The sequence below is a fragment of the Ricinus communis genome, chromosome 9, assembly GCF_019578655.1.
Source record: "Ricinus communis isolate WT05 ecotype wild-type chromosome 9, ASM1957865v1, whole genome shotgun sequence".
Classification (NCBI taxonomy): Eukaryota; Viridiplantae; Streptophyta; class Magnoliopsida; order Malpighiales; family Euphorbiaceae; genus Ricinus; species Ricinus communis.
This window is the reverse complement of record NC_063264.1, coordinates 5,107,465-5,245,772: the sequence shown is the minus strand read 5'-3', so window position 1 is coordinate 5,245,772 and position 138,308 is coordinate 5,107,465. Positions and strand designations below refer to the sequence as shown.

The following is a 138,308-nucleotide window of genomic DNA, read 5'->3' as shown; positions in this document are numbered from 1 at the left end:
ACGTTACTGATGTTCTTGATAAGTGTCAGTGATGCAGGGATTCTCCGAGGAAAAAAGACCGTAAACATCACAAACAATTTAGGTCCGTTTAAGGACTTAACACTGCAAATCAAAGAATAATGATCTCGGGGAACAACATCTCCTTTATCAAGACTACTACTCTTTCAGGTTTCGTCCTTTCTACTGGGGAACGAGTCAGTTCTTTTGCTTCTTCAAATGGCAAGACACGCATGCTCGATCTGAATGGTTCGACATTTACATCGATCGAAGGGACAAGGATCGCTGCACTGTTTTTCAATGGATTATACAGGCTCCTGGCCCTTGTACGCTTAATCAAGAAACTAACAAGTTTGATATTTGTTTTCCTTGGAATCCTTAACAGTCTTTTTCTTTTTCTCTTTTTGTCCTTGTGTTTCCACAAATTAATAGTGAATAAAAAAAGTTCCTGTTCTTTGAGCATTCCTGTTCTTCTGGTACAGTGTGTCTTTTCTTAAATTTGGATTATTTATAAAAATTAAAAAGGTATTTCTTTCCCTATGCATTAACAAATGCAATGTCATATTGTAAAGACATTAAACAATTAACTCAATTAGTTGTCGGTGTATATGATAAATATCTGTTGGATAAATCGTCAAATACCCCTCTAAAATTTATAGCTCAAAGACAAATAAGTCTAATATTAACTACTTTAATAAATAGACTCGTAATTTCTATTTAAGAGCTAAATAGATCCAAATCTTGAAAAAATTATGAGCATATCTATCATATTCATTACTTGAATTAATTAAATAAAATAAAATTTTAAAAATATTATTTTTTTAATATTCATAATAAAATCTAAATTTAGTTTTTTAAAATTTTATATATTAATTCTTTTTGTGTTTTATTGAGAATATCAAAATTAACAATTATTATCTCTATTTTATTATCACCGTCGACTTTGTTAAACCATCATTAACACCATTGCCATTAATTTTATTAGATTTAGTTAAAATTTAGTTCTATTTAGCCTTTAAAAAAAAGTTATCGATCTATTTATTAAAATAGTTGAGATTAGACTTATTTGGCCCCGAACTACAAATTCACGGAATATTTGATACTTTTGTCCAATATCGTTCTCCAAAAGACACTTAAATTGTTCATGTTACTTAGATGAAGGAAGCCATGTAGGGACGTAGTAATTATTATCTCTCTCTCTATATATATATATAGCCCATGCAAACCATTCACAAGATATTGCATGCCACAGAAAAAAAACTATTCTTTTGTAAGCAAATGCAGTATTTTACCACTATTTAAAACAACTACAATTTGCAATGTAAAGATACGTTTTCCTTGTAATTTTAACTATGGAAGCTGGTGTAGGGCTAAAATACAATCTATAATTTGATCATCAATAGAGCGAGAGGCAACCAATGGATATAGAAACCAAATCAAGGTCTAAAATTAAGGGGAAAAATGAATTAAATTTACAATTGGATTAAAAGTCGATAAAAACAAAAACGAAACATTACGTGAAAACAAACATGTACGAATACTTATTTCCTTTAAAGAGTACTAATAAATAGCTAAGTAATTTATCAATACTATTATGGGATCATTGATAACGTTTTAGAATTTGAAATTTATATGTAAGCTTCTTTTATCAGAAATTTGACTTAGTATAGAGATTATAGCGAGACTAATTAAATAGATTACAGCGGTTAAAAAGGGAAATTAAAAATTCAAGGAACCTTTGATTACAAGTTTACATCTTATCCTGTTTCTTAATTAATTAGGCCGTGAATGGTGTTTATTTATTTTCCTGAAACGGTTTATAGAATGTATTCCCATCACTAAGCACACCCCATACCTTAACCCCTATATATGCACACTTGGTCTAAGTAATTCTTTGGTTCGTATCAGTTTCTGTAGGCACTTAATTTTATTTTATTTTTTCTTAGTTAACCTGAAGGAGGAGTCCTCTTGCTCTACAACATGAGTCCCCTGAGCAGAAGTTTCCTGTTGCTAGTAATGTTAGTCTTGCTGGTAGGTGGCAGTGATGCATGGTGGTTCCCTGGCAAAAGATTGTTAGTATGATAAATGATGTGGGTCCAAACATGGATCTTACCGTCCACTGTAAATCGAAAGATGATGATTTGGGTATCCATGTAGTCCCCTACAAAGGGTTCTACTCCTTTAGTTTTAAACCTAACATGTGGGATTCTACACAGTATTATTGCTCAATGGAATGGAAGGGCAACAAAAAGTGGTTTGATATTTATATACAAGAAAGGGATAAAAATAAATGCAGTGTTCATTGCTCCTGGAATGTTAGAGCTAAAGGTCCTTGCATGTGGAATGGCGATAAACACTTGTACAATGATTGTTTTCCCTGGAATAAGCCCTTGAAATTGGAATGAATGTTCTTCATTTACGTATGTTGCTTTTGATTTTGATGCTGATGCTGATGTTTTCTTTTTCCTCACAATGTAATAAGAATTTTAACTTGCTATTGGGTTCTTTGTAAGTGAATCTCTTTTTTCACCTTTAGGCATTGATCGCACCCGAAGCTTTTCACTACCACGGTTTTTGTTTGGGCTTTGGTAACTTAATATAATTAGAGATTTATTTTCTTCAATTAGTTGGACTGATAGTGCAAGATTATTACAGAAAGCATCATTTGTGGTCTAAACTGGTTGATGGAATTGCATGCTAACTAAATGGAAGAAATGAGAGCACCCAGTTAGTTATACTTAGCCACTGATGCAAAAGTATTTAAAGATCAATTTAAAGCCTGTTGTTATTTCTAAATAATCTGATTATTAGTTTTTATTTAATTGGTTTTTATCTTCCTCTTCATTCCCTTCTCTAGTCGATAGACATGCATGGACACCATTCTTGAGAACTTTCCAAATGCACCAAGTTGGGCATCTTATATGCAAATCCCTGACGGCCGTGTAAACTTCATCAACTCCTGATCCATGGAACCATCTAAATCCGCAGAAGAAAAGAGTACTTTCCGTGAAATCAAGTCAAAATGCCCAATGGAAAGATCGATCAACTTGCAACACATGCCTCACTAAATCACCATCTCGTCACCCAAGTTATATATTTTTGTCAGTGTGGTGCTTAGCTAAACATGAACCTTTCTTTACCAAGAGATGACAATGGTGTTTCTGAAAGAATTTTTGACACAGCAGCATCTGTATTGACTTTCACACCATTGATGTCCGGAGGTCTCCAAGATCGAGTAATTCTGTTTTGCAGGACAGGCTTAGGACTAGCATTACGAAAATCCATAATATAGTCCTCAGCCTAGGCTATGACTTCGTTCGCCGGCAACAGCTTCTTTGAATGAACAACAGTATTCCTTCAAAACCAGATTCTCCACAGTATAACAACAAGCTTGTTCATTTCTTCCTCATTCAGACGATGCAAACACGTCATAAGGAAGTCCCGAAAATCACATAATGATCTAATATCACAATCTTTTATGAAGTCAACAGATTTGCGTACCTGAGATAGACAATTGCAGCCCCACAGAGCACGGAGAGTTGTCTCTTTATCAGCGCCACAAAGAGGACATAGATCATCAACAAGAACCTTATGTTATTGTAATTTTCCATAAGTCGGAATCCAGTTGTGACAAGTTTTCCATAGAAACATCTTGATCTTGGGTGGCAAGAACATCTTCCGTATTTTCGTCCAATCAGACCAAACTAGATGAAGTTGACGGCTTGGAGCTTGAAACCATTAATATTGTTTTCTGGTGATCTTAAAATCACATTTTTTAACATTAGTTTAGTGCATATGTTACCTGAAGGCTTTGGCATTATAGAGTACTTTTCATTTTATTAGGAACCAAAACAAAAACAACTATATATGTTTGTTTAGGAATTAGAAACATATTAATCATCAGTTTTATTTCCACTTGTAATAGGAGATTTTCCTGTCCATCCCTTTCTTTATATCCATGAACACTTTCCACAAGCAATGAGTTGGCCACCCATGCAAATCCCTTTGGCTGTATAAATGTAATAAACTCCTGATCCATGCCGCCATGTAAACCCACAGAAGAAAAGGGTAGTTTCTATAACATTCACTCTAAACTTCCATGAATAGGACTGGTCTACTGAAACCACACGATCATCATCTTTTGATTTACAAATGCACTGTAAAATTTCGTCCATCACCAGAGTTGTTAATGATGCGTACGACTGTCTGCATTGGCATAATATATTTACTTCCAACAGATTGTTGTGTTAATATCGCTAAAACTGTTGGTGGCTCTAATGAAACGGTGATGAACATGATAAGAAACAACAACAAGGCAGCAGATATCATGTTTGTTTATTATGGCCTCTCTCTCTCTCTCTATATATATATATATATATCAATTGTTGTTGCAGGTCTTCGCTAAGATGAAGTAGTGCCTTTATTTATAATGCTTTTCGTTTTTGCGTATGGAAAGGAGAGGTATGGGAATCAAGATTATTATTGCAATGGATTTCAGTTCTGTCTTCTTATGAAAGTTTCCCTCGTTTTGATTTGTTGGTTCGGGTTTTCTGGGCCATGAGTATCACAGGTTTATTTTCACAGTCGTGAATTCAGAAAATTCTTTTTAATGAACGGAATTTGGTTGTGACCTTAATTTATGAAAAGCTTTTTCTTTCTCCCTAACTTAACATACTGACTAAATTTACTGTAAAAAAGAATTCAAGAAATCTTAACCTCATTAAGATGTCATATATTGAAAAGGTTTTTCCCGTATCTTTATTTGTTTGATTAAGAAATCTTGAGAGGTAATGGGATAGTTGTCCCAGCTCGTTGATACTCTAATTATGGAAACAAAAATCTTAATTTTCAGTAATAAATCTCCAATTTATATCCTAGTATATCTATAATAAAATCTCTTTATATACTTATATTTGGGATTAAATAAGATTTATAACTATGATAAGGTTATAATTTAATAGAGATTTGAGTACTAAAATTTTTCTTTGGATTTTTTACTTAATTTTGTTAGTGAAGTTATAGAAATGAGGGATAAAATATATAAATATTTTCTTATATAATATATATTTTTAAAGTTATATATTTAAATATTAGTATGTAAAAGAATATTTTTTAAGACCGGATTTAAAAAATTTATAACTTATTACAGTAAACAGTTTATTTCTATTTATAATTGACTTAAATTGGATTCGTAATTTTTTTTTTATCACTGTATAAAGATTATATATTGCATCTTTATATTGATCAAATAAGCATAATTTAATTAGTTTATTAAATATTATCTTAAGTCGGAATGGTTAAGAATAATAAAACTTATGGTTTTTTTCAATTCAGTGACTAATAGCATATTTAATTTTTCTGATCGGGTAGTAATTTGACATTGTTACTAAACTACCAATTATTTAAAACTCTCAAGTTCAAGAGATCGCCAATATCTAATTCTAAAATTTCAGCACGTAGAGTAAGTTAGTCTGATTTACATGAAATCAAGTTGGAATATTCCACATAGATTAATCATATATCCTACCAAAAATGGCAATTGCCCACACCATTCGGGCACCCTCTTTCACTATATATAGTTTGAAGACGTACAAAAGAATACTTCGAAAGCTTCTAAATGTTATGTACAATTCCACCACAAACAGGAAAACTGGCTAGATATACAAGCATGAGTCGTCTCAGTATTAGGTGTTGGCTGCAGCTAGCCGTGCTGTTTATGCTGCTAATGACAACAGTTAGTGATGCAAGCTTTATTGTTCCCAAGAAAAAGACGGTCAAAATCACAAACGATTTGGGTCCAAAGTTAGGCCTAAAACTCCATTGTAAATCAAAGAATGACGATTTGGGCGAGCAACAAGTCCCTTACAAGGGCTCTTTCTCCTTCAGATTTCGTCCCAATCCGTGGGGAACTACTCGGTTTTACTGCCAAATGAAATGGCAGAACATAATCCGTTGGTTCGATATATACGTAGACGACAGGGACTTCGAACGATGTGTTGTTTGTGAATGGCGGATACAAGCTTCGGGCCCTTGTCTGCTTAATTCCGATACTGGCAAGTTTGATATTTGTTTTCCTTGGAATCCATAATATTAAATGTATTGAATATGTACTCCATAGCTTCCAATGAATAATATATACAAGTTTCGCCAAGAGCTTTTGTGTGTGTTGTTATTGCACAGTAAAAATGATAATATTTTCATTTGATTAAAATAAATAAAAGAAATAATATATAAAATTAAAAAACAATTTACCCGACTTGATGTATATATTATATTCGAGTACAACTAAAAATTTTAAAAAGGATAATATTCAGAAAAATAATAAATAAATCTTCAAAATTAATAAAAATAAGAGTATATATATATTTTTTCAAATGATAACTAATACAAAAAATAAAAAGAATACAACTCATGCCACTTCTCCTATGATTCGAAAATCAATTATTAATTTTAACGAATTACAAAAATGAACTTGAAATATTTTAAAGATATTTTTTGTAGCATTCATTTCCAAAATATTTCCAAAATGTAAAATGATGGATAAAATATTTAGGATGTTTCTTTTTCTCTTTTCATTTTTTCAAACATATGAAACTCTTTATATAAGTTACATCTTCATATCATACTCGAAATTACTGTTGAGTGTTAAAAATTATATTTAAATTTAATTATTTATTTTTTCTTATTAAAAGTTACTAATTAATCTATTTTTTAATAATTTTCGAAACTTAAAAAAAATAATAAAATTGATTAGGAAAGCACAATTCCAAGCCCAGCCATATATCTATTCTCATTTATTTCTATATTACATGTCAGTTTACCTAATAAAATTCGAATCCAAAATCTTCTGCACAGATCTTCAGTAGTTATTATCGGCAAATATACCAAATAATTACGACTAAATCAACAAAAACAAAAGCAACCAAAATATTTTTCTTAATTTCTTTTATAATTTTATTCTTATAGAAGTGTTAATTTGGATTCTCTTACCAAAAATATTAGATCATACTGCCAAACCCAGCATCAGAAAGTAGTGGTTTTTCTGCAAATGGTTTTTGAAAACTAAGAGTGCCTATTTAGGCATAGATTATCCACTCAACCTAAATACACTTATGTAATGTGATTATAAAATCAAACTTCTATAAATATATTTACCACCCTCTCCTCTACCCCCAACAAAACAAGAAGCCATAAAAATGTATCCCTCAATCAGAAATGTATACTTGCTAGCACTGTTTTTGTTACTAATCCCCACCTGTTGCAATGCCTGGTTCTTCCCCAAAAAGAGAACAGTCAAAGTGACAAATGGTATAGGTCCAGGTTTGGACCTGACTGTCCATTGTAAATCAAAGGATGATGATCTGGGCACCAAAGTATTGCCTTACAATGGCTATTTCTCGTTTAGGTTTCATCCAAACTTCATGGACACCACTCTGTACTTCTGTTCCATGTCATGGCATGGACAGTCTCATAAGTTCGATATTTACACAGAAGATAGAGATAAAAATAAGTGCCCTCATGATTATTGTGGATGGCTTGTTAGACCGTCAGGCCCTTGTATGTGGAATAAAGAAAAGCAAATATACAATGACTGTTTTCCTTGGCAAAAGCAATGAATAATGCTCTTGTTCTATATTATAATACAATTGTGTTTTCTCTTCTTCAAATAAAATTAATAATAGCTTTGATTTCTCAATGATTTCTGTTGTTTCTCTTCTATCGATTCTCCATTTCTCGACTGAAAATTATTTTGTTTCCTAATAGTTTGAAGAAGTTATTCCTAACTTTTTCTATTACTATTATAGTTTTCAAGAATTAACGTGTTATATATAACATGATTTTATATTATTTATACGTTATAAATTTAATTAAAAACAAAAACATAGATATTACTTAGTATGTTATAAATTTTATAATTAATATTTATTCTTTTAATGCACAACAAAAATTCAACTTATAATTTATTGTCATTATAATTTATTTAGGCTCAATTAAGTTTATTTGAGCTTGTGAGATATATAAAAAGTTTAGTAAACTCAATTAATTCAAGCTCCGCTCGATAATAATGGAAGCAAAACCAAGCTAGTTACAATTTATCTTAGCTCGATGCAATTGTACTTCTAAGAATATTGATCAAATTTAATTATCAGTAAATTATAAAAATAATTCTCCTATGTTATGCCTATTTAAATAGAATTGAACTTGACTTGTTTAGAATTATCACGTGCTCTTTGGACATCCCATAATTAAAAGAAAAAAAAAAAAGAAAGAAAGAAAACAGTACAATTGCTTCCTCAGGATAGATTAAGCTGTTAGTACACTACCTTACTGAATCAATTTTAGAATGCAAATCTGTTGCCTTGTCAAATAAGGCTACAGGATTTCCACATAATTAACGCTCAGGATTCTCTTACTTCAACAAAATCCATCCACTATGCACTTTATACCCGCATATGGACAATCGCCATTAATGTGTCAACATCTATAAAAGAAAACCATGGTCCAAATAATTTAGCATACAATTCTAGCTAATAATAACTTCCAAATTTTCTTTCCCAAAGAAGAAGAAACCATGAATCATCATCATCGTCATCTCCCCGCTAGAAATCTCCTGCTGCAACTACTACTTCTCCTATCAATCACAGCCATGAATGAAGCAAGATTTAAGCTAAAACGTGCTACAGTAATTATCACCAATGATCTAAACCAGGGCTTGGATCTCAGCGTTCATTGCAAATCCAAAGAAGATGACTTGGGTGTGCATATTCTACCGCCCCACAACAACTACCAGTTTGAATTTCAACCAAATTTTTGGGGCGTGACCCAATTTTTCTGTGGTTTCACCTGGAAGAAAACAGGGATACATTGGTTTGATATTTATATTCAGAATAGAGATTACCCTAAATGCTCAACCTGTAAGTGGGTTCTGAGACAGAAAGGTCCATGCATGTTTGAGGAGAAAACTAATAATTATACCCTTTGCTACGACTGGAACAAGTAGATGGTTTTTTCTTCCAGCTTTTGGTTATCTTTCTTTTCTATATGAGCAATAAAAAGAGTACTGTCTAAATGAAATAAATAAAGAGAGATAATCTGCAGGAATATGATTTGACTAATTCCAATTAATTTCTTATTTTTTACATGCAGGAATTGGAATCTCCATTCCAACCAAGATTTTACCAAATTGTTGATCATGCATGTCCTTTTCCAAACTGCATCTTTTATTTATTTATTTACTTCTCCACCTCTATATATTTATTTGTTAGGAGCCAGCCACCCGAACAAATAAGAATTCTGGCTCATGCAGAAAATAGCAAATATTTTGAACACCGTTACAAATGAGTATGGCTGAAAAGTCTTGAAAAGAAAATTCAGAACTGTGGAGTTATGACTGTCATATGCTAATTGTAGTTTAATTAAATAAAAGTTCTTAAAAAGATTGGCATTAAAAGGGTCATTTAAAAAAAATAAAAATTCGTAAGAGATCCATGAATTGCTAGTTATAAAATAGAGGAATAACGAGCTCCTGTGGAAGTCAGTAAATACGAATATTCTCACACCCTTCAACAGGGTGAGGAGACCAATAAAAAGTGAGAAAGCACCAAATATTTTATATGGAAAGCAGAACCTGCTAGGGCATGCAGGTATGATTACAAAACTAAGGCATATACTGCAAGCTTTAGGTGGAAGAAGAAAATGCATTTTTAGTTTTTGGTCATCTCCTCTTCTCTTTAAATGAGAATTAAAGAGGTTGCTTGAATACAATCATTTTCTATTTTTGCTACTTGATTGAACATATGAAGTATACCGCATCAAAATTAGACAAGAAAATACGGAATGTTTGTACAATCACCTGTTTCATCAATAAGGGGCACCTGGAATCCAGATTTATGAGGCTAAACCTAACTTTAGAAAAGAAAAAAAAAAAAAAAAACAAATACATCAACTAGCAAAGCGTCATCTATTGAATAATTATGCCATCTGGATCTTTGAGATACATGTATAATGCCAATGGTACTTCCATCTGTACAGAAGTATAACTATACTGTACTGCTTGCAAGATGAAATAATCTTAACCCTCCTCGAGCAACAGAAACATACAGTATTGCTATTTGCTTATGAAAGAATGTACAGCATACCATCATTTGCTGTTGCAAATAATACGCAGAAGAATTTGTGCTGACTGGGCAATGATCACCAATTTTCATTTAGCGTCTTCTTTCAGAGGCAGATCGTACGTTGGTGACGAAATAAAGCTCTCTTCTCGCTCATTAGACTCTATAAGCATCAATACAACTTCACGCATTGATGGCCGATCAAAAGGGGACATGGTTGTACACATTAAAGCAATTTTCAATACAGTGAGCATGTGATCAACAATACTTTGATCTTTGAGATCCAATCTGCTATCCAGTATCCCAGATGTCAACGAATGGTTGCGGACATAATTTTTCACCCATGTGACAAGGTCACCTCCTTGATCTAGTGGCTGTACAGGAGTTAACCCCGTCAGCAACTCCAACAGCACAACTCCATAGCTATAGATATCACACTTTTCCGTTACTTTCATCGTGTATGCATATTCTGCAATGAAAAACAGGTAAATATTTGTAGGTTATAGGCAAAGAATTTTATCTCAAAAGCATGATAACTCTCAAATCTTTTGTTCTATGATGATTTGGTGCCAAAGAGAAGAAAAGCCTCAATCTACTTACAACAGTAATCACTATCTATGACATCACTTAAAAGGTTTGTGCTTGTGTTTATGTTTCTGGTGGCACAAGGATTTAGGATTCAGCATCCAGTTATTTTTCCTTTAGCCCATTGCCTCAAATGAACAAATAGAACTTAAAGAATGAAAAAGAAAAAGTTCAAGAGAAACTAATATAAAAACTTATAAGGCCTAACTTTTTCTACCCCAATATTAAATTAATAATTACACGCAGATAGTTTTATCAGGAAAAAAAAAAAAGCAAGTACTCACCAGGTGCAATATAGCCATATGACCCTGCAATTGCCGACATGGATTTGGACTGAGGCATGTCAATTATTTTTGCCAAACCAAAATCACCAACATGGGCTTCAAAATTATCATCTAGTAGAATATTATTGGACTTTATATCCCGATGAATGATTCTTGGTTTGCAGTCATGATGTAAATAAGCAAGACCTTCAGCAGCACCAAGAGCAATCATGAACCGAGTTGGCCACTCCAAGCTACATGAGGGCCCATGAAGTTGCTCACCTAAGCTTCCCCTAGCCATGTATTCATAAAGGAGCAGATTGGAACCCTGGTGATAGCAAAATCCAAAAAGCTTCACAATGTTCCGGTGCCTAATATTTCCAAGAGTCAGAATCTCAGCCTGAAAACTGTTCTCAATGTTGCTCCCCTCTCGATTAGATGCTAGCTTTTTCACAGCAATAGTCTGTCCAGTATGCATTACTGCCTTGTACACTGTCCCACAAGCTCCTCTTCCAACAACATAGCTATCGTGAAAATTGTTTGTGGCCTCAACCAGATCTTGTAAACTGAATCCCTCCTTAGGACGAAAGTAGATATCTGAATCCGGAGACGAACTCTCAGTATCACGTACAGAAGGAACTGTTTCAGCTGGGCGTCTCATGAAATACAGTAACACAGCAATTAGAATCAGAGAGACTCCACCAACAGCAGCTGCCACAGTTGTGATTATTCGACCACGAGGAGCATCCATACTTTTAAAAGAAGCATTAGAACCAGAAAATGAGTCTCCATTGCAATAGCCAAGATGCCCACCACAAAGTCCATCATTTCCCAGGAAACTGCTGACTGCCATGTTCTGGAATAGTGGTACAGGAGGTAAAGGTCCAGTAAGGTTATTAAATGAGAAGTTGCACCCCAGTAAACTTGACAGGTTTTCAAATGTATCTGGAATTTCACCAGTCAAATGATTATTATTGAGCAGAAGAAATTCCAGTAAATTAAGATTACCCAACTCCGGTGGTATGGCCCCAGTAAGATTATTATTACTGAGATTCATTGCAATCTGTAAGCTTGAAAGAGAACCCAACTGTCGAGGAATTTCACCGGAAAAGAAGTTGCCACCCATCTGCAATTCAGTCAAGTGGGAGAGATTTCCTAATGCTGGAGGTATATTTCCTGAGAACTTATTTTCTGAAAGCTTGAGAAGCTCTAACTGCAGAAGGGTTCCCAGCTCATCTGGTAAAGCATCTACAAAGCTGTTGTGGCTGAGATCAAGTCGCTGAAGCATCTTGCAATTAACGATTTCAGGTGGAATCCGTCCTTTAAGCAAATTTGATGAGACATTGAAAGTCACAAGTTGAGACAGATTACCTATTTCCTTAGGCAACTCATTGGTAAAGTAATTGTTTGCAATATGAAGCCTCTGCAACTTTTGACAGCTCCCAATGGCCTGAGGAATTGGACCACTAAACTTGTTCTGATCTAATTCAATAGCAGAAAGGTTCACCAATCTGCACAACTCTGATGGAAAGCCACCTGTAAGCCTGTTTCCAACAAGACGAAGTTGCACCAATGATTTGCAGTTCAAGATCCCAGTCGGGATATTCCCATAAAACTTATTAGATTCCATATTCAGCAACATCAGATTAGAATGTCGACAAAGATGAGGAGGTATTCTTCCAGTCAGAGCATTGTCCGAAAAGTCCACTACCCAGAGTTTACTGTATAGCCCAAGCCCCTGAGGAACACCACCGGTGAGAAAGTTGTCGAAAAGCTGTAGTTGAACCATTTCCGTTAAATATTGAAAACCAAAAGGAATAGGACCGCTAAGGTTATTACTTGAGAGGTCAAGCTTTGTCAAGTTCCTCAAGCTACTAAGCTCATTTGGTATAACACCAGTAAGCTGATTCTCAAAGAGGTACAGTAGATGCAGACCCTTTATTTTACTAATTTCAATAGGGATTTCCCCTGTCAAATAGTTTTCTGAGAAATCAATTTCCATTACCATAGACAAATTCCCAATTTCTCTAGGAATGGTTCCATTCAATGCATTTCTGTATAGATAAAGTTTTGTCAGAAACTTTAGGTTCCCAATGTCTGCTGGTATTGGTCCTACAAGATTGTTTGCATACAAAGCAAGTGTCTCAAGCTTTGTACAGTTTCCTATCTCCTTCGGTATAAATCCTGTGAGCTGATTTTCCCACAAAATCAAGTCAGTCAAGCTCCCAAGCATCCCAATTTCTTTCGGCAGCTCCCCTCCTATAGCATTTTGGGCAAGACCAAGTAATTCTAAGCTCTGACATCCACTTATTTCTGCTGGAATGCTACCAGAAATTTTGTTCTCCCCTGCTCGAAAAGTTTTCAAGTTCTTGAGGTTCCCGATAGAATGAGGCAGTGGGCCAGTTAGATTGTTGGTGTAAGCCACAACCTCAATCAATGAAGTCATATTCCCAAACTCCTCCGGAAAAGAACCAGATATTCTGTTGTTGCATATGTTCAAACTTTGAAGAAGAGACAAATTACCCAGTTCAGCAGGGAGTTCCCCGCTAAACTCATTATTATTCAGATAAAGGGATAGCAGCATTGAACAATTTCCAATCGTATTAGGTATATTTTCAGCAAGCATGTTGTAAGAAAGATCAAGATATCTTAGGTTGACCAAGCCACCAATGCTGGGACTCAGAATCCCAGACAGATTCATCAAACTTAAATTGAGAGACTGAACCACAGGCTCATAATCTGTCGTGCAATTTACACCAATCCACCCACATGGAGTCTGGTCAATGGACTTCCAGTTCTCCAGACGATTGAACTCATCATGAAACCCATTCTTCAGATCTAGAAGGTACTGCCCTTCAGAATTCAACCCCTCTGAAGTACTCACCAAAACCGTGATCACAAGCCAAAATCCTGCAAATACTTCGAAAGCTCTCCTTGAATTGATACATGCTGACATTTCATCACCCCTGAGCTCAATCATAACTATGGCACGATATTGTTCAATACCTGCAGAAATATAGCCAATTCAGATTGGAGTTGCAAAGAACTGAATTCATGGCAAGAAATTTCCTGACACAGTACTTTATTTTACAAATACAAGATTGATTAGAGTGCTGAACTGAAGATAAGAATATCTTTTGCAATGAGATACTGTTTAACAAGTCATTCTCCCTATGCAATGGACTCAAGCTGAATTGACAAAGTAATCATCATAGAAAGTTTCAGCAAACAAGTAATCCAAAAGCAAATAAAATTCAGTAAGGAGCTAATTCTAGCAAAACCAAATTTGGCATTCAGAAATTCAACAAACCAAATTGATATTTTAAGTAACAAAACCCGTAATCAAAAATCACCTAAAAGATGTCAGAATCAAGGATACATGCAAGTATCAAAATAAAAAATTTAAAAGAACCCAGTAAAGAAATATCTCTAAATTCAGAATCTAACAAATCATAATAACCACTTCTGCACGAACACGCATATGAAATCATCAAAGAAACAAACTTTAAGTAACCGAACAAATAAAATAATAAAACCAGCAATACTAGAAAAGAGAAGCATACCCGTTTAAGCCAAAACATGAATTACTCATCAAAGAATAGATAGTAAAAGCAACAACTGCACCATTTGGCTGTTACTGTAACTCCTTGACACCATAGAGAGAAAGAAATCATAGAATTCATGAATCAACCACAGCAAAGCAAACCCAGTTCACTTTTTGACGCAAATGGAGGAGATCTTTGGATCTAAAAGGCCAAAGATTTTGGACTCAAAAATTTAAATATAAAGATCTTTCTTTTTTTGCTCTTTCCACTTTAGTTTGCTTTTTGAGAACAAAAACAAACTTCTAAAAGTGCAACAAGTAACCGGAAAAAAAAAAAAAAGAGTTTATCTGTATTGAGATATATATGAAATGAAGAAGGTAAGAGCTTTAAGTTAAACTCTTAGTTCTTTTCTTTCCTCAAAAAAAAAAATTCTTAGCTCTTTCCTTGAAGCTTTAATGGCCGACAAGGCATGCGCTCATTCCACCTCTCCCTCTCTCTCTCTCTCTCTCTCTCTCTCTCTCTCTACATATATACATATACATGCACTTTTCTTTCTTTCTTGGTTTCTTGATTTCTTTGTTTCACTACATACCCAACACAGAAAGGTACAAATAGGGTGGTTAATGCTATTGCTCTCTGTTATTGCTGTTGTGGTTGTTTGATCTCTATCAGGAAGTGGGGATTGAATTTGATGGTGGGTTTGGCTGGCTGGCTAGTTGGCTAGCTAGTTCAGTTTCTTTCTTTCTCTTTTTTAGTGCCTTATAGCAAAAAGGTTGTGTTGTGTATGAAAGAAACTGTTTATGCAACTTTCATCAAGGCAAGAAAAGTTTAAATTTTTTTTTTTTTTTTTTGGTTCTAAAAGATAACTTTTTGGATTTTGCTTTGATTGTGACAGCTTGCTTTGGTTTTGGTTTTGGTTTTGAGATTGGTAGGTTACTTCTGGAATCTCTTCTCTTCTAAATTCTAAATCCAAACAAAATATTTTGATTATTTTATCATTAATTGATTGTTTTCTTCCTGAATAATTAGCCATACTGACAAAATCACTATAAACTTAAAAATTCAGAACTGTCCAACCGACCATTTACTTTCTGTTTTTGTTGATCAGATAAGAGTATTTTTAATTTTATATTAGTTTTTCTTTTACTCCTTTGAGTCTTTGCATAGAAAATGTTCTTATTGTATATAAGGAAATACCCATCCGATAAGATTTTTTTTTTCAAATTACAAAAAACCAGAAGAGTTAAATTTAAATTTAACTTAATTTGAGTTATAAATTTATCATTAGATTAAATTTATAAAACTATTATTTATTTATATATTTATGTTTAATTATAAATACACTTATATAAAAAAATTTATTTTCTCACTTTACTAGTTAAATTTATTATAGATTCAAATTTTATTAAATTAAAATGTATGTTAAAAATAATGATAGATTAAAATAAATTAATGAAAATAATTTAATTTAATAAATCCTTAAGCATATATTTTAGAATTTATTGTGTCAAAACTTTTAGTTGAGTACTTATATATACATATTTATATGATGTAAGTTTCTTTCTTTTTAGCTTAATTTAGGAGAAGAAAGTAAATAACTTGAAAAGTAATAATAATGTGAAAAGCAAGAGATTATATTACCATTTTAAGAAAAGAGAGTATCTGTTTATTGGGATGATGGGACTTAAAAAGTGGGCCCTGTAAACAAGCCCTATAGGAAAGAGAATCATATAGAGAGAGGCCCACCAATCCGTAGATACGGACCCACAAAACCAATGAAATACAGCTCCATCAGCCGTCCAACAATTTGCCTCCATGTCCATATCGAACGGTCCATATTTCTGGGTTTATTTTTTCTGGTCTCACAACTAATCATACACCTTTGAAAGGTAACAATTAGTGGACCCAAACAAACTTTTATAAATGTGAAAAGAATTTAAAAGAAGAAAAAAATGAATTGCAGCACATGTAAGGCAATCACTACTTCACTTTTATGAAATTTAATTAAAATTGTTGTATTATTTGATTTTCTGGATTTTATTACTTTTTGGGTTTGGCTCATTTCCACTAAAACCTCATCTGTTTCTGTGGCTTTTTGACCTCTTTTGTGGCTGTGAGAGAAAAGAAAAAGAAAATATGATTCTTATTTTATTTTTGTGTGCAATTATTCAATTTGAGTTGGGTAGAAGCAGACTTTCTTTAATTTTCTTGTCACTTTTTAATTATAACACATTTGATTTCCACAAAAATTTTCAAGGATTAACTAAAATCTTTTGAAAACTTTAGGCTATTTTCATGATTTGTTATGTTCTTTTTAGGTGAAAAGATATGATCAGGGCTACTGTATTATCTGGGAAATATAAATGTATGCTTTCTGATTATCATTACTTACTCAAAGAGCATGTAACAATACAATTTATGACCTTATTATAAAGAATAAAATATTAGAAGACAGTTTCCACTTCCACCAAACTGACAATTACCAATTTATATAAATTGACAAAAGAAATTTATCACTCTTGAAAAAATAAATAAGAATAATGGCATTGTAAAACCTAATTAATTATCAATATTAATAAATTTGCTCTCTCAAAAGAAATATTAACAAATTTGTAAATACAAGTCTATCTCACTAGAATTTGGACTGCTAGCTGAGTCTGTTCCTATTTCTATGCGCAACTTCCAAGCATGATGTAATCTCATTTTATATATACATATTTAATTACACCAGTATTTATAAAAGATACGGCTACATTCAATAATTAACTGAGAGTTACATATTTTATTGTTTTATACTTAGGTAATTAAGAAATTATGTCTATATTTTAAATTTCATAATTATATTATGTGTTCATATATATAATTTTTTTTTAAAGGACTGAGAGTATTATTACTGAAAAAGGTTAAAGAAAATACAAATTTAACTAAAGTAGGTGCAACATTTTACATTACGTCCAAAACTGATGTATGTTCAGAGTTAGAGAGCATAGAGAATGGGGCGTTTGCTAAAAAGAAAAAGCTCATTGCCTTTGAGTTGGAAACAAGCTATCATTCTCGATCTCTGCCCTAAGCAAGAAGTAAAAAGAAAAAGTTAATTACAAGATTAGACCTTCTGCAAAATGCAATGAATATCATTTTTATATTGGCTTATAATTAGGGTTTCTGTTTGGAGTTGAAGGGGGTTTTCGTGTTCATATTTATGGATGGATGTGCAATGAAAGAGTTAGTGGAATCAATGAATATTAATATAGTTGGCTCACGTTTTATATGGTGTGTGAGGTTTCTGGTTTGCCAACCCTTTCTGACTAATCCATCAGCACGTTTTTACATTTATAAAAACTCCTTTATATCCATCTATCTCTTCTTCTTCATCTGGAAATGCTAACCTCCCTGACAGACGGTGTGGACTGGTACTTAAACCCTTCCGAGTTTATTGTTGAATTGTACTTCTGACTGCAGACATTTCTTAATGAAGTCTGTTTCCCTTCAAAACAACAATGCTAACTGACCAGACAGATAGAATAAATACTAGAGCTACTACCCTCGGGAGCTTCTCCTATCCATCACATTAATTCACCTGATAAACCTCCCAGAGTGGGTTTAATTTCTGAAATAGTTACAAAGCTATACATGTACGTGAATGTCGCTTATGTTAATTACAAGACGCTTTAGTTCTTTGTTTTCTTCTTTATTATTATTGTCGTTTCTCTTAGGTCAGTGCATTTTTGGTAGTCAAAAACTGACGTCTCACCAAATGTCCAACATCAGAGTACTTCGTTAAATTAATCTGAAGTAATGCAATATTATATGTTCGCATATACAACTTAGGAGGCGCATATACTTGCGCATTATTAAAAGTCATAGGAATCTTATCCGGTGTTTGGATCCAGATTAAATAGTATTTTCTTTCCATTCTAAAAAGATAATTCTTTTTTCTATAATCTATTTTTTTATTGTTAATTTAATAAATAACTATCAAACATATTCTTTATTGATTAACAAATATAGTATAATATGTAGTTACCTTTCACATTTTATACTTGAAATAGTAACTTTTATAAAAAGTTTAGTAAGAGTATTTTAAGGAAATAAATGATATTAACTAATGAATTTTTTAATTCATCTGTAAATTGAAATGAACTATATTTTTGAGACGAAGAGTATAATAATAATAATAAATTACTAGTTAATTAGCTAAGGATTATTAAATTGTTAATATTGCTGATATCTATAAAAGAAAGAACAGTAATTAATATATTAGTGGTTAAATTTAATTAAAATAATTATTTTAAAATAAAATTAAAAATTATTAAATTAATTGATGACAAAATAAAAATATACTTTTGATCCTCTTTAACCTAATTAGGGGAGGAAGTTAACAAAAATGTATTATAATTTGTTAACCTCTTTAGCATTTAACTCCATAGCAAAAATGCATACCAAACAATAATAAAACAAGTTAGTTAGGTGTCAAGCCCTTATAAATTGTTAACCTTCTTAAACCTAAAGACACATGCCATTATGAACCCTATTTTCTTTTTCTGATTCAGAGGAATATAAATTAATAAATGCTAAATGCATGTTTATATTTTTAAATTTTGGGTATTTAGTAAGTTTAATATTTTAATTTCTGATTTAATTAAATAGGCATATAAATTTATAATTTTTATAATATTTTAACAATTTTCAATACCTCTACATGTATTGCATGAAGGTGTTTATATATTACTAAGGAATAAAGTTCAAATGTATGTTATGTTAAATTAAAAGTTAAAGATATTCAGATACCAAAAAAAAAGTAAAATTTATGGATTTTTTTAAGTTAAATTGAAAATTAAAGTATTACACTAACTAATTCAGAGACATAAATTTATATTTGCCATTAATAAAACTCATAATAATTAAATCTCTATTTAGTAAATATGGATAATATGCCTACGGATTTGTAATTATCTAATAAAAACATGGTTATGGATTATGGATTATGGATACAGTCAAAGTCACAACCAGAAGCTTGAAGTTTAGTATAATTAAGAAACACTTTCGTCCTTATACTTTCAGAAATACTATCTTTACTCCTAACTTTTAAACTGCATTATATATATATATATATATATATGCCTTTTTTCATTGCCTGAGTCCACTATCACGTTATGTGTATTCTTTAAGCACTTTATGTTCATGTTAAAAGTTCTATATGTGATGTCATTTGGAGTTGTCTAATTCATGCATAATTAACAGAAAGACAAAACAGAAAGGAAAAGATGGAGATGACTGAACTTAATTGTCCATTTACATACAGAAATTTACTAAAATATTGCTTCTAATTATAACGGCAGACGTGAGATCTTCGTCCCCAGAAAAAAAGAAAAAGCCCCTATTTCACATTCTTTGCTTAAATTCAAATGAGCTAAATAATACAAATCGTAATTAATGCATGCATTTGGTTTAATTTTGATTTTTTAGGGATGGTTTATTTTTGTCAAGACAGGATTATGCTATATCATTATAAATCTATTATTTTCTTAATTATAAAATCTTTTAATGGGTTTTAGACAATAATGCAAAATATAAGTCCATATATTAACAGTCCTTAATAATATTCCAAAACATCTTCTTGCTTCCTGGTTTGTTTTATCGACTGACCCCTTTGTATGTTTTTTATTGTTCCAGGGAGTGGTCGAACCTTTTATTGAAAAATTTAAATAAAAATATACAAATTCCTTAACCACCACCGTCCACCGCCACCGCCGCGGGCACCACTATCAAAACGTATGGTCATCATCAATTTCCAAATCCTGCAAGATGTTATGGGTGGCATACGTGAATAGTAAAAGGGGCCATATGAATGAGGCCTAACACACATATTTATATACATACCCAAAGCCCATGCCTGTTAAATAATTAAAATGGTTATCTTTTTATCTCGGCTTTCCCTCTTGTTTCCCTTATCATGACCGAGGCCGATTGACACAAAAATCTTTAGATATGGACCATGCAACACATTAAGTTAGGTATTAAACATCTTATTCATTGCTTGCTTTGTTAGGTTTTTTTTGGTACTGCTTTTATTAATTCCTCCCCTCCTATCAATTTGCCTCTATTCGTCCTTCTAGTTTGTCCAATTTTCAAACTTGACCAACCAAAGCACCATATACTGGTATTGTTTTTAATTGATTCTTAATTAGGATTTGATTTCTTAACTTTATAATTCTAAAAAGTAACTTCAAACTTTTATATTGATGGGTTATGTATTAATATATTTCTTATAAAAATAACCCAAAGAAAAATAAGAAAAATGAAATCAAAACCTCTATGTATGTATATATGGACTTGAAGTGCATAGTCACGAGTCAGAGTCAAGATTTGCCAACCCAAGTTCGTCAAAGTTCTAATGCTGCCAAACTGATTAGTAATAGCATTAATAATATGCTCAAATGGTGACGCATTTTTAACGGTTGGAAGTTATTTTATTTTTCTGTCCAAATCTGGAACTAACTAAAATGCGTTTGTCTTAATTAGGCAATATATTATTATCTGGAGATTAGACAGACAAACCTAAACCATTCGATTCGCTAAATGCCTATGCTAATTTCCTTTCTTTCCCAGTGTCAATTATTGATACACAGAGGTTGAGTTTTCTTTCTACCCGCAACGAAGGAAAAAGTATATCTAAATTTCACATTTTACAGACGACTGTCTCGATTTTTTCAATCTTTTGAAATATTTATCCATTATAGTTTCGCTATACATTGACAAATATTGCAAAAGAAATTTTGGTGATTTAAATTTCCATAGAACTACTTGTCATTGGGAACCAACATAGGCTCAATCAGCTCATCAAATGTTCATGGCCCACGGCCCACTTATTTACGAATGGACAAAACTGAGTCGAAATTCAAACAATTAAACTGAACTGACTAGTTTAGTTTGACTCGAATTTTGTTGGTTATTAAAAATTTAAAATAATTTTATTTACATTGAGTTTTGAAAAAAATAAAATTTATTAAAATTGAACTAGAATTTTTTATTTAAAAGTAAAAATTGTGTTTAGTCCTACATATATTGCAACCGTGGATAAAGTAGAGTAAAAGTAAAAGGAAGATAAAAAGGTAAAAGTATTAGATAGTCAAAAACAAAATAAATTGGGGTAGTAAGAAGATGAAAACAAATTAATAGCCGATCAAAGTAGTATTAAATATAATTATATATCCCAACATTTATTTAGTGGAGAGGAAGACTTGCCCTCAATCAGATGAACCCATTTGTAAAAGGACCTTAATGCTCACTCACTTTTGTGTGTTTGTTTTCCTTAGTTGGAAGAAAGATATCACGAGTCACCTCACAAGTCACAAGTTCATGAATATGCTGCGTTACTTGCATTTAAGGTAATATGCTTTTTGGATCCAAAAACAGACCTCCTTTACTCCCTTGGCATGGATACCATGTACCCTCTACAAGGCCATTATCACGTCTGTTCTTTCCTACTTTTTCTTCTTCTTTTTCTTTTGGGTGCAAAACCCATACCTGAAAGTCCATGAGCTTTGAGGTTCTTCTGACTTTACGCCCTTCAAATTCATTTTCAAGTATTTTAGCGATCCAATTTTCTGTTTTTATATATCCAAAGATCACTATTCATTTGGCGTTTTATTGTCGTTTGAAATAATTTAATATTTTATTGTTATATTGTTTTATAGTAATTGTAAAAGAAAAGCATAATTAATCAAGGTTTCAAATTCAAATTTTGAGGATGCAGTTGCGTTTAAATTTTTGAGGGAGTGTTTTTCCACTTGTAAGATTTTTTCCGCATGCTCTAGATTAAATTTAGATATATGTATACAAATAGAAGCATAGTTACAAGAAAAAAAATGCAAAGTCGGAAAATCTAGATATATAAACATGAACTTGAGGATCTAAACTCATAAAGGACATAAAATTAAGGGTTAAGGTGTGGGTTTTGCCTCCTCTTTTCACAAACCCATCTGAACTAGGACACTTTTTACAATAAAGACTATATCATCAAATTGAGGGAAAAAATCTGTGAAATCCCACTCATCATTTTTTGTTCTTTTCCCTCTTTTTCTGTATTCGCAAGGCCTATAAGAATATAAAGCTAAAACTAGCTCTAGCTGCATCAATTATTCCTCTACTGATAGAAAGAAAGAAACCCATATCCAATCAGAGTTACTATGGCTAAAATGGGTTCAATTTTCTTTTTCCACTTAACCCAGCTTTTGCAAGGCCAATCTATCCAACTCCAAAGCATAGTGACACTCATTTTATTCTTTAGCAAGAATTTTCCTTTTCTTCTTCTTCTTCTTCTTCTTATATATTTTTCTTGGATGAGTGAATGAGGAAGTTGGCCAAATCTCCTTACATATTGAGGTAAATGTGCAGGAGATGGGAAGTGTCTCCAATCATTGAGTTAATCCCATTAATACCAACTGGTCCAGTCCATTCATTCTCATGGCCAACAAAAACAGCTCATTCACACAGTTAGTTCCCATGTGGTGTGGTCAATCAAACTGCTTTCAAAGAAAAGAAAAAAAAAAAAAGTAGATTGTCCCTTGTGAAGTTGTGATCAATTATAGATGGAGTTGCTCACCTGTCATACAGCAAAAAAAAAAAATCATGACAAACATCACAGAGAAGATTATCCCTTAACCCGTGTTCGTCCACTTCTTCAAGTAATTTGTGTTTTACAAATGCAGAGTATTTGAAAATAGATCTGCAATAATTGACCAATTCAACGCCATGACTACCAGAACTACCTCAAATCAATCAAACCCACGTGCAGAACCTAATCTTGAACACTAATTGCTTAATTTCTAATAAATTGTTAGGACTTTGCACAAGTTGTTAGATCAGAAGATAATGGCTCGTTATAGAATACCCTTTCGTCCATTACAGAAAAAGAGCAAAATTAACCTGAAAATAGTGCTGCAAACTGCAAATTACCCTCAAATGATCAGGTGCTCTAATTGGGGTCACCTGACAGTTCCACCTAACATGTACGAACCCTACAATGCAGAATAAGAACATTAAGGCATAATATAGGGCAATTTGAGCCCATAAACCAACAAGTATCATTACTAGCTGGTGCATCAACTTTGAACATAGCCGAAGGGGTACTTGACAGTAAGAACCTTCAGATTTCAGACAGGCTTTGAAACTTCTAAAGCAAGAGATTTCATTCACCATCAGAACCATTGTTTTTGTTTTCTAGACTGTACTTCACAAGTTATGTAGCTCTCAATATTTTCAAATTCCTAATCCTCCCAGACCCTTAAGAGAAGGAAACAAGACTACTGCAGTAGTACCAGATGCTTCTTCCTCATCATATTCCATCAGAACCCTGCATCTCCGGTCTTACAAACACCAGATACCGGCACAGGCCGCGCTCTTCCTTGGAGCAGAAAAGAAATAATATGCCCTGTACTAGTCAATGTCATGTGGTCATACTCCACATGTTTGTTTAAGAATAACTAAAGGACAATAAGAGTCACCTTGAAGACAAAAACTGGCTAACTGGACTAACCATTAACACAAAAAACAGAACTTGGAACTTGCAAACCAAAGTCTCTGTAGTAGGAAATTGATAGAGGAATTTCTCCACAACGAAAAAAGCTTAAATTGTGTTACAGCTCAGCAATTGCCACTGTGCCACTATCCATAAGAAATGAGTTAGTTCAGAGTATAATGAAAATGAAACACGAAAACCACTGCTCTCAGAGTTTGAAACCAAAAAAAAAAAAAGGAATTATCAACAAAACCCTCACACCAAACTTTGTGTTTCCTCTGCAATCTCATCATCTCCAAGTCCAATCACATGGCAAATGCAGCAAAAGAATTTAAGAAGAGATAAAACTCAATAAGACTACCTTGCTCTTTTTTTTTCTATTCTAATAACATAGAACAATCAACAAACAATACACACTAACAAGTCAAAATTCCCCTAATCAAATTTCCATCAAAACCAAAGAAACATCATCACTAACCAGTAACCAGCTATCCCATTACAGCAAGCCCCCTACTTCCTAACTATGCTAGAAAAAGGAAAAGTAAAATAAAGAAAGGAAAAATTTAGGGAAAAGAAAAAAGAAAAAAGAAAGGCACTAATCACCATTGTCTACCCTTTCTCCATAGGTTTCACAACCATAATTCCCATCATCTGCTTCTGTCTTCTCATCTCCAAAACTTTCCTATGCGAATTTGAATGCAATACACTGCTAAACGTGGGACTACTAGCAGGCCGGTACTCAGGGACCAACCGGCCAGACTTATACCTCACACCACATGCATTACAAAGGGTTTTAGGGCCAAGAGGCCCAGCACGCCATTGAGGTGTTTTTTCAGCACCGCAATGCTGACATTTTCTTCCAATTGTAGAAGATGAAGATTTTACGACTTTCACTTTCTTCAAATTCTCTTGGCTCCACCAACACTGCTGACCTCCAAGGTCACGACGGCGCCTTCGGTGGGGCTTGCTCCTCGCCTTCACCGGTACGTGGAGGCTACGGCAATAATTCATGATAACACTGTCATTAGTGCCACTATGACCACTGTTGCTGGTGCTACTTGTTGTGCTGTTTTCAAGCACTGAGACCGGACTCCGGTGCTTCTGTAAGCTACCTGGATTTTCTGTGAGAATGTCGACAAATGTTTCAACTGAAGGAAATGCATCTTTGTTTGATAACCATTCAAGCTCTTCCTCCGCAAATTCCTGTAAAGACAATTCATTAAACCCTCAATCGTAAGAACGAGTTAATTAGACTCGGTAACTCGAACGAGTTTTCATTTTAATAATTTGGGCGCTATTTTTGCATCATGTGAGCCACCCATGTGATATTGCCCTTAAATTTTCTTCAATAGTACAGACACAACCGGACAAAATAAGAAAATTCTTAGAATCTTTTAGGATAATATTGTCCTTTTGCAAGTGGAGTGGACGTATCATTTTTTTCTATTCTAGAAAGAAAATATTTGCTGGACATTTATTGGCTCTCGTGGGTAGACAGCTCATATATATGTCAATTTAGCTTAAAATGTCCACAGTACCCTCAAATTCAACTTTCAGTTAGCACTCGAAAGGTTTGTAAATTTAACAAGTTGGAATGGTCACAAATGTCCAACTGAAAAAGATATCTATATGGTTGGCTTTTTCCAACGAAACAAACAAAAGCCAACAACTTGTTTGAAAACTAAAAAAAAAAAAGATACAAAAAGGAATTTAAAAATATCAGTGCGTAAATAATATTATACCATTCAATGCCGTCTACTTTGACTCGGTCGAGTCACAATAAAAAAAGAACTCGGACAGAACAGCCCGAGTTAACTCGGCGACAACCTATAAGCGGCCGAGTCAGTACGAGTCATGACTCGAAACGCCCGGAAAACGAAAAATAAACACCCATCAAAACCCGTCATCTGGGTTGTTCGAAAGGAACTTACAGGTAAAGGATGAAGGGTGGAATCGTCAACTGGGTGGTGGTTGTTGAAAACGTCGAAAGGAGAAGAAACATTAGGGTTAAGGGAACAGGGAAAAGCCTTTCTGGGTTTATTGTTGTGTTCCTCGTCGTCATCTTCTTCGCCTATGTCAGAAGCGAAGTCCAGTAAGTCATCCATAAAGCAAGCAGCTTGGTCAAGAGACTCCATTTCTGTATCTAAGGTACAAAAGGTGTTTGTGTTTTTGTTTAGAGAGAGAAAAAATATGGGAGCAGTTGTTGTTGGGTTGATGTTGTTTTTTCTAGAGAGAGAGAGAGAGGGAGCGAGATTAGAGGGGTTTTTTTAGAGAGAGAGTCTTCATTTTGTTTTTTTTAGCTATATCATCATCATACGATGGATTCGAGGGTTCTCTTTCCTTTTTTTTCTTTCTTTTCCTGGTGGGAACGAGGGGATGGCAATTTTTTGGGACCTTTTATTTTATATAATATTTATATATATACATTTCCTTTTTAAAATTTCAATGTGATATATGTAATGGTATATATTATAACGTCTAGTGAAGTGGGTAAGTATCCCATGCATTCGTAACCTTTTATCAGAAAATCATAACCTCCAACCCAACGTCCTTTTCTTTGCAATTTCTTCAATTAAGTTCCAAATTGTAAAACCTAACCGCACCTCATTTAAAACGACATGCATTAAGTTACTGTCTTATTATTATTTCTTTTCAATGCACTCTTTCCTGCGGCCTATTTTTTATTTATTTTTTAATCATTTATTAAACTATTTTTATTAAATGACATCCATATCGTCATTCTTTATTAACTTTTTACTATTTTAATTTGAAATTATAAGAGTTTAAGTAATATAAATATAAATATTTTAAAAGGAAAACTAACAGTATTAACTATAAAAATATATAATTCTTATGCAAATTAAAAGTGATATATCATAATATTATAGAAAAAATATATGTCAATCATTTAATAATAAAATATTAAACGCTCATATGTATGTATCATTCTATTATTGGTGCATATCAAATTTAGATAAAAATCTCTCAAAATAATAAAAAAATATAAAAATTAAATCATATGTCATTTTATTTCTCACTTTTATTTGGATAGACATAAATTAAGAATATAATCTATCATTTTTTTTTCTTAATGAACGAAAAACATTAGATAAAATTCTTTTATTTCTTTTTTGTCCAATATAAAAATAAAACTTTCATTTCCTATTTTGTCTCTTCAATTTTTCTTTCTTTATTTTCTCCCTCCAAACAAAAAGTAAAAATTTTATTAGGTTTAATATATTATTTTTCCTAAACTATTATGCTCGTGAACAATAATAATTTTGTTTACTTTTATTTATTATATGCCAATGTGTAAAAGAGTTTGTATTTACAGATAAAATAAAGTGTGTGAAGCCATTAAACCTAGTTCATGTGCACTATCTCTCTTTCAGTAATGACCGAAATATCTTTTTTAAATTCAAGATTGCTGGTGGTGATTTTGAGATGGACCGCTATGCATGATAGTATATGGTTTCAATGTGCCACTGTGGAGATTTTATTAGCTTGAAGACTTCACGGATATTTTTAGATTTTAAGGATTATAAATATTAATCATTATTTTAATTATAAAATTAAATTAATAGATATGATTTAATAATTTTTTTGAAATATTTAATATTAATTTATAAAATTTTAAAATATAATAACAAACTAACTATTTTAAATATCATTAATTTCTTTAAAAATTTAAAATTTTTATTAATATAATAATTATTATTATTTATTAATTAATTTAAATTAACACATCAATATAATTAATATTGCTATTTTAGAATTACAAAATAATTTATTATTAAATATAATATTAAAAATATTAATTTAATTATATTATTTTTAAAATTAAAATTATTATTTAATTATATAATTAATTTATTAGTTAATATAATATTAAAATATCATTAATATACTATTTCTTAGAATTAGAACCAGTGTTTAATTAGAAATGTAACTTATTAATCAATAAATTAATTAGAAAAATTATTAAATTATACAAACTTGGATCCCATGTGTTAAAGATAGTACATATATGAAAACAAAAATTCTATGTGTCAAAAATTAAGTACGCATTAGATTTTAAAAAATTAATATATATACAAATTTCTAATTTAAAGATTTTAAATAAAATATTTACTATTTTTATTTAATTTTTAATATACCAGTTCATTTCTCCAGCTCAATATCTCCGTCTAATTAAATTACATTTGCGTCATATATCAAATATAATCTATGCATTTCCGTATATACGTTACAAGACATGAAATATATTACAAATTAAAATTTAAAAGTGCTGTTAGTTAAAATAAAATTACAGGAATTTCAGAAGTTAAAAGTTAAAAATATAAAAGTAAAATAATATATTAGGCCTAAGTTATAACATAAGTGCATGCTACAAAATTGATAATTGAGGTAACAAATTTTATTATAAAGTTGTTTCCTACATAACATTTTTAATTAAATTAAAACAAAAAAAAAGAGAATAATTTAAGATGTGTAAAAAAAAAAAAGATATCAAGATATTGAGATATACAAGATGAATTATTTGGAAATCTTTGAGACCACAATAATTAATATATAGGGGAGATATATAAGATTTCATATACTGAAAGCGGACAGAGTGATTTTTGAGGCAACATATTGTATATCATTAATATTATTTTAATAAAAAAATACGTGACGAATCCAATGGTCTTGACATAATATACTTTGCGTATAATATAAAGATTCAATTATTTATCCCCACCCTACTATTTTGTTAATTTGGTTGCAAGTGGTGATTCATATATTCGATTTACGTAAATACAGCATGGAAATAAGGGTATTATGGGAATAAACTGAAGTCTTGAGGGAAAAAAAAAAAAGGGAAAGGAGAAAGGAAAGTTTTGATTGAAGAGATAAAAGGGGAAGGGGCGGACCGCTTACGCAACAGCCAGGCCTGCCTTCACGATGCGTTCGTTCCTCCCAATAAGCTCCAACGCCCACGTCATTTTACCAATAATAAACGGCCACGTGGAAATGCAATTTAATGTTAAGAAAATATATTTTTACTTTCAATTTATACACATATATTAAACATGTTGAAATATTATAGTAATATTTATTAGTATTTTTACCATTTTTATTATGAAATTTGTAATTAATTGCAAACTATTCGCATAATCTTATTAGACTATATGAGTAATATTTGTATTAATGACGAAACTACTAATTAACAGCAGTGTTTTTTAAAATAGAGAAAAATATCTGAAAATCTTTGACCTCCCCGACAAAGCACGTGGCGGCGATGATCATGTGATAGCTTAGCAGCACCTGTTTCGCAGTTGCACTGCATAATCTTTCCAATCAAGCTAACTTCTTAATTAATATAAATTTTTTGTTAAATGAGTAATTAAAGATTTTATATATTTAATTATGTTTTTTTTAGATACGTGGCTCGTTCGCTGATAATGTAAAAATATGCGTAGAATAAACAAACTTTAATTAATGAACTAATGTTAGAGAAAAATAATAATCTCTCAGTTTGTCGTAATTGGGCTGTGCAATTACGTGCGTGTGGGGCTCATTTGCATGTGCATTCCTCTAATTGGGGTCCACAGGCTGCACGTTAGTGAGTGGTGGTGGTGGTGTAGTATTTAGTAGGTGAGGATACAATAAGGAGAAAGGAGGGGTGTCCATATTCTCTTACGGACGTGAGAGTCACGTGCTATGGCTGAGAAATTATTATTGATTTATTTTAAGCAAAATCTATTATTAGCCACTGAATTTTTCAATTTTGTTTTATTTAGCCCCTGAATTTTTATTCTATTCTATTACATCCTTATATTTTAGAACATTTTTAGATTAAAGACTTTTTAGACATATTTTATGAGATTTTTATTTATTCTATTGACATTATGCTTCTTCTTTTTTTTTTTTCACTTTGATTAATGACTTATAAGTTCTTAATAGAAAACATATATAAAAACTGAATAAAATAAAATAAAAGTTAAGGGACTCAAAAAGGTGAAATTAAAGATTAAAGGGCTTAAAAATATATATTGCCTTTATTTTTATCCTAATGCTTACTACTACTACTTGCTGCTGTGCTATGGTTGACCATATGACAAAAGATTCAATGAATTTTGATTATCATGGGATGTCCACTTTTCTTTTCTTTTTTGACATAAAGAAAAATGAAAAGCACAACTACTATATGGATGTATACGTGTGAATTTATTTAATTTTGATATTGATGATTTATTTTTTATTTGATGGCAATGGTAGTGCTCAATGTATAAAATTTGAATCCTATTTCATAAATATTTCAGAAAAAATTTACATTAAATAAAATAATATTTTTTATTAATTTTAGAATACTGTAAATAGTTTTTGATATCTATTATCATCTCTATCACATATATAAAATTCCTATTATTAATATAATTATACACAATAAATCACACATGATTATTATCATCATTGTCATTATTTTATTATTATCTTTAGATTAATTGGATAGCATATTAATCACTTTAATTATTAAAATACATTTAAAAATAAAATTTCAAGAAAAATATTAAGCTATTTAATATAAATATTATTTGAGATTATTTTTTTTTCAATTACCCATCAATTTTCTATTTGATCGATTTTTTTCCTTTTGAATTACCTTTGGTCATGATGTATTCTAAAAAAATGACAGGGAAGCAAGCTTTCAAGCATAAGGGCCTTGCGCAAGGGCTCTTCAAAGAAGTTCCATTTGAGAGATCTTATTAATGGGCCGATATCTGTGTATGGCATGGATTTTATTGGATTCATAATGGGTCACTCTATCGGCTCATCAAACTCTCAGATTCACATATGTGATTTATTATTATTATTATTATTTTAATATGAATCAAATTGAGAATAATAATTTTTCAGGACTCTGTCAAGCTCATATTCGCTTAATTTAAAAATCAAACATGCATGTGTTCAATACTCGAATTTGGCCAAAATTTTGGATGGAGATCACTCTTACTAATGATAATAAATAAATAATATTATATATTAGTATTTAATTTTAGTTTATTTATAGATGATGTGGTAAGTAACACACAAAAAAAATTATGTTTATTTTAACTTGAAAATCTAAAAGGAAAGCTGATTCAGGAACAATTATGAATTAATTCAACTAGTCATCTATTCATAGATTATACGGTTGTTATTATTATTTTGATTATAAAACTAAATTTATAAATACAGTTTAATTAATTATTCAATACTTAATAGTGATTTATAATAATTTTGAAATATTAGTAAACTAATTATTTTTAAATTTTATTTGTTTTGTTGTATTAATAAAATATTTATTTATTAATATTATTTTTAAATTAATACTATCAGTAAGTTATTTTTAAAATATTTATTTATTAACTCTAATATTATATAAATTAACATTATCAATAATAATTGATATTACTATTTTTAAAATTAGAAATTATTGTATATAATTAGAATTAATTTATTAATGAATATAATATTTAAAATATATATTTAATAATTAAAATTATTATTTAATTAAAAAACTCTTTTATTAGTTAATATAATGTTAGAATATAATTAATAATGCTATCTTTTAGAATAATCATTATCTAATTAAAAAATAATCATTATCTAATTAAAAAATTAATTTATTAGTAATATATCAATTTTCAGGATTATAATGAGTGTTTAATTAGAAATGTAACTTATTAATTAATAAATTAATAAAAAATTATAAAATTACATATAAACTTAAATTTTATATGTCAAAAATAATATATATATCAAAATAAAAATTATACGTGTCAAAATAATTTTATATTTCATAAATTAATATATATATATATAAACTACTTTAACAAACCTCTCATACAACCCAAAGTTTCAAACCTACATTACATATAAGTCTTAATAAAGAAAAGTTTAATCTTTTTTCCTTTTTGATAATATGATTTAAAGTTTTTAATGGCACCTATTTCTTTTCATAGCCGTACCTCTATCACTCACCGATTATTACATATTCTCACTTTTGACATTAAAAAAAAAAGGATCATGTCGATTTTTAATTATATAAATTTTATTTGCTTTATTGAATTTTTGTATTTTATTTTTTAACTAAAAATTCTGAATACTCTTTTAAAATAAAAATTAAAATATAAGAATTTAATAAAGAAAAATTAAAAAACTGAATAAATTAAAAAGCCCAAAGATTTAAAGAATGTTAACTTTGCTTTCTTTTTTTTTTTTCTTTTTTCCGAGTTGCATTTGTGGAATCACCTTCACCATCTTACGAGCTTGAGCAAAACGACGTCATTTTGAAAATGGTCCACTCCATTTTATCTCAATTACGCACACGTGGCTGCAGGCAACCACTCCCTCCCGAGTCCCAAACAAATTTTTACTACCGAAAACAAACCTCTCATCAGCTTTTCAATCTCTACTGATAAACACCGTAGTTGAATATCAGCAGCGTTCGATTTCTCAAAATGAATAATCGGTGAACAAGTCCAATTCTTTTAAGAGTAAAAAGGGGTTCAAGGATAAGAGGAATAAAGTATGCAGGGGCTGAGTCTTCAAAGAACACCATTCATTTCCAGAGGGAAGCCTCCTTTATTAGCTTTAGTGGACTCATTGCCATGTCTTGCTCCTATTTCTACAAGACCCATTTCAACTTCATGTATGTACTACTACTACTTCTACTTCTTCTTATTTTTCTTATTTTCTAAAGATTTAACAAAGAGTGAATCTGAATCTTGGTGTATGTAAGTTTATTGTTTATTAGAGCTAAAAGAATTTGAGCTAGCTGGGTTGAGAAAGTTTTTGTGTTTGGTAAAGTATATGATATTACTTCATTATTGATGTGTCTTTAGAAAGGTGGATTACTATTGTTCTTTGTTTTCTGGAATTGAAGGGGTGGGTAATTGAAGGTTGAAACTAAAAGAAATCAGTAGCACTTAGTAGAATATTTGATGGTTATTTCCACGAGTCAATAGTAAGGGGATTAATCTGGAAGATCTTCTCTTTTATTCAATAAAATAGTGCATTGATCAAGATTTAAGAATTTTAAGAGTGTCAGACAAATTGAATCTAATATTGCACATGACTGTGCTGTGTTCGGCTGGTTGATATTCTATGCATTTCTTTTATTATGTAAAACATCTAAATTCTTAAATACATTTGGAAACATGTTGGCATTTTGAATTTAGTTGAGTTGATGACCCATTCAAGTGTTAATGCTGCCTCCCAAAAACTGTTATTTGCTTATGTTGTGTATAATGCTTGAAGAACACCAAGGCATTTCATTATTTGCGATTTTTCCTTTTTCCACAATGCCTATCCTCAGTTATAGCTGTAATGGATAACCAAATGACATTTTTTGTACCGTGTTTGCAGTAAGATACAGAGAGAGGTTGATTTCTGATTTTAGTATACTTAGACCACAAGCATCTAATGTTAGTATTGGATCTGGGGGCTATGAAGGTGGAGAAGAAAAAGACAACCAGAAGAATCTTGTCAATGGTCCACCCAGTGATAATTCATCAGAAATGTGAGTGATGCCCGGTGATATTGTATTAGTACTAGAAGGTGATTAACGTTTGTATGGTTAAATCCTTTTGGTGCAATGCCACTATTATGAGAGTAATCCTTTGATGCACAATGAATCTTGCGTGTATGAAAGAAGAAATCAACAAGGTGTATTCATTCTTCTTTAAACTTGAATAACTAGTTCTTTCCTTTCAAAAAGTGAAGCTGGTAATCCTTTTGCATAATGAATTGTTTTTGTGATTTAACATATAGTATTAGTTTGTTCATATCCAATAAAGTACGCCTGTGATTTCAGGCCCTAAACTTGTTTTATGGTCAAATTACACTAAAACATGAACAACCTGTATCTAATTTACTTTCACATCGAGTCATCTTATATATTATCTGGTTATTGTGTATGAACTTTAAATTTTGATGGCTTAGGATGGGCCATCTTTATTTGGCCTCACTCATTTATATCTCTTTCATGATTTGCAGTGTGGAACCTCCCAGCAAAATTCCTTATCCTTTGTCTATAGCTGTTGTGCTGCTGGGATGTGCTTTCATATTTTCATTGATTGCCTTTGTGAAAGGTGGACCTTCATCGATCTTAGCAGCAATTTCAAAATCAGGATTAACTGCTGCATTCACATTGATATTTGTTTCTGAGATTGGGGACAAGGTAGCAGCTTACATTTGACAAATTTATGGTCATCCTTTCAATTCCCAAGTAGTTTAATCTCTGTGAGACTTAGTTAGACATGCTTTTTAAGTATAGTTTATTATCTCTTTCTGTTTCTTGAAGTTTTAGACAAAGTAACTGGAAGGCTTGATTGTTTCTTGAAGTTTTAGACAAGGTAGCATACTTCTTTTTAAGCTGTAAGAGTTTTTTGTAGACGGCTCCTTTTGTTTTCCCTCCTCTCCCCTTGTAGAATAATTCATCTTAAGTATTAATTAAGAAACTTATCCTTTTTGGATCTGAATCCCTTAGGATTGTTGTAATTGTTTCACTGGCCTTAGGGTAAGATCTTATATGTCCCTTTTGTTCTATAGAGAAAATCAAGAGAGAATTCTTTTCTATTTGTATATGTTTCTTATGTTTTCTTACAAACATATTTGTAGCAGTAGTTTATTTTCTGCATACAATTCTTTATTTTGTCAGAGAATTATTTATTTGCCAACCTTTTACTTGGACTGACACCCATTATGGGCGGACCTGGATTCAAAATCCAATACCCCTAAAGGAAAAGCAAGCAAAAAAAAAAAAAAAAACCATAAAAGGCCTAAATCATAATGGGCCTTTTAAAGGCTTGAAAACATAGAAAGTCTAATATACCTCAAAAAGAAATCAAAACTTGAAAATGACCTGGCTTGGATGATAAGAAAAGAGATGATCTCTCTAAAGTAGAAACATACACTTTTTCATGTGTTGAAAGATCTATACTTTAGTACGCTTCTGAACTGTACACATAATATTCACAAAAGTTGGTTCTCATGAAATTAAATTTTCAGTGTTTTTCTTTGTACAAAATTAAACATTATGAAGGCTTAAAGATACTTTAGGAGGGATCTAACTAATGCTTTGTGCAATTCTGTTCTGTAGTTACTCACTTTATTATGACTAGTTTCTAACCTAATGAAACCTCCATATCTTCAAATTATTTTGCCTTCGTTTCTTATTCAAACCAATTGTTAAGACACAAAAAAAAAAAAAAAACGACAATTACTCGAGTGCCTGGTGGAAGTAAATATTCATAATTATTTTCATAATGAATAAGGAAATATCTGTTAATGATGCATATAATAGGGCAACATTGTTTTAGAGTTGAGTCTAGAATGGTTGTGTTTCACTGTTTCACCTCTTTTACTTTAACTGGTCTTCTTGCTTGCCATATTTGGTTGATACTTGCCATAGATGGTGTTAAAGCTACTTATCACTCTTACCATGAGTATCCGGCCATTCTTTTTCTACTTCATGATTTCCACAGCCTGATGTTAACTTTTTCATGTATTGGCCAGACATTTTTTATTGCTGCACTGTTGGCTATGCAATATAAGAAAGGACTGGTATGTTCTCTCCTAAACTCTCTCTCATTTTCCACCTGCCAGCTGCTTAACTTGCTGCATGCAGTCTTTATTTGCTTTTTTTCTTTTTCATAGATTTGCTTTTAGCGTCTATTTATGAAGATTTTATGTTGATGATTTGGGTACTGAATTGTTTTCACTACGTGCTAAATTGTTGACAAGGTTCTTCTGGGATCAATGGGTGCTCTTTCACTTATGACAATCTTGTCAGTTATAATTGGACGGATATTTCATTCAGTGCCTGCTCAGTTCCAAACAAGTAAGTTCTAGTTCTTAGTATCTATCAACATGAGCAGGATTTTCTTATACAATTAATAGTGATTCAGTGAGGACAACAAAATGACTGTAGATGGCCTTTTTCTTCTGAGTGTAGTCTAGTCTGTTTATCTTGGATAGCATCTTTCTCTGATTGTCTTTGTTGCCTATTATACTACAAATTTCTCACCTTATAATCCATCCATGCAATGTCATACTTCTCCTATGCAATCATGCTAAGAGAATTTATGATGAAAGTAGAAATATCTTAGAAAAAGAATATGTGATTGTGGAAATTAATTAAGCTTAAATATGGAGGGATTTGTCTTTTTGTCGTGTTTTATGAAGGTTTAGTTTGAACATAAACTTACCTATATTAGTATAATTATGGATTTTCTCTCCAAAACTATTCTCTATAGTCAATTAGTTGAGTGTTTCATAGAATTGCTTGTAACTTGTCCTTCTTTTGTGCATTTCCACCTGGAAGCTGTGCCAATTTGTGAAAAGCAGGTACAATAATATATAGTGGTTTCTGTATATTTGGGTAGGCTAAATCTGGAACAAAGAAAAGGTCTTATCCAATTGTCTAATTGCCATTCCTTTTCAGTATGCTGGTTTGTCATTTAATGTAGAGAGAAACACTGAATGATCCACCATGCATGAATTCATTGCTTTCAAGTTTCTGCACTTGCTACCTTTTCCATGAGTTTGCACCTATGACTTTGATTAAATCCTCAATAGAATTTTGGGGGAAAATTCTGCCACTGTAAAAAGAATCTAGCTTTCAGATGCCATACTGAAATTTTAAAATGGAAAAAATTAGAAGGTTTAGCATGAAAAACATTTTTGTCCTTGCATTTTTAAAATACTACCTTTAGCCCTTGATAGTAAATGCCGGTCATTTAGCTGTTAGTGAGGGGCGAATTGACTAAAGTAACCTTTTGACCTTCTTTTATCAAGCTTACAAAAGCAAAAAAGGTCAGTTTCATCTATTAATATGTAATAAATATGAAACGTCGCCTTTACCGAATAAAAGTGCATTGACCTAACAGATTCCTCACAGTAAATAGACGAAATAACTAGAGTGCCTCGTATTTTTAAAATGTCAAGGATTAAGGCAAGTAATTCAAAAAATGCAGGCATATAAGTGTTTTTCGCGCTAAATTCTCAGGGCTGTGGCTGCAATTTTCCCTATTAAAATGGCCATGAATACTTGCATTCAAAAGGTTCTAAGGATAACATAATTAGCAGGGGATAAAAACTGAAATGGAAAAAAAGGCAGCAACAGAAACTCGAATATAGCTATGTCAAATAAGTTAGCTCCTTTCAGCTCTCTAAAAACTGTTCAAAACTCTATTAGTATTACTCCATCATTTCTTTAACTGGAAAAGAAGGGGACAAGTAAATGAGGTAAATATCAGCTATATAGTTTTTCATAGTTATTTTTGACATTTCTCTCATTTTTTTGGTGTGTGAGCAGCCCTGCCGATCGGGGAATATGCAGCAGTAACTCTTCTTATGTTCTTTGGGCTCAAGTCAATAAAAGATGCATGGGATCTTCCATCAGATGAAGTTAGAAATGGGGACAAGAACAGTCCTGAGCTTGATGAATATGCTGAAGCTGAAGAACTTGTAAAAGAAAAGGTAACTCTCTAACTCCATAGCCATGCCTTGGGCATTATTCAGAAAGACATTTTTAATTCTTTATGATTTTGATAGTTCGTGTCTGTTTGTGGACTATCAAATGTGCAAGCATTATGGCAGATTATTCTTGGTGGTCTTTCTACTTGCTTGTTGCATATTGTCCAAAATATTATAGTGGCCAATGCTTTCTCAACGTTTCAGGTCTCAAAAAAGCTCACAAATCCATTTGAGATTATCTGGAAGTCATTCAGCCTCGTATTCTTTGCTGTAAGCATTTCTTTGTCCTTGTTTACTGCAAAAACTGTCTAGAGTATAAGTACGAGAGTCTGGTTTTCTTGTTCCTTTTCCTTTTTTGAAATTAATTAATTAGCCAGGACTTCAATTTTGATAGCTCTTCCCAACAATAAGAAGCAATTTGACTGTGGACTAGTTAATACTTAGTACTAAAATGTTTTACATGTTGAGGTTCATGTTCCAATTTTACCATACTATTACTGCTCACAGGAATGGGGAGATCGCTCAATGCTTGCAACAATTGCTCTCGGTGCTGCTCAGGTTTAGTTTCATAAACTTTAGATGATCCATAACCAGTAGTTCTCTTAATGATACAAAATTTTTCAGAAAAAAAAAAAAGAAGAAAAACTTCTCTCCTTACCTTTCTACAGTCTCCATGGGGTGTGGCAACCGGAGCCATTGCTGGGCACCTAATTGCAACATCTATCGCAATTCTAGGAGGAGCTTTTCTTGCCAACTACATTTCAGAAAAACTGGTAAGAGTCGTGACTTTTTAGTCATTACTGCTAGCTTTGGAGCTTGTATTCTGTTTCCAGTGCAACTCACTCCATCTTTCAATCAGGTTGGCTACTTGGGTGGAGTACTGTTCCTTGTTTTTGCTATCGCCACATTTTTTGGGGTTTTCTAATAAATTCATGGGGAGTTTAGAGAGTTTTTAGTCCAGCCGAAATGGAGTTTTCCAAAGATAAGAAAGAGCCTAAAGATACACCATGCTGCTGTCTAGCAGAGGCATTTCATACTTCATAAACTCAAGCTAGGACCAGTGTAAGTTATGTTGTACTAAAGCTATTTGAAGGATGATTATATTAGAGAACTGTATATGGAAAAAATGTGTTTGTACATGGTAAATTTTTTGGGTAAGACTAGAAACCGGTATTAAGAATAAGATTCTTCTTGTATTCTTGTTAAGACTGCGGTTCCTAAATCCTGGATGAAATAAGTTGGTAAGTCCGTCTATGTTTAGCAAATTCCTGACTTCTTTTTCCCTCGATGAAGAAGAGATGCTTCTTTAGAAATTTCAACATCATGACATAGCATTACCAGCTCCATGTAACTGGAAGGATCATTTTAACTCAGAATTGATCCTCATGATTAGCCTGAGAACGAGGGCGTGCATCCATTTTTATTCCCATAATTGAAATATGTGTGGGGATTGATTTGAAAGAATTGATAACTAATAATGCATATAGCTATGTTTCGGATCAAAGGATTCATTCAGTTTTACTTGCATGCATGTAAAAATAACTGAAGTGCCCCCAAGAAAATACATGTTCTACAACAGTTATTACTCTTTGTGAATTATTGTTGTAGCATTTTTCCTTCTCTTCCTTCTCAAGTCCAAATGTTTATTCATATTATTTAAGCAAAAAAATTGAAATCCAAATCCATTCTGACCAATATTACCCGACTGAGTAGTCTTGGATAAATTTTCCTTGAATGCTAGAAATTGAAAGTAACTTCAACTGCAGGAACAGTATCTATCCACTTGGGGTGGTCTAAAAATGGCCACGACACCCCTCCCAGCATTTATATAAATACAAAACATTTGCAGGTAAACAAAGGAGCTTGAGACCCAGATAAGATGTCAAGAGGTCTGAAGTTACTCCATGGCCCCCATTATCATATGCCAAGGAAACCATCACTAGTAGTCCTCTCTGTTTGCAGATTGAATTTCTCCACTAATTTCCAGCCTCAACTAACAAAGGACTATCCAAAAAGGCCAACATCAATAAAACTGCCACTTTTGAGACTAAATGCAACTCGCCACAAAAAATCAGCATCGATAACAATAGCAGCAGCTGCAGCAGGAGGAGGCGGAGTGCCGCAGCCACCACTTGATTTAACAGAAGAGAATGTTAGACAAGTCTTGGCTGATGCCAGAGTTGAGGCAAGAATCCTTTCTTGTTTCCATTGATTATGCTTCTTGCTATAGGTTCTGAAACTTAGTGGCACAAAAAGGTAACTAATGCTTGCTTATATTTGAAGGCTGAAAATGGTTTTTTATTTTTTTTGGCAGTTCGGGCAGCTTTTTGACACTTCAGTTAACATAACAGGTGAATTCTCTTTAAGGTACACAAGGACTTTCTTTCTTCCAGTGACTTCTTACATCTGAAAAGTGGTATGAAAGTGAAAATTGAACATGTATTAGGACAAGCTGAACTCGCTGAATTAGATGGACCCTTTGTGAAGATCAGTCTTAAAGGTCGGTTTTGGCACAAACGGTCAACAGTTCTTGCTAGACTTGGCAATTATTTGAAGCAACGAATCCCTGTAAGTTAGTCCAATTGAAATTGGTAGATTTGATCAGTAATATGAATTGAAAAATGGGTAGCTTTATTGACGGGATTTAATTCTTTAAATTACTATCAGGAAATTTTAGAGGTAGACATAGAAGACGAGAAACAATTGGATGATAGCCCTGAAAATTTTTGAGGCAATGGTTGCTACCAGGCAGTGCTAGTTTGCTTTTTAGTTTTTCTATCATCAATTACTATCCTTGTATTAGCATTATTATTATTTTTTTAAATGATAATTGTATTGGCATTTTAATGAAAGTTTGCAGTGAATGAGAGAAGTTCCGAAATATTGTCAAAAGTTTCCATTGAACAACACCTTTTCAGTAGAGGTAACAGATCAACAAAAAATTGAAACTTCCATTGAAGTTGTGCAAGTACCATCAGAAACATATCTTTTTTCCATTGGACAAAACCTTTTCAGTAGAGGCAACAGATCAACAAAATTGAAACTTCTATTGAAGTAATGCAAATATCATCAGTAACATATCTTTTCTGATCGAAACTTGTTGGTCAGCTCTAACAGTCATTGTGTAATTTCAATTTACAACAATCTTAAACCGTCAACTTTCAATGAGCTATATGCTAAAAACGATATCAGTTTAACTAACTTTTTACAAAATTCTCGAACAGCAGGAGCTTGTCCCTACCTCTCCTATTCTCTCTTCTTCTAATGGTTCGTGTATCTTTTCCCAAGAGTGAGAAAAATCAGATCATTCAATTATACATTGGTTAGACCTAAATACACCCTTTGACAGCAATTCAACAATTCTCTTTTCAAGCCTTGCTGCTCCTGGACCAGGTCTTAAAACATCAGCATCGCCCCAAACTGAACAGGTTGAGTTCCTAGGTTCACCCAAGCACCAGCCGCCAGGCACAACTTGTCCAGCATTTCGTCCCAAAATTTCTTGATCGATGCGGTCAAGCACTGGATTATTGAATTTAAATCCAGTCGCAAAGGCAGCTCCACTCTGAATCATAGTATGAAATTCACTAGAATTCAGCATGCGCTGCTCTTGCATAGAGGACTTCTCAAAGGCTACATATTGCAAGTTATGGTTTACAACAGTCCTATTGAACTGACGGGAATTACATATGATGGAAGGGAAGTAGTTGGTCAGAGACGAAGGTGTATTTGAAAAATACATCAGTAGGATCCTCGGAAGGTTGTCTGTACCCAGGATGCAGTGATCTATTAAATTACGACTTACAATGGAAAAAGAAGAACCTGCATTGAAAAGAAAATTCTCATGTTAGCTTGACAATTTGTTGGATTATGCACCAGAAGCAAAAAATGCAAGTGAAGAGAACCTTCATCCATAATTCTTATGGTGTGGGAACACTAAATAAACATATTTGACATAGTAAGAATCAGCTGAAAGAGCTATTGCTGCGTACTGAAACTGAATTGGTCAATTATGCCAACATGATCAGCACAAGGTCTTAAGATCAGCAACATTAAGAGTTTTGCAAGTCTAAGACATTAAGCATGGAGTTCTATGTGCATATAAAGGCATGTCTGCCAAGAGAAATTTATAAATATTTGGGCCTTATGAAGTAATGAGTTTCTGGAGTCCACTACCCACGTATGGTTGGTTTAAATATACAGGGAATGGTAATAGTTTTGTATCATATTAATTTCCTTGCATTGCACTGCACAAATCAGTACTTTTGCCCAACTGTGCTTGATTAATAAACTAAAAGCCTGACCTTATAGGCAGACAGCATTCTTGCCTAATATGGAAGCCTGGCGAACATGGCTGAATCAAAGAAGAACTGCAATCACATCACGGTACTCATGTATAACGAGTCAAAGTGCCCAACATCTTCCGGTACTCCTATGTTTATTCCACAAAAAATAATCAATGCAACATCTTCCAACCAGTTAAGTTAGCCACTATGGTCAAAGTCCTGAAACTGGATGGGGTTCCAACAAAACTCATTTCAGATGGAACCAAATCACTTTGTTGTTGGTGTCCACACTACAACAATTGGTGTCAGGAAGAGACAAACCAACCTCCTATGGTTTGTGACTCATCTTCTGATATAGCTAGGTCGTTTTAAGTAACTACGAATTTGGTAATTGACAATAGCTTCCCATCATTGAAAGAGAAGCAAGCCATAAAACTGAGGGCTAATTGGTAATATAAAAATTCTAGGGTTTCTGTGCCTCACCACTGCCTAGGTGAAACAAGCAGAGGATTCATATATCTCTGCTGCCCTAGACTACAACTGAATGGTGACTTCAGCACCACTGAAGATGTAGTAACAAAACTTATTTCATTTTTTACTTTGTCTAGCTCTATGAATTTTGACATTTGATCAATTTCTTAACTGTAACAACAATCTGGCTAATGGCCATATCATTTTTAACTACAATCTGATCCTACCACCACTCACTAGTTAAAATTGGTTCCTGTGTATCTAATCCCAACAAATACCAGAAATGCAACTGCACGGTATTTCCTGTGTTAATTATAAGAACTCGTATCCCCATGTAAACTGCTAATCCAAATTCTTAGCTAATTCAGAATGTACTGCACCCAGTTGCATTTTAAACTAGTTCAGTAGTAGAACGCCTCTACAATATCTCTCTTCAACCATGAATACCAAAATCAAGAACTATCAGTACTAAAAAATGACAATGGAAAGTAGTAGAACTTGTAAGGAACAGACCTGTAAATATTCTGAACGCATTAGGCAATTCTCGCTTTTGAGTAGCATAAAAAATCTCACTTCTCTCCAAAAGATAAAGCCCCGGATCAACAATTATAGGCTTCAATCTTTTAGCCCTGAAGCACCAATGCATGTAAGCTATAACTAACATATCCAACCATAAAGCCAATCACATCGTCAAGAAGAAAAAGAAAATTCTTTAAAGCCAGGAATCATACTCTCTCCAGCCAATGTAACTTGTGTGATTAACAAAATTGAAATCTCTTGGCAAATAAGAGAAAATGTGAAGCAGATCTGCAAAATCACAATAAGCAGAGATCATAAATTTAACTAAAAGAAAAAAAAGGAAAATCAAAACTCAGAAAAATTCAGGTCATAAAACTATAAAAAATAAAATTACAGCATAAAAAAAATAAAAAATAAAATCATAATCCAAGATCACAAATTTAATAGAAAAATAAAGAGAAACTAATACCGGCAAAAACTAATATCATACAAATGAACACAATTGGCAACACGACACCAAAGTTGGACATCAAAAACCATAATTTAGAAAAAAAGAATAATAAACAGTGAAAAGGCATTAGCATTACCATCTTGAGTAACAAGTGGGTAATCGCCGGCATTTAAATTAATAAACCAATCCCAATTCTTAGATAATCTCAGCAATATAGCAGCACCGTGTAAAGTAGCTGAAATAGAAGACGACCCTTTTGGGTAAGCAAAATCAGCTTTACCAATAACATTAACATTCAATGCAGCTTTAAATATAGGCACAGATTGTATAGCAAGAGCCAATTTATCACGCTCAGATTGGGGGGCAAAACGGTCCAAGTGTAAAAGATACTGGTTTTTTGGGTGGTAAGTAGCATAAAGAAGCCTAAGTATCCGACCGGTATCCGATTTAGATCCGGAAATTAGGTAGGCAATTGAAGGCGGGGAAAGGGAAAGATCAGATGGGACTTTGGTGAAAGTGGGTTGTCGGTTTGGGAAGAGATACGGGTCGGGTCGGGCATGGGTGGTGGTGTGGAGAGAGGTGGTGGAGGGAGAGAGAGAGAGAATGAAGAGAAGTGAGAAAAGCGAAGTGGCTAAAATTATGGAAAGGGTGGTTTTTGTGCTGTCTTTAATCGCGGAGGAGGTTGGGGAGTTTATGGCGGTAGTGGTGGTGGTAGCGGCGGGCACTGGCGGTTGTAGGAATTGCATTTTGTACGTATGTAGAATGGTGGTTGCTCTCTGGTCTGTGTTGTAATGCTACTTCTTTTTTGGAAAAAAAAAAAAAAAAACCTTTGTTAGGTGGCTGAGGGAACAACTAAAAGATAAATATACAGACAGCTTTAAGGAAGTTGGGCAATTTTGGTAGGTTGGTATTGGGTTGGTGTTGAAGTTCGTGTTTCAGGTGTGTTTGGTGATGAAATGTGTATTTCAGTTGTTGTTTTGTGTGGTATTTGAACAAGAATTCGAACAGAAAACATGGAAGGAAGTTGGCCAATTTTGCAGAGAAATAATCTTTTGTCGGTTGAATGATTCCATCAGATGACATTGGGCTGTTGTTATAGTTAGCAAGGAATCCAGTCCATTCTCTGTTCCTTACTTCCTTACTTGAGGCCTCAAAACGAAAAGTGGACATGCTTATGCTTCCAAATCTTCCCCATTCAATAGTTAAGTTTTTCTTTTCTTTTTGTTTTTGTGCCGATGAAGCATGAGTTTAATTGTAATTTTCCTTCATATTTAAATTTTCCATTCACATTTTTAAAAATATTAATGCAATTTTAGAGAATGAATGCCTTTTTTTATAGCTCTAATCCATTGAGCAACTTTTAAAAAAATAAATATTAGAAAATTTCTTTAAAAAATTCTATAATTAATAAAAATATTAGTTTTACTGTATAAATTTTAAAAGAAAATATCGTAAAATTACTTCTTATTTATTTTTTAATTATTTTTTGATAAAATAACAAAAAAATAACTAAGAAGATAACTAAAATCGTAATTTTAAATTATATTTTTTATATTTTAACACAGTAAATATAAAAAAATAATACTGTAAATTTAATAAAAAATAAATATTTTTAACTTTTATTATGCCTTTTTAGGGCTCTATAAAGAAATTAAATATTATTTTCTAGGTGAAGAAAAAAAAAAGAAAAAAAGAAAAACCAATAGAAGTTAATAAGTGCCTCTTAAGCATTTGATTGATTTATACTTATTTTACCTAATTTACTATATTCTAAAAAAATCGAGCTATATATTTTAATTTTTTTATTACCAAAAGTTTTATTTCTATTCCTTTACTGACGGATCCAATTCATAATTTCAATAAAATCAGGATTTTTCTATTAATAAATTAAAATAAATTCATTATTTATTTATTTTTTTAAATAATTATAAAAATATTTTATTTGTTTATTTTTTTTAAATACTCCATATTGGTTTCACATTCTTCATTTTTTTTTTTCTATTTTTTAAAAATTAGTTCTAAATACTTTATAAATACTTAATATATGCCATAAGCATATAACGTTTGATGTTAAATATTTGAGTTTAATTTTTTTTATTTTAAAAAATTTCAGATACTTAAAATATTATTTGGCCAACATATACTTTTTTCGTTCATTTTTTTAAATTGCATTTCAATTTATTTAAATACGGTTAAAATATTTGATATATACTATTTTTAATTAAACATATATATTTTACTATTGTTTATGTCAAAAATATTACCAAACATATAGTATTTTTCTTCAAAATATATTGAACGTATATATTTTTTATTTTGTAGCAATTTATCAAATTTTCTGAATTTAATATTTTCAACACAATTTCAAATCTTTCAATTAGAAAATACCTTTAATATTTATTTAATTATTTTATGAAAGTATTTTATAAAAATTAGTATGTTTTAAATTTATTAAATGTTAAAAGTATATAAAATATACATAAATTTTTTTTAAAGTACACTCAATAGATATTTTTTATTTTAAAAATCAAATCAAATATTTTTATAAATAAAATTTTATTTTAAAATATTTTTATTGTAAAAATTTTACAAGTTTTTTATAGTTATTTTATATTTTATAACATTTATAAAAAAAATTCCTAATAAAAATTCTTAGTTTTTTATTTGCGCAGAAAAAACCACACACGTATGTATGTATGCATATATATATTCTCCGTTGCCACAGGGTAATCCTTTTGACAGAAATCAAATAGGAAAATGATTAGTAGTCCTTCGACATTTGTATGCATATAACGTCTTTGTCCCCATTATTGTGTACTGATAGAGAAGCCGACAGAAGAGTAACACAAGAATTTCTCCGAGCATGGAACTGAAAACCAACTCAATTGATCAACCGCACGCAAATGACTGGGCTCCAATAGCGTGGACCCTTTTCTCCAAACTCAGGGACCAATCACCCTTAATTCAGTGCATAACCAACTTCGTTTCCATGGATTTAATGGCCAACACTCTCTTAGCAGCTGGCGCATCACCTGCCATGATCCATTCCATTGAAGAGGTCCCTGACTTCACTCCTCATACCCAAGCTCTCTGCATCAACATTGGCACTCTCACTCCTACCTGGCTACCTGCTATGAAAGCTGCTGCGAAATTAGCCACCAAGTTAGGGAAACCATGGGTTCTTGACCCAGTTGCTGCTGGAGCTTCCAGTTTCCGGTTAAGATCTTGTTTGGAACTTGTAGGTATGAATCCTACTGTTATTAGAGGAAATGGGTCTGAGATTATTGCCATATCAAAGGCTTCTCTTGGTGCTACTAAGGTATCACTGCTAGGTGTTTGATAATTCTATTTCCTAGTTTTATTGGAAGGCTTTAAACTTTTTGCTTTTGGGGGTTCTACTTTTCTTATTTACATTCTCTACTTCGTATTTTGGTTTTGTTTTTCAAAGGTGTTGATAGCTCTCATGAGTCAATAGATGCTACAGAAGCAGGACAGACTTTAGCTTTAGTTCATAATTTGGATTTTGTTTTTGAAGGGTGTAGATAGCTCCCATGAATCAATGGATGCGATTGAAGCAGCAAAGTCTTTGGCTTTAGCCAGTGGCGCTATAGTTGCCGTTTCAGGTGCTGTTGATGTTGTTACTGATGGAAGCAGAGCTGTTGGTGCTCATAATGGGGTGCCTATGATGCAGAAAATCACAGCAACTGGTTGTGCAGTTACTGCACTCATTGCGGCTTTTATTGCTGTCGATCCATTACATGCTTTTGAAGCAACAGCTTCAGCATTGTCTATTTTTGGGATTGCTGGTGAATTGGGAATGGACATGGCTAAAGGTCCAGCTTCATTGCGGGTGCACTTGATTGATTCTCTTTATGGACTTGATCAAGCTGCTGTTGCTTCACACTCAAAGATTTCTAGCCTGTAATTATTTGGTAAGGGCTCTATATAAAAGGTTTTTATTTATTTGAGCAGTGTATAGTGGCCAAACTCTGAGCAAGAATATGACCGATCAATCCAATAAGTCATAACCAAAAGAAATCTAATTGATTGTAAATTGTGCTCATGTACTGAGCGGGGATAGTATCTGATCTATCCATCATGATACATCATTTCTCAGTAATAACAACGTGCTCTCTGCTTTACTCTTTTTGTGAAATATTCAGTATCCAGTGTTTGTGTAGTGGCTGAGTTGTTGCTTGTGGCTTATGACTTGCCTTTGTTTCTATTCCTTCCAATAAGTGTAAACTAGAAGAGTTGTGGCATAATAATTTTGGAAATCTATATCGCAACCTATAGCTAGTCTATTTTAAACTTGGGAGTTAAATGCCTCCATTTTCTATAATCTGCTCAAAGGATATGATAATTGCTCTTTGAGTCTGCTAATTCTCTGTGTTGGAGACAGAAGAAAGAAAAGGAAAAGGGGGTAGCAACTGATTCTTTTGTTAAAGCCATCACCATTCTATTGGAAACATCTAATACATTTGACAGTACAACAGACTCATTGACAAAGAGAAACTGCAATCTTGATCATATTTTCACACAAACAATCCCACAACAATCCAGTTAAGTAATATTCTTAGTAGTTTAGATGGACAATTATCCTCAGTAATGTTTCTGCACCATCAATGAAATGCTGACCAGTTGGAATGAGTCCTCGGACTTCAGCAACTCCAACAGCATTCTTATATTTGCCTGTTCCACCAGTCACTGACAAATGTGACATTGCACTTCCAATCTTGTATATGCCATAGAAATTGAGGCTGTCCCCGAATTCTCCTCCTTCGAAGAATGCTGTAAATGCCATCATCTGTGTGCTCCCATCTGCAGAACTAGCCACATAAATTCCTTGAGCTTTTCCCAATTGCTGTGAACCAAGTTCAGGGCTGGTGGTCAAAACATCGTCGATGACAGTAATTGTTCCAAACCCTAATCCCAAACCGTCTGGTCCTAGCTGGGTTTGAACCTGATTATTTGGGTTCTGGTCATTAGAATGTCCTGTGAAAGCTGTGCCAGCTAACCCAGTTCCTAATGGAATGCCATTGAGACCATTAACAGTTGGAATAGCACCATTAGCATTAGGGATTGCTACTCCACCATCTGGGGGAATAAATCCTATTGGCTTGGCAAAGGGTACTTGACCACTATATATGTTTCCCAGCAGGCCAGTGATTGGCCTAGCAGTAGGGTTATTGCCCCCAAGAATGTCGTGCATGTACAACTCCAGAACAGGTTCTTCACCAGCTGGAGTAGGAGTAACAGCAGCCACATGTGTCGCCACATGTATAGCAGCAACCAACACTGCCATGAAAATGGATGGTAATGTTTGCTTGAACATCCTGCGGTTTTTTGTATTTGAGTTTCTTGGGAATCTACAACTGTTGGAGGATGAAAGATGTTTGGATAAGTATGAAAGCTGGTAATGCACTTGCTCTTTAAATAGAAGTCCTCGAATGACAAAGATGGAGTGGGTATGAGAGTTGGAAGGCAGTGAAGTTGTTGGAGTTGCATTAGTTACAGAAAGTTTTTTAAGTCATTCTGTTTTAGGTATATCACCTATTGATTCTTCATTCTTCTCATGCAGCGCGAATATAATAAGGAGAGGCCAATTTTTGATAGATGTAAAGCCAACACTGTCAAATATTGAATCCGTTATGGTACAAATATTTGATTGCATAGATAAAATCAACCTCAGTTTCAGATACATCCCAAAGGATTTAATTGCCACAATTTAGCCTGTGGGAGAGCTGCACCCACTTTTTGGTTGAACTTGCTATTTTTTTTTAATATAAATTTGATATGAAATTATCCTTCGATCTTTCTCCAAATAAAAAGAAAAGAAAGATATGTCAGGCTGTGATTTTATAGGAACATATTCCTTGCAGTTTTACCCTCCAATTCCTCTATTTAGTGTATATTATACTAATTGGAGTTGTAAACATGACAGATTTGTGTACAACTGACATAGTTAATGCTTCTAATTGAATATCTGAAGTCATGGTTGTTGCCAAATTGCTCAAACTAGGATATCTTAACCCTTTTCTGGTCCAACATATTGAAGATTTAAGTAAAAAAATGAAATTTGGTAGCATATAGTGGAAGTTGATGATAGAAAAAATGGTGGGTCCAGCAGTTTGGTCAAAGGCGAGAGTACCTGTAAAGTGTACTTTGACAGTTACTTAGTCTAGCAATTCTTTCTGGTCATGGACAATATTGGACGGATTAGAGATTTCAAGTTTTTTAAGTTCCATTACTTTTCTTACCATGAAAAAAGGAAAGCAACAGGATCTATAAATAATTGATGAACCTTGAGCTTGGTACTTGTGGATTTACAATAGCAATGAAGTTTTAACAAAATTGATATAAAATGTGACCATATTGGTAAGCAAAATTAAACAGTGTCAGTTGATCTGTACCAAGTAATAATTTCTTTCAGAGGGTACTTAAATAGGAGAACTTATTGCTTGGTGTCTAACATTCATTCTTGGTGTCGATTGAAGCAATCATTTCATTTTAACTGTTCTTATAATTTTATGACTTAAATATGTGCGTAAACTTGGATCAGTAATTTCGATTATATGGTGATGAACACTTGAAAAATTTCTTACAACAGAATTTCAAACCAGATATAAGAAAATATATATCAAAAACAATTTTCTTGGATGCATTTAGAGACCCACAGCAGATCTGCTCTTCTGCAGACTCTCTCAGTGATTTAAGTAGACAGTGATCCTCAACAATGTCTCAGCACCATCTATAAAATGTTGACCAGGGGGTAGAAGTGATCGCATTTCAGCAAAGCCACTTGCATTCTTGAATTTACCAGTCCCACCGGTCACAGACAGACGCGAAATGGTGCTCCCAATCTTGTACATGCCATAGAAGTTGAGATTATCACCATATTCACCTCCTTCAAACATAGCAGTAAATGCCATCATCTGAGTAGTCCCATCCGCTGAACTTGCAACGTAGAGGCCTTGAGCTTTGCCTATAGCCTGTGAACTCAGTTCAGGACTAGTGGTTAGTATGTCATCAATAACAGTAATCGTTCCAAATCCAAGTCCTAATCCATCAGGTCCTAATAGGACTTGAGGGTTGCCTGATTTTGCTGCAAAAGAAGCACCGCCTAAACCAGTACCTAGTGGGACACCATTTAAGCCATTAACACTTGGAATGGCACCGTTAGCATTTGGAATGGCTACTCCACCTTGTGGTGGAAGGAACCCTAATGGCTTTGCAAAGGGAACTTGGCCACTATATATGTTTCCAAGCAAGCCAGTTATTGGCCTTGCTGTTGGATTACTGCCTCCAAGAATGTCATGCATGTATATCTCAAGAATTGGTTCTTTCCCAGTTGTTGATGCAGGGTCAAGTGCAGTTGCTACAAGCACTAAAGCAATTAGCAAGAAAAATAGAATCAAAGTGGATGATTCCCTGAGCATCTTGAATGCGCGTTTTGGAATATTCTTGATCTAAGATTTTTTTGAGGGTGATTTACCAGGGGCTAAAACCATGATCCTTTTATAGTAGATATGGAATAGAAACAGATTGAATGTAGTTGTCAGACTTAGAAGGTGCCAAAGTTGTTGGAAATTTGCAGGTTATTACAAGTGGCATTTGGTGAGTGGATGAGGTGTATCCATTCAAAGATTGGAATTTACCACAGGCTGAAGTTATTGGAGATGAATTAAGAACATGGATTTTAATATGGTGGAATAGAAGTCAAATAATTAACTAGACCCAACACATTTAGTCTCTTTCTTTCTATCCTCTTTCCTTTTTCTTTGGAGAGAGAAATCGAATTAGTTTTTTAATAACCTTTAATTGAGTTTAATACAAATACTATTTGATTAGCAGATATGTGTTTATATTCTCTAGTGTGGCAGGTATAACTGAACCAAAAAATATGTGATGACTGATGACAGATCCTTTGGTTTGAACAAGAGAGAAAAAGAACTGAAATCTTGAGAGTCATTAGCTGAACTTGTCATTTTATCTCTACCCTTCTTTATTTTCTTTTTCATTATCCATCAACAGCAAGAAACTTTGCTACAAGCTACATTTGATTTCACCAGACATTGGCTTAAAGATTAGGGCACCATGAGTCTGACTACAACAAATGGTGAAGAAAGAATAACATGGTAACAAAGGACAAGGGAGATATGCTACAATTTATCATGTGTCAGCTGCATTGGTTCCCCTCCAGATTCATGACTTTAGGCTGTCTCACTACTGGGGAAATCAATTTCCATACTGCATAAGACAATAGTAGGATAAAGCATAGTTAAAAAAGCAAAAAAGAAATTTAACAAGTAATGTTTTGAGAACTGAAACAATTAGAAATTAAAAAATGAAAAAAAGACAAGTTTAGTCCATCACTTTATAAAATTATCTTTGGTTTCTCAAAGGATGGAAAAGCATGCAAGTCAAGGTTACTTACAGTATATGGTGGCTGCAAACCACTCGCTCACAATTTTCACCCATGTACTTGCGAAGCCTACATCAATACTCCACCTTACATGAATATGAAGTGAATTTTTGTTAAATACAAAAATTCAATCTTTAAAAGAGCAACTAAAGAATACCAGTGATTAGTACGGGTTGTTACTTTCGCGCTGAGTTGTTGAGGTTCCAACTGATGAATAACATTGCAAAGTACATGGCTCCCAGGGCAAATACCATGTGGAAGAACCCATAGTCATAAGGGATGTCATCCTCCTCTTGAACTTTATCTTTGCGGAACTGAATAGCATAATATTTTGAGGACTAAAGTTTGTATTTCTTCAAGTCTTGAGGCTTCATAAATTTAACAAGGAAGGCGAGTTACCTGAAATGATTGTGAATCGATTCCGGTGGAAAATGTTGCCATGACTATGGCACATATTGCAATTAGAAAGCTCTGCAGGGGGGAAAGGAAAGAAATGTGAGGAGTTTTAAGAGATTTATGGAGACATGACAGAGAAATAGTATGGCTTACATTACAGACTAAATTGTTTGTCAGATTCTTCACATGTCACTACTCGTTATGAGTTGCATAATAATATGAATGACAATCACATGTGCAGAATATGACAAAGATCATCATCGAATTGATTTCTGGTACTAGTTATGAAATTTAGCAAAATGTTAAGAACTTGAGCCTTACAAGTATGGTTGTCCAATCGCTATTTCCATTTTCTTGATTTTGTTTGTTGCATCTTTTATCAACAGGTTCACTGAAAAAACAAATGAGCTAAAATCAGAAAACCTACTTCTTACACATGCATAACTAATGATTATCTACAATGTTTAGAAATGCAAGGAAGTGAAGTATTTATAATTAGCAGGATCAGGAGATGCATCAATTGTCAATACAAGACATATTTTATGCATGATCAAGTTCACAGATAACTTCCAATATGGTTCAATACCTTCTTATGGCAGACCAACAGAGGAAGACAAGGTATGAAGCCATAATTCCTGTAGACAAAAGGCCTCTATTGACCTGGATAAAATTCCATGATGTATTACTGGATGGATTTTACATGTTTATGTCAAACTACTCTTGAACATGAATTTTTTTTTCTGAAAATTAGACATAATAAACATGGAAAAACAGCAAGCAAAGAACAAAGGATGAGAGTTTTCTTGCAAATTAAGGTAACCTTTGAATGTAAAGATATAGCCATCATCACTATTAGCAGAACTGCAGTCCATGAAATGAAGAATATGTTGAGAGAACATTTAAGGCTCTGTCCATAGAAATAATACATCACCCCAATTCCACATACAGAAGCAATGTAAAAAATTGTTGACATGAACAATCCAAAAGAGCAACTGTAGAAAAACGAATACAAATAAAATATCAGAAAATGTCAGTTGGTTAAAATGTGGGAAAAAGAAGGTCAAGTTCATTAGTGTGTGTATCATTTTCACTGTCAAAACAATAAGGATCTCTGCAATGTAAGGAAGCAGTACCTTTGCCTCATTTCCTTATCAGGCATCCAATAGTTATTCCACCAGCCGATGAACTCAATGACACTTACAAGTTGGAGGACAAGAAAAATCCTGTTATGCAGAAGTACAGAACTATGCGTTTCAAGTAATGAGCATTTGAATCCCATATTTAGGTTTTATCATTCAGTACTTCTAGCAATGCCTTTCACATTTTGTAGGAATCAAACATAAAAACAACCCTGGAGTTTTATTTGTAATATTTTCATCAAGTTAGACAAAGGTGCTTAAACAACAGATAAGAAGCGTACCCAGCACCAATGCGAGCAAGTTCACCTGCAAGAAATGCGAAGGGTCTTTTAACTATTATTTCCCTATTTGTATGAAAAGTGGATCGACCATACGGGAACAGCTAAATTTTTGATAAAACATATAAAATTTCAGTCTGTAACAGTGTATTGAGATCAACAGGGAAGTTGCATACATATTAATTTCTTAGTTTTCTGATAAAAGCTTAGATATGAAATGCTGCATGAAAAGGACTTTGAATTTTGGAACATTCAATACTTTTGCAAGTAAGAAATTGCATTAATTTATCTACACCTGCAAACAAATAATATAGAACATACCATATACTTGAATGTAATTTGAAGGGAAGAAAAAAGGAACCGCCATTGATAAAATCAATAGGAAAAGCTTCAGTGTCCACCATCCAGAATGCCAAGTGTTGCGAGCTTCATATAATTTTCTTGCTTTTATTGTAGTGGCAAACATGACAAAGAAAAATATCTGAGATGAATGTCAAGGATACTAGTTTCTAAAAAGAGATGAAGTTATTACATAACAGTGCAGAGGACAGACTGATTTCTCCATCAGAATCACTTACTCTGGACTTTAAACATGAGTATTCTATGGCAAATAAGGCTAAATATCAGAAAAGACAGAACTTTCCACTTAAATAGTTGGCAGGAGATTCAGTTTAAAGCATTGTCCTTTATGCATTGTCATTGTAATTAAATGTCTCATATAAAGACATGAGAATCCTGTACACAGTTCAAAGATACAAAGCATCCTAAACTCACACGAAGAACTCCCAATGTGTGACAGCAATCTAGTCCATCGACTCCACAAGCTTTTATATCTGCAGAAGAGTCAATTACAAGCAAAGGGTAGAAAACATCAGGAAAACTCCCTTCTAAATTCCAATGAAGTAATCCGGTGTTTCCTGCATCAGGAATGTCTGCTTACTCTTGAATCGAAAAATTTCAGTTTATAGCAAATCATGAAAGGGGAAGATCATTGACTCACAATTGAACTGAGACAGAACCTTTTGCCCATAGTCTCGAAAGAACCAAGCTTTAAGGTTTGTGATCAAGAAGATGATGCCATATACAAAACGAGCTCGCAATGGCTTCTTCTTTTCTTGTGAGTGATTGCTGCTATTTGCCTCTAATTGACCAGGCAAAACCTCCTGTGGAGCCTCAGAGTGGCTTTGTCTGATATCTACTGCTCTTTCTTTAATTGACTGGGCATGCTGGTCCATATTAACTATATACCTGTCAATTATTTTACGTGAATTTCAACCTTTCCTTATTGCCAAATGCTGCTTAAAGGAAGTTTAATTAAAGGAAGAAAAATACATGGGCAAACATAAATTAGTGGAAAAGAAAAAAGAGAGCTTCAAAGTTCTTATAAATCAGACTAAATAAAGAGTACATTTCCTTTTAATTTGAACACCTAGTAAAACACTATCTTTCAAGAGTAGATTCTTTTCACTTGCATTGCCACAAGTGAGAACCTTCACCTGAACATTCTTCATTCCTGTTTCCCAGAAGTCAGGAAAATGATTCAAAATATATGCAAAACCTCTTTTTTTTTTTTATATATAATAAATATGTGAGACCTAGTAGTAGAACAGATTCTATGTCAATTTGACTAGTGCTTAAAACACCTATTTCAACAAAGTGTATATAAAACTGAGATTTAAAACTCTACAACAATGTAACAGAAGATTCAGCCCCAAGAACATCTTTTCCTTCACGTTTGAAAAATTACATGGGGAATGGTTGATATATTAGTTCAAGCAGATAACCAACTTTCTTGAACATTAAAAGTGATGACTCTACAACAATGACAACAGAAATGCAAATGAAAAACAAAGGCATGGCATATAAATGAGTAAAAGCTAGAACAGCAACATAACAAAGAAATTGTAACCTTTTCTTGGTTTCTGGAGAGTGAAGCAGTGAACTTGGCTGTTCCTCAAGAGGACAGAACTCACTTGAGCTCTTTCCTTACTCTTTTATACAAACCAAGTAAAAGAGAAACAACCCAGAAAGCAAATGCAACCCAGAAATTAAAACTAGAAGAATAAAAATAAAAATCAGCTGTACAATCATTAAATTGCATCTCAGGCTCATAGCCGTTCGATCTCAGAGCAATTATCCTGCTGTCCATTTTTCAAACATCAGAAAGAAAGAAATGTTTATTTTGTATTATTTATTTCTCGACTAGTCACATGCATAATATAAACGTAAATAATTGTACACTAAATAAGAATTAGTTTCTTAATCTCTCAAGTTTTTTCCTTTTCTTCTTGTCCTTTTTGACTTTAGCATTGCGCTCCTTCAATGTCACTCAACATCTAGATATCGTGTCCATACTCCATACAGCTCATTATTAGGTTTCTTTTCTATTCCAACATCTTGTTTTCAATGAGAAGACACCTTCCACGAACACTGGCTTTTGTACTTCCCTTCATAAGAAAACACCGCAAAGAAGTAACCCTACTTTGGTATCAGGTGGACTGACATGGGTTATTTTTTCTTTTGTGAAGAGATATTAATTATTTCAAAAAATGCTGTATGCCAGTTCTATTACATAACCATTCTATCCCAAAACTTAAATTACCAAGTAAAATTTGAAACGTATACCTATATCATTTTATACTAAAATCTTAATTAATAAAATGAAACGGCCAAAGATTGAATTCTTTACTTTAGATTAGAGACTCTAATACTACGTCTAAGAAGATAACTATATCAAAGAATTTAAGCTATTAAATAAGGCTCAAAATTGTAAAAAAAAAAAAGAAATATTATAAATAGCTATAATAAAATATATAAATGATATAAAGTTGCTTATGATCAATCAATACGTACACTTATCATCTATCAGGACCCAGATAATCTTTTGTCAATGGTTTAGATAGTATTTTCTGGTTAGGATATGTTTTATACTTACGTTTTCACATTCTAAACATATTTTAGCCGATTGAAACTTAAAAGGAGTTTACTTACATATCTCCAAGTTACTTCCATGCATAAATCTCATCTCCAATGAATGATGAATTCTCTTTAACTTCTTAAGATGATAAATGCTTTATTGACTAAGCATATATATGTATATATATTTCAATTAGTTTAGACCATCGCCAATTTGCACCCCATTAACAATCCATTGTTAGAGGACGTCGAATTGTATACAGTTTTTTCCACACACGTGCATTATCCATGGAAGGTATTAAGATGATGAATACTCATATGATTTTGAAAGAAATCGAAGAATTTCAATTATGAGTTGGGTGCTTTAACCATGTTTAGTGAGAATTTTCATACACAGTGAATGACTAAATTCTAATTGAAATGAATGAAAATTTTAAAATATATATCAATACTCAAAATGATCTAACCTTATTTTATGCCATCTATCTTTTTCTTATTTTTAAGTAGTTTCGGAGATGGCATAATTGATCTATAATTCATGTTTCATCTTTCTTTTTCATTTTCTTTGTTTCAAACTCATGGTAAGGGAAAGGAAAAAGTAAAAATATAATGGAAGGCGTTGATAAGAAAGTGATTGGAAAGGAAGATATGGAAGTAATTGATGGATCCAAATAAACAAGAAAAAGAAAAGAAATGGAGAAAAGGGTGATAAATAAGGATTTTGATGAAGTTGATTAAAGTGATGGAGGTAGAAGAGACAAGCAAGGCAAGGACAAGGAAATTAGGTCTATAGTTTTGACTTTTAAATTTGGACATTTCATGTTCGTCCTCCCTTCTAGACCGTGTGGGGTCCCATGCTCTTCACTTGCGGGAAATCGTAATTCTATTTTAAAAGAGTGGAAGAGAATGCAAGTGAGGACCGTTGGATGTGAGGTGCTCGAGACTATTTTCAAAAGCTGTTAGCCTTATTACTACCCAATCGTTTCAGTAGTCATGGTTATATCATCCGAATTACTTATTTTAATTTGTCCCTCGTCCAAGATCCAGCATTTTCTTTTATAACAGACTTAAATGTGTAAAGAAAGTATTATTATTATTATTATTATTATTGTTTTCTTCTTGTAAGTTCATGAACTTAATTATAAAAATCATTTTTCTCCACTTAAATTTTAATTGAAATTAAATATTAAAAATATATTTAAAATTATTTAAGATATATTTTATTATATCAATTTAGTGTCTTTTTATTCAAATTTTAAAATGTTTCGCATGGGATAACTGATCATAATAGATCGAAAAGATTATGCCGAGTAAATCAGATTTGACCAAGTTCATATCTTACGAATCGAACACAAAACTAATCTTAATACAATTCAAATAAGGTTTTTTATTATGTAAGACTAATTTAAGAAGAATAAGAAATTTCTTATACATACCCTTTCATTCCGAGTATGAATAGGATATTGCGAAGGCATGTATAAATGCATGGTTACAAGACCATCCGTCTAGTATACCATACATTTATAATACAATTTTTTCATATTTTTAAAAAAAAAATTGTTAATTTAATCATCAGAACGAATAGAACGACCACAACGTCTAATATTCTATTAACGCTTTTATAATAATTCTTGAAACAAATTACGTCACTAATATTTTGACCAGCGATTAATATGCATTGAACTCTGACTAGACATAGAATCCAAATAAAATTTAAGTAGAATACTAAAATATCAATTTTAAGTTTTTCTAAGTTTTCTCCCTAGAAAAAGAAACAATGAACACTTCTTTGAGAAGCAAAACACTGCAGAATATGAAAAGGAAAAAAAAAAAGAAAAAAAAAAAGGCAAAAGTGTTAGATAATTAAGTCCTTAATTATTACCTTAAATTACAATTAACTAACCAATTTTCATTTTATTTTACTTGAGTCTTAAATTTTCGATTCAATGAATATATTGAATAATATGCAGAAAAAAAATGAAAATATAAATTCAGGCATTAAAGTTTGATTTTCACTGTCGACTAATAGCGTGTGAATTCACTTTTTCGCTCGAGTTAGCGGTCGATTTTTCTACCTTCTGCTCGAAGAAAGAACGGGGTTTCCTTAAAACGGTGTTGTACACGCAGCGTGCAAACTTTTTTTACAGACATTATTTGTGGTCTTACCAAATCACAGCTGTGGCGGGAAGAATCAGAATCAATACAAGTGGCAGTTGCAGAGAGATTAGTTTTCCAATTTCTAGAGCCTCTCACAAACTTTACCTGAAGAATTTAAATTAACTTAAATTTAAACTTTCACACAATCAAATATCATTATATCATCTTATCCCCAATTCAAAACCCTAATTTCCCCAATCATGTCCTTTCTCGATGAGTTTCAAGCAAGTAAGTTCCTCTCTCTCTTCATGATTGTTTCGAATATCCATATGTTCAAAGCAACCTTTTTTTTTATATATATCAATTCTGTTCCTTTTACATTAGTTGCTCAATTGAGGTAAAATTAGAAAGACGGTAAATTTTTTATTATATTTTTAAATGCCGGTTCCTTTAAGAATCAGAATGTCGGATAAAGATACATAAGCTAAAAAGGTAAGATTTAAAGGAATAGTTGCCTGCATTTGTTTTCTGATAGTCGTTTATACACTTATTGAGACTCAATAACAAATGAATGGCAAAAGGATTCGTTGTTTTATCATTCATCGATTACTGTAATGCTATTTTTTGTTTGCTATTTTTAACTATTGAATGATTGTGAATTGATTGCATTGTGCAGACCTGGAATCATTGCCTAATATTCTGCAGAAGAAGTACGCATTGTTACGCGATCTAGATAAAAGTTTGCAGGGTATGCCTTTTACTGAATTATAAATTTTTAGGGACAATAATATCATTTTTCTCTCATTGATTTATTTTCTCTGTTTCAAGTATCAATATTTTAGTGTGTTTTATTATTATAGTAATTGAGTTCCTTGTAGTCATCTGATTTCATATGGATAAAGAATTTATGATTAAAGTTAAATAGTTGAAAGATCATATCAAATGTGTAACCTTTGCCCTTGTTGTTGGTTTGGCCAAGTACAGACGGATTTTCTATCATATAGGATAACAACATCATCCTCATGCTATGCTACTATGTTTGGAGTAATTTCATGTTGACTTCTGTTTGCAAAGATATGGTATTATAGTACCAATATATGATTTCTTGATCATGCATTGTTAAATCCATATCTGTTCTATGTGTGGTGTATGTGTGCTTGTGTCAGACTAAACCTATCATTTCAATCAAGGCTTCGTGTTTGAGAATGGGATAGAGAAAATTGTATTTGTCTGTCTCTGTGTTTGTGTCAGACATTGCTTTGTAATACATCTTTTGTATCTGTCTCTATGTTTGCTTATGTGTTTGTGTTCTGCTCAACGTGTTATCCTTGTACATTCATATTTTCCAGTTTTCTTCATTCCCCCACTTTGTGGTGCAGGAATAGGAAATTTAAGGTTTTTGCGTGTGTGCTTTATAACTAAATATCCTATTGTCAAGCACAACCTTTTTATTTTTCATTTAATGTGTATGAATAGAAATCCAACGACAGAATGAACAACGTTGTGAACGAGAAATAGAGGATATTAAGCGGGGAGTTAAAGCTGGAAATATTACACCAGATACCTCACTTATCAGATTCTCAGATGATGCACTTGATGAACAAAAGCATAGCATCAGGATTGCAGATGAAAAGGTCACATTGGCTGTTCAAGCATATGATTTGGTATGTCTAACATCCTGCTTTCATTTTTCAGATAAATGCAACATTTGAGGCAGGTGATTGTGTTACCTAAGTTTATTTCATTCATGTATACATTGTTATCAATCCAGGACTTTTCTGTGAAAAAGATAATATCTATGTAATTTGTTGATATATTAAGTCCAATCTTTTGCGTGTTCAGATTGTTGAATGGATTATAGTTTGATAGAATTTTTTAGTTCATGGTTTGTCTTCTCATCACACTCAGAAAAAGTTATTCCTTCTTAATGGAGTGTTACTGCAGGATTTAAGTGCTGAATCCATCTCCTTGTTTATGTCCATGACTCTGTCTTCAATGCTGTCCTAATTTTAGATAGTATAGTCTTGTTAACCATGGATGTCCTGGTCTTGCTTTAGGTAGATGCACATATACAACAGCTTGATCAATATCTAAAGAAGTTTGACGAAGAGCTTCGACGTGGTAATTTACATCTTTTAACCTTAGTAAAAGTTGTCCCTGTAGATATCTCAGCAGGTTTATAATTCATGATTCATGATCGCATAGTTATCTCCACATTGTTTTATTTGTATTTCCTAACTGTATGTTATACTGTGTTCTCTGATAGAAAGAGAAAGAGAAAGTGCTACAGCAACTGCATTGCCCAGCTCAAGTCTTGACGGCAGTGCTAAAACTGGAAGGAGTGGTGAGGGCGGCAGAGGAGGGCGTAAAAAGTACCCATTCCTTCTAATTATGCTTTAATATCATTTCCTGATTGATTATTGGCATAAAATAACTAGATCAGTCTTGAAATTTACTGTTTCTTTCTTGAAACCACTGTAAACAATGGAATCAAAACACTGTTTAACTCATGGTGGTTTTGTGTGCCTGCAAACACATAACATATGTACTTGCACATGATCATTCCAGCTTGTATTTACAAATGTGCTCGTGTACCATGCATCTGTGGGCATGAGAGAACATAACTCATATACAAGTTAGCATGTGCACACACACATGTGAGGGAGGGGAAGTTTTCAAATTGCCCTCTCTCAAGTAATTAAACTTTTATCCCATTATCTCTAGATTCTGTATGAACTAAGCTGGCTTTGTACTTTTGGATGAGGTGTATAATTGGCTATTGGCAATATATACGCAGAACGCGCCTGGCTACAGCATCAGCAGTGACAGAAGCAGCAACAGCAGCAACGTCTGCAAATCCTACTGGTATGGAATTAGATTGTCCAGTGGATCCGAATGAACCAACCTACTGTTTCTGCCAGCAAGTTAGCTATGGGGAGATGGTAGCTTGCGATAATCCTAATGTATGTGATCGAATTCCTTTTATTCGTTCTATTCAAAGCCTCTTTCCCAAAATGTGTCTAATCATCTATTCAGACCTGCAATTTGATGAAAGCTTTCTGTTTTATACAGTGCACCATAGAATGGTTTCATTTTGGCTGTGTTGGTCTGAAAGAACAACCAAAAGGAAAATGGTACTGTTCAGATTGTGCTGCTTTGAAGAATCGTCGGAAGGGCAGATGACCTTAGATCTTTGTCCAGGGAATCTGTTTTATGAATCTGTATAGCTATGATGTAATGGACCTGAGTAGCTATGCTATGGATATGTAGTTTGGCGTTGAGGTTTTTCCAACCTTAATTTCTATTTTATTTTATTTTCTAAATTTTGAAAATTAAATTAGTACTTTTTTATTGTAAAAATTAAATTAGTATTTTTTAAAAGCAGGTTCAAAAAAACAATTTATATATATATAAAAAAAAAAAGAAAAAAAAAACATTAATGCTTTCTAATTCTATTTTTTCAATTTCCGACAGAAATCTTTGAAGTTCTCCAATTTGGTTATCGCAATAAAATCGTCTTCTTTCTGTTGATATGCATATTAGTGATTTCAGCTGATTTATACCCAGTAGTTAGAGAAGTTCGAAAGATAAGACTTGTTGTAAAAGCTACTTCTGTTGGATGATCACTGCATCATTGGCACTACATATTTAGAGCCCCTTAACATAAGTGAAATGCCATCTCTGAAGGATGGTGAGAAAACGCTCGTTTCTAGCATCAATGATCACAGCATTTCAAGCCTCAAATTCAAGGTACCCCTCTAAATACTTTGCTTTTCTTTCAATTCAAGAAGGATAAATTATTTGCAACCATCTTTCTATAGGCTGAAAAATAGTGGATAAGAAACACCAGAGGTATAAAATGTTTGTGCCATCACAGCAGTTAACAAAGGATAAAATTGGTTTTTATTAGGGGAGGATTTAAAGGCGGCATTACATTCCCTATCAAACAAAAATTCAAGATCTTGAATTATCCAATCCCCGAAACTACACCCTACAATTTGCAGATCTCACTATGATTACATGGATGGATGCCTTTGGACCTTCACATCAATGACTCGCCTAAGATAAAAGAAAAAGGAAAAACTCAGTTCTCTGTTTGTGTGGATTTTGGTGAACTTCACGAATCTCATGATCAGTAATCCATGCCCATGCCAGGAGGCATTGCTGGAGCAGCACTCTCATCCTTTGGAAGTTCAGATACAACAGCTTCAGTTGTTGTCATCAATGATGATACACTGCAAGCAAAAGACGGCATAAATTTCTAATTGATATGACCTTTTTTTATAAAAAATATATATATATATATATTATAATACACAAGCAGAAACAAGACTTGGATATGGAGCTAGTAGCAAAGTAAGAGAGCACAAATTAAATATAAGTTTCTATGAATCATCACCTTGCGGCATCAACCAAAGCAGTTCTAATCACTTTCAGTGGGTCAATGATCCCTGCTTTCACCATATCCACATATTCACCTGGAAATGCAACACAAACAACTCAATTTTAGTACATATATGAGTATTATAGTATGCCGCTCACCAACACAGAAACAAACACCAAGCAAGAAAGCATCACTGACCTTTAGCAGCATCATAGCCAAGATCGTAATTGTCCTGCTCCAATAACTTGCCAACAACGACAGCTCCCTCAACTCCTGCATTACTTGCAATTGTATGTACTGGAGTCTGCAATTAAAGTTCAATGTAAGACATAAGCAAAGGACACCATCTAATCTAAATATAAAGCATTTGGGATATATCCAGAACTTTAGAAATCATATATAATTCATGCAACACAACCTTCAGAGCATTTTGAATGATTTGGACACCAATCTTTTGGTCAAAGTTGGCAGTCTGCAACTTTTCCAACTCTTTTGTGGCATAAAGAAGAGCAACACCACCACCTGTGAATGGAGACATTAAAGACTTGCTCACCACTTCTAAATTTCACTAATATGAAGAAGTTAAGACAAAAAATTACCTGGTACGATACCCTCTTCTACAGCTGCCTTTGTTGCATTTAGAGCATCTGTGACCCTATCTTTCTTTTCACCAACTTCAGCTTCACTAGCTCCACCAATCTGTGACAATCAAATTTTAATTGGTGTTACCCCAGCTCATTACAAAGAAATACTGTATCAGAGTCTGACCCAGTTAGAAGCTACAAGGACTAGACCAGCTCAGAGTACTTTTCTGTTGACAGGAGAACATATAAAAGTAACATCATTAAAGAATGATCACGAACCTTAAGTACAGCAACACCACCAGAAAGCTTTGCCAATCTTTCTTGCAACTTCTCTTTGTCATAGTCAGAAGTGCTTAATTCTATTGTAGATCTTATCTGTTATTACCACAACGGATGTCAACCAGGATTTACAATGGCATGGAAGGATGTCCTAAGAATGTTCAGCAATGACATGATATATACCTGTTCGCATCTTTCCTCAATGTCCTTCTTCTCTCCAGCACCATCAAGAACAACGGTATCATCTTTTGACACTGTAACCTTTTTGCAACTGCCAAGCATATCCAAATCAACCTTCTCAAGATTGAGGCCAAGTTCTTCAGTTATGACCTGCAAAACAGCAGTAATGGATTCTGGTCATGACAACCACATTATAAAGTATGAAAGCAAGAACTTAAACATATTTGCACAAGTAAATTCACCTGACCCCCTGTGAGGACAGCAAGATCCTGGAGTCCAGCCTTTCGGTTCTCTCCAAATCCAGGAGCTTTTATGGCACATACCTAAAGTAAAACATATCTCACAATGCTTTAATATATATAAATTCCGAATCCAATTTGCAATCTTAAGTCAACTGAAGAAGATTCATATCATGCACAGTAATACAAATCAAACCTTAATTCCAGCACGAAGCTTGTTTAGAATAAGGGTTGCCAGCGCTTCACTTTCCACATCTTCGGCAATTATCAACAAGGGCCTTTGTCTCTAAACAAAGATCAGAAAAATTCTTGTCAACTATATACAGCCACCATTGAGCAAACCTCCGACGGATTCGACATATGCTCCTATTCTATTTTCTCAACAGAAAAGCAACTCACCTTCAAAGCCAACTCCAATACTTTCACCACAGCATTTATGCTTGAGATCTTTTTCTCATGGATCAAAATGAGAGGATCGTCCAATTCCTGTAAAAACAAAGCAAGTCTGAGGTCAATTATCCACACGGACATGATGACTAAAAGAAACTATTTATTGCAATTTCCAGTCATGTAGATGAGACAAAGGTTTAAATATACTGCTCCGAGTTTGAGTGAGAAGAACTAAAGGCTTACACATTTTTGGTTTTTCTGATTCGTGATGAAATAAGGGGATATGTAACCCCTGTCCAACTTCATTCCCTCAACAACTTCCAACTCATTATATAATGTCTTCCCATCCTGCAAAATTATTAGACGTAATTTAAGACAGAGAGCTTCCGAAACAATTGAAATATGAAAGACAAAGCGGTGGTCCGTGGAACCCCTGCCTAGAACTCCAATCAAAAAGAAGAAACATGTATTAAGTCCAAAATAATTAAATGACGCCATTGTCTGTCAAGGTTAAAGTACAGAGACCTCTTTTAAGAATTTGGAAATAGAAAAACTATAGGAAGTCCACAAGACGTGTCAACAAGATTCAGCTTACTTGGATTGTGATAACTCCCTCTTTGCCAACCTTCTCCATGGCCTTCGCAATTAACTCACCAATTTCTCTCTCCCCATTTGCAGATATTGTACCAACTTGTGCAATTTCTTCAGATGTGCTGATCATTCGCGCCCTGCTCTTCAAGTTAGTAACAACAGCATCAACAGCCATGCTTATACCACGTCTTAGGTCCATTGCATTCATTCCTGCTGCAACTGACTTGCATCCTTCTGTGAATATAGCTCGAGTAAGAACTGTAGCACAAGTGGTCCCTGCAAGCATGCAGAAGGGTCAATATCACCAAGTCAAAGAGTAGTGTGGGCACAAATTTCATAATTTCATAAAACACCAGATCTAACAACAATTGCGCTTGGCAAAAATAACTAGACAAACATCATATGAAGGCAAAACCTTACCATCGCCTGCAACATCATTAGTTGCATTAGCAACCTGCTTCACAAGGCTAGCACCAATATTCTTGATTTTATCTTTGAATTCAATGCTCTTCGCAACAGTCACACCATCCTTTGTCACTTTGGGGGCACCAAAGCTTTGTTCAATAACCACATTGCGCCCCTACCAACAACATATTGCTTATCAGCCAATAGATATAAAATGGTAATCAGTTAACTTATCACATAAGTCAAGATCTATAACACTCAGTCAATGGAACACATAACATAACTGAGTCAGATGCCAACACTCCAGGAAATAGATTCTAACTTTCTCCTCCACTCAATTGTTGCATCTAGATAAATCAACTAATAACAAATAACATAATGAACAGCGAGATTGGATGTTGTACCTTAGGACCCATTGTGACTTTCACAGCTTCTGCAAGCTCTTCAACACCCTTAAGCATTAAAGCCCTAGCTTCCACCCCAAATTTGATATCTTTGGCAGCATAGTTTCTGCTCCAGCTCAGTCTACTTCCAATCTATAACACCAAAGACCATTTTTCTTCTCAAAAAAGATTTTAGAGTAATAAATCTAAGCCCAGAAACAAATAAAATAAAAAATGTAATCATGTCTTTAATAGAATAAATGTAATCACTAGAACTAACCTGATGGGTGCTATTCCTAGCGATCCTGTACATCAAAAACAAGAAAATATAAATATTAGAAACCCATTAATATACCAAATGATAATCACATAATTGAGCTTTGTTTTGGCTAACAGGAAATGAAGTGCAATAATACAAGAAAGAACTGAGATAATGCCATTTCAAAACTAATTAAAGTTTACTGGTTTTTCTAGTTCAAGTTAAATTTGAACAGTTACAGTGAAAAAAAAATAGTCTATTACGATCAGGACAAGGATAAATGGGGAAACCAATCAAAACCCAATTCCAGGGAAGAAGGAAGAGAAAGTACCGAGCTTTAGAAGCAAGGCTAGAGGCGAAACGATACATGATTTATGCGTATTAAATTGCAGAGATTTTTGGAGTTAGAAAAGAGAAGGAAAATGAATGAACTAACGACAGAGAAAGTGTGTGTGCGTATTCACAGGAGGGCTGAAAATGAAAGAGAGCAAGGTGCTTTTGTAATTATAAACAGAAGACTCTAGAAGGACCAAAGGCAGCTTCTAGTTCTTGTTCTAGGGTTTAGGGTTTTGTGTTCTTTTTCTTTTTCATTAAATAAAAACCGTTATATGTTAATTTCTTAAGAATTAATATTCATGTATATTAACCTTTCTTTAAAAAAAAATTTGGCATTTTCATACTAGTTTTAGAAAATAAAAATTGTGAAAGATAGCCAATTTTTAAAAATATTTAATACCAATCGGAAATTGTTTTGATAGATTAATTCATTTTAAATGTTATATTCTTCTTTATTTTCTTCTTTAATTAATAAGATTAACGTAAATATTTAGATTTGATTTGTGGTCATGTGATAATTTGCTCTATTTATTATTTTTATTTTATATTTTAATAAAATAAGATTTACACTAAAAAAAATCCCCTGCACATAATAAAATATAATTATGTGTTGTAAATAATATTATTTCTGTTAATTAATAGGAAAAAAGATCCAAATCAATAGAATAGGTTTATATTTATAATTGATAGGTCTAAATACTTGATGTCCGTAAACATGCTAATATGATTGCTAAATTTGAACAGCAAAATCCATTTTTTATTATAAAGCCAAACCATTTTAAACATTTAATCCTTAAATTCTTTTAATTCAATATCAACTTCACTCAATATAATTCTTTGTCAAATTAAGATAGATTTTCTTAAACTAATGAAAATAAAAAATGAGATAAATTTTTAATTGTCAAAACATTCTTTTTACCAAATATACATAAAAGTCAAGTTATTAAAAATGTGTATTTATAATTGATATATAATTTTTTATTTATATATTTATATTTTATTTATAGACAGTTTTTAAAAAATATTAAAAATTTATACGATTTAATATACATCTAAAATACTATAATATTTTTTTATACTTTTAGAAACTATAATATTCTTATTGATAACTAAGTAAAATAATTTTAAATTTTATTTATTTTACAAACTAATATTATTAGTTCTTTTATAGTTTAATATTAATATTGTATTATATTTAAAAATAAAATTATTTATTAAGTAACTTAGGATGCAACTTAAAAATGAATTAAAGTAATCTGTAGCATAAATTTATAACATTTTATAAATATACTAATAGCTAGTTTGATATATAAAATAATTTTATTATTGAGAATTAATAATTTATTATAAAATAATAATCCTATTAGGTAATAAAGTATTGAAATGTAAGAGAAACACAACTTAATTTATCAAGAAATATTATTATAATCTAAATCTAGAAATATTTGGTTACAATTTCTTTTAAAAGAATTTTTACGTTGCTGTGTATTATTATATTTGTTTTATAATTAATCTATTAATAAATAAGTTAATTTCTAAATTATATAATGATTTAGTTTAAAAATAAATAAATTTTTTAGTTATATAATAATTTTTGATTTAAAATAGAATATTATAATTTATATTAATAATATGTAATTAATAAATTAGAATATTATGTATTTAATTTTAATAGATAAATTACATTGACATACATATGTATATATTGCTTCTCTCTCTTTTTAATAATTTTTAAATTATTTATTTAAATTGTGGTGAGTTTAAAAATTTATATACTAAAAGATAATAATTGTATGAGTATTAAAGAAATGTATTAACTATTCTAGAGAGATATATATTAATTAAAATTAAAAGTATTATAATTTTATACTTAACAATTTAATTACTTTAAATTATTTTCTTTACCCTATCATCATAAGAATTATTCTAAAATTTATAATCCGCTTCTTAGAATTATAAATTTAATTTAAGTTTTATAAAGAATTTATAATTTTTCTCTTATTTAATTAATTACTTCGTATTTTTTTTCTAAAACTTATACTCAAATTTTTAATATATTTTTAATTTTATATATTTTTATTCAATTTCGTAAAATAAAATTTATATTTTAATGTAAAGACTCGTACATATATTTAGATAACTTATGGTTAATAAATCAGTACATCTATGTTAATGTCTAATTCACATAAATACTTTACGGCTAAATACATAAATAGATCCTTGGATTTGTTCCATTTTTATAATTGGCCATCCGAAATCAATTTTGATTTAATTGAATTTCTCAACTTTACGGGTTGTTGTTTTTAATTCATTCACTGACAGTAGTAATAAAAAATTAATATTTTCATTAACGATGTTAGTTATAATAGACAAAATATATAATTAAACTATTGAGCTTGTCTTTTGTAATTGGCCCTCCTAAACTCAACTTTGATTCAATTGCGCATATGAATTTCATGAGTTGTTATATTTAAATCCTTCACATACAGAAGTTAAGCACTTTAGATTAACCTCTTGTGAAAAGTGTGTTCCATTAATTTTAATATATTATTTATTATATATTAAAATTATTATATTAATTTATTAAATAAATATATATATAATATATATTTCAAACGACTAAAATAAATTGATGTAATCCTTCAACTTTTCTATCATCAAGTTATTTTTTTTTATTCTCACACACTATGTCCACACCAATAACTATATCATTGAAATATTTAACAAATATCAAAAAACGACAAGTTTTGTTTAAGGACTAAAACTCATTGTTTTATTTACTTATTTTATATTTTAAATATATTATTATTTTATTCGAATTTATGCATTTTTTAAATGGCGTAAAATACACGCTTTTAATATCTGTGATTGAAGGATTTAAAAATAACGACTAGTTGAGAGGTCAAATTGAATTAAAGTTGAATTCGAGGATCTAATTACAAAATGAGACAAGTTCAAAAAGCCATTTATATATTTAGCCATTATTTTAATATATTATTATTTTATTCAAACTTACAGGTTTTTAGATGGCGTAAAATATATGTGTATAACGTCTATGATTGAAAGGTTTAAAACTAATAATCCGTAAAATTGAGAATTCCAATTGAATTAAAGTTGATATCGTGGGACCAATTGCAAAAATGAGATAAGTTTAGAGATGCATTTATATATTTAGACATATTTTATTCATATAAAATAACTTTCACCCAAAGAACAACCACTAGATTATTTTATTACTATAATCAATTTATTCATGACTATTCTTTATTCATATATTCTACTATCATCTTCAAATATAATTAAAGTATAAGTGAATAAAAAAATTTAAAAAAATTATTTATAGAATTATATTATAAAATTTATGATTCTCTAATAATGAAACTTTTATTTTGTAAAATAATTCATAATCATTTACTTATTTCGATTAAAAATTAAATATTTTTATAGATTAAAAATTTGAATTTCATATTTTTATATAAATTTATATTTATATCTAAATAATTTATTTTATAATAATACGATAAATATTTATATTAATTTTAATTTATGTAAATATTCTATTTATATAAAATGATTTCTTGGACGAGTATTGGACTAGTTGTATATTAATTTTATAATTAATTTATTAATTAATAAATTACATCTCTAATTATATTGTAATATATTATTTTAAAGATAATCTATATATTTTTAGAATCAAATATATAATTAATAAATTAATTAATATATTTTATATTTTTAGTTTTGTTACATGACCAAATATTGAAAACGTAACTAAAAATACTAAATATGTTTTAAATTCTTATTATTTAGTGAAACCCGTAAATAATTATAAAATATTAAGATTTCATCAAAATTATTTATAAATTTATTATATATTATAATAATAAAATTTATACAATATGCAACTAAAAAACTAGTATAATTGGTAAACTTAATTTTGGTAAATATTAGGGAACTTGTGTTATTTTAAGTTATTTTTGTTTATTAAATGTAATTGCAAAATTGTTAAAAATAAGAATGAAATTGCCAAAGAGTATTGATAGGATAACACAACTGTGACCCTAGGTAAACTACCATAGCAAATCTAACCACTAAGCTTACCTCTCTACTCTACACCAAACAGCAGTAGATTCCATTTATTCTCATCGTCTCCCTGCTTGTGCTTGTTTCTCTAAATATTCACTTTAATTTCTTCGACTAAACCATAAAAATCTAAAAGCAATACTCGGATTCACAAAAAAAAAAAAAAAGATGACAGAAGCTGTGATTAGGAACAAGCCAGGGATGGCCAGTGTGAAGGACATGCCGTTCCTTCAAGACGGCCCTCCTCCAGGTGGCTTCCCGCCGGTCAGATATGCTCGGAGGATCCCCAGCAAAGGACCCAGTGCTATGGCTATCTTTCTTGCTGCTTTTGGTGCTTTCTCTTATGGCATGTATCAAGTGGGTCAGGGCAATAAGATCCGCAGGTACGAATGCTTTTTATTTCTTTTCTTTTGAATGTCTATTTTAATATGTGGATTCTGTTTTTTTTTTTCTTTCTTAGAATTAGAGTTGGAAAGGTGGAAACTTTTTGATTTTTGTTACTGTTACTGGCATGCAATTAGGGATTATAGCAATTTGGTTTTATTCTCTGTGAAGTTTGTGAATTTATGTTTTTGGTAGTGTTTTGGGTATTGTCGGCATCTTGGTTTAATTTTTTATTTTATTTTATTCAACACTACAGGTGTGACTAGTTATGATGTTTTGGATGGTATGTTTGGTTTGATTAATTTTGTTATGGGTGATGAGTGCTGGGAACTGGGTGATAAACTCGTAGTTGAGTATTTGAAGTGAGAGCTAGAAATTGCGCCTGACAAGCATTATGAAATGATAAATTTGTGTGGATTTAGCTGATTTATAGAAATTTTTTTGGTTGTTGGAATTGGTTGGAAAGATGGATACTATATATGCAATTCTCGGAGCATTTATATGTATGCACAGTTAATTCATTATAAAATTTGAAGGACTTTTCCAGAACTTGGAACTTTTGAAGGTTGATGCATATGGTTTTTCAATGGATAAGTGGTTTTGTTGATTTGGTTCTTCATCTCCAGAATGGCTCTACATAGTTACATTTACTTAGCGACTAGTGTGCTGTTGTTTAATCTGGCCAGATGAGGTTCTAGAGGAAAGCATGCTGTGGGGTTCATTGATTTTGAAAGTTATGAGATTAGCCTATTTATGCTTTCCTTATGATGGCTATATATTTATCTTTTTGAAGAAAACCATTTTTTTAGTAAAATCACATCTGCTGGGTGGTTTGATTGCTTGAGAAATGCTTTGAAGTTGTCATTTTAGTTGTGTTAACTAGACTTTTTATGAGGAGTTGCTTATGTAGAAGATGGTACTAACCCTCCGAGGTAACATTTGGTTTTTCAACATGAACTCGTCCCATTCAAATGTAGGGTTTTATTGTGCAGGTCTGTTATCGAACATTTTAACTTGGTGATTATATTAGGACGAGGATGTTAGTTTAATTGATGTTCATCACAAAATATAGCAACATAAGGCAGAGGAATCTTGGAAGATGGATAGATCTAGGAGCATCTTGGTAAATTTACATGTTATATGCTAGTATAATACAGAAAACTTAACAGTAGACTTGGATGTTTCAATGGCCAAAGGAGGCTCTGTTATGAAGGGATTTTATCCCGAACTTGTTGACACAATTGTTTGCAACCTAGTGGGCAGTTATATGCTGAATCATTTGAGGGACCGCCTATCTCTTCTATCCTGAAGATACAAGAATGTTTTTATTATTGGAACTTGAAACTAATAACGAGAACATCTGCTCACTGAATGATGTATTCCTGATATAATTTAGATTTAACAATGAATTGGTGCTTATTTTGACTGGGACAAAGTTGATTTAGTTGGCCATCTCAGTTTTATTCTTTAGCTACTTTTTGCAGAAAGACTATCTTCCTTTTGATTATATTAATTCCAAAGGAGCCTCGAATACTTACTCTAAATGTACATGTTTTCATCAATTAAATGTGAGAGAATATTATATATTGGTGACTAAGAGCATGATTGTTCAATCCCTAGCCTTGAAGTGGTATGTGTGGCTGTCATGGTAATCTTTTATAAGATATGGTTATTATTGCAGCATTTTCACGAAGTCCAGTGATCTCATTGTAGCTATAAAGAGTAGTTTTTCAGGTCATGGCAGGCTGATCTGAATTAATACTTTATAGATATTCAATAGTTAATGCCCTGGTATATTTACCACCATGTATGGATAAATATGGATAAAGTGCAAGTAATTGATGATACCGGCTTAATGTTAAGAGGCTTAGGCCCATTATTAGGGAAGATCAGCAACTGTAAAATTATTACATAAATTATCTTATGCTGCAGGGCACTCAAGGAAGAGAAGTATGCTGCCCGCAGAGCAATATTACCTGTTCTTCAAGCTGAAGAAGATGAAAGGTAGTATTTTCCTCTGCCATGCCTGATATACCCTCCCTGTTTGTATATTGGAGTTTTCCTATTGACTTGCTGTTTCTCTCTCTCTCTCTCTCTCTCTCTCTTTGTTACTTAGGTTCGTCAAGGAGTGGAAGAAGTATCTCGAGTATGAAGCAGAAGTAATGAAAGATGTGCCGGGTTGGAAAGTTGGTGAGAATGTCTATAATTCTGGGAAATGGATGCCCCCAGCAAGTGGTGAGCTGCGCCCAGAAGTCTGGTGATACTGCTTTGTTGGTCTGCACATTTAATTGTCATGAGTCTTTATTTTGATCCAAGTTTCTTTTGTGACTTGGTGTTGTCTCCTTTCTCATGAAATAAAAATTTTAGCCGACAAACTCTTTACATGCACTGGAATACTTGCATCAAAAGCGTCTTATTTCTCTACTTGGCATCATCTCCCAATTATGCAAAAATTGCATAAGATTAGAGGATCATTTTCTTAGTGCTGACATTTTGGCAGTAAATGCATCTCAGTTGTTGCTTTGGGGCTAGGCATCACTTGCCTATTTGATAATTGTTGTTTGATATGTACTGCTCCATGGCCTTTGCGGTTCAGTTAATAATTACTCTGTTTTCTGTGCTTGTTGAAATCACAATAAACTATGACCTAGTTATCATCCTTTGCATTGGAGAATATTTTGCTTCTTGGTTTTTGTCTTTGATTAATGGCTTTGGTTTGAGCTGGCTATCTTATGAGATGGATCATGTGTCCTCCTGTTGCCACCATTGTGGTTTTACCATTTGTTTGTCATAGTCAAGAATGTCTTTGTTGATTCATAATTTTCATGACGATATTCTTTTGTACACGAATTGGCTGCTGGAAACTGTGACGGGGGCTGGTGGTTGCAGTGAAAAAGATGCCACTAACGCAGACAAATCCCCTCTACTGTCAGGGTGCTTGTCTATAATTATACTGTCAATGCATTGCTCAGCCTCTTGGGTCAACAAACACTGGTTTTCCTACCCCAATGGCGTGAATTAATTTGCCAAATGACATTTTGACTCTAAAGTTATGAAAAGTAAAACACAAAACTAAAATTCATTATTGCCCAAAAGAGCATGTATTGTCCATCTTATTCATATCAAGAACAACAACAACGGGCTCTACAGTCATGGCCAGTCATGTTTCTTCCACCAAGTATAGTTATCATCAGAAAGATAAAAACCAGTGTCTGAGACTAACCAGTTTTTTCACACTCAAAACCCTCTTCATTAGCCTAAAAACATCAAAACTTGCATCTTTTACCCCCACCTTATTTGTCATAAAAATAGCGTTTGTCCTCCACACGTTAATCCCGAAATGCCAATGAAAATTCTCTCCGACCTTCAAGATATGGCTACTGAGATCATCATCTTTAGATTTGCAGTGCAACACTAGAAAATCCTTATATTCTTCTGTGCAGCATATGCTAAATACCAAGAAAATAAGAATACGGGAAATCTGGGCGGCAGTAGGGCTCATGGTGGCCGGATAATGTGCCCTGCTTGGTTTTTTGATATTTAAACTGGAGATATATGCAAGGGGTAAGGTTACACAATTATAAGATTAGGGATAAACCAAATCTAAGAAGGTCCATAAATAGTAAATGCAGGATTTAGTATTAGTACATGGTGTTGTTAAAGTGGGGATCAACGTAAGGTAGGTGCAGGCTGCTTGTGTATTTCCCGACACCATATTTACAATTTTTAGGTTGCAGGGTAGAGGAGCATTAGGATACATGAATGCGAGATGGTATCTCAGATCGCTAGATCACTTGCTAACACATTTGTTGGGATTAATTATATGGGGTAATTGCAATTTGCCCCGCTAAATTTTGCCATACTACATTAGTTAGAATTTCACTTAATAATTTACCTCTGTTAATTTATAATAATATATTAATTTCTCATTCTATTAACTATTTGGTTAGTTTTACTATTAAGTTAAAATGAAAAGATAAAAAAATACCTTAATTAATAAAAATAAAAATAATAGATAATTATTTTGTGGTTTTACTATTTGACAACTTAAAATATTTAGTTTTTTTTTTTTTTTTAAGATAAAAAAGAGATATGCGATTAAAAATTATGACAAAAAGAAATATTTAACCATTAAAAAGTATCGACTTTAACTATCTTTATTTTTGATTAGCGGTTACTATCATATGTCTCGTGTTTAATAATATGAGTTTAGAACTTAATAATTCAAAAAATGTTATTATTTGACCGGTAAATCGATCTAATCGGATTAATGATTTCTTAAACCGTGATTTAACAGTCAAATAATAGAATTAAAAGTTGTTAAACTCTAAATTCGTATTATCAAACATGAGCAACTTGATAATAATGACTGATGAAAATGAAGGTGGCTGAATCCTTACAAATCGAGATTTTTAACAGTGGGATACCTTTTTTGTCACAATGTCTAGCCACATGTCTTTTTTTATCTAAAAAAAACTATATATTTTAAATATAATACAGTGAAACCACAAATTACATTTTATACTTTATTCTTAAAAGTCAAGTAAATCACTATTTCTCTCTGACCAGTTTAGTTTACAACTCATTTTAGGTTTTTCCTTAAGTACGTTAGGCTATAACAAGGATTCAATTTGAGATTTACATTCATGATAACAGTTGCAATGCCATTGAGTTAACTCAATAGTTATTATTGGTTTCTAATTGAGATCAATGAGTGGAGAAGGAGGAAAAAAATAAATAGAAGGAGAGAACAACTTATGTGGATTAAAGCTGTCACTTTTAATATTCGAATATAATTGAAAGATGGTATATTAATTAAGTCCAATTAATAAAATAATAACTTTATGTTTAGAATAGTAAAAGAAAATGGTTATTATCCATTTTTATTTAATTTTAATTTCCACTCCAGCTAAAATAAAAGTATCTGTTGATTGATTTATTAATCAAAACTTCCATCCTGATCATATCTGTGTTCCTTACAGCAAGAGTCATACTAAAAATTCAAATTTACAAGCTTATGGTTTTATTAATTTCTTTCTCCATACAGTTCTCCAATGAAAATAAAAGGAGCAAATGAGAAAGTGCATAGACATATATATCCAGCTCTTATTAACAACATTTTCTTGTATAAAACCACATCACATGATAGAACAACCATGAGGGTTCTCGTCGCTAAAAGTTGAGCCAGACTGGCGGCTAAAAATGGAAGACTGAACAGGATGACGATAATACCCATAATCACTGCTGTCATATCCATGCTTATAGTAGTTGTAAGAAGAGGAAGGCTGAGGAGCATAATAGTTTAAAGGACCATTAACTTCATGTTGATTATAATAATGATTTGAGAGGCTGTGGTGCTCTGGATTGTAAGGTAATTGCCATAGCTCTGCCCTCCTTCCTGTTTTTCGAACTGTCTTGAGAACTTTTTTCTGGTCTGCATATCCTGTTACTGTCACCTTCTGCAACCCCATGTCTATGTCAATATCATCCACACCTGAGAAAGGGTATAAAGGGTAACTTCTTAATTTTTTCTCCAACCACATTCCCATAATAAATCAGACCATTTAGAAACATGCCCACCTAATAACTTTACATTCTAAAATCACAAGAAAGATTTCTCATGAATAATAACTGAGCCCTAATGCATATATTGGTGATATATATATTATTAGTACGTAACGGTTTAGTGTCAGTTTTTCAATATTTAAATATATATCATTAATTTATGTATTAATAATTTATTCTTCATACTCGAGACTAAAAGCTTTGTTCAATCAGTTAGGAGATGATGTATACCTTTTAGTTTTTGTAAAGCACTTCTCACCTTGCTCTCGCATCCGGCGCAATCCATATGTACTCTCATCTCTATCATCTGAATCAAACAAGTAGTAAAGTTAAAGCTATTTATTTGTGAAAAATCATACAAGAATTGATTAAGGACGGATCACGAGCAATACAAAGGAGTTGAAAAAGAAAAGATAGATCAACCTAGAAAAAGGTAGATCAAAAGAAGGATAAAGATCAATGCTTACCGTCATTTTGCCTTCTGAAAGTATTCGAAAAGCTGATTTATTGAGTTGAGTATATATGATCTATTATTACTTGAAAGAAAAGTTATGATACTTGGGATAGCAGTCTTGATGGATTGCTCTAATATATATATGATCAAGAGCATTATCACTTCAACTATAAGCTATGACATAACTTAATATAATGGACCGACTTTTTTTTATTTCTTCTATACTATGGCTTGCATGTGGGAGTTGGACGTTGGAGGGACATTACATATAGACAACTAATCAATTAAGGAATTCAAAGAGCCCTATGGAGGCCAATAGGAAAATGCCACATGTGAATTAGAACAATAATAGCTTGCATGCATGGGGAGAGCTTAATTCGTGAATGCAAGTGATGTGAAGAAAATGCACCTATAAATTAATATTGAGCGTTAGAGGCGGTGATGGAGAATTGCACATGGCGATTCCAGCGGATCTTGTTTAATTGCTTTTCTGTTTCTTTTGCTTTTTGATAATTTACTTCTCCCAACCAAACAAGTAAACCATATATCATTTCTTAGGAAGAAGAATAAGGAGAAGAAGCAGCACACAGTGTGAGAATTGGAGTAAAAAGCCAGTTATACAACCATTTGAATGTCATATTCTTTCGGGTTGATTTGATTCAGATCGTTGGAATTTGAATTCACAATCTTACGACCCAGAGAACTTCCATACTCATTTTGTTTTGGGTGCCAGTATGGAAAATGCAATTCCTGTTGAATCCTAGGAGACAGGTTAATGGCTGAACCTCATATATAATTTTAGAGCAAATTACTTTGACCACAGTTTTTATAATATTAATACTTTTGTCCCTATTATTTAAAAGTTGAATTAAAAAGTCGTTAGGTTTTGATTCTGTCATTTTTATTAGATTTTATTATTAGTTAAAGAATTAAATAGTAGAAAACTTCGGTTTGATTCTCAATCTTATTATCAGATTGATTAACAATTAAATCTAAAGAATTCAAAACTAGTGATCTCTTAATTTGATGTTTAAACAAGATTTTGTTTAGTAATGGTGCTTGTAATTTGTAACACCTGTACTATAATAATAATAATAATAATAATAATAATAATAATAATAATAATAATAATAATAATAATTGTGACGGTGATGATAATAAAACTAAAATTTTTAAAATTTAATATATGTGATTAGAATAAAGAATTTCTATTTTAAATGGGATAGTTTAAAATAGATTATTATCGACAACCTTATTTTCAAAAGGATATTTAAGTGCAAGATAAAAATAAAAAGGATTTATTAAACTATATTTAATTAGTTTGATTTCTTAAATAATTAATTAGGTGAATTATATAAGGATAAATTACTTTTCATAAATGTTATACTCAAATTTACTCTCGATATGAGTATATAAATTAAATATTATATTTAAAAATTATAAAAAAGTATATTTTTATAAAAGAATTTATCATGGAAAATAGCAAGATTTTAATTAGCAAAATGGTAATGGATTTAATTGAAAAAGAGTTACTAAATTGATTAATTAAGTTAATTTAGTATTAGAATTAAATTAAAATTTATATTTAAGATAGGGCTAAAATTATAATTGAATTAGTATGGGTTAAAATGGAAATTATCAACTTTGGTATTTTTATAAATAAGTATATCGGTGGGGGTATTTTAGTAATTTTTCTATTAAAGGCAAGGGTCAATAAGTAACTCTATGTTTATAATAGTTTCAATTTAGCCCAAAGGTAACAACTAAGGGCTTAATTGAAAGAGTGAAATCAAGCTTGAGGGTTTAAGAAGAACTTCTAGGGATTAATAGTTAGTAACTAAAGAATAGAGGGGTTAATTATATATATGGGTAAGAAAAGTAAGGAAAAGAAAGAAAGAGAAAAAAAAAATGAAGAAAAAGAGAGGGGGGAGAGAAAGCTTGACTGCCATCAATGGCAGAAGGAGGAGGAGCTGGCCGGAGGTGCAACAGAGGCCGACGAGTGGGATGGCAACAATGTCAGCAGCTCTAGCAGGCGATAGGCGGTAAGAAGGCTGTGTAGATAGTAACCACTTGTCGACCTCGTTCTGGGCGACTCCGGCGACTAATGGCGGCTGTCTTGGTCTTTAAATGACCAGCAATTTGAGGACTTTCTAATGGGAGCAGCGATGAGAGTGGCAGGAGAAAGAAGATCTGACGATGTGAATAGTGTAGGGGCAGTTTGATTTTTCGAATTAATGATCAAAGAACACATTCAAACTCCTCTCATCATAAGATTTCCGATGGCACTGGTTTCGTGGCGATCTGACTCCATTGGAAAAATGACAGTTGAAACTGTCCGTGATGTATCGGGATGATCGGAGGCTGGATCGGAGAATCAAATACTAGAATCATTGTTTGCGCATTGTCTCGAGTCTGTAGGCGCGCTTGGATTGTCGATTGGATTCCGTCGGTCGGAGGCGAGTTGACTGAGTTCAGCACGTGTTTGGATAATTTCTTAAGTTTAATGATTTTAGAAATTGTTGATTAAAAATATACTAGTATTAATTTGGAGAAAAATAAATAAATAAAAGTATTTTTGAAAATCAAAACATATGTCATTAAAATGAGTAAATTTAGCAATGTGATAATTTTATAAAGACTATTATTAGTTGCCTTATAAATATTAATAAGGAGAAGCAAATTAATTGGAATATACAAGTTAATTGAACTTAATAACAATAACTAGAAATTTCAGAAATTTAATTTAGTAAGTTTCAATTGAGATTTTTAATTGAGTAGTTTATAATTAAATTTAATTGTGTTATTAGTAGATAATTGATATATTAATAGAAGAATATTATATTTAATTAGAAGAAATAAATGTAGTAAATTTATATTTAAGTGATTAGAGAAAATAGGTGGAATTAATATTAGCTATATAATAATAAGATTACTGGCCTAAAATAATTAGTATATTTTGATGTCTAAATTGTAAGATAGATCAATTATTATTTTATATTTAAAGTTAATTATAATGGCCAGTAAATAAAATATTAATATTTGAAAATAAAATTTAATTTTGAGGTCTCGAATGGAATTTCTGTGGGTTACGCCGTATGAATTTTTCTGTAGGTTTTGGATCCGTTTCTACGGGGAGAATTAGTCTGTTTTATAGGAGAGGTGCTGCCAAATTCTCGATAGAATTAACTAAATAGGATAGATAGAGAATTAATAGAATTATACTAAAAGAAGTTTAGAAATTTAAAAGTTAGAATTAGATTTTTTAGGTATTCAGTAGTAAACATTGGTTAAAGGTTATTAGAAATAGATTTAAGATAAATTCTAAAGTATGTTTGTGCATGGAATTCTAGGATTTATGCTCGCGAATAATAGTCTAGAGGAAATTAGCACAGAACCTTAGTGAAGGTATAGTTAGTCGAGTCCTACATACTAGGTGAGTGGATAAACTTATAACATTGTAGTTTTCTTTAATATATATATATATATATATATATAGATATATATATATATATGGGCTGAGCCTTGTTGTGTTTGAACACTCCAAATATCTTTAAATGCTGCACAGTGCAAGCCCATTTTATATGATACTCCAACCTAGTTTTTTGTGAAGTTGGTGTATGTTTTAGAAGTTAAATAATGAATATAATTTTGTTTTGCCATTTGTTTTTTCTTAAGTTGTTAAACAATCAATAATTGTATGTACATATTTTATATAATAAATATTTTATTTTATGAATTTTTCTTCAAATAAGGAAAAGTCGAATTAGGAAGATAAGAAATATTTTCTATAGTACCTGGGAGGATGATGGTATTTTAAATTATTATTGTTATTATTATCAAAGGATTATGTTGTGATTGGAATAAGTGTACACACTCATTTATGTAGCCTATATGATCACACCTTAGATGTCGGGTGTTAATTAAAATATACTGTCTTTGGGACAACGCTCAATATACATATGCTTTTCGGGTGTATATTGGGTGGTTACCTTTTTGGAGTATTGTCTATGCCCGTATGGTAGGGATTTGCACTTTAGTGCTGCCAGGTTAGACATCCGTTGCGTGCAAAACTGCTAGGGATCAGTAGAAGATATTTATGAGTGTGCACAATTTTTTATTACACTTTTAATTATTGATACTATTGTGGTTGTTATTATTATTATTATTATTATTATTATTATTATTATTATTATTATTGTTATTATTATTATTATTATTATTATTACCGTTACTAATATTACTAGTAAGGATAGTAAGTAGTTTAATTTTACGATTCTATCCTCTGACGGTTTAACTAGCTGGATTTATATTTGCATTTTCTTTCAGTTATTTAGTTTGATGTACAATTCCTTATCTATTTCTCCTTGTTATTTGTTTATCCTCTCACTGAGTTTTTACTTACCCCCTTATTTTTTTCCACCAGTGTTATGCAGGATGTTAAGAGTCAGATCAGATTAAAAGACGAGCAGTTAGAGCTTTGGGTTGCTAGACTCCATGGTTCGGGAAAGTGAAGATATAAGATTAGATAGTTAGGCCCAGTCTGGGCAAGGCCGTTACATAATTTATTTGTTGAATAATAATAAAACCTGAAAATATTATTTATTATTATTTATTTAAATATATATATTCATCTAATAACTTGGACTATAAAATAAGGATATCCTTCCTTTAATAACATATAACATAATTTAAGGTGATGCGCTTTTCGACAATTGTTGAGGTCGGACGAAACGACTATTATTATGATCAGGAATTGATGACCAATTATAAGCCTTAGTCCAAGTAGAATTATTGTTGCCAAAGTATATACCGACCTCAGTGATTTTCCAGTAACACTCTCTGGTTCCACCACACCTTCGTTCATCAGAATCTCTATCAAGATTAAAAGCTACGATGCTCTGCCGTTGAGAACGTGAATAACCCCTAGATAAGTTACATTGATAAGTAACATCTTTAGTATAGCTGACAGAGAAACTCCAATGGTACTGCTGCCACAATCTAATCAAGGTAAAATTGCCTACATGGAAACATTGCCCATGTATAGGCATCTCGATTCCGCTTTCGCAGCCATTGAGAATGTAGACAGTGTATTTGTAGTGAGTGTGTTTTCCTTTATCTTGTACAGAAACCGCTACTACTTGGGTTATGAATAGACTTACTACAACAATGGCAAGGAGAAAGAAGAGATTAACTGAAGACTTGGACATGTTTGCAATACACAATGTTGCTGCTTCTTGTGAAGTGCTTAGATTTATATATGTTCAAAAAGCTAAAGGGAGAGTAAAGAGTTGTATGTTTTGAGCAATAAAATCTCAATTCTAAATATGCATATCATGAAAAGCCCTAAAATTAGTAGAAAGAATGCATCATACTTACATCACATAATATATGAATAATAGGTGTGTTGTGAAATGTTTAGATTTTTATAGGTTGAAAAAGCTAAAAAAGAGAGTAGAGCTGTCCGTTTTGAGTAATAAAATCTCAGTTATAGATATGAAATATCATGAATGATATAAAATTATTAGAAAGAGAAATACCCTGTAATGCATCATACTGACATCACACAATATTATGAACAAGAGAGATATATATGTTAATTTTAAATAAAATTAAGACAAAATATAACGACACTCTACTCCATTAAAAATATAATTTAGAAATATTTTTAAATTAATTTAAGAAGTAAAATACTTGACATATATAGAATATGAAAAAGATATAAATGCGTATCTAGATTGTACAATTGCAATTAGAAAAGCATTACTTTTAGCATACACTTTAGTTAAACTGAGGTTATTTAAACAAAAGTGTATGTATGAGATGGTAAGCTTATAAAATTTCAAATTTTTAAGTTTTAGAAATGCAATTACGCTAAAATTTTGAGGTATTATTTTACTGCTTGTAAAAATTTTACGAGACACGCTCTAAATTAATCACACTAACTCTGAATACTAGATTAAAAAAGAAAAACTAAAATTATCCATAATATTATATAATATATTAAAAAATAATGCTCTCTCATAATTTAGGTAAAGTTTAAATCCAAATCAAAGCATCTGCAGAAATTCAATCCGATGAAATAATTAGATGAATACAATAAAATCTATTTAATATTAAAATTCAATTGGTTTAACTTTTTACTTTGACTCTACAGTTGATAATTATAAAGCGAACCCACAGTTTAATATCTAGATAGGCTTAAAGATTCATGAAACAATATGTTAATTCTGAATTTTACTGTATGTTTGACTATAAAACATAAAAATCTAAAGTTTTCGGTTAGACACACCCACAGATTTCTTCTGTCGCATAAATATATTAGTACCTTTCTGTTATTATGTGTGTTTCATTTCCTGCTTATTCATCAATTACAGTAAAGTGCCTTAAAATAACAATTCAATGGTAAAGTTGGTTAGGCTTTTGGACCCGTTTCTATAGGGAGAATTAGTATGTTTTATAGGAAATGTGCTGCCAAACTTTCAGTAGAATTAATTAAATAAAATAGATAAAAAATTAATAGAATTATGCTAAAATAAGTTTAGAAATTTAAAAGTTAGAATTAGATTTTTAGATATTTGGTAGTAAACGTTGGTTAAAGGTTATTAGAAATAAATTTAAGATTAATTCTAAAATATGTTTGTGCATGGAATTCTAGGATTTGTGTACTCGAATAATAGTTCCGAGGAAATTAGCAAAGAACCCTAGTGAAAGTATAGTTGGTTGAGTCTTGCATACCATATGAGTGGATAAACTTATAACATTATAATTTTATTTAATATATATATATATATATATATATATATATATATTATAATATTATATATGTAATCATATGCACAAATTTTATATAATAAATATTTTATTTTCTGAAATTTTCTTCAAATAAGGAAAATTCGAATTAGGAAGATGAGAAATATTTTCTATAGCACCTCGGAGTGGATGATGGTATTTTAAATTATTATTATTATTATTATTATAAAAGGATTATATTATGATTAGAATAAGCGTACACACTCATTTATATAGTTTATATGATCACACTTTGGATATCGGGTGTTAATCAAAATATATTATCTTTGAGACAACGCTAAGTATACATATATTTTTGGAGCGTATACTAGGTGGTTATCTTTTTGGAGTATTTTCTATTCACGTATGGTAGGGATTTGCACTTTAGTGCTTCCAGGTCAGACATCCATTGCACCCAAAACTGCTAGAGATCAGTAGAAGACATTTATGAGTTTGTACAACTTTTTATTACACTTCTAATTATTGATATTATTGTGGTTGTTATTATTATTACCGTTACTAATATTACTGGTAAGGATAATAAGTAGTTTAATTTTACGATTCCGTCCTCTGACAGTTTAACTAGCGGATTTGTATTTGCATTTTCTTTTAATTATTTAGATTGATGTATAACTCATTGTCTATTTCTCCTTGTTATTTTTTTATCATCTCACTGAGTTTTTACTTACTCTCTTATTTTTCTTCACCACTGTTATGCAGGATGTTAAGAGTTATATCAGATTAGAAGTCAAGGACTTAGAGCTTCAGGTTGCTAGACTCCCAGAAAAGTGAAGATAGAATATTAGATAGTTAGGCCCAGTTTGGGCAATGACCATTACATAATTTATTTGTTGAATAATAATAAAACCTGAAAAATATTATTTATTATTATTTATTTAAATATATATATTCATCTAATAACTTGGACTATAAAATAAGGATAGTCCTTCCTTTGATAACATAACATAATTTAAGGCGATGCACTTTTCGGCAATTGTTGTGGTTGGACGAAACGACTATTATTGTGATCAGAAATTGACGACCAATTATAAGCCTTAGTCCAAGTAGAATTATTGTTGCCAAAGTATATACCGACCTCAGTGATTTTCCAGTAACACTCTCCGGTTCCACCACACCTCCGTTCATCAGAATCTCTATCAAGATTAAAAGCTATGATGCTCTGCCGTTGAGAACGCGAATAACCCCTAGATAAGTTACATTGATAAGTAACATCTTTAGTATAGCTGACAGAGAAACTCCAATGGTACTGCTGCCACAATCTAATCAAGGTAAAATTGCCTACATGGAAACATTGCCCATGTATAGGCATCTCGATTCCGCTTTCACAGCCATTGAGAATGTAGACAGTGTATTTGTAGTGAGTGTGTTTTCCTTTGTCTTGTACAGAAACCGCTACTGCTTGGGTTATGAATAGACTTACTACAACAATGGCAAGGAGAAAGAAGAGATTAACTGAAGACTTGGACATGTTTGCAATACTCAATGTTGTTGCTTCTTGTGAAGTGCTTAGATTTATATATGTTCAAAAAGCTAAAGGAAGAGTAAAGAGTTGTGTGTTTTGAGTAATAAAATCTCAATTCTAGATATGCAATATCATGAAAAGCCCTAAAATTAGTAGAAAGAATGCATCATACTGACATCACATAATATATGAATAATAGATGTGTTGTGAAATGTTTAGATTTTTATAGGTTGGAAAAGCTAAAAAAGAGAGTAGAGTTGTCCGTTTTGAGTAATAAAATCTCAGTTATAGATGTGAAATATCATGAATAATGTAAAATTATTAGAAAGAGAAATATCCTATAATGCATCATACTGACATCACATAATATTATGAACAAGAGATACATATGTTAATTTTAAATAAAATTAAGATAAAATATAACGACACTCTACTCTATTAAAAATATAAATTGTAATGTTTTTAAATTAATTTAAGAAGTAAAATACTTGACATATATAGAATATGGAAAAGATATAAATGCATATCTAGATTGTATAAGTGCAATTAGAAAAAGCATTACTTTTAGCATACACTCTAGTTAAACTGAGGTTATTCAATACAAAAGTATATTTATAAGATGGTAAAATTATAAAGTTTCAAATTTTTAAGTCTTAAAAGTGCAATAAGGCTAAAACTTTGAGGTATTGTTTTACTGCTTATAAAAATTTTATCAGACACTCTAGATTAATCACACTAACTCTGAATACTAGATTAGAAAAGAAAAATTAAAATTATCCACAATATTATATAATATATTAAAAAATAATGCTCTCTCATAATTTAGGTGAAATTTAAATCCAAATCAGAGCATCTACAGAATTTCAATCCGATGAAAGAATTAGATGAATACAATAAAATATTTAATATTAAAATTCAATTGGTTTAACTTTTTATTTTGACCCTACAGTTGATAATTATAAAGCAAACCCACAGTTTAATTTCTAGATAGGCTTAAAAATTTATTAAACAATCTGTTAATTTTGAATTTTACTATATGTTAGACTATAAAACATAAAAATCTAAATTTTTCGATTAAAACAGACTCGTGTAGCAACCCACATATTTCTTCTGTCACATAAATAGATTAGTACCTTCCTGTTATTATGTGTGTTTCATTTCCTGCTTATTCATCAATTACAGTAAAGTGCCCTAAAATAACAATTCAATGGTAAAGTTGGTAAGTTGGTTAGGGTTAGCATAGAGGTCTCTATCTTTACAAGAAACATATCATTCATTCATGGTCCAAAGATAAAATATCTCCGGCTATCATTTGTCTAACAACTGAGTGCAAGATTAGTCTTTTCCCAACTTCACACATACCCCCAAAAAAAAAGGGATAATTTCACTCTTCTTATCTCAATTTTTCTTGTAATTTTTTCCTAATAATTAATAATTATAAATAAAATTTTATTAATTATTCAACGTCTAATAGAGTTAGTTTTTAAAGAATTTATAAATCAATAAATTATTAAATATTAAGTATAAAAGACTGACCATATATATATGTTAATAAGAATTAGAGTAAATATTCTTTATTAATAGTATTTTTTTATTTCATATTTAAAATAAAATAAAGAACAACTGAGAAACATCATCTCATGTTGGTCAAAATCTAACTTATTATGCTAATTTCATCAGCCAAAGCTCAATTTTCTGACAAATAATGCGTTTATGTTTGTTTTTAATTTTCCAATTTTATATACCATCAATTTACAATGAGATGTGAATTTTTAAGTGGTTTAATGAGAGTTTGGTTGATAAAAATATATATTTTTCTTTATCAATGAGAATTCAACTCTTTTAAAACGTATTATGAACGATAGAAAATATTTGATATTTAAGAAAGAAAAATTAAGAGTGAATCTTATAGTAAATAAGAGTGAACAAAAGCACTAGTAATACCATTAAATATCTCTTATTGATGTTAAATAGCCCTTTGTTAAGACTCATATTCTTATCGTGCAGCTCCTGAGTTTCTGTCGGCATTTCTAACTCTAACTATGCTGAGCTTGTTGCAGATAAGAGGAAGTAACAGCTTACTATACAAAACCCCACTCTTCATTTTGAGGAGTTAAAGTTGAATCCGATTCAGATATTGTCATCTCATGGAGTAAAGGTAATAATGTGAGTAGAAGGCCCTTCAAATTAAGAGCTGAGTTTAATGCCATTGACTCAGTTATAGAGCACATCAAATAACTTTTCTTTATACGCGTGCATTGAGGTGGAAAAAAGAAGAAGGAATGAAGTATTTCTAGCGTGGTTATGTAGCTTCTGTTTGCTGCAACATGTTCTTGGAAGGCATTGATGAGAGGAGAATAATACCTTTTCCAGGTTTCAGCTTGGTGTTTGTTTCCAGGACTGCCTTCAACTACTTTTTGCTTTGTCGGTCTAGATGATGCTGGATAATTTTGCTTCCATGATTGATTTTACTTATTCAGGTGTTGTCCCCAAAATTGTTAGCCCTCTACCAGCAAGCTCCAGTTCTTCCACACCTCCTCTCTCTAGACTATCAGTAGCTTGATCAAATGCTACATATGAATTTCTTGTGCTTGTCTAACCTTGTTATTTCACGTTTGATAATGAACTTTCAGTAAAGCTCCATAAGCAGTGGTGCCCAAAATTGTTAAGGGTAAAAGGGTCTTGATTTATTGCAGGTTCCACTCGGGGTCTTCATACTTGATTCGAGAAGGACTATATATATATATATATATATATATATATATATATATATATATATAGATATCCTTCTTGTGCATGAACCATGCAAATCAATGCTAGAAAGGAAGCTAAAGGAGAAGAATAAGACATGATTAATTTACGAGCTGGTGGTGATATATATGTTCTTAATTTTGGAGGATTTATATAGAAAAATATTAGCATCGATTATGGTAAGTAGGCAAATTAACAATTAGTGTAATTAAAGAGGGAAGGAAAATAGCCTGCATGCGATCCGCGATTGCCCATTCGCTAAATTTATCTGGCAGTGGTTAGTTAAACAAAACCATTGGTCTCATTTCTTTTCTCTTGATGTTCTAATTGGCTTACTCTTAATCTGTCCCAATCTAACCCTGAAGTTTGTGATAGTTTTAACTCTAATACCAGCAATTTTGAGAAGCCTATTCATAGAATTATCAACACCTGCAAATGTGTGGTGAAATCTCTGGCTCAGGACAAGGATCTGGGTGACAACACACTAGGTAATAGTTGTAGTTCGAACTCTGGCAGACGTCAGGTGGGACGGATCCTCCTAACCATGGGTGGATAAGCTCAATACAGATGGAGGGCTTCGCAACAACATTGCTACAGCCGCTGGTCTGTTACGTGATGAAATCGGTAGATGGATTGCAGAATTTTCTCGGAAGATTGGCTCGTGCTAGTCTTTGAAGCGGAAACGTTGGGGCTTTACTCAGATCTCAATCTAGCTTGGTCGTTAGGGTTTCGTGGAATCCAAGTGGAAATGGACTCTTCCACCGCTGTCGATAGTGTGTCCACTAAAGCAGTTCGGGGACTGCCTGCTGCAGTTGGTATCTTAGTCAAGAGAGACTGGTGTATCCGTGTAAAACACATTTTCAGAGAGGCAAACGCTTGTGCTGTTGGCCTGGCAACTCTAGCTTTTGATTCGAACGTTGGTTGTCAAACTTTGTTTGATCCTCTTCCGGTTATTTCTCATTTGTTGCTTGGTGATAGTACGGGCATAGTCTTTCCTCGGGAGTGATCTTATCTTGTTTTTCTGTTTCGGGCGTGTCCCAGTTTTCACGCTCCAGTTTTTCCCCACCAAAAAAAAAAAAACGGGGCTCACCAATTCTTATTTTTTTTTACAGATACCCATCGGGCTATGAACTACACAGCAACGGTAATTATCCATTTTCACTCACTATAAAAGTAAAATCTCACTTAATGCAAAGCATATGATTCGAACTCAAGACCTCTTACTTCCAAGAGCAAATACTCTTACTATTTTAAGCTAAATCTCAAATATGGAGCTCTACAATTATTAGCATAATTAAAAGATTTGTTTTAATTGACTTACCTTATATATAAATATATATTTTTTTGGACGGATTAAGCAGATTTTTAAAAAATTTCTGAAAATATCTTAATTCATTTATGCTAATTCTTTTACTTTATGTTATATTTTAAATTATATTTGGTAGGATAAGTGAAAAACATGAAATCATAAAGATTTAACCGTTAAAAAAGTTTAAAATCTTTATGACTTTTGATAATGGTAATAATAATATCACTTATTCATGTCATGACACCTTAAATTAAATAATCAAAATTAAGAATTGACTTAAAGACTTTTTTTTATTAAAATTAAAACAATTGATCAAAATTATCAAAAGTCATATAAATTTAAAATTATTTCGACCATTGGATCTATAGTAAAATAAAATTATAAACTATTATAGATAGCTAGGAGGCTAAGGTTAGAAGTTCAGCTTATAACACTTTATTTCTCGTTGTACTTTAAGAACTTCAGACTATTAAACTATGATAACTTATAGAAAAAAAGGGTATTTGTACAATTTGTTTTCAAAAATATATTATATATTGGAATTGAGAATGGAACAATTCGATCAACACAGCACTAAGTAATTGCAAGAGTATAAAGATTCGTGTGCATTTAATTTATTCTTCACTCTTTAGCATTAAGGAATTTAGATTTATCTTAGTGGTAAAATTTGATTTGGGGTCTCCTTTCTTTTATACCATCATTCATTTTATGATTATCAGTAGGTCGATGACATCAGATGCCTTAGCTCCTTCAGCAATCAATCAATGGTGGTGGAATGGATTAGAAGCTACCTCCTATTTTTCTATTCACAACACAAATCCTCTTATTAAGAAAACTTATTTATTCTTTTCAGGGATTAAAGCTTTGAACAGAAATTACAATTTCACTTTTATTGTTCTTAACTGAACATTAGGATAAATACATATATATATATATATATATATATATATATATATATATATATATATCTTTTCCTTCTTTTTACTACTGCAGCCAGTCATATCGTAGAAGCCACATCTCATTGTCCACACTAAAATAGATCCCATCATCTTGAGCTCTCCAGTAGCAAATGTTTCCTCCATCATTACAACACATAGATCCCTCTATTTTCTGTCTGAAAACATCAACATGTTGATGCTTTGATCCCCATGTCATATCACAAGTGAACCATGTCTTAGGACCAATGAATTTCACTCCGAACCTGAACTTGAAATCTCCTCCTTTGTATAGAGTATGGCCCCCGAGGTCATCATCCCTCGATTGGCAATGGAGGAACAGTGGGTGTTGATTGGTACTCAGGCCATTGATGACGTGAACTGTAAACTTGAAGCAAAATCTCACTCTTGGTTTTTCAACTACTTGGGGTTGCCATGAGAGGACTGGATGATAAAAATTTGCTACAAGTAAAATGAGAGAGAAAAGAGTGCAGCTACTAGGAGCCATGCTTAGAATTGGGTATGTTGCCAAAGATTTTCATATATGTGTATTTATATTCAAAGCCAAAGTAGGGATTTAATAAATCAGCTTCTGATCGAACTCAAAATCTAAATCTAATGAAAATTTTAAAATTTTTATACTCGGCAAATTATGTAATAGTTAACTTTACAAACTTTATTAGATTGCTTTGTATTTATAAAGAAAGATATACATGACATATAGAGTTAATAATAAAAGGAAAAAAATGAAAAATCATTGCTTAAACTTGGTATATTGTCCCCACCTATACATTAAACCGATAAATGACTGACATATACTTCAAATAATGAATATGTGTTAATCATCCAGTACTAAAGTCGAAGACATTCACAATATGTGTCTCTCTTTTTCTATTATAGTGTATACATCAAATTCGAGCAAGAATTTTCTAGAAAAAGATAATATATGAAAATAAAAGAAAATGCAATACTAATTGAAACGAATATTGAAGAAAAAAGAAAAAAAATGAATTAGTAAGGCAACATAATAGAAAACCATTATGTGACCTGACAAAAAAGGTGAGAAAATCAACTATAATTATGTTCTAGATTTGGTCCTCGCTTTTCTTTAATGATGTAGATTTTCAAATCCCTTATTAATTGGCAGTCAATGAGTGTAAATATATAGAACAATCTTCCTTTATAACAATTTTTACTTCATTCGTAGTAATATTAAGTTCATGTGTGATCCATTTACTATACGGAGGGCTTTTTCTTTAGTTAGGGAATTTAGAAAACAAAAATTCCAATTTAAAGTTAAAGTGAGAGAAATTTTAGTTTTAGGATAGTTTGAGAAGTATTTTCAAATTTATGGTAGAAATTTACATGTGTGGATACTGTCCACCAGTTAGACTGGCGGATATCACTGTCCCCATTCCAAATAGCGGACAAAAAAATTAAAATTAAGGCTATCCATTAATTGAAATGGCGGATAGAGCCTGTAATTAAAAAAAAAAATTGTTCACCAATTCAATTGGCGGACATGTTTCAAATTATAATAAAAAAAAATTATATACACCAATTGGAGGGATAAACAGGTTTGAGATGTACCCAAAAAAATGTCTATCAATTTTACCGGCGGACACGGAATAATAATAATTATAAGATTAATTTAATTTTAATAAATTTTATTTATAAAAATATATTTATAATAAGTGATTAAATTAAAATTATTGTACGTAAAAATATATAAATTATTATAATAAATTTAAAATATGTTATTACACGATACAGTTGAATATTATGAAACGACTAATAAATTAAAATTAATTATTATATAAATTAAGATAACCATTTCATATCCCATGGATTTTTTACGATAATTCATGTGTTAGAAAAGTTCTAAGATAATTGATTAAATTAAATTTAATTATTATGTAAAATAGTCAAGTACATATATAATAATAGTATTTATGTGCTACAATATAGATTTTTTCTTAATTTAATACATTAAATTTTTTTTATCATGTTAGAGTAGAAATATATAAAATTCTAAATTTATGATTGTTTTAGAAATAAATTTCATTTTATGGTACTTTTAAAAATAAAAAAAAAAATTGGTCCTTTTGCCAGTCCAATAGACGGATAGGACCAAATTTTTTTTTTTTTTTGACTTTTAAAAGTAACATAAAATGAGATTTATTTCTAAAACAACCTTAAATTTAGAATTTTGTATATTTCTATCCTAAAGTGATACATTTTTTTTTAAATATATTAAATTAAGAAAAAGACCATATACGAACATCTAAAAGAAATGACAATTTAATACTAAGATTGAGTATATGCAAAATCATTCAATCGGGTGATAATTTTATGATGTCAAATGAAAATCTAATATTGAATACGAAACTCTCTCTATAAGGGAGAAGCTCATGGTAAAGGCCAAAGTATAATTTCTTAAAGATATATTTTAGTGGTAAAAATTTTATGATCTCTCAATCAAGAATTTAAAGAGAGGAACTACTTTAATAATATAGGTAGATCTATTGAAATAATAAAATAAAAAATAATAGAAAACATACGAGAATAATAATCGTGATACAATCTCGTTTTTTATATAATAATATTGATTTTAACACTCACTTTATTTTCTTTGAACTTGTAAAAATGTGTATATAATTTATTTTCCTTACATATGTGTCATTTTAAAACCATTCATATCTTCTGATCCATTCCACATTATTAGTACTAAAATAAATCCCATCATCTTGGGCTCGCCAATAGCAACTGTTACCATCAGCACAGCACATAGGTCCTTCAACTTTCTGTCTAAAAACATCAACATGTTGATGCTTTGATCCCCATACCATATCACAACTAAACCAAGTATTGGGTCCAATTAACTTAATACGAAACTTGAAATTGAAATCTCCTCCGACATTCAGTGTATGGTCACCGAGATCATCATCTCTTGATTGGCAATGGATATATAAAGGATTTTCATTGCTGCTTAAGCCATTCATGACATGAACTCTATACTTGATGCAGAACAGTTTGTCGGTTTCGAGTAACGTGGGTCGCCATGCAAGAACTGGATGAAGATAAATAGTTGTTGACAGAAGGAAAATGAGACAGAAAATAGTTAATGTAGGAGCCATGCTTAGAAATGAAAAGATATCAGTAAAGCTTCTTGTGCAATACTTTTTACATGGCCATTGCCTTGGTGTATTTATAGAGAAAATAAGATTGGAAAAGTTACTTGAATTCTCATGTAAGAAATGTGATTAATGTTAAGGCATATTTAACACAAAAAGTTGTTTGGAAAAATAATTAATGATAGTTGTGCTCTAGATATGGTCTAGTTGTTTCTACCAATTCTGAAATTAGAAATGAAATCCTCTTACTAGTAGTCAAAATTACTTAATAGTTTCCCATTAACCAAAATATAATTTGCTGATTCTGGTAATGCTAAAATAAGATTGCTTATTATGTCTATGATGTTTCTGTATTGAGGTCTGGTCCACTTTACTGAGAAGATGGAAAGGGAGACAAATTGAAAATGGATCTCATGGTACTCATCAGTAGTGTGGCTAGCTAAATGGTATTTGAATTAATGTTCTTTCTTTCTTCTTCTTATTCTTTTCAGTCAATTTGATTATGGCTTATCCAAATTCTCAACCAGGTCATGTCAGTTCTTTCTTTCTATAGCTGAGAATGTTAATTAGGCTTAGCTTAATTAGTAATATTCTCATACATATATATTACCACTGATGTAATTTAGCCAAAAATTCTCAAAGCTTGTAGACTTTTTATAATCTTACTTTTAAAAAGTTCTCATTTAATTCTGGTTAAAAAATATTAATTATTTATCCGTGTATTATTATTCTAATTATAAGTATCTGTAATTGGTAAAATTTAAATTTAATTTTGATATGAAAATATTAATATCAGCATAGAAAATAATGTGTATTATCTTTATCTTAGATTGTATTAATTATTTAATATAAAAAATTACATATTCATTAAAATTGAATTGAGATTTTTTTTTGTATACATATATCTAGAATTAATTTAGAAAGTGCCGGATAGGATCTTCATGGGTGGCAAAGCACTCTCTCAAGAATTTGAACGCAGCTGTATACTCAAAATTTGAATTTGAAACCTTTGATAAGCTAGAAAAGACCTTATCATCTCATCTATGTGCTCTTGGATAATTAAGCTGAAGCTTTAAATGGTAAGTTGCATCAATACCAATTGATAGTTCATCCGTCTGTGCAAAAACAGCAAGGCCACGCGCAAATGCAAACGACCCAGTTCCACCAACAACGGTAAGTTCTTCTCTATCTTTATGTGATATATGCTTGGCCTGCACACTCAAGCTGCCTGAATACTGAGACGTATCAAATGTAAGATAGATAATATTGAAAGCAGAATGTGCAAAATGCTCAGCTGGTATTATGAACCCTTGAGCCTTTCCAAGGACTCTAGAAGTATTCTCAGGCCCTTCGGTTAGTGTGTGATGGAAAATATAAGCTTCGGCATCTGATCTTGCTGTTGGTTGCACGCTAGAGCTTGAACTTTGAGGTTGCTGAATGTACAGTGATAGTGCTAACCACGGCTTATTGGGGTCCTTCGACAGACTTTTGTGAGGCTTTGGGGAAAGGAATGATAATAGAATTACTGAAAGTACTGCCAAAGAAATTGCAATGCAGAATATGATCCTACAAAGCATGATGTAGGGACGAATGTTTCTCTAAATTGTGATAGCATTTATGCTTCTTATATTACAGAGAAGCTGCGGTTTTGGCTACCTAATCCATTATGTCTATTCCTAAACTAGTTGGCTACCTAATCCATTAGGTCTATTCCTAAACTGGATATAGCAACTTACAGAAGATACCAACTCCGTCAGTGATCTGGCCAAAAAGAGAAGAAAACCAATGACAGTTACGTTGTAGATTTGGTCCTCACTTCGGAAGAGAAATGTTTCATTGACAAATTCTTTTTACAAGAGTATCAAATATCTAAAAGAAAAGCTAATTTTAGTATGTAGCAGAATATCTGTGACCTTTACAAAACTTAGCTACATGGTCAGACATACTTGCCTCAAATTGAAACGTTAAAAATAAAATAAATCAATCAAATAAATAAGAAAAGACATAAATAAAGTACTAACTAATGCATGCGGTCTCTTTATTGACATGAAAATATTGATTTCAACATAGAAAATTACACGTTCATTTTATATATATATTTTCTTCTTGAACTTTAGAAAACGTGTACCACATTCATTCAATCCAAGGAAATGTCTTAGCCCATTCCTCATTATCTGTGCTAAAGTAGATCCCATCATCCTGTGCTCGCCAAAAGCAGCTTCTACCATGATGAGTACAGCAAATAGATGCATGAACATCCTGATTAAAAACATCAAAGTTATGATGCTTGTTTCCCCATTCCATACCACAATTGAACAAAGTATGCTTTCCAAATATCTTAATACCGAACCCAAAATGGAAATCTCCTCCAATGTACAGTGTGTGGTTACCAAGATCATCATCTCTTGAATGGCACTGGAGGAGTAACGGATGATTATTGTTGCTCAGTCCATTCATGACATGAACTATATACGCTAAGCAGAACCTGTCTATTTCCATCAGTGTAGGCCGCCATGCACCAACTGGATGAAGATCAACAGTTGTTGACAGAAGGAAAATGAGACAGAAAATAGTCATTGTAGGAGCCATGCTTTGAAATGAGCCTAGGCCACTGCCTTGGTGTATGTATATATATATATAGAGAGAGAGAGAGAGAAATATAACAGTGAGCTAGATTGGAAAAGAAATTACATGATTTCTCAAATAAGAAATGTCATTAATTCTAAATTGTGCTCTTGATATGGTCGAGTTGTTCCTACTATTTTCTCTTTAAAATTATAAATGATTATTATCTACCAAATATTAGTCAACTTTGGTAATGGTTTAATATGATTGCAGACTATGTCTAAGATTTTTCTGTTCATTTCACTGGAGTGTGTGCCTACTTAGAGAAGATGAAAAGATTTTACCAGTATTTGTTTCAAATTTATAAAATTTATAAAATTAATTTATAAATTTAAAATTTATATACTTTAAATGGAAAGAAAATTAATTTAATATTTTAAATAATTAAATTTGCGTGAAATTAATTATAACTAAATTAAATTCTAACAAAATTGGTAGAATTTTTAAATAAATTTTATATTAGTAAATTAATACATTTCAAAATACCAAAATATCTATTTCAACTTTATCATTTTCATTTTATTTTTTTCATATTTTTTTCAAATAAAATGAATAGCGTAGTGGATATGTTTCAGTACAAAATATCTAGCTTATCTAAGTTATCAACCATTTTGTGCAACTCCCATCTGTTCTTTTGAAGGAACAGAAAATATTGATTAAATTATGAAATTATTTATAAGTATCAAAAGTCGAACAACATATTTTATTATTACATTTTTTTTATTAATTCATATGATGATCTATTTAAATTTTAAATAAATTAAAAAGTTAGGATTTTTCTAAAAGCTAGCTCAAAAAAAAAAAAAAGAATGTCCAATATGTGACTCTCTTGATAAGATTTTTCTATCATTAATGTTTGATATAAATTATATGCAGGTACAATTATATACTACAAATCAGATGCAATGTTTGTTGCCTCATTTCAGCCAATCAACGCAAAATTTAATAATGCAAAACAGAAAATGAATATCAGAAATTCTCATTTTCATGTGTTGCATTAATTAGAAATAAATATTAAAAGTTTCGATTTCAATATATATGAATGGAGTATAGAGTTAATTAATACAATATTTTAACTTCTAATAGAGTTGAAATATTAAAGATAGAAGCTACTATTTTTATGTAGTCAAATATCTATCAGATTGTCACATTTATGAAATTTAATTGAAAAATTTACGTACGTTTATTCTAAATTGAAACATTAAAAAGAATCAAATATATGTAGTCTGATTATTGATATAAAAATATTGATTCCAACATTAAAATCACTCATTCACTTTATTTTCTTTGAACTTTAGGAAACATGAATATATTTTTATCTATATGTATCATTGGAGCCAATCATATCTTTTAATCCAGTCCACATTATTCATGCTAAAATAGATCCCATCATCTTGTGCTCGCCAGTGGCAACTATTACCCTCAATACAGCACATAGGTCCTTCAATTTTCTCTGTGAAAACATCAACATGTTGATGCTTTGAACCCCATATCATATCACAGCTAAACCAAGTAGACTTCCCAAATAACTTGATACGAAACTTGAAGTTGAAATCTCCTCCAAGGTACAGTGTGTGGTCACCAAGATCATCATCTCTCGATTGGCAATGGAGGAATAATGGATCCTTGTTGCTGCTCAGGCCATTCATGACGTGCACTCTGTACGTGATGCACATCAATTTGTCTGTTTCGATCAGTGTGGGCCGCCATGCAAGAACTGGGTGATGAAGATAAACAGTTGTTGATAGAAGGAAAATGAGAGAGAAGATTGTCACTGCAGAAGCCATGCTTTATGCAATACTTTAGAGGGTATTATTGCCTTGTTGTATTTATAGACAAAAATGACAGTAAGATGGGAAAAAGTTAACATGATTTCTTAAATAGGAAAATTCGATTAATGTTAAGGCAACATAATACACAAAGTTTTTTGGGAAGAAAATCATGAATGTTTTGTGCTTTAGGTACTGTGAAGTTGTTCCTACTATTTTTTTGAAATTAGAAATGAAATCCCCCTACCAGTAGTTGAAAATTACTTGATAATTTTCCATTAACCAACCAATAAATTTGCTAATTTGGTAATGTTTTAATATGATTGCGAATTTTGTCTATAATGTTTCTGTTTATATATTGAGATGTAACCCACTTTGCTGAGAAGATGGAACCGGGAAGAAGATTAAAATGTATTTTATCACTAATAAAAATCATACTCGTCACTAGCGGCTATCTACCTAACTAATTTTTGGCGTAATGTTTTTTCTTTCTTTCCTAATTTTCTTTTTTTTTGTCTTACAAATCTTTAAGGAACTATCATTTCATGGAGTTTCGAACCTCATACTTCTATTCCAGTTTTATAGAGCTCTCCCACTAGGCCGAAAACTCATTAATCTATTCTTTACGGTTAAAGAAAAAGAAATAAAAGATATAATTATGAAATTAGTTAAATTTATTTAAATATATGACGCTTTACTGTTTGATCAATATACCAAAAGTAACTAAATTATTCTCTTATAACCTAATTGATTGGCTGCCTCTTAAGACAGAATTAATAAATTCTCATTTAATTCAACATTCTTTGCACCCGAGAGCTTCTAATGAAGATCTCAAATTTTATAGTTAGATGTTCCTTTAGATATCAACTTTACAGGCCAATGCGGCTTGTATTATATCCAGCAGTGAAGCCAGGTTTATAAATCATGGGGGCAAATTAATAATAGTTAGACTCAATTAAGGGAGTCGATGTTCAAGTTTAAGGGAAGCAATTGTCATTTTATAAAGGAACAGTTTTAAAAGCCTATAAGATATTAGCTATTAAAATAATTCTTCTCCACAAATTAATTGGCCATTGGTTGTATATGTAAAGGAACAATATGATTTAGTAATTGAGGCAATGAAACAGAAAGTCATCACGTAATCTGGCCTTGAGGTGAGAAGATTAGTGAAAGTTATGTTCTAGATTTAGTCCTCACTTTTCTTTAATGATGTAAATTCTTCAAACCCTTTTATTAGTAGTCAATGTGTATATGCAGAACAGTCTTTCTTTGTAATATTTTTACATCATTTATCGAAATATTAACTTCATCTATGATCATTCAATTAGGTTTCTATAATGTCAATGAAAATCTTAATATATTTTGAATAGATCTCTCTAGGGGATAAATTCGTTTCACGATAAAATTCGAACCCTAAAAAAAGATGTCTTTGAGATTTTTATGAAAAAGTATCAAATTTAAATTTTTAATAATAAAAGAAATGCTACCATTATTTTCATAAAATAAAATTTAGAAGAAGACTGGAACGTTCTTAAATATATAATAAATAAATAAAAAACTCACAATTAAAGTATTAAATTAGACATGTACCCTGATCAACGTCATGTGATCTCTTTATTGATGTATAAAAAGTATTCGTCCACACAGTATATATTATCTGTATTTTCCTTGAACTTTAGAAAATGTGTATATAAATTAATTTTCTTATGCGTATAATTTACAGCCAATCATATCTTTTAATCCATTCCGTATAATCCGTGCTAAAATAGATCCCATCATCTTGCGCTCGCCAATAGCAACTATTACCATCAACGCAGCACATACTTCCTTCAACTTTCTGTCTGAAAACATCGACATGTTGATGCTTTGATCCCCACATCATTTCACAAGTGAACCAAGAATCTGGTCCAAAGAACTTAATACGAAACTTGAAATTGAAATCTCCTCCAACATTCAGTGTATGATCGCCAAGATTATCATCTCTTGATTGGCAATGGATGAATAATGGGTTCTCATTGCTGCTTAGGCCATTCATGACATGCACTCTATACTTGATGCAGAACAGTTTGTCAGTTTCGATCAGCGTAGGACGCCATGCGAGAACTGGATTAAGATAAGTAGTTGTTGACAGAAGGAAAATGAGACAGAAAACAGTGAATGTAGAAGCCATGCTTGTGCATGCAATGCTTCAGAGGCCATTGGTTTGGTGTATTTATAGAGAAAAATGATACAGTAAGATGGCAAGAATTTACATGACAATTTAACACAAAATGTTTTCTGGAAAGAAAATGAATGATAGTTGTACTCTGAATATGGTCTAGTTGTTCCTAGTATACGATTTGTTAAAATTAGAAATGAAATTCTCCTACTAATAATCAAGATTGCTTATTAATTTTCTATTGACCAAAGAATAATTTTCTAACTTTGGTAATGTTTTAATTTGATTGCTAATTTTGTATATGATGCTTCTATTTATATTATTGAGATGTTATGGTCTACTTTACTGAAAAGATGGAAGGAGAAAAGAATTCAAAATGAATTCTTGATTTAATGTCTTTTCTATCTTTCTTTAATCTTATTTCTTCTACTATCTATAGTATAACAATAAAGCCGTCATGACGGTGCCGCAAAATCAATTAATTTAATATATAATAGTTTCTTTCTTCTTTGGTTACAAGGAGAATAGTATTCACTGTAAATTGAAATTAGTCAAGTATTTAGTAATCGTCATGATATTGTAAAGTAGTGAACTCAAATAAAGACTTAACTGACTTCTTTTTAACATTTTCCCATGAAGATATTGATTTCCCCTCTCCTTTCTTTAATTCCAATTGATGACTGCTCTTAATTTGGGAGGACTTACACAGACACAAAAGATTAACCCTAGTTTGATTGATATAAAGATATCGAATCCAATAGAAAAAACACCGTTACTTTATTTTTCTTTGAGCTGTAGAAAATGGTCAGAAATTAATAGATGTTATTGAAGCTTTTGGTGCAATACTTTAGAGGCCATTATTGCCTTGGTATATTTATAGAGTAAAATAATAGAAAGATTACATGATTACGATATGGTCTAGTTGTTCCTACTATTTTTCTGAAATTAGAAATGAAATCCTCCAATACTGGTCAACATTACTTAATTCATTTTTCTATGGCCCCAAAAATTCATTTGCTAATTTTGGTAATGTTTTGATTGATTGCTAGTTATATCTATGATGTTTGTTTCTGTTTATTTTATTGATGCTTTGCTGGAGAAAATGGAAGGAAAAAGAAAATAAAAGTAGAATCACTCAATGGTAACTATGGCATATCCAAGTTCTCCATTTCTTTTCTCCCTCAGATTGAGAGCCCCAGCAGAGGATTGTTTTCTGAAAAATATTTCTAAGCATTTTCTGGGAGAGTTTGGAACATTTGTAACCGAAACATAGCATCCAGCTGCAAAAGGCAGTGCCTTGCATACTAATGTCATACTTAGATCTTCACAACTAATTCATGAAGCAATAATAATAATCCCGAAACAGCCAGAACTTACGTGCTTATAAGATAGAAGTTTAAGGTGGATATACAACTTACATTAGACATCGCAAGCAACCCAGCATGCAAAACATAAACCATCATATCTACTCGTAAAAAGTTTACCCTGTCGAAAGCATGCATAGCACAAGAGATCTTACCGTCCTTGAGCATGATTAGTTACCACCACATTATTTACATAAAATACAAACATAAGAATTTACACAATCCCAATTACTACAGATATGTATCCTGGTGGATAGAGAATATCCTAAACTGAGAAAAGCTACATTTTGCAGACACATATTCAGATAACCAAAAAGAGTGGCCCAGTCCCACCTTCTTTGTAGGCATCAGGAATACTGGAGTAGCAGAACAGGTGGTTGGACATTTCCCAGCTCCAGTCCTGTTTTCTTGACACAGACAGCCGGGGCCATCGGTTTATCCTAACATAGTGCTCCCTGATCGTTCCATCACCGATAAAACTAGTTACAACTGAAAAACAGCATTCATGACCGCCCCATACCCTATCACCAGGATCAGCACTTTGGCTTCCATCTTGATGAAAATACCGGTGCATAAGAGGGCCAGTGCCTTTCCAATATGGATCGAGATTTCTCCAATATTCCGGAGCCACCTGAGGACATGCTAATATATATCATCGTGATCAACCAATGGCACATTTTCACTTGTTAGTGAAAATGCATCAGTAAAAAATTAGAAATTTCTTCCATGAAAGCAAACGTGTGAATTGTTTGCATTATTTACAAGAAAGGTATGCTAAGCTTCCTTGGTATTCCAAAGAATACCCTTGCAAAGGCTCCAAATTTACAACTACCAAAAGAGAAAGTCCCTTGATGTTTGTCGTTATTAAACCTTATCCATAATTAACATAATTCAGGGCTCATGCATGCTTCAAACTAGTGAGTCCTAGCAGTGAACGGAAAACATTACTAACCCAAGTCAGGAATGTTTTCAAACTAATCATACACAATTGATAGGAGAATATACCTTAGTAAAATGAAACTCCCAAACATGATCACACAGATCATCCCTCATGATACGCGTCTGTCATAAAGAATAAACAAAAGAATCATTTTAGTCCTATCCATGCACAAAAATTTAACAAGGATAAGTTTTTCATACAAACTGTCAACTAGTTGCTGCATATGCAGATCAAGTGCATAAATTACTAGGAAAAGGAGAAAGAAGGAAATAAGGGGCACCAATAGCTATCTACTCACACGTTTGGCATCCATAACAGATAGTGAATAAGCAGCCAACTTGGATAGTCCCCGGACCTGTGACAAGCGAGGTATGTGAGCTTTTCCAAGCCACAGTTCTTCACACTAAAAAAAGTAACGCAAAGTTAGATTTCAAACTCCAAATCAAAAAGAAAGAAATTAGAAAGTAACACAGACCATAAGGCAGTAAAATTCCATGGAAGCTCATTATACACATACAGATTTTTTTTTTTTTTTTTGCTCAGAAGTTGACAAAATGAGTAATGCATGTAATTACAGTCAGGGCAAACCAATTAAATCCAACAGAGAAAGAAGGCCTGTATTGATATAAAGAAACATAAATAAAGTAACTAGACTCATCAATAATTCATTAGATATTGTAGTACTTCAAACCTTCACTCTGGACCCCTCAAGCCCAACAACAGATTTCTTGGGGGAGGAGCAGGGGGAAAGAGAGCCTTTAAACTGTATATTATCATCAGAACTCGTTTCGCCCCTTGCCCTTTTCTACCTTCCACTCTCACTCTAAGATGTTCCTTAAATATATTTATTTAATCTAGGTAACACATAGGTGCTTTTGTTAGTATTATTCTTGTATTTTCATCAGAAAATGGAGAAATTAGAAAGGCTGAATTTTGGGCCTAAGAAAAAGAGAAGTTCTACTTATATTTACCGTAGACATTGATGAACGAAACTTCCACCTGGCTGAACAGATGTATCATCCCATGTGCATATAACAACAATTCCCTAATTCATAACTGATTGTTAACCTTAAAGATGGTTTGAATGCTTACTCCCAGCTCTCAAATCACAACTGTATGAAAATAAATTCTCAACTTTGCAGCAGCACCAGACACATCCTATGGAAGTAGTGATATGATCTTCGCATATTACAATAACAATATGAATAGTTAGTCTGCACCCTCCACAGTAGAAGGATGCAACTCATACTCCCAGGTTCTCAAATGTTCCTTGCAGCTAACTTTGCATTTAACTTGAGGCAAGAGAACATGCTCCTTCTGAGCCAATGACATTCATAGTGACAGAGTCGCAAACTATGAGAAGGCTTTTTTCGCTGTTGGCTTTGCAACAAACATAGATTAGCATCTACCTAAACCTGAGTAAATGTTGATTAGTGACCTCCAGCCACATATCCTTGCCACTGAAGGATGAGAATCCAAGTGGTCAAGTATCTAAAGTTGTATAGCAGGTAGCTAAGGAACCCCCCCTATTTCTCTTCTGGCCCTCCATTGAAATAGTAAAATACAATGAAATGGAATATCCTATACTACCAATCATATAAACTCACCAGGCAACATATAAGTCTTTTTCCTTTTCTTTTCCTTTTTCTTTAAAAAAAAATCACTTTCTTGCATCTCTAACCATGATAATTCACAACATTCCCACAACATCCCAATAAAATTAACCCTCATTTCCAGTATTAAGAATTAAAAAACTAGCATTTTATAAGAAAACACCAACTGCAATTAAAGATAATATTGTATAACCAATTCCATGTGGAAGTTATTATCTCCATAAAATTATCAAGAAACAAAATGAATTCGCAAGTAATTAAAATTATAAATCACAAGCATTCTTCATTGATTTGATTAAAACAATATAAATGAGTGATAATTCAACTAAGAATATCATCAGCGAACCAAAAAATTTAAGACCTAAAGATCCAATTTCTAATAAAAGATAAACAAACAAACCTTAGAGGTCCAAAGACGATCACTACAAGCAAGGAGGTTCCAAGAGCGCGAAACAAGGAGAGAAAGTGCCACGCTGCGTGCGTCTAAATTACTAAGTATTTTCATCATTAGGTCCCAGCCAAGCACCTCAAGCGGGTCCTGCCTCTCACAATCTTCTCCCTCACTCTTCTTCTTCTTCTTCCTTTTCCTCTCCTTGAAATCATCACGGTTCCGGTACTCAGATAACCGCAACTGTGACGGTGACGGTGACGGAGTAGGATCTTCAAGCTCTTCCATCAAATTTCTGGAGTTTGGTGGTCCGTCCCTTGGAAGAGCTAAGAGGAAGAGAGAGTAAGAGGATGTGACTGAGATCACATTCCTAAAGAGGTTAATAAACAAAAAAAAGTATTACTAATTTAATTTGCAACTCTTTTGTCGTTTAGTGTTAGACAGTAGATCGTTGTGGGGAAATCTGGGGATGTCTACGTGTACGGTAATTGTGAGCGGCAATCTGAATGCATTTGGCAATTTGAGTGCATTTCTTCACAGCAACGCGAGGTGCGTCGTATTGATTTTTGAGGGGCAGGGCAGCCACGTTAGATGTATGGCCACGTTTAAAGCGATAAAACGTATTTTTACAGCGTTAAAGAGTTTGGGTTCGATTGGGTAATTTTTTTAGATATTTATATCTTTTACAATATCACTTGAGTCATAGTTTTATGGCTGAGTTGCCTTCTGTTGATCTTAATTTGAAAATTTATTCTGCCTTGTGTAAGGCGGTGGCTCAATACACTGATTAAATATAAATTGTTGTTGGGTATTATAGTAATTTTATTAATAATTAATATAAGATTAAATGGGCTACACCAACTCAATGCCTCAAACATGTATTGAAGTCAAAAACTAAGTATATTTGACCATCATACAAATAGCAGCTCTGAATTCTGTTAACTAATTAAAATTACCATATCAAACCAATATGTAATAGCTGCGAATTTAAATTTTAATTATTTTTTATTGTAAGTAATTTGATAAATTTTTAAATTTATATTACTTTAATTATTAATGAGTCAAGTTTATACATATATATATATATATATATAATTGGGCCAAGAGTCTCATTGTAGCAATTTCTTGGAAGCAAAACTCATTTATACTTTTTCATCTTTTATTACTAAAAAAAAAAACAACACAACAATTTTTTTCTCTCTTCCTCCTTCTCTTCCCTCCCTGCCACTCTCTTCTTCCTTTTCCCTCTCATTTTTGTCGCCTACCGCCGCCACAAACTCCTTCTTCTTCCTCCTTTCTGGCCGATGCACAGAAATTCGGGTTTCAGCTCGGTTTAATTTTATTTAGATTTTAAAAATTATTTTAAAATTATTAGAAAATAATTGGTATATAAATTGTTAGTTATAATTAATTAATTAAATTATTTAATTAATTGGTAGCCTGATTTTAGATTTACTATAGATTAGTTGCATTAAAAATTAATATTTTATCATATAAATTGAGGTTATAATTAATTTAATTAAATGCGAGGAAAAATATTTGTGTGTTATATCGCAAATAATAAAAATATTTACTGTGATGTATCACGAATAATATTATTTTTGCCGGACTGTTAATTTTTATATTGTGAACTGAGTTGTATTGCGGAGTTAGAAAATAATGCAATTTTGGTGGTTCGACTCTCGTTAAATAAATATGAAATATTTGAAGTGTTTCTAGTAGGTTATGGACCCATTATACGGAGGGTAAACGTCCATATTTTAGGAAAAATTTTGCCAAATTTTTAGTAGTTTCAAGTCAGAATTTTCTTTAGGCAATATAATCTAGGAGTCAAGGCCTAGGAAAAATTAAGATATCTTATTAATTGAGTTATTTTCATCAATAAATAATCTATCCATCCAGCCAGCTTTATCCAAAGCGTAGGCAGACTGCGAAGCCCGACAGAACTATGAGTTAAAGTTATATAATCAACTGCTCTTATGTCATGTCTAAATTAAATAAAATATTAATTGATTAAAAATTATTATGATTATTATTAGCATTATTATTAGTAATTTTATTTGATTAATAATTATTACGAATACTATTAGTATTACGAATACTATTAGTATTATTATTATTATTGCTATCATATTTATTGTTATTTTACTATTATTATTGTTATTATACATAATTTTCATGGTTGCTATAGTCAAGGCTATTCAACTTTAATTCTTAATATGTTATTGAATATTATGTTTACTTGTGATTTATGCTATTTATAATTATTATGATGCTATAATTGTAACTTCGGGGTGATGCGGCAGTAGAACAAGCCATCTGATGGGTTGCATCAGGACCGCATGCGCACCGGAATTAATCAGAGACTATTTTAAAATTTGTCCTAATCGAGTATGATTCTCTAGGTTGTGGAAATTTGATTGTTGGAGTAAAGGTTCTTGGTCGAGCGTTGCTCTTTGGACACCGACTTTATTTGAAATCAAGTGATCTGGCTAGATTTAAGGATCCTAGTTGAGCTTCGCTCTCTAAGCACCGACCCTACTAGAATAAGCGAGCCAAAAGGCTACTAGTATTGGGATTAGAGTTTTGCTAAAGTGCTCATCCCTTAAGAGTTAAAAATCAATTATTTTAAATTATGTTATGACAATTACTTATTAGTTTTTGATGCACCATATTATTTTATCAACCATGGCACATGAATATTTAGACTCTCCGCAATAGTATACCTGCTATCTTATATTTGAATTTAGTCTATAAAAAAATTATAGGATGTTTGCTAGTAATCCAGCTGGAGAATTAATTTAATTATGTGTAGATTTGTGAGTGAAATATTGAGTTTTTTTAATAGTATATAATTATATATGCGTTAATTTGGATCTTTGGCTAGTTAAGTTTGCTACGGGTTTCAGTGGCCTTATGTTTACCCATTCCTTAGCGCCAGTCACGGGTCCACAGATTGGGGTCGTGACACAACATCTAAATGAAACCACTAAAATTAGTAATTTTAAAAATCTAAGATGAATATATAATTATCAGGTTAAGGTGCCAAAATCGTCTTAAAAGCGAAGCGAACACGACGTTTATAGCTTTTAATTTTACTATGAGACCATTTTTTTAATAAAATATTATAAATATAGTATTTTTTAACTTTTCAATTTTATCTATTTCAGTGGTTGAATTATTTCTATATTTAATCAAGTGTCTGAATCTAATTTTATTTGTATTATGGTGTCTCTTACAGGTTAGTAATATTTTAATTCAATTTACACATAAAATAACATAAGATATTCTTACCCATCATTATTTATAATCTTTTTTTATTTTTTAATATTTTCTTTATTCTTTTTCTTATTATTTATCTTTTTCCTATCTTTGCATTAAATTTTTTAGCACTAAAGAAACAAAAATATTGTATTAATTTTTTGAAAATGTTTTATTCATTTTTCTAAAAGAGAAATTTACTCATTATCTTTTATTTCTAAAATTTATCTTTTTCAAAGGCAATTCAATACTATGTTTTCTTATTGTTTTGAAGAATATAATTTACTTTTATTTTTGTTAGGTGAATAAAAAAAACAGAATAAGAAAATAATATTTAATTTTTTATTATTTGCTGTTTGAATAAATGAGAAAAAAATTTATTATTTTTCTTTAATTTCTCAAGAAATAAAATATTTTCTAAAAAATAGTTCTAAAATGAATTAAAAAAAGAAAAAGAAAGAAAATATGATATCATTTTATATGGAGGTATTTAATAAAATTATGAATTCCATTCCGGTCGTCGTTTCGGATTTGTTGTTGGAACAAAATATTTCAGTACTCGAACATTTCAATATTTTATTTCAAACTGTTCCGGGATATATATATATATATATATATATATATATATATATATATATATATATATATACATATTAAACCATTAAATACAACTACAATATATAATGCAATCGACTAAGATACAAAATAATATCTTGTAATATAAAATCATGAAAATCAAATTATATAAGTCTGAGTTGTTATTACTAAATAATATAGATTAATTCATAAAAATATTTTAATAAATTAGTAAAAAGAATGCATGATTAAACTGTATAGCATAAAATGAAAAATAGATAAAGATAAAGAGGTTATTATGCAGATTTTAAATTTTTATTTTAAAATTTTAGATTTAGTTCGTTTTTATTGATAGAAAAAGGAAAAAGATTTTATTAAGTTAGAGTTAAGTATTATTGAACTATTTAAATCAATCCAATGATATAATTTTTTTTATAAGGTTATTTCATCCCAGCCTATCTCGTTAATTTCGGTCGAAATGACCATTTTGGCATAATTTCAGTCGTTCTAGTCTAAGATGGCTGAGATTTTGGCCGATATGGAATCAAATGTATTTTGTTTCATTTTTTTTAATAACATGAGATATTGGTCATTCCGGACGAAAAAAATGAACGGAATCAATAACTTTGGTATTTAAATCATTTTACTGTTCAAAATAAGTCATATAAGCATTTTAACTTAAAAAACTGGTTAGAAATACTATACTGAGTATTTTTAATAAATTTAAACACTTAATTGAAAAAAATAATTTAAAATCAAATAAAAAAAAATAAAACACCAAATCTGTAAAAAAAAATTATATTCAATAAGTGTTGCTAACTAAGAGAATCAAACTGTAAAAATTAATGTATTGCTATTTTATCCTATAAATTATTTTAAAAAAAAATTCTTATGTGCTAACCACTCTAAATTTTCCAACAATGTTAACAAAGATATACACAAACATCATGCATGACGAAGGGATGTCACATTAGAAAATAAAAAATGCCAAGCCTTAGTCAACTGGATTCATTAATGCCACATTTTGAACACTGGGAGGGATGCAATCTGCTCTATTTTTTATTATTTGCCCACATACTACTTTTCTATGTTATTCAAAGAGCCAAGTCCGATTCAATAAAGAACAACAACTCTCCATTGAATTCAACCCTTAGGCTTACTGTCCAAGCAAGAGATCTCCATTTATGAGTATAAAAAGAAACTGGTCTTTATAAAGAAATCGATCGACCACACTTTAACCTCTCAGAAATGGCTGAAGTACTGAAGTTACATGGAGCATGGCCTAGTCCCTTTAGTTGCAGAGTGATATGGGCTCTAAAACTAAAGGGCATACCATATGAGTATGTAGAAGAAGATCTCTTCAACAAAAGCCCTTTGCTTCTACAGTATAACCCAGTTCACAAGAAAATACCAGTGCTGGTTCATGGTGGCAAGCCAATTTGCGAGTCTACTATAATCCTGGAGTACCTCGACGAGACATGGCCTGAGAATCCATTGCTTCCCAGTGACCCGCATGAGAGAGCTGTAGCCAGGTTTTGGGTTAAATTCATCGAAGACAAGGTACGGGATTAGTTCTTGCTTCTGTTCTATTCTTTTTTCTCTGTGTTTCCGTGACATATATTGGCACTTTCAGGGTACAGCAATATGGAATATATTTCGTACCAAAGGAGAAGAGCTAGAAAAGGCAGTAAAGAACTGCTTAGAAGTTCTAAAAACCATTGAAGAACACGCCATGGGAGTATCAGACGATAAATATTTCGGTGGAGACAAGATTGGAATAGTAGACATTGCCTTCTGTGGAATTGCTCACTGGCTTGGAGTTATTGAAGAAGTTGCAGGCGTAAAAGTTCTTGAATCCCAGAAATTCCCAAGGTTGCATGCGTGGACTGAGAACTTCAAGGAAGCACCCATCATCAAAGAAAATCTTCCAGACAGAGACCAAATGACGGCCTTCTTCAAACGTCGCAGAGAAATGATATTAGCATCAGCTTGAGGCTGTATTAAGTACAGTTAACATCAAGCGACGTGTCGTTTGTTTAGTCCAAAGTTGGATCCCATTTTCCAAAATAATTAAACCCATATAGGTTTAATCCTCTGAATTTGACCCTAGGAGGAAATAATTGTATTCGCTGTTTATGTTGTTGTGTGTAGCAAACAGCCATTAGGCTGTTCATAGATTAAAATAAATAAATGACTTATTTATATTAATAGATGAATGATTAAGTTTTATGATATTTTTATATTTGATTTTGTACCTTAATAATTAATAGATTCAGTTAAAATTTAATAATTTTAGATTTCTAAACATTAAAGTTAATAATTTCAAATCATTATTCATATTGAACGTAAAACTAATGAAACGATAGGGTAAGTAATATTAAAATTAAAGAATTATAGTAGTTATCTTTAATTAAAAATAGTGGATAGAAATCAAAAAATTAGAATCTTCAAAGTGAAAGATTTAAAAAATAATAAAAAAAAATTTATTAAAATTTATAAATTTTACAAAAATATTAATCAAAATGGCTCGGATAACATTTTAATTATTTTAATAAGAAAATTTAAATCTATAATATTTTTAAATTAAAATATATATATATATCTATAATCACATTAAATTTGCAGGAGTTGTTTCTGTGTAGTTTACTTATACTGAAAATATTTAAATATTTTAGAATGAAACTAATATTTTATGATAAACTAATGAAAAATGTAAAAACAAATAACATGATTTGGTAATAGAATCAAGTAATCGATTAGAAGGAGCCTTGTAGTTTAATATATTATGAATATTTAAAATTCTATTTTTATAATTTTTTTAAATATGTCTAATTATTTATAAAATAAAATATGTCTTTATATTTCTAAGATTTTAGTTATTTAATTAGTTTAATATTTTAATTTTTAAAATATTATAAATAAAAATTTAAATTTATTTATTATTATATTTTAATACTTTTTAATATTTATTATCATTCATATGTTCCGTCCGAAGATATTTATCAAAAATAATATTTAAGTATATATTAAATTAATTTAAAAATTAAAAATATTTATATAATAAAATATAAAATTTAAATAAAGTATTAAACTGATTAATTGATATAAATTTAAAAATATAAATATATGTTTAGTTTTTTAATAATTTAATAGACACTCAAGTTTTGTTATATTGTAATACCAAAATATTTATAGATAATATATGTAGACGTGATGAAATAATAAAAAATATTTAAATATTATAAAAATATAAATTAAAATATCTATTAAATTAAATTAAATATTAAAATGTTATGATAAAAAAGTTCAGTGTCAAAATATGCATTTTCGCCGAGCTCTTTGGATGTGACAAGATTGGCACGCTGGACTTGGCATTTGGTGGGATTGCTCATTATTTGAAACCCATACAATCAAATTCATTCGAATTTGTGCTTGAGTTTAGTTCCTTTAACTCCAATTTTAATCCAGATTAGCAAACCCGAGTTTAGTTCCATTTATTCGAGTTAAGGTCTGGAATAATTTTTTTAAATTAATTTATATATTAATAATTTATTTTAATTTGCTTAGTGATTTTTGCTAACTCACGTCTATTCTGCTTTATTATGTTATTTTTTTATTTTAAAATTGTAAAAAATATTATTGAAAATATTTTTAAAAATAATTTAAAAATTATGGGTATTTATTTTAAATTATGAAATAATTGAATAAAATTATCAAAAATATTAACTTCATAATATAACTAATAATCAGGGAAAACAAGATTTGCTTATTTATTTGCTGATTAAATTCAAAATTCTTATTTCTATTAGAATTATTGAGTTGAAATCCGAGAAAAGAGAAATATATTTTTCTTATGAATTATCTAACTTCAGTCTAGAGAGTCAATTTTAGTAGTTAACTTTGTATATTAAGATTTAATTTATTTTTCGAAATAACCAATTTGCAAGATTGACCAAGTTGGTTGATTGAGACCCCCCAACTTACTGCTAAGGCAAGTCAACTGCCTTAATCGTTATAAAAGGAGCCTCAATAATGTAAAAGAAAATCAGACATACGTCTCAAAAAATGGGCGAATTTAAGCTGTTAGGAGGATGGTCCAGTCCCTATAGTCACAGAGTGCTATGGGCTCTGAAATTAAAGGGCATACCATACAAGTACATAGAAGAAGAAGATCTCTCCAACAAGAGCCCTTTGCTTTTACAGTATAACCCAGTACACAGAAAGATTCCAGTACTCTTGCACGGCGGCAAGCCAATATGTGAGTCCATGGTGATCATCGAGTACCTTGACGAAATATGGCCGGAGAATCGGTTGCTGCCTATCGATCCTTATGAGAGAGCTGTAGCCCGATTTTGGGTCAATTTTGTGGAGGATGATAAGGTAATTCAATTCTAGTTCACAGGCTCATCTCATCTAACTTTATATCTCTTCATTTCATTTAGGCTTATTAGTATAATAGATTCAAATTTCATTGAGTTTTAATTGTTATATTTATTTTTATTATTTTCATAAATTTATTTAAAATATATTGATATTTTAACAATTTTAGATAATTGACCACGTTAGTTAAAATTGTTTAACGTATATAAAATGCGATTGATTTATATGACATGTATTATTTTTACGAAAAAAATTTTAAATTAATATTTTTCAGTAAAATGATATTTCATTTTGTGATTATAAAGTTTTAGAGTATTGTGATTTTTTAATATTTTTATATATTTATTCAAAAAAATATGAAATTTAAATTAGTTTTATATAAAATATTTTAATATGATATGTAACTTTTATTTAAAATTACATATTAAAACATGTTTACTTAAAGAAAATGCATAAACGTATTGAAAATTCCAGACCCATATCCAATTATTGGATAAAAATTACATGTGATGTATTCGGTTATTAAAGATTCCTGCAGAGTGGAGGGTATTCTGCAGTAGCAATGGCGAAGAACAAGAGAAGGCAGTGAAAGACTGTCTGGAAATGCTAAAAACAATAGAAGAGCAAGCTTTAGGAGAGAATAAAATCTTCTTTGGAGGAGACAGAATCGGTGCAGTGGACATTGTCTGCGGTAAATTTGTTCGCTGGTTAGAAGTGATTGAAGAAGTAATGGGAATAAAACTGTTGCAGCAACACAAGTTTCCTCGCCTGTATCAGTGGACCATAAACTTCAAGGAAGCACCCATTATTAAAGATAATCTTCCAGACCATGGGAAATTGCTGAACTTGTTGAAGCAGATAAGAGCAAGGATTTTACAAGCATCTGTAATCAACTGATTTAGATAAATATGTAAAAGAGTACATCTGAGACATGGATGTAAATATCATGTTCTTTGGATATAAATGTCATGTTCTTTTTTAGGAGTCTGCCAAGTTTTATTTCGTCAAGAATGGTTCCAGATGTGAAAAGCTATTATCATAGAGTTTCTGTTTCAAGTAAAGTAGTTGTTTATTATTTTGATTATAAATAATAATGTTAAACGAGTTTATAAATTAATTTTGGTAAAGTTTTTAATATTTAAAATTATTATTTATATTTTAAAAATAATATTAATTCAAAATTCTTTTAAGTGTATTTTCTTAAAATTTTTAAACTTTCTTAAGATTTTATTAATATATCAATATAAAAGTTAGTTTATCAATTAATTTTTAAATTATATATATACAATTAATATCAACAATAATGTTATTTTTGGGATTAATAATTATAGTAATTAAAAAACTAACTAATTAGTTAAAATAATTTAAAATATAAATTAAGATATTATTTTTTTTAAATTAAAATCAGCAAGATTGTAACTGAAAATAAGGGAGAGTTATTAAATATTAATGCTAACTTATTGCTTTTATACATATAAACATTCATGACATCTAACTACAGTTTACATCTTTCATGTCATTCTCATGGCAATGGTAATAATAAAAGAAAAGATTATCAAAATTGGGCATTTGGAGTACTCTAAAAGTCACCTATTTAATATTCTCAAGCAAAAAGATTTATGCAGCAAGTCAACAGTCAACAACTTAATAAGAACTAGTTTCTTGAATCTAAAATTCAAACTGCAACTTCTTTCCCAAGCAAGAAGACTTCCAAAATCGCCATAAATTGACCTGAGGCTACCACTAGAACTTGCACCTTAAACTCTTGATCTCATAACAACAATCAATGGCAGAAGTAAAGCTACATGGATTCTGGTCTAGTCCATTCAGTTGCAGGACAATATGGGCTCTGAAATTAAAAGGGGTGGAGTATGAATATGTTGAAGAAGACCTTCAAAATAAGAGTGAAGAGCTGCTGAAATATAACCCAGTCTACAAGAAGATCCCTGTACTTGTTCACGGCGGCAAGCCGGTTGCTGAGTCCCTTGTTATCTTTGAATACATTGAAGAGACATGGCCGAAGAACCCGTTGCTGCCAAAAGATGCATATGAGAGAGCTATGGCTCGGTTCTGGATGCAGTATAGTGTTGATAAGGTAACTTTGGTTGCGTGTTTTTTTGTCTGTAGATTCACTGTTGCAAATATAAAATGAAAATATGCAAGTTTTTCAAACTAATCATTACAAATGTTATGTAGAGTCCAACATTTCATGCATTCTTTCTAGCTACTACCAAAGAAGAGCAAGAACAGGCAGCAAAAGAAGTATTTGAGGTGCTGAAAGTCTTGGAAGAGAAAGCCCTTGGGGATAAGAAGTTTTTTGGTGGTGATACAGTAAGTCTTGTAGACCTTACCTACGGATTCTTCAGTCACTGGTTTCAGGCAATGGAAGAATTAGTAGGTCTGAAAGTGCTGGAACAGAGCAAGTTGCCAAAATTATATGCCTGGGCTAAGAATTTCAAGGAAGTTCCTGAGGTCAAAGACAATCTACCAGATTATGACAAGATGTTGGCCTACATGACCAATATGAAGAAGAAATTTGCCAAAAATTGACTTTCACAATTACTAGCAGTACTGCTCTCAATATATGTTTATCCATGTCTGCTATAGGGTAAAGGGCTTGATCTTTTTTTTTTTTTTTCTTTCTCTTTTCTTTTTCCTTGTCATGGATGTAATAATGATGATTGAAATCAAATAACGGATATGGGTTTGCTGTCTTATTTCAATATCGTTATGTTTTAGTTTATCTATCAAACCAGGACTTTAAAGACTCCGGGCATTAGGTGAAAGAATTGGAACATCAAAATCCAAGAAAAGCAATGCTAACGAAAGGTTTGAAAACGCATGGAGGAGACGATAATGGTTTCTTGTAAGTCTTGAGATTAAACTTTGAGTGTGGAGCTGCGTTTTAAAACTTTTGAAAGGGTGTTTTGCTATCCGTACGGGTCTATCCGGGACGCTCTAGATATATGTATATAAAAAAATAAAGTCCAGTTTGATCACTAATTTTATTGTTTGAGTTTAATTTAATTTTTTTCTAAATTTTTAAACATTTTAACTCTAAATTATTTAAATTAAATATATTATATATTGATATTTAAACAAAACACAATAAAAGAATAAATATTGTTATTGTGTTCTTATTATTTTTTCTTAATAATGACAGTGAAAAAGACAGGTATAATGACAGTGGTGCCAAGGGGAATGCAGGTAAGAGCGGTTTCAACGAGAACAATTGTAATAGCTATTTGTTGTTTAGTTATATTAATTGTATAAAAAATTATAAAATTATTTTTAAATTATATTGTAATTTTTTATTTTCAATTTCTCAATACGGTTAATTTGAATCAAATATAGAAAGATTTGGATTAAAAAGTCCATAAATTAATATAAAAAATTAAATTAAACCGATATGATAAAGTAAAAGTCGACCAAAAAAGGAAAAGCAGCTTCCTATTTTTTGTTATGGATAGAATTAAGAGAGAATGTTAAGGAGTGAAAATGTACAAGTTCATGCACCCAAAATAAATGAATAAATTAAATAGTGCATCACTCACCATCCATTGCCATTTGTACTTTCTGTGCATAGAACTTTTGGCTAAGCATATTGAACATAGAGATATAGCAAATTGAAAGAGTAATTGCGCATAAGCAAAAGATTTGCATCAAGAACATGTTACCCATTGTACCTCAAAACAAAATTATCTCATTTTTATCAAATTGAATTAGTCTATTTTCTTTGGAATTAGTACATAGAAAGATTCCAGTACCTTGCATGGCGGCAAGCCAATTTGTGCGTCCATGGTGATCATCGAGTAACTTGACAAAATATGGCTGGAGAATTGATTGCTGCCTATCGATCCTTACGAGAGAGCTGTAGCCTGATTTTGGGTCAATTTTGTGGAAGGTAAGGTAACTCAATTCTAGTACGCAAGCTCATCTGATCTAACTTTATATCTCTTCATTTCATCTATGCTTATTAGTATAATACATTCAAGTTCCATTGGGTTTTGATTATTATATTTAATTTCTTTTTAAATTTGATAAATTATATTCAAAATATTGATGTGAAAAGCCATTATTATAAAGTTTCTATTTCAAGGTTGTTATTATTATTTTAATTATAAATAATAATGTAGATAAAATTTAATAATAATTTTAATATTTATAATTATCTATCATATTTTAGAAAATAATATTAATTAAAATACTTTTACGCCCTAGTTTAAAAAATTTAAATTTTTATTAATATAAAAATTATTTTATTAGTTGATTTTTTCATTGTATATAAAAGTAATATAAAATATTATTATTATTACTATTATTTAGAATTAGGAATTATTGTATAATTAGAAAACTAACTTATTAATTAAAATAATTTAAAATATAAATTAAAATATTATCTTATAATTAGAAGAAATTATTGTATAATTAGAAAACTAACTTATAATATAAACTAAAATATTAACTTAGAATTAAAATTATTATCTAATTGAGAAACTAAGTGATTAGTTAATATAATATTAAATATATAATTAAAATATTATTTTTTAATTAGAAAAATAGTTTAACAATTAATATATTTGTATATATATTAGTTTAATTCATGTGTCAAAAGTAAATATATATATATCAAAATAAAAAATTTATGTGTCAAATAATATATATATATATATTTAAAGACAGCTTCATCTAACCATCTTCATCCTATCTTCATGTCCGATAATCTCTGCTGTTGAGAATCACCTAATTGACACTACTGGATCAGCATCAGCTAACTCTTCAGGCTAAGCCAATAAGATCGAATAAGAGGAAGTTTCCCTCAGAGAAGGAGGTCATGTGCCAGGCCTTATGTATAAATTCAATATTGTAACTGAAAACAAGGGAGAGTAATGCTTTTAAAATTTGAAACTTATTACTTTTATAATAATTTGACAATTCTTTCTCTCTACGAAAGAATTTAAGATAGCTAAATATAGTTTACAATTTTATGTCATTCTTATGACAATAACAAAAAAAAAAAAAAACTAAATATCTCGTTTATTTTTATCTCAATTTTTATATATTAAATATTACATATAATATTTTTATAAAATTATCCTTTAATATTTTGAGACTAAGAATATTTGGAGTTATTAGCACCCTAAAAGTCACCTATTAGTATTCTCGAGAGAAAAGATTTTAAATAAAAGATTTGTCCAGCAAGTCAACAGTCAACATCTTAATAATTGAATCTAAAATTCAAAATTTGCAACTTTTTGACAAGCAAGAAGACTTCAACACTCGCTATAAATTGGCTTGAGGCTGCCACTAGAACTTGCACCTTAAATTCTTTATCTCATAACAACAATCAATGGCAGAAGTAAAGCTACATGGATTCTGGTCTAGCCCATTCAGTTGCAGAGCAATATGGGCTCTGAAATTAAAAAGGGTGGAGTATGATTATATTGAAGAAGACCTTCAAAATAAGAGTGAAGAGCTGCTGAGATATAACCCAGTTTACAAGAAGATCCCTGTACTTGTTCATGGCGGCAAGCCGGTTGCTGAGTCCCTTTTCATTCTTGAATACATTGAAGAGACATGGCCGGAGAAGCCGTTGCTGCCAAAAGATGCGTATGAGAGAGCTATGGCTCGGTTTTGGATGCAGTATTGTGATAATAAGGTAATTTGATCGCATGGATTTTGTCTGTAGATGCACTGTTGCAACTATAAAATGAAAATATGCAAGTTTTTCAAACTAATCATTGCAAATGTTATGTAGAGTCCAACACTTCATGCATTTTTTGGAGCTACTACCAAAGAAGAGCAAGAAAAGGCAGCAAAAGAAGCATTTGAGGTGCTGAAAGTCTTGGAAGAGAAAGCCCTTGGGGATAAGAAGTTTTTTGGTGGTGATACAGTAAGTCTTGTAGACCTTACCTATGGATTATTCACTCATTGGTTTCAGGCAATGGAAGATTTAGTAGGTCTGAAAGTGCTGGAACAGAGCAAGTTGCCAAAATTATATGCTTGGGCTAAGAATTTCAAGGAAGTTCCTGAGGTCAAAGACAATCTACCGGATTATGACAAGATGCTGGCCCACATGGCAAGTGTGAGGAAGAAACTCGCCAAAAATTGATTGTGACAATTACTAGCACTACTGCCAAGGCCTCTTTTCCATTATCCATGTCTAGCATAGGGGTAACGGGCTTGATCTTTTTGTTCTTCCGTAGTTATGGATGTAGTAATGATAATTAAAATCAAATAACAGATATGGGTTTTACTGTGTTATTTTACTAATCACCTTGGTCTAACCTTTGGGATATCGCTATGCTAATGAAAGTTATAAAAGGTTTTAACCAAAAAGGATACTGTTCTAAGCAGCTTCAAGGACAGAGAGACAATGTTAACGAGTGAAAATGCACCCATAATAAATATAAAATGAATTTACAAATTCCATAATATAGTCAGTAGTTTAACTGTCCAACCATTTGCTTCAACAACTGGAATTGTGATTTGTGCATCACTCATCATCCATTACCATTTGCACTTCCTGTGCATATAACTTTTGGCTAAACATATTGAAAATAGAGATATAGTAAATTGAAAAGAGTAATTGTGCATGAGCAAGAGATTTTACAGTAAATTCATGTTCCCAATAATACTTCAATCATTAACCACAAACGGTCATGTTTTCATAGTGCACCAAAATCATTGCCCATAAGCAAAAGATTTGCATCAAAAACATTTAAATTTTGTTAGTTTTGTGATTCTAACATTTTAATTTTTAATATAATTTAATACATATTTAAATTTATTCTTTTATAATATATTTATTTAATTTTTTTTAATGCATTCGTATGTATTGCTTTTATAAATATTTAAATTTATCAAATAATAGAATTTAAATGCCAGTGAGGTTAAATTGAAAATTAAAATTTAAGTATCTGTTACATTAATTTAAAAATTAAAAATATTTAAAAATTATAAAATATAATTTAAGTGTTTATTAATTAAATCAATAAATGTTATAGTGACTTAATAATCAAAATTTAAATTCTTAAATATTATTCCATAAAAAAAATAATGTCATTTTTATCAAATAAATTTAAGTGGAGAAAACAAAAAAGGGAAATTACAGGGTTAGAATTAGTCCATTCCCGTTGGAATATTTTTCTTCTTAATTGAACGCCAATTTTTGTACCCGCCAAAATCCACATAATGTATACCGACCAAGTTGGTAAAAATATATATAAGCTGTTAAACTTTAATTCAAATTTTAATATAGGTCCTTAACATTTGGAAAAGAGTTCAATTAGATCCTTCTAACTAGTCCATTTCCTTTGGATCTGACTATTTTTTTTTTGTTTTAATAATCATTTGATTTTGGATAACACATTTTCCTCCGTAGTATTTTTCTTTGGTAAAAATAGGCTTTCTTCGGTTGTAAATTTGACACTGCAACAACTGCATAAAAATGGTAAAAAAGCTTTCTTCAGTTCAGTAGATGCACCAGCCGACGCGTCAATTATAAAACGCACCAGAAGGTGATGATACGATCTCGCTCTCCCTCACCAAATTTAAACTCAAAATAACGTAAACCTCCTTTTATGTATAAATTTCAAAAGATTTTCCTTCTCCGAAAAAAAAAAGAAAAAAACTGAAAATAAATAGAGAGAGAAAAGCGGAGAGATCTGCAAGGGGAGAGAGAGAGACAACCTCAGTTTGCCTACGCAAACTAACACAACGCCAACACCTTCCTCCTCCTCCTCCTTCCTTGTCCCCTCCGATCTCAGCGTTTCTCTACTTTCCCCAATAATAAATAATTTTGATAAAAATCTTAGGGGTAGGGTTTCTTAATACCCTAAGATTTTTTTTATTTTTTTTATCGATTACGATTTTATCTTACCATTATAAACATTTTCAATTTATAGAACATTGCCTATTTTGCGCGATCTGAGTTCAATTTCCAACATTTTAAATTTTCCTATCTCTCGCGGGCATTGATGGTAATTGGTGATTATTAGTTAATTTCTTATTGGTGGATGATTTAATTGGATTTTGGAGGGGGTTAAATGGCGTCGGCTCAGGTGTTGCCGAGCTCACGGAAACAGGAACATCTCGAAGCCGGAAAACGACGGGTATTTTTTATGCCTGATTGTTTGACCGATTTCTTTTTCTTTTCTTATGTGCAGTTGTGATATTGTTATAATGTATTTTCAATTACTCGAATCAAATGTGTGAATTGACATAATTGTAATGCTTTGTTCGCTGTTGCTGTTAGAGTGGGTTAGTTATATGATCTGCATATAATTTCAGTTCTAGTGATGTATACATTATGTGGTTTTTTTATTGTTGTAGCTGGAGGAGTTCCGAAAGAAAAAGGCAGCAGACCGAGCCAGAAAAGCTGCAGCCACTAGCCAGCCTCTTGCTTCTTCTGTTGTTAGTGTAAATGAGAAACAAGCTTTAGAGAGTGAAATTGTACGGCTTACAGATTCAGATGGAGCTGGTACATCTGATGGACCAATTGAGGTAACTGTCAGCGGTACTACTTTAAAAGATGCAGATGCTATTCCTCCATCAATGAGTCATTACAAGGCACCTTTGGCAGATATACATGTGAATAGTCATGATTTTACAAGACCTAATGCTTCAGTTGCAGCAGATGCTAAATATGATATAGAGACTGATCAAATGAATAATGACACCGATACATATAGTGGAAGCCAAGATGGTGTAGTGCCATATGTGATCTTATCATCACGCCATTCTTCTATTCCACCACCATCACAAGAGAGTTTTAGTCAGTCTATTCCATTCCAGTCAATGGAATACAATACGTCTTTAAAGGATTATGCATTTACTGCACCCTCTCCACTGCAAACTAAGATTAGTAGTAATGCCAGCACATTGGTCACTGATGGTATGCTCTTCTCCTACTTTGAATTGTAATCGTATTCTCTTCCATATCTACCTTTCTATATGCATGGTTATGGACTTTCTATGATAGTCGAAATTTAGTGAAGGAATTTAAGCATCTCCATTTTTTGTTTTGTTGCTTTGTAGTGGACTTTATTCAACATAATAACAACTTGAGAGGCTTTAGTCTTGAAGTTGAGCAAGACAAGCATTTCAATGGTTCCTTGAGAAATGATTTTGGGGAAGCTAATTTTAGTATCTCACTTGGTGGTTTTCCTAGTGCATATGGTAAATCCATGCAAACATCTGATACCATTGGTTACGATTCAGATTCGAAGAGCTCCTCGAATCATACTCAATTACTTTCAGGAACCTCTGAACCTAATTCTAGGAGATCTCGTCCATCCTTCCTTGATTCGCTTAATGTGACTAGAGCTTCTTCAGGGACTTCCTTCCAACCTACTGAACTACAGAAGGAGTCATTTATGCCTGGTAAATCAAATGGCATGGGTGCACTAGACTCATCTACTTTTCAAAACCTATCAGTGGAGGCTCAAACTCTAGGACATCATCCAATGACATTTTCTGCCTCTAGTAACAGTGTTGAGATGTCAAATATTGATGAGAATAGTTGGGGGAGAAAGCATGAGTTTTATTCATCTAAACACAATGAAGATTTTGCTGCTTTGGAACAGGTACTTTTACTTTATATAGCTTTTGTTATATGGTGCTTGCTTTATTTGTGTATTTAATTTTTTACTAAAAAAAGTAAGCTGCTAGTAAAACGCTGTTTGTTTTTTTCTTTTTAAATTCAAATTTCATTACTTATTAAGTTACTTTTTATATTTGGTGTTTGATATATAGTAAATGTGTGGTGTGGTATAAGGACTCATGAACAGTACTACGTTGCATTATTTGAAATTTTAGCCGAGTAGAATATGCCAGAAAATATTGTTTACCTAGCATAATATTTGAGGGCGTGATGGGGCAACACATTGTGTTTGAGTATTTACTCTTATTATCTTTAGGGGTTTGAGCTTTTTTTCCCACCCTTTGTCACATTTTATTTAAGGTAAGATAACATGCATTTTAATGTGTAAGATGACTTGGACAGTCTGGCCTAAATCATGTTGGTTTCCTTGTTTCCTCTGAAGGCAGGGGTGTATGTGGGTTTGGAGGTTGGTTGATTGTACTTTTGATATAGCACTCTTGACAATATGTTCACCCATCTAGACTCTACAGATGCTGTTGAAAGCTTTTGAAACTACTGCGAAGCAAATTTGAAGAATTTGTTCTTAGTAAATATTTTTGTCTTATAAAACTAAGCATATGACATTTTGTTTGCACACATGTCTTTTTGTTATGATTGTTTGTCTGGTCGATGCTGTTTTTATGATTGTTGTCTTGGATTCTCTTTTACTGTCAGTTGTTTACCTTTGCTTCTGTTGTTCCATGTATAGCATATTGAAGACCTGACACAAGAGAAATTCTCTTTGCAACGAGCTCTTGAATCTTCTCGTGCTTTGGCAGAGTCCCTTGCTGCTGAAAATTCATCACTAACAGATAATTATAACCAGCAGGTAGCCTTTTAAAATGTGATATCTTCTGCTTTTGCAGGCTGTCTTTCAATATATTTATGAGCCCTTTATGTTTTTTTTTTATTTACTTGTTTGTGTATTTGTTCAACAGAGAAGTGCTGTCAACCAACTAAAATCTGATATGGAGAAATTGCAGGAGGAAATCAAGGTTCATTTGGTCAGTAGTAAATCTCTTGTACTTGCAGTTCCTTGTGCTTCTATCTTGTATCTATATGAAGGTCTCTACACATGCTTGCTTGCTATGTTACTATTTAGAGAACTTACTTTTCAGAATCACATTAAGACTTGGAGAGTAGTGGATCAAAGAATGACCTAACTTCTTGATACTCTCTGTACTATCTTGGGTTGTGAAATTGTATAGAGGAATGCCTTTTCTGCGATATCATTTGTGCTTCACTTAACTTAGGATGATTATTTGTGGATGCTATTGCTATGTGATTCTCCATGTTGCTTTTCTTCCCCTCACTCTCAATGCTTGCATGGCTCTAAATATTTCCTCCATTTTAAATACGGCATGTGCAATTGTTTGTATGCAGTAACTTACACATCTATTGCTTTGTGCTCATCGATGTTAGCAGGTGGAACTTGAGTCTGTCAAAATGGAATATGGAAATGCTAAACTTGAGTGTGATGCTTCTGATGAACGAGCCAAGATATTGGCTTCTGAGGTTATTGGCTTGGAAGAGAAGGTATTCAATTTCTTTGTTATGCTTTTTTCTACTTGTATTCATTGTCTTTGGAGGTAACGGTTTGGTTCGTGCTCTTTGCCTAAAAATTTGGACTTTCTAGAATCTGAGCTCAAATGCTGAAAATGGCAGTGGATCCTGTTTAGTATTTACAAGGAGTTAACGTACCCTGTTCAGAATGTAATTACTATTCTTTCTCCTCCTATGTAAGTCTGAAATTGGAGTATGCTATTGACCTCAGCATATGTATGAAGGTCATGTTTTTACACTTGTGTCAGTTTTGACACAACTTTATTTTATAGGATCTATGCTAAAATACTGTTTGACAATAGTTGTTTGATTGTGAACATCATTGGTAATTTGGTTCTGTTTTTCAAGAAATCGAATCATGCTGAGATTATGAGACCTTATCTCCTAGATATAGTTTTATTGACTGAACCTATTAATGGTCCTCACTTGATCAGATGTGTGTGATTATGCACATTGGAGTTGTTCTCATGACCAGAAAGATTAAACACACTAGCGCGCACACAAATATATCATATATCCCATTTTTTTGAAATATGCATTGGCTACTACTCCTTGCCTTAAGTGGTGCAACTGATTCATGTAGGCACTCAGATTAAGGTCTAACGAACTAAAGCTGGAGAGGCAATTGGAGAATTCACATGCTGAAATTGCCTCATACAAGTATGCGTTTCCTTTTAGTTTGACTGAATAAAGTGCAGTTTCAGCTGAATAAATTTGATGACCTTTGACTGACAGCTACAACCTGTACTGAGTTTTGCAGAAAGAAGATATTGATCTTAGAGAGAGAGCGTCAAGACTTGCAATCAACAATCGATGCTCTTAAAGAAGGTAGATGATGCTCTTGCGTTTCTTTAGAACATTCATAGGATGTGATGTGTGTGCCAGAGTGGGATGAGGATTGCATGTGTATGCCGCAGGTGTGCGCGCTTTGTGGGGCACATATGCATATATTAGATTGATAGTGGTAGATGTTACTTTATTTTTTATGATGGAAATCAATAATTCTACCCCTTTTTTCTCTTAATGTGTACTATGAAAGTGAGGAATGCAGGAAAGGGGGGTCTGTTACGTTTCTTAGGCATCTAATTTTATAGAAATTTAAATATGTACTACAATTAAATAGAGTATTTATGATAAACAGTCATCAGCACTTCATTTCCATTTAAATCTCTTTTTATACCCACTAATCTATTATTTTCACACCACCAGTTTGTTCTTTAAAGACATTTGTTTTGATTCTCATTAATTGGTGGGTAATTTTTAAAAAATAGATTGTCTCTATTTGAATTGGGCCTGTTCATTGTTCAAATGCATAACTATTCAAAAATAGAATATGCATCGTTCCATGATGCCTTGATAGTGTTACATATCTTTAGGACAGCTTGTTAATTAGTCGAAACTATTGAATGAAGGGATTTATAGTTACCACGCAGGTTTCTCTTGTTTTATGTTTTAATAATTGTCAATTTTATGATACAGAGAAGAAATTGTTGCAATCTAAGTTACGGAAAGCTTCAGCAAGTGGAAAGTCTCTTGATATTAGCCAGAATTCTGGCAATAAAAAGGACATGTCGACATCTACAGAAGATTTAGGTAAAAACAAATGAATACATGTTCTAGATGCAACTATGCCTTTCTCTTTATGGCTCTTGCATACCTTTTAACTTGTGGACCAGAAGTTCAAAGTTCAGTCTAAAGAACTTTCTGGAATCAATGCAAGATTGGGTCGCCCTTCTTGGTTATAAAATTATTGATTTCACTTTCCTTCAAGTTTAACATAATTGTTTTCATGTTGACTTGGGAATAACTTTCATGCATCTGATTCTTATGAAATAGATGGACTTGCTGAAGTAAGATGTTGTTGTCATCAGTAGATTCTGTTCTATGGTTTTGATCCGTATGTAGTTCTAGATTTGAGTATATTCATTATTGAAGACGCTTCCGATTGGGATGCCTGGACCTAAAATGCTACATCCTGGGTGCAATTGGTTGTCCATGATAACCTATTGGTAAATGGGTGAGGTATCTCAGTCTTGCATGTAGATATTAGGGATTTACATTATTGAGTCAATCTAGTTTATATTGTTATCTCTATGACCATGGTAACTGCTGGGCAGTTTCTTTATAGTTTGTTGATGACCATGTCCGTGGTTACTTTTCTTTGGAATTCTTGGCTTCTCATCTTGATGCAAATTGCTGATGGCATTCCAGACCCTTGCAACGAGGAAACAGTTGATACTACAGCTCTTATCGGAAATGATATCCCCATTCATCCTGAAAATGGACAGTCAAATCTTGAAGTCTCAACTGTTCACATTCCTGCAGATCAGATGAGATTGATTGAGAATATCAACACATTAATTTCTGAGGTTCGGTAGCCCTTCCAAAATCCTTTTTCCTTATTTTTAATTTGCTCTCCTGCCAGCCCACCCACCTCCACCAAAGAAAAGAAGAAGAAGAAGTGCTGGAGCAGTTGAACTACACCTCAAATAGTGAAATTAAGAAATTTCTCTTTTATGGTACAGTTAGCACTGGAGAAGGAAGAGCTGATGCAAGCTTTGTCATCTGAGTCATCTCAATGTTCCAGATTGAAGGTAATTCTTAAGCTGAATTTAACTTTTCACTTGGTGATCTAGTGGATTATACTAGTTATGAAGAGGTTGATTTGATATCTATGCCAATGTTGGGTGGTGTGTTTCTGATTTATTTTTGATGGAACAGTGTTCTTTTGAGTATGTTCATCTTGTTTGCTTGTGTTAACCATCAGAGGCTTTTACTTTTGAACAAATGTAGGATTTAAATAACGAGCTGTCACGTAAACTTGAGGCTCAAACTCAAAGATTAGAGCTTTTGACGGCTCAAAGTATGGCAAATGAGAATATCCAGGCAAGGTTACCTGATTCTCATGCCATGCAGGAGACTACTACGTATGCAGATGAGGGTGATGAGGTATGATAACTAGTAGCAAGCGTATGTGTCATTAAGATTGGTTTTGTAGTTTTCCTAGTGTCAGGTTAGAAATAAAATTTTTGAAGAAGAAAACTGTAAAGGATTTTTTTACACCCATGTGTGGGCTACTCACTAGTGTACGAACTTGTTCTTCGCATAGGTGGTGGAAAGGGTTTTGGGGTGGATAATGAAGCTCTTTCCTGGAGGTCCATCAAGACGAAGAACCAGTAAACTTCTTTGATGTGTTGGATTAGGATTGCTCATCGAATGCTCAAACTGCGTTTGTTTCCTACCCTTGTTTTGGCCACGCGGAGGAGGTTGTAATTTGTATATTTTGAGTTAATTATACCATCCATATTTTTTTGTAAAACAAGAAAAGAAAAAAAAGACAAGTGTTTTTAAGAGGCCTTCCAATTGATTTAGCAAATTTAGTTGTCATTTTTTTGACAGATGACAATAAGAAAATCCCTTGTTGCTGTAACTACTATAATGTTTAGACAGCAAATTCAGTGGGACGTGTGTTTATACTATGGAAGGGATTGAAAGCACTGAATTATAGACAGAAATGAGAAACTGTAGTGTGCAGTTGTTAGTTTATTGCCTATAGTACTCGCCAAGGTGTTTATGATCGTACTCAGCCAAGGTGTTTATGATCCTACACATATTAGTACAGTATACAGGGGCCTTTTATTTTGCAATTATGGCATGACATTCTTCAAAAACTTGCTTTAAAACAAACATTGTACTTCTTGTTGTGTGGACATATAGATTTGATGGCTATTTATACTTTGACAATCTCTTTTCGGGACTAGAGCTTTTCTAGAGCTAATAACATTTACTTTTTATAAGGTATACTTATGGGTTTCTTTTAGATTCTGGATAACTGTTTTTTATTAAATAATTATATTAAAGTATTTGATAAAAATTTAAAATTAAGTAAAAAATCAGCTGCTATTTTAGGATTTTTTTATTAACTGATAGGTTATTTTGTTTCTTATTTATTTGAACGTTATATTATTATTATTATTATATAATTAAATTTTTATTTTTAAAATAATTTTTATAAATATTTTTAATAATAAATATATTTTTTAAAAATTAATTATAATATTTTTATTATAAAATATATTTATTAATTTATTTTATTAAATATAATATAATAAAATAAAATATATTTAACGATAAATTATATTTTTAATAATATTTTTAATAATCAATAGAAATTGAAGTGCGTACTGTGCCATTCATGCAAAAATCAGGCTTAACTAACTTATGCTGGATATAACAATGTACCTTAAGTAGACTGGATATAACAATAAAGCTGGAATAAAGTCTAAATAGGCCCTTGAACTCTTCGACCGGGGTTAAATATATCCTTTTAATTTTTTTGAGTTATTTTAATCCAAAACTTGGTGCATTTGAATTTTTCTTTTGACAAAGCGTTACACTTACTTTATATTATTAATAAAAAAATTTATTTTGAAATTATTAATAGAAATGGTTAAAAAGAAAATAAAAACAAAAATCTTAACCAAACAAAATATCCTACCCCCCAAATCTTATCTAAACTCAAATTTTATCTAAACAAAATCTACTCAAACCACCAGAATAAATAAAAAAGTTTAGAGTTCATCAGAAGATTTTGGCAACAATGAGGTAGAAAGGGATGTTTATGGCGACGACATGGGCAATTTTGGAGTCTCAAGGAGATTTTAGAGTTCATAAAAACTGAAAGTAAAGGCCAATTTAAAGGCAACCAAAAGTTGTAAAATGACTCAACACCTTTAGAGTGGGCGACGACGTTTGCATCTCCGACAGTGGGCGATGACGGTTGCATCTCCGACAATGGGCGATGACGGTTGCATCTCCGAAAGTGGGCCAAACGTTTGAGGCAGTGTTGGTGATATCAACGATGACTACAATGACAACGATTAAAGCATCATTGGGTGGCCGATGATGACGGATAAGGCGACGACAGGGGTCGTTGACCTTGGTCCAGCGCGTCTTCTTGCTGAGTTATATTTTTTTTATTGTTGTTGTTTGTGGTTTTGTGATGGTTGAAATGAAACCGGACGGATTTGAGAAGGGATGCATCCGCCGCTGCCATTAATAATGCAAGCAAGATGTTCGATAAAATGTCTCAAATGTTTTGATAACTTGCACTAGTCATAAAGGCAGTTTTTTTTTTTGTTTTCTTAACGAGAAGAGTTGTTGTCGTGATGATCTTCTTGTTGTTAGTGTTACCGTTGTTGGGTGGAGATTGTTGAAAATTTGAAAAATAAATTTGCCGGTGGGATGATGATAGAAAGATTTAGTTTTACTTTTAATTGTTTATTTTATGTTAATAATTAATTAAAAAAAAAAGTTTTATTCTTTTTTTTTTTCTTTCTTTCAGGCGTTTATAACTGAGAGTGCAATTTAATTTAATTTTTATTTTTTTTAAAAAGAGCCTAAATGAGCCAAAAATACTAAATTTTAAATTAAAATAATTTAAAAAGATTAAAAGGATTTATTTGGCTCCGCCAAATACCTATTTAAGAAAACGTGCTACAATTGTGCAAGTTCAAACAAAATTGTCCTTCTTCTTGAAGAAATATTTCTGAAACTTTAAAATCTTCTACTTTCAGTAAATTGTAAAGGATTGCTTTTCTTGTGATTTTCCTGTAATAATAATTTAATTAAATTGAATTGAAATATTTTATTTTGATTAATTAGCTTTGATTGAGGTTGGTATTTGAAATTTTATGGTTTTAATTAATTAGTTTTGATTGAAATTCGAATTTGAGATTGACATTCAAATATGAGATTTCATAGTTTTACGATATTTTAATGTCTGTTGAATTATGTTTTATTAATGAATCGAAATAATTTTAAATTTTTTAATAATATATATTATGAAAAGATAAAATTTGTTAAAAGAATAATATCACAGAAAGGAAACTATTAGAAACAGGAAAAGAATTTTGATTAAGCATCTCATTTGCACTTTCCTTTCATCATGTCTTCTCTAATTCACGTTAATACTTAATTTAAAGAAAAAATAGAAAAAAAATGTATACGTCGTCGTATAGTATTTAGTTTGTTTAGCGCCACAAAAATCCACATCCATATATTTATATATATATATATGTGGTGCACAGCTTTCTCTCTCTCTCTGCGCTGTGCGAAATGAGTTCTGTAATCTGTAAGCTCTCACTGCCCACCTTCATTTCCTCTTCATACTCTTCTTCTAAAGGTAAGCCAGTTGCCATATCTATCTCTATATAACTATTTAGTCTCTTGTTTAGCTTGAGCTAATATATTTACATATGTGTGTCTGTGTTTTCTGTTATAGCAGATACCAACTCCAACTCCTCGAACAAGTCAGTGAAGCTAAGAGAAGACTGGAGGCAACGCTCCAGACCCATCCCACCTGGCGGCACATATCCTGCAAAGGATCATTGCAGGTCTTCTAGTTTTCTCTTACTCAATCTTTCACATGTTTCTTTCGTGTTTGTTTTATGTATTCTTTATTTTCTTTCTGTTTATGTTAATTTCTATTTCTTTCTTGTACAGTCGATGTGGATTATGTGATACCTATTACATTTCCCATGTAAGGAATGCTTGTGCCTTTCTTGGAGACGGAATGTCGAGAATTGAAGTAAGTTGTTTATGTTGTGTTCCCTCTCTCTTCTTTTTTTTTTTTTTTTTTGAGAGAAGTCCATTCTTACGTAGGAATGTTGTTGATGAAGTGGATTGTGAATATGTTTTAGTCTTATCATGCATCACCCTTTTTATCAAATGCATTGTATGAGCAATTAAGAAGTCGTTGCTTGTAAGTGTTTGTAAATAATGGTCTCATTCAGGGTTTGGAGGCTGTTGTTCATGGTAGAGGGAGAAAGATAGATTCTTCAGATGAGATGTATTTAGGGGTCCATGAAGAGTTGTTGTATGCTCGTAAAACTAAGCCTGTTGAAGGTATGCCTTTCTACTAAAATACTGCTAAATTGAAGTTTCTCCTATGTTTAATCTTTTATTGGCCTTTACTGGTTCATAAATGATGACTATGCCTTCATGTTTCCCTTTATTTTGTTCAAATTAGACAATTGTAACTCTAGAAATTCAATGGAACAATTAAGAATCTTCTATATCAAAGTAATTGCTTATTATCATTAATCTATGTTGATTTTATTCGAAGAATCTTGATTGGGCGAGACTTGGAGAGTAATTGGTAGGTTTTTATAAAGGTTACCAGCGAGATTATTTTGGTGATGGAAATTCTTCAATGCATATACCTCACCTGAGTATTTAAGATGTGCTTGTTCTTTAACCTTAATAGTCATTTTTTTTATTGTACTAAATATGCCGTTCGAACCAAATTTTGCAAGTTATATCCTTTTGCCATGAGCTTGTATTTTATATAGACTTCTGCTGAAAACTAACCACCACTCCTAATTTAATTTCTAAAGTAGATGATGACTGCTGCAGTCTAAGGATCATTAATGCAATGTTTTTTATTTATTTATAATACTACTACTTTTTATTTAACCAAAATGGGGAAAAGCATGAAATTGAGACACATGCCCTGTTAATTATATGTTCTGCGCATATCTTGTATTGCAGGAGCTCAATGGACAGGAATTGTGACTACCATTGCCATTGAAATGCTGAAAGCTGACATGGTTGATGCCGTTATATGTGTACAGAGGTGGGATTGCAAATTTGTACTACATGAATAAGCAAAGCTGATTGTATAGAATTCTTAGTGCTGCTGTTGATTGTGTAGCTCATGAACTTTTTGTCTGTTTTTCTGTTTGTTGCTGCAGTGATCCAGAGGACAGGCTCTCCCCAAGGCCTGTGTTAGCCAGGTTTAGGATCACATGTTTTATTTTGGAGAATGGCCTTCTCTACTTTTTATTTAATATTTTCATTTGCTTGTTTACATAGGCTTTTCATTTTTACCGGAGATTTTTCTCTCTTGTTTCTTAATAGGACACCTCAGGAAGTTCTAGCTGCTAAAGGAGTCAAGCCAACATTATCTCCTAATTTAAATACCCTTGCATTGGTTGAGGTGCTTTGCACTATGCTTATGGAATCACTCAACGCTCTTATTTTACTCTCTCTCTCTGCTTGCAGGGTTACCTGTATTTAACTTTTTCTTTTCCTCCCAATTCCTGGGGAAAGGGATTTAGTTTTGTATTCATGGCCCTCATACAGGAATACCCTAACTGTGCAAACTAACCAATCCAGTTGGTCACCCTTTATTAGTTTGTCTTTTCTATCTTTGGACTTCATATGTTTTAAAGGATAAGAAAACTCAATCTATATGTTATACATTGAGTTCCTTTGCAGCCGCAGTTATAAATATACAGTCCTCTTTCATAAAAGGTTCTGATGGGACACTGCCCTTCTTTGCAAACTTGGAACTTTCCCTCTTGTGCCTTTGGAGCTGATACCATCAGGGATCACCTGGAACATCTAAGTTAAATTAGTGATGATTTGGTTAGCCATATGCATTAGACTGATCTGAACATGTTTATAAGTGGAAAGAAGAAACTAAAATAAGGGTATATCTGGATCCATGAATAAATTACCACGTTTATTCCAATAAGTGTTGCACTCCATGACTTTTAATATTTAATGTTGTATATCGAAGGTGATTTTGGCTGCAACATTTAAGTCTCTATGCAGAAGGCCGTCTTGTTCATAATTATTGTCTGATTGTAATCTTTCTCTTCTGTCATGAAATCTCGTGTTACTTCAAAATTTAGTGAGGCAAATGACCATTTTCATCTTCTGACCAGGCTTCTGGTGTGAAGCGTCTTCTTTTCTGCGGTGTCGGTTGCCAAGTGCAGGGTATAACTAAATTGTCCTCTGGAAATTATAACTTTTTGGTTTTATTTTCCCCTTTATTGTGACTTGTACTATTATAATGCAGATTGATTTCTTAAACTGCAGCATTAAGATCTGTGGAGCACCATTTGAACTTGGAGAAGCTTTATGTATTGGGGACCAATTGTGGTAATCTGAAGCTTTAAATTCCTTCTGTTTGAATCCGCCAAATTTGTAATATGCCAGTGGTTGGACTGGAACACTGTTATCTACTTTTGAAGAGTAAAATAGACTTGTATATGATGGCCATGAAATCATGTCGGATGCAAGTTTAATAGTTGAAGATGCAGCATATGGCCATTCTCTAAGAAAAGCATACCTTAGAATAAGGAAAAGGAGCCACTCCAAGTGCTGTTCTGCATGCGGATATTGGTGAAACTTTCTAGTTTAATGCTAAAGCATCCAAATTTGGTCTACATAAGTATGAAGTTAAAACAATTTAAATTTCTTCTACATTTCTGGTTTTGGGTGGACAATGCATGGCTTAGCTCTATTTAACTTTTATTTATTTACCAATATTCCCACAAATTTAGGTTGTAACAAACACTTAATTTTCAACAGTGGATAATGGAACTCGAGAAGGGCTTGATAAATTTCTAAAGGCTGCAAGTGATGAACCAGAAACGGTTCTTCATTACGAGTTTATGCAAGATTACAAGGTTTCTGCCGATTCATCCTTTGACTTGGACACCGTATTCTACTACCTATATGTTCTGTGATCACTGAACTTTATGTTATGGCCTACTTAGCCATTGGAAGAGCAGAGAACAAACACAAGTGTTCTTTGATTGTGGGTTTAATATATTCCTTAGTATTCAGGAAGATATTTTGCTTTCATTTTGCCTAGCTAATAAAAGGAAAAATGAACAGATGGCCGGTGGAGGGAGGAGATACATAGTGTTGTTTTTTGCAAGATGACTTTGTTATATCAGAAAGTATGGTAATCTTCTGAATGTTTTTCTGTTGTCTCAAGATTGATACTGTTTTGTACCCTTGTAGGTCCACTTGAAGCACTTGGATGGTCGCATTGAAGAGGTAACACTTTCCCTCTACCTTGAGCTTAATCTAACTTTCAAAATATTTTGCTGCTTCATCTCTTTTCCGATCTTAACTAAAGCAGGTTCCTTATTTCTGTCTACCAGCCACTGATTTAGTTGATGTTATTGCTCCATCTTGCTATAGGTAATTCTTTGTTCTCTGTATATTAGATGCATTACACTGAATAATCAAAGTATATTTTTTCTCGCTACTGGAGGATATTATGCGCAATTTGATGGGACAATTTACTTTTACGATGCCAATGTTATCTTGAAGGAACTTCACAACCAGCTAATTAGTTCGGCACTTGATATTTCAATTACTGAAGGTTTTGTTTTTGCTCTGCAGCTGTTTTGACTACACAAATGCTTTAGCGGTGAGTTTCTGTGAACCTACTTGAATGAACATTCCATCTTCTCTGATTTTGTCATAACCCCTAACGTTATAGTACGGCAATTTATATTTCAGCTACATCAATTTAGTTTTGCATTTTGGATGTGAGCAACTTTTCTGCCACAAAGATTACTTGCAAGAGCGTAGAAGAAAATTTTATGTCTTTTTTGCTAATATGACTGGGTGTTGCTTAATGCTTGACTTCTATATCCAGGATCTGGTGGTTGGGTATATGGGTGTTCCAAAATATGCTGGAGTTAGCATGACGCAGCATCCACAATATGTAACAGTCAGGTAAGATAATATAAAAACTATGCTGACAGCTTCTAACTTAACTTTTTTTTTTTTAATCATTTGTTATTGTTTTCCTACAAGCAACTGATTCTTCCAACCTATATTTCTACGTCCAAATTGTAGGAACGACAGAGGGAGAGAAATGCTGGATTTGGTGAGAGGTCTTCTGGAGATTACTCCAACAATTAGTAGTGTAAGAACCTTTGCTAATCCTGTCTGGTTACTTTAGCTACCTTGTGAATGACTTAGGAAGATGAGAAATACTTGCAGGGTGACAGGAGACCATTTGTTATGGAAACTGTAAAGGCAGATGACAATGCTAAGTTGGGTATGTATTGACATTCTTGTCATTATTTTGTATAAATATTCTTATGCACATTGAGACTAAGCTTGGGGTTCTCACGTCTAAATCATCGTATCATTTTTCATCAGGGAAGGGTCCTTCTCAATCTGCACCCAAATTTGTTGGGAACTTTTTAGCTTTTATACTAAACTTGGTAAGGTGTCTTCTTTGGTGATACATTTAGTGGTAGTGCAACTGAGATGAATATTTATATAATGACTTTTCTCATTGGAATCAGATTGGCCCAAAAGGTTTGGAATTTGCTCGCTATTCACTAGACTACCATACCATCAGGAACTATTTGTATACAAACCGTGCTTGGGGAAAAGCAAGGTATAGTTAAGCGAACCACGGGTCTGCTGATAGTGCATTGAGATCACTCTTAATATTTAAAACTTGTAAAATATGCAGAGCTGAGAGGCATACACCTTCTTATGCTAAGAAAATTGTGGAAATGTACAACCAGAATGGCCAAATCGATCAGATGCTACAGAATAAGTGACTACCAGACTCTGCCATGTATGTGATAAAATGTTCTTTGTAGCCTAGTGTGGTTTGGAAATTACGGTTTCTGGATCTGACAGTTGAATGTATGTTTGGCCATCAGAGCCATGTAAAATTTTGTAAAAATTAGCTTGCACCATCAAATACCCACTTCCTTCTCATATTTATTTAGTTTAGTCGACAGCTGAGAAGTCTGATCCAGTTGTGCGACAACTGAAGCAAATATCTCACTTTAATGTCCTGCGGAATGTTGATCATTTTACTTTGATATAATTGAAGATGAATATCTATTGTTCCCCACAACATAATTGTCTTGTTTTATAATTGTCTAATAAATCGAGGGTAACTCCAAATTACTTCTTTTGGACACAAAGGAGGAAGAAAATCAGGAGATTCCTAATCAGGATGCTTTCAGTTTGGACATATTCTTTCAGTTTTATGGAGCTAATTGGTGGTGTGCAGAATGCTACTTATCTGTCATATTTGCAGTGCTAAAATCACTTTCAATTGATTCTTTGTCTGCCTATTTAGCCATTGTATGTTGGAAGGATGTGGTTCGGATTCAAAAGATTAATGTAAAAAGATAAGGGAAGAAGATGCTCATGCATTCTCACAGAAAATATTTTAAGCAACCAGACGTGACATTCAATTTACCACATGATCTGGTCATAATTGTCTCTAATATCTTCACTTAGCTCCTGCATAGAGTCTCCCCACCTGGATAGTTTCTTGAGACAATATCTAATCATTTAAAGAAAAACACTTATATTTTTTTCTTGCTTTAAATATGTTCTTAGATGTTATGGGTACGTAGTGGCTACTGCAGTCATGCTTCATTATTTGTTGCAATAATAATAATAATAATAATTGTATAGACAAATATAATGAAGGGTTTAGTACTTTGTCTACCAAGTGTATTAATACCTCTGCAGCCCTGCCATTCTAGGAATCTTCTTAGTATTAGTTGATGAGTACCAGACTATTCTTGATTGCCGATTAGCTTATTCTTCAACTTCTTAAAGGCTCCTGACCAGTTATGCATCACCTATTTCCTCTGGTTCGTGCCACTAAGGATTGGGAATCGCCTATTTCCAGCTAAGTGGATTAAAAGAACAAAAAAAGAAAATCTGTTCCCCTAGCTAGCTTGGCTAGTGTGGTCACTGAAATTAAAAATACCAAAAGCTTACTATGGTTAGTAAGGAGCAAGTTACATGAAGTCAACTCCAACAGTTTAGTAGCTTTTTCCAGTTTGGCAGTCCGAAGCAACTATGAATAGACAGAGAGACTCCTACCTACAAGACTCAAAAAAGTTTCCCTTGTTTTGACTATCCAGCAAATTCTGGAGCTCGAACCATTTAGGATGACTTGGGTCAAGTTAAAAATATAGAGTTATATATATGTTATGCCTTCAAAATCATTGAGCTAGGCCGAAACCAAAACCTTTTGACATTACATTTTCCAAATTAGCTAATTTTATTGATTAATTGAGTTAGTTTGTCTTCTTTTTTTTTTTTCTTTGGGCGTGTATAACCATACAATAGATATCTCTCTTTGTGCATATGTAATAAGGCACGTTCGCCTTCATTGCATGTATTTTTTCCTTTCCCAAGAGAGGCAAGTCCTTGGACCCGACAATCAAGCCAAGGCATAGGTCAATGTGCAGATTACATCTGTTGCCTAATTATATTTTATTAAGCAAGAACACTATAGAGGAAAATGACTTGATGCCCGCATCCGGTCATGTTTTTTTGTCAAAAGTTAGGAGTACAAGTACAAGCATACTGCATAGAGAAACTAAACTCCAGTCAGCTATGTTTTCATGGTATATACATTGTAATTCTGAACTAACAAATTGGCTCCCTCAAGGCTGGAAAGGTGAGAGGTACTCCTGGCTCATGGCATGAGAGCATACTACCAAACAAGTTCTGATCAAGTCCAATAAACTAGTAAATGGATAGGCTTTGAACCCGAGTCTCTCTTAACACATACACCCTAAAGAGTCATAATAAAAACCTGCGCATTTTACATAGGATTGGACTCAGAATTACTGTTGAGCAGTACCAATTTACAATAATGAGAAGATATATATATATATATATATATATATATATATATATATATATACGTACACATGTATCTCACAAGATTTAGAACAAGTAGGGATGGGCTTTAAATGTGAAACTAAGAAGAGATATAAGTAAGGCGGAGGCCACCCCCATGTGTTTTGTCATTTCTTGGTAACTGTGATGTCTAAGTAAGAGGTTGCAAGACTCTGATAAAAACACTAAAAATTTCTAGACGAATTAGACAGAAATACAGTTGTAATTTTAATGTTGTACTCAAGAAAGTAATGCAATTTCCAAACTGTCAAATCTTTGCTCCTTTTGCTAAAAACAAGTTGACAGAACAGAAGAAGCAAAGATAGAATTTGCTATTGTAATTAACTTGAATATATATTTCAAAGAATACAAATTACAAAAATAAAATATGCTTCTGAGTATGTGGTGGTGATGAAAGTTTAAAAAGAAGAATGAAGTTTAGGTTTGTGCATGTGAATCAACAGTATGGTATTCATGTGGCTTGTCTTCACTTTCACTTAAAACATATTTCTTTTCTTCTCAAAAAATAGTTAGGCATTTTAATATTATGACAATATTTGTAGCTGAAATAGAGCAGAAAGGGAAAAACTTGCATAAAGAAGTAGCAAAAGTCTGGCTGCATATGGATAAGTGTTAGTGCTGGAGACTAAACTTGCAACTTTGCTGTTTGGTACAGGCTTTTCTATCCTTAATTCTGTGGATGCAGCTGTTTCTATGTATATAAAAAAAATTTATGTATGTGTAAAGATAATGGTTATAGTAGTGGTGGTGGTGAGATGTGTTTGAAAGGCATGGAATGGAAGTCATACCGTAACATATAGACGTAGTTTCCATCAAGTTTGCAGACAAACTTGTAGTGATTCCCAGCTCACAAGACCCGGCTTAGGCTTAATTTTCAGCCTCTTAACTGAGACTCTAACTCTTATTTTCATAATTTTGGAGATAATTTAAGCACTATATATAGTATCACAGTTTTGAATATAACATCAATACCACTAGATCAAAGCTTTTTGTTATTTAGTTTCATGACAAAAGTGGAGCTAAAGTCTCAAGTTATATTACTTTTAAACAGTTTGGAAAGTTGAAGTATGTGTGTATATAATAGAGGAGT

The 138,308-nt window shown here is 31.9% G+C and overlaps 28 protein-coding genes across 33 annotated transcripts; 11 read left to right on the top strand and 17 right to left on the bottom strand.

The window, feature by feature from the left end:
- Window positions 1–9,786: 9,786 nt before the first annotated feature.
- Window positions 9,787–14,992, bottom strand: LOC8265655 (probable leucine-rich repeat receptor-like protein kinase At2g33170). Its single transcript, XM_002518116.4, has 3 exons — window positions 14,524–14,992; window positions 10,982–13,966; window positions 9,787–10,581 (listed from the first exon to the last, which is right to left on the bottom strand). Exons 2-3 carry the CDS (start codon window positions 13,938–13,940, stop codon window positions 10,202–10,204), a joined length of 3,339 nt encoding a protein of 1,112 aa, XP_002518162.1. The 5' UTR covers window positions 13,941–13,966; window positions 14,524–14,992; the 3' UTR covers window positions 9,787–10,201.
- Window positions 14,993–24,367: 9,375 nt separating this feature from the next.
- Window positions 24,368–26,435, bottom strand: LOC8265656 (GATA transcription factor 1). Its single transcript, XM_048379442.1, has 2 exons — window positions 25,957–26,435; window positions 24,368–25,228 (listed from the first exon to the last, which is right to left on the bottom strand). Exons 1-2 carry the CDS (start codon window positions 26,158–26,160, stop codon window positions 24,635–24,637), a joined length of 798 nt encoding a protein of 265 aa, XP_048235399.1. The 5' UTR covers window positions 26,161–26,435; the 3' UTR covers window positions 24,368–24,634.
- A 5,956-nt stretch (window positions 26,436–32,391) lies between these two features.
- LOC8265657 (protein PAM71-homolog, chloroplastic) lies at window positions 32,392–38,737 on the top strand. Its single transcript, XM_002518118.3, has 10 exons — window positions 32,392–32,702; window positions 33,419–33,572; window positions 34,049–34,232; window positions 35,570–35,617; window positions 35,798–35,894; window positions 37,371–37,534; window positions 37,736–37,801; window positions 38,039–38,089; window positions 38,200–38,304; window positions 38,391–38,737. Exons 1-10 carry the CDS (start codon window positions 32,582–32,584, stop codon window positions 38,454–38,456), a joined length of 1,056 nt encoding a protein of 351 aa, XP_002518164.1. The 5' UTR covers window positions 32,392–32,581; the 3' UTR covers window positions 38,457–38,737.
- Window positions 38,738–38,935: 198 nt separating this feature from the next.
- Window positions 38,936–40,423, top strand: LOC8265658. The gene is made up of 4 exons (XM_015718638.3): window positions 38,936–39,716; window positions 39,846–39,882; window positions 39,978–40,099; window positions 40,199–40,423. Exons 1-4 carry the CDS (start codon window positions 39,411–39,413, stop codon window positions 40,259–40,261), a joined length of 528 nt encoding a protein of 175 aa, XP_015574124.2. The 5' UTR covers window positions 38,936–39,410; the 3' UTR covers window positions 40,262–40,423.
- Window positions 40,424–40,559: 136 nt separating this feature from the next.
- Window positions 40,560–44,442, bottom strand: LOC8265659 (beta-glucuronosyltransferase GlcAT14A). Its single transcript, XM_002518120.4, has 4 exons — window positions 43,392–44,442; window positions 43,017–43,092; window positions 42,799–42,914; window positions 40,560–41,350 (listed from the first exon to the last, which is right to left on the bottom strand). Exons 1-4 carry the CDS (start codon window positions 43,999–44,001, stop codon window positions 40,836–40,838), a joined length of 1,317 nt encoding a protein of 438 aa, XP_002518166.2. The 5' UTR covers window positions 44,002–44,442; the 3' UTR covers window positions 40,560–40,835.
- A 1,538-nt stretch (window positions 44,443–45,980) lies between these two features.
- On the top strand, window positions 45,981–47,411 carry LOC8265660 (hydroxyethylthiazole kinase). Its single transcript, XM_002518121.4, has 2 exons — window positions 45,981–46,574; window positions 46,791–47,411. The coding sequence occupies exons 1-2, from the start codon at window positions 46,119–46,121 to the stop codon at window positions 47,178–47,180; spliced, it is 846 nt and encodes a 281-aa protein (XP_002518167.1). The 5' UTR covers window positions 45,981–46,118; the 3' UTR covers window positions 47,181–47,411.
- A 268-nt stretch (window positions 47,412–47,679) lies between these two features.
- LOC125371056 (dirigent protein 18-like) lies at window positions 47,680–48,675 on the bottom strand. Its single transcript, XM_048378892.1, has one exon. The coding sequence runs from the start codon at window positions 48,588–48,590 to the stop codon at window positions 47,832–47,834; it is 759 nt and encodes a 252-aa protein (XP_048234849.1). The 5' UTR covers window positions 48,591–48,675; the 3' UTR covers window positions 47,680–47,831.
- Window positions 48,676–49,797: 1,122 nt separating this feature from the next.
- LOC8265661 (dirigent protein 18) lies at window positions 49,798–50,739 on the bottom strand. The gene has a single exon (XM_002518122.4). It carries the CDS (start codon window positions 50,692–50,694, stop codon window positions 49,960–49,962), a length of 735 nt encoding a protein of 244 aa, XP_002518168.3. The 5' UTR covers window positions 50,695–50,739; the 3' UTR covers window positions 49,798–49,959.
- Window positions 50,740–51,172: 433 nt separating this feature from the next.
- On the bottom strand, window positions 51,173–55,606 carry LOC8265662 (probable serine incorporator). 3 transcript variants are annotated; one of them, XM_048378890.1, is made up of 13 exons: window positions 54,990–55,333; window positions 54,494–54,741; window positions 54,250–54,326; window positions 53,815–53,974; window positions 53,497–53,521; window positions 53,210–53,299; window positions 52,897–53,068; window positions 52,663–52,736; window positions 52,398–52,467; window positions 52,080–52,151; window positions 51,861–51,994; window positions 51,693–51,766; window positions 51,173–51,505 (listed from the first exon to the last, which is right to left on the bottom strand). In XM_048378890.1, exons 1-13 carry the CDS (start codon window positions 54,995–54,997, stop codon window positions 51,435–51,437), a joined length of 1,275 nt encoding a protein of 424 aa, XP_048234847.1. In that variant the 5' UTR covers window positions 54,998–55,333; the 3' UTR covers window positions 51,173–51,434. The 3 variants fall into 3 exon arrangements, 2 of the variants coding, with proteins under 2 accessions (XP_048234847.1, XP_048234848.1); XM_048378891.1 differs by lacking the exon at window positions 54,990–55,333 and adding an exon at window positions 55,403–55,606 and having other exon boundaries at window positions 51,190–51,505; XR_007217257.1 differs by having other exon boundaries at window positions 51,442–51,505; window positions 51,693–51,749; window positions 51,838–51,994; window positions 54,990–55,336.
- Window positions 55,607–58,474: 2,868 nt separating this feature from the next.
- On the top strand, window positions 58,475–61,823 carry LOC8265663 (PHD finger protein ING1). The gene is made up of 7 exons (XM_015718572.3): window positions 58,475–58,794; window positions 59,183–59,254; window positions 59,983–60,170; window positions 60,564–60,627; window positions 60,773–60,878; window positions 61,304–61,469; window positions 61,579–61,823. Exons 1-7 carry the CDS (start codon window positions 58,767–58,769, stop codon window positions 61,687–61,689), a joined length of 735 nt encoding a protein of 244 aa, XP_015574058.2. The 5' UTR covers window positions 58,475–58,766; the 3' UTR covers window positions 61,690–61,823.
- Window positions 61,824–62,386: 563 nt separating this feature from the next.
- Window positions 62,387–66,739, bottom strand: LOC8265664 (chaperonin CPN60-2, mitochondrial). Its single transcript, XM_002518125.4, has 16 exons — window positions 66,532–66,739; window positions 66,222–66,246; window positions 65,963–66,094; window positions 65,574–65,733; window positions 65,158–65,429; window positions 64,806–64,910; window positions 64,572–64,658; window positions 64,369–64,458; window positions 64,176–64,256; window positions 63,937–64,083; window positions 63,754–63,849; window positions 63,490–63,589; window positions 63,309–63,412; window positions 63,089–63,194; window positions 62,906–62,984; window positions 62,387–62,741 (listed from the first exon to the last, which is right to left on the bottom strand). Exons 1-16 carry the CDS (start codon window positions 66,567–66,569, stop codon window positions 62,639–62,641), a joined length of 1,725 nt encoding a protein of 574 aa, XP_002518171.1. The 5' UTR covers window positions 66,570–66,739; the 3' UTR covers window positions 62,387–62,638.
- A 3,904-nt stretch (window positions 66,740–70,643) lies between these two features.
- On the top strand, window positions 70,644–73,682 carry LOC8265665 (NADH dehydrogenase [ubiquinone] 1 alpha subcomplex subunit 13-A). Its single transcript, XM_002518126.4, has 3 exons — window positions 70,644–71,005; window positions 72,939–73,010; window positions 73,123–73,682. The coding sequence occupies exons 1-3, from the start codon at window positions 70,791–70,793 to the stop codon at window positions 73,265–73,267; spliced, it is 432 nt and encodes a 143-aa protein (XP_002518172.1). The 5' UTR covers window positions 70,644–70,790; the 3' UTR covers window positions 73,268–73,682.
- A 2,234-nt stretch (window positions 73,683–75,916) lies between these two features.
- Window positions 75,917–77,176, bottom strand: LOC8265666 (heavy metal-associated isoprenylated plant protein 28). Its single transcript, XM_015718579.3, has 3 exons — window positions 77,039–77,176; window positions 76,803–76,878; window positions 75,917–76,500 (listed from the first exon to the last, which is right to left on the bottom strand). Exons 1-3 carry the CDS (start codon window positions 77,042–77,044, stop codon window positions 76,145–76,147), a joined length of 438 nt encoding a protein of 145 aa, XP_015574065.2. The 5' UTR covers window positions 77,045–77,176; the 3' UTR covers window positions 75,917–76,144.
- A 4,537-nt stretch (window positions 77,177–81,713) lies between these two features.
- LOC8265667 lies at window positions 81,714–82,232 on the bottom strand. The gene has a single exon (XM_002518128.2). The coding sequence runs from the start codon at window positions 82,230–82,232 to the stop codon at window positions 81,714–81,716; it is 519 nt and encodes a 172-aa protein (XP_002518174.2).
- A 2,552-nt stretch (window positions 82,233–84,784) lies between these two features.
- On the bottom strand, window positions 84,785–85,303 carry LOC125371109. Its single transcript, XM_048379274.1, has one exon. The coding sequence runs from the start codon at window positions 85,301–85,303 to the stop codon at window positions 84,785–84,787; it is 519 nt and encodes a 172-aa protein (XP_048235231.1).
- Window positions 85,304–90,341: 5,038 nt separating this feature from the next.
- Window positions 90,342–90,800, bottom strand: LOC8265670 (S-protein homolog 24). Its single transcript, XM_002518131.2, has one exon. It carries the CDS (start codon window positions 90,798–90,800, stop codon window positions 90,342–90,344), a length of 459 nt encoding a protein of 152 aa, XP_002518177.2.
- Window positions 90,801–92,976: 2,176 nt separating this feature from the next.
- LOC8265671 (S-protein homolog 21) lies at window positions 92,977–93,429 on the bottom strand. Its single transcript, XM_002518132.1, has one exon. It carries the CDS (start codon window positions 93,427–93,429, stop codon window positions 92,977–92,979), a length of 453 nt encoding a protein of 150 aa, XP_002518178.1.
- Window positions 93,430–94,234: 805 nt separating this feature from the next.
- Window positions 94,235–95,022, bottom strand: LOC8265672 (dirigent protein 11). Its single transcript, XM_002518133.3, has one exon. The coding sequence runs from the start codon at window positions 95,001–95,003 to the stop codon at window positions 94,464–94,466; it is 540 nt and encodes a 179-aa protein (XP_002518179.1). The 5' UTR covers window positions 95,004–95,022; the 3' UTR covers window positions 94,235–94,463.
- A 537-nt stretch (window positions 95,023–95,559) lies between these two features.
- Window positions 95,560–96,015, bottom strand: LOC8265673 (S-protein homolog 2). Its single transcript, XM_002518134.1, has one exon. It carries the CDS (start codon window positions 96,013–96,015, stop codon window positions 95,560–95,562), a length of 456 nt encoding a protein of 151 aa, XP_002518180.1.
- A 1,295-nt stretch (window positions 96,016–97,310) lies between these two features.
- LOC8265674 (S-protein homolog 7) lies at window positions 97,311–98,573 on the bottom strand. The gene has a single exon (XM_002518135.2). It carries the CDS (start codon window positions 97,836–97,838, stop codon window positions 97,380–97,382), a length of 459 nt encoding a protein of 152 aa, XP_002518181.1. The 5' UTR covers window positions 97,839–98,573; the 3' UTR covers window positions 97,311–97,379.
- A 964-nt stretch (window positions 98,574–99,537) lies between these two features.
- Window positions 99,538–99,990, bottom strand: LOC8265675 (S-protein homolog 21). Its single transcript, XM_002518136.1, has one exon. It carries the CDS (start codon window positions 99,988–99,990, stop codon window positions 99,538–99,540), a length of 453 nt encoding a protein of 150 aa, XP_002518182.1.
- A 1,522-nt stretch (window positions 99,991–101,512) lies between these two features.
- Window positions 101,513–104,673, bottom strand: LOC8265676. Its single transcript, XM_002518137.4, has 4 exons — window positions 104,296–104,673; window positions 102,581–102,685; window positions 102,348–102,404; window positions 101,513–101,973 (listed from the first exon to the last, which is right to left on the bottom strand). The coding sequence occupies exons 1-4, from the start codon at window positions 104,569–104,571 to the stop codon at window positions 101,644–101,646; spliced, it is 768 nt and encodes a 255-aa protein (XP_002518183.2). The 5' UTR covers window positions 104,572–104,673; the 3' UTR covers window positions 101,513–101,643.
- Window positions 104,674–109,302: 4,629 nt separating this feature from the next.
- On the top strand, window positions 109,303–110,328 carry LOC8265677 (probable glutathione S-transferase). Its single transcript, XM_002518138.4, has 2 exons — window positions 109,303–109,680; window positions 109,754–110,328. The coding sequence occupies exons 1-2, from the start codon at window positions 109,369–109,371 to the stop codon at window positions 110,111–110,113; spliced, it is 672 nt and encodes a 223-aa protein (XP_002518184.1). The 5' UTR covers window positions 109,303–109,368; the 3' UTR covers window positions 110,114–110,328.
- Window positions 110,329–112,151: 1,823 nt separating this feature from the next.
- Window positions 112,152–113,487, top strand: LOC8265678 (probable glutathione S-transferase). Its single transcript, XM_002518139.4, has 2 exons — window positions 112,152–112,500; window positions 113,029–113,487. Exons 1-2 carry the CDS (start codon window positions 112,186–112,188, stop codon window positions 113,395–113,397), a joined length of 684 nt encoding a protein of 227 aa, XP_002518185.1. The 5' UTR covers window positions 112,152–112,185; the 3' UTR covers window positions 113,398–113,487.
- Window positions 113,488–114,175: 688 nt separating this feature from the next.
- Window positions 114,176–115,217, top strand: LOC8265679 (glutathione transferase GST 23). The gene is made up of 2 exons (XM_002518140.4): window positions 114,176–114,595; window positions 114,697–115,217. The coding sequence occupies exons 1-2, from the start codon at window positions 114,287–114,289 to the stop codon at window positions 115,048–115,050; spliced, it is 663 nt and encodes a 220-aa protein (XP_002518186.1). The 5' UTR covers window positions 114,176–114,286; the 3' UTR covers window positions 115,051–115,217.
- Window positions 115,218–117,803: 2,586 nt separating this feature from the next.
- LOC8265681 (glutathione transferase GST 23) lies at window positions 117,804–118,764 on the top strand. The gene is made up of 2 exons (XM_002518142.4): window positions 117,804–118,159; window positions 118,259–118,764. The coding sequence occupies exons 1-2, from the start codon at window positions 117,851–117,853 to the stop codon at window positions 118,610–118,612; spliced, it is 663 nt and encodes a 220-aa protein (XP_002518188.2). The 5' UTR covers window positions 117,804–117,850; the 3' UTR covers window positions 118,613–118,764.
- A 1,141-nt stretch (window positions 118,765–119,905) lies between these two features.
- LOC8265682 (protein BLISTER) lies at window positions 119,906–127,252 on the top strand. Of its 4 annotated transcripts, XM_048379791.1 has the most exons (14): window positions 119,913–120,614; window positions 120,835–121,396; window positions 121,540–121,680; window positions 121,762–122,087; window positions 122,853–122,972; window positions 123,082–123,147; window positions 123,566–123,679; window positions 124,290–124,366; window positions 124,467–124,534; window positions 125,186–125,299; window positions 125,918–126,075; window positions 126,232–126,300; window positions 126,500–126,655; window positions 126,816–127,252. In XM_048379791.1, the coding sequence occupies exons 1-14, from the start codon at window positions 120,549–120,551 to the stop codon at window positions 126,894–126,896; spliced, it is 2,118 nt and encodes a 705-aa protein (XP_048235748.1). In that variant the 5' UTR covers window positions 119,913–120,548; the 3' UTR covers window positions 126,897–127,252. The 4 variants fall into 4 exon arrangements, with proteins under 4 accessions (XP_048235749.1, XP_048235748.1, XP_048235746.1 ...); XM_048379789.1 differs by having other exon boundaries at window positions 121,540–122,087; XM_048379790.1 differs by having other exon boundaries at window positions 119,915–120,614; window positions 121,540–122,087; window positions 123,569–123,679.
- A 2,501-nt stretch (window positions 127,253–129,753) lies between these two features.
- Window positions 129,754–135,261, top strand: LOC8265683 (7-hydroxymethyl chlorophyll a reductase, chloroplastic). Its single transcript, XM_002518144.4, has 19 exons — window positions 129,754–129,890; window positions 129,993–130,101; window positions 130,211–130,295; window positions 130,501–130,612; window positions 131,258–131,342; window positions 131,461–131,502; window positions 131,627–131,705; window positions 132,439–132,490; window positions 132,593–132,655; window positions 133,088–133,185; window positions 133,526–133,561; window positions 133,647–133,708; window positions 133,913–133,940; window positions 134,172–134,251; window positions 134,375–134,444; window positions 134,522–134,579; window positions 134,684–134,748; window positions 134,833–134,927; window positions 135,006–135,261. Exons 1-19 carry the CDS (start codon window positions 129,824–129,826, stop codon window positions 135,094–135,096), a joined length of 1,377 nt encoding a protein of 458 aa, XP_002518190.1. The 5' UTR covers window positions 129,754–129,823; the 3' UTR covers window positions 135,097–135,261.
- Window positions 135,262–138,308: the final 3,047 nt, after the last annotated feature.

Coding starts and splice junctions, on each gene's coding strand:
- LOC8265667 (XM_002518128.2), bottom strand. CDS start 82,232: ATGTCCAAGTCTTCAGTTAATCTCTTCTTTCTCCTTGCCATTGTTGTA.
- LOC8265662 (XM_048378890.1), bottom strand. Junction 53,522..53,814: donor AAATTACATTCAAGTATATG/GTATGTTCTATA, acceptor CATTTCTTGCAG/GTGAACTTGCTCGCATTGGT. Junction 52,737..52,896: donor CTATATCTTTACATTCAAAG/GTTACCTTAATT, acceptor AATTTTATCCAG/GTCAATAGAGGCCTTTTGTC.
- LOC8265674 (XM_002518135.2), bottom strand. CDS start 97,838: ATGGCTTCTGCAGTGACAATCTTCTCTCTCATTTTCCTTCTATCAACA.
- LOC8265660 (XM_002518121.4), top strand. CDS start 46,119: ATGGAACTGAAAACCAACTCAATTGATCAACCGCACGCAAATGACTGG. Junction 46,575..46,790: donor CTTCTCTTGGTGCTACTAAG/GTATCACTGCTA, acceptor TTGTTTTTGAAG/GGTGTAGATAGCTCCCATGA.
- LOC8265663 (XM_015718572.3), top strand. CDS start 58,767: ATGTCCTTTCTCGATGAGTTTCAAGCAA. Junction 58,795..59,182: donor TCTCGATGAGTTTCAAGCAA/GTAAGTTCCTCT, acceptor TGCATTGTGCAG/ACCTGGAATCATTGCCTAAT. Junction 60,171..60,563: donor CTGTTCAAGCATATGATTTG/GTATGTCTAACA, acceptor GTCTTGCTTTAG/GTAGATGCACATATACAACA.
- LOC125371109 (XM_048379274.1), bottom strand. CDS start 85,303: ATGTCCAAGTCTTCAGTTAATCTCTTCTTTCTCCTTGCCATTGTTGTA.
- LOC8265679 (XM_002518140.4), top strand. CDS start 114,287: ATGGCAGAAGTAAAGCTACATGGATTCTGGTCTAGTCCATTCAGTTGC. Junction 114,596..114,696: donor TGCAGTATAGTGTTGATAAG/GTAACTTTGGTT, acceptor AATGTTATGTAG/AGTCCAACATTTCATGCATT.
- LOC8265671 (XM_002518132.1), bottom strand. CDS start 93,429: ATGGCTCCTACATTAACTATTTTCTGTCTCATTTTCCTTCTGTCAACA.
- LOC8265675 (XM_002518136.1), bottom strand. CDS start 99,990: ATGGCTTCTACATTCACTGTTTTCTGTCTCATTTTCCTTCTGTCAACA.
- LOC8265676 (XM_002518137.4), bottom strand. CDS start 104,571: ATGGAAGAGCTTGAAGATCCTACTCCGTCACCGTCACCGTCACAGTTG. Junction 102,686..104,295: donor ATCGTCTTTGGACCTCTAAG/GTTTGTTTGTTT, acceptor TACTTTTTTTAG/TGTGAAGAACTGTGGCTTGG. Junction 102,405..102,580: donor CTGTTATGGATGCCAAACGT/GTGAGTAGATAG, acceptor TCTTTATGACAG/ACGCGTATCATGAGGGATGA.
- LOC8265655 (XM_002518116.4), bottom strand. CDS start 13,940: ATGATTGAGCTCAGGGGTGATGAAATGTCAGCATGTATCAATTCAAGG. Junction 10,582..10,981: donor ATATGGCTATATTGCACCTG/GTGAGTACTTGC, acceptor TTTTCATTGCAG/AATATGCATACACGATGAAA.
- LOC8265659 (XM_002518120.4), bottom strand. CDS start 44,001: ATGCAATTCCTACAACCGCCAGTGCCCGCCGCTACCACCACCACTACC. Junction 43,093..43,391: donor CCCACTTGTTACTCAAGATG/GTAATGCTAATG, acceptor GTGATTTTGCAG/ATCTGCTTCACATTTTCTCT. Junction 42,915..43,016: donor AGTTACATTGGCTGGAGAGA/GTATGATTCCTG, acceptor TTGGTGCTTCAG/GGCTAAAAGATTGAAGCCTA.
- LOC8265665 (XM_002518126.4), top strand. CDS start 70,791: ATGACAGAAGCTGTGATTAGGAACAAGCCAGGGATGGCCAGTGTGAAG. Junction 71,006..72,938: donor CAGGGCAATAAGATCCGCAG/GTACGAATGCTT, acceptor CTTATGCTGCAG/GGCACTCAAGGAAGAGAAGT. Junction 73,011..73,122: donor CAAGCTGAAGAAGATGAAAG/GTAGTATTTTCC, acceptor TTTGTTACTTAG/GTTCGTCAAGGAGTGGAAGA.
- LOC8265666 (XM_015718579.3), bottom strand. Junction 76,501..76,802: donor TGCTTTACAAAAACTAAAAG/GTATACATCATC, acceptor ACCCTTTCTCAG/GTGTGGATGATATTGACATA.
- LOC8265683 (XM_002518144.4), top strand. CDS start 129,824: ATGAGTTCTGTAATCTGTAAGCTCTCACTGCCCACCTTCATTTCCTCT. Junction 133,562..133,646: donor TGGATGGTCGCATTGAAGAG/GTAACACTTTCC, acceptor TAACTAAAGCAG/GTTCCTTATTTCTGTCTACC. Junction 133,941..134,171: donor ACTACACAAATGCTTTAGCG/GTGAGTTTCTGT, acceptor TTCTATATCCAG/GATCTGGTGGTTGGGTATAT.
- LOC8265664 (XM_002518125.4), bottom strand. CDS start 66,569: ATGTATCGTTTCGCCTCTAGCCTTGCTTCTAAAGCTCG. Junction 63,590..63,753: donor GTGGTGTTGCTGTACTTAAG/GTTCGTGATCAT, acceptor TGATTGTCACAG/ATTGGTGGAGCTAGTGAAGC. Junction 63,413..63,489: donor AGAAGAGGGTATCGTACCAG/GTAATTTTTTGT, acceptor CTCCATTCACAG/GTGGTGGTGTTGCTCTTCTT.
- LOC125371056 (XM_048378892.1), bottom strand. CDS start 48,590: ATGTTCAAGCAAACATTACCATCCATTTTCATGGCAGTGTTGGTTGCT.
- LOC8265682 (XM_048379789.1), top strand. CDS start 120,549: ATGGCGTCGGCTCAGGTGTTGCCGAGCTCACGGAAACAGGAACATCTC. Junction 123,148..123,565: donor AGGAAATCAAGGTTCATTTG/GTCAGTAGTAAA, acceptor CATCGATGTTAG/CAGGTGGAACTTGAGTCTGT. Junction 126,656..126,815: donor ATGCAGATGAGGGTGATGAG/GTATGATAACTA, acceptor TTCTTCGCATAG/GTGGTGGAAAGGGTTTTGGG.
- LOC8265661 (XM_002518122.4), bottom strand. CDS start 50,694: ATGCTCAGGGAATCATCCACTTTGATTCTATTTTTCTTGCTAATTGCT.
- LOC8265673 (XM_002518134.1), bottom strand. CDS start 96,015: ATGGCTCCTACAATGACTATTTTCTGTCTCATTTTCCTTCTGTCAACA.
- LOC8265678 (XM_002518139.4), top strand. CDS start 112,186: ATGGGCGAATTTAAGCTGTTAGGAGGATGGTCCAGTCCCTATAGTCAC. Junction 112,501..113,028: donor ATTTTGTGGAGGATGATAAG/GTAATTCAATTC, acceptor CGGTTATTAAAG/ATTCCTGCAGAGTGGAGGGT.
- LOC8265677 (XM_002518138.4), top strand. CDS start 109,369: ATGGCTGAAGTACTGAAGTTACATGGAGCATGGCCTAGTCCCTTTAGT. Junction 109,681..109,753: donor TTAAATTCATCGAAGACAAG/GTACGGGATTAG, acceptor TGGCACTTTCAG/GGTACAGCAATATGGAATAT.
- LOC8265672 (XM_002518133.3), bottom strand. CDS start 95,003: ATGCTTTGTAGGATCATATTCTGCATTGCAATTTCTTTGGCAGTACTT.
- LOC8265657 (XM_002518118.3), top strand. CDS start 32,582: ATGCAGGGGCTGAGTCTTCAAAGAACACCATTCATTTCCAGAGGGAAG. Junction 37,535..37,735: donor AAGAACTTGTAAAAGAAAAG/GTAACTCTCTAA, acceptor TCAACGTTTCAG/GTCTCAAAAAAGCTCACAAA. Junction 37,802..38,038: donor TCAGCCTCGTATTCTTTGCT/GTAAGCATTTCT, acceptor TACTGCTCACAG/GAATGGGGAGATCGCTCAAT.
- LOC8265656 (XM_048379442.1), bottom strand. CDS start 26,160: ATGGAGTCTCTTGACCAAGCTGCTTGCTTTATGGATGACTTACTGGAC. Junction 25,229..25,956: donor CCACCCTTCATCCTTTACCT/GTAAGTTCCTTT, acceptor TTGTCTTTACAG/GAATTTGCGGAGGAAGAGCT.
- LOC8265658 (XM_015718638.3), top strand. CDS start 39,411: ATGTCAAGAGGTCTGAAGTTACTCCATGGCCCCCATTATCATATGCCA. Junction 39,717..39,845: donor TGGCTGATGCCAGAGTTGAG/GCAAGAATCCTT, acceptor TTTTTTTGGCAG/TTCGGGCAGCTTTTTGACAC. Junction 40,100..40,198: donor ATTTGAAGCAACGAATCCCT/GTAAGTTAGTCC, acceptor AATTACTATCAG/GAAATTTTAGAGGTAGACAT.
- LOC8265670 (XM_002518131.2), bottom strand. CDS start 90,800: ATGGCTCCTAGTAGCTGCACTCTTTTCTCTCTCATTTTACTTGTAGCA.
- LOC8265681 (XM_002518142.4), top strand. CDS start 117,851: ATGGCAGAAGTAAAGCTACATGGATTCTGGTCTAGCCCATTCAGTTGC. Junction 118,160..118,258: donor TGCAGTATTGTGATAATAAG/GTAATTTGATCG, acceptor AATGTTATGTAG/AGTCCAACACTTCATGCATT.